Below are 129,665 nucleotides of genomic sequence, written 5' to 3'. Positions count from 1 at the left end.
ATGTTCCATCAGCTTACACAAATCTTCCTCTCTTTCTCCCATGTCATTTAAATGATAGTTCATTATGTTTACATATGTGAATACACACAAGTACATGCATGTACATACACATATTTTTGCACACACACATACCCACACTATAATTTATTTAGTCATTTCACAATTGATGGATGCACCTTTAATTTCCAGTGCTTTGCCACTACAAAAAGAATTGCTTTAAATACTTTTTTACATATGAGTCCTTTTCCTCTTTGTTTTATCTCTTTGGGGTATATATAGACCTAGTATTGTATCACTGGGTTAAAGGATATGTGCAGCTTTGTTACTTTTTGGGCATAGTTCCAAATTGCTTTCCAAAATAGTGTGCCTCTCTTTCTGCAGCCTTTCCAATATTTCCTATTTCCATCTTTTGACATTTTTTGCCAATTTTCCAAGTGAGAAGCAAATGATTTGCATTTTTTCTACTTTTTAGTGATTTGGAACATTCTTTCATATAGTTTTCAATAGTCTCAAATTCTTCAAAAAAAACAACTTCTTGTTCCTATCTTAGACCATGTGTCTATTGGGGAATAGCTTTTGGCGTTATATGTTTATGTTAGTCGCCTATATATCTGTTAGGTTAGACTTTTATCAGAGATAGTTCATATATCGTTCCATTTGATTTCTTCCCTCCTTATGCTAGTTACACTTTTGCAAAAGCTTTTCAACTTCATGCAATCAAAATATTTTATTTTGTCTTTTGTAATTGCCTCTGTCTCTTATTTGACTAAGAAATCACTCCCTACCCATAGCTATGAAATGTGTATAATCTAAATCTCTCCTTTTTGTGATATGATTTTCAATATTCATATCATATATCCATTTTAAATTTTTTGTGGAATATGATGTAAAGTATTGGTCAAAACCTATTTTTTTTTTTATTGCAAGCCTGCTTTGCAGTTTTCTCAGCCTACTTATTATTATTGTAGAGAACCATTATCAAGTATCTGGTTATCTGGTTTCTCTGGATATGGAAGATTAGAAAGGGTAAGCTAGAAATGAGTGCTTGTGTGCTAATGCTGCTAGGAAGAAGTGACAGCAAATAGTCTAAAAGTAACGGAGGAGATAGAAAAACAATTCAGAGCACACACAAGGATTAAAAAAGAGCAGCAGTCAGGATTTAGTGGGTGGGAACACAATACAGTAATCTAACTTTCCATGATTCTCAAAGTCATCTCCATATTACAGCATGGGGAAATGATCAGTGCTTCTCATTATGATTCTTAATCATTCATAAAAGTGTGAATTGTGTCCATTTTACTAGCTTAATAAGGCAGGGAAATTTATGTGATACATTTCCGTACAATTTCCAACAAAATATTTAAGAAGACAAAAAAAATTAGTTTTGGCCTTCGAAAGGATAGGGTTCAAGTTATCTGGAAAATTTCCTTAGGTAAAATGGCTTGATCTCCCATAATTCTGAGGAAATGGAATGTTACTACATTCAGATATAGATAGGACATTTTAGCTGCAACCTTCCTATTTTTATTCAGTGGTTGGCAAAATTAATAACGTAGGTGGAATTTTGTTTTTGGTATCCTTTTCTATCTTTTCTCCAATCCCACTTTTCCTTTTTTCTTTGTTTCCTTTCCCCAGTAGATTCTTTTGTGTCTTTTTCTTGTTCTCTACTTTTGCTTAATTAATTATACCTAAGATTTTATCGAACACTTAATGGACTCACTGCTGATGACTTGAGCGTGATGCTTTCCAGGGGTCTCTGGATTTTCAAAGGAGGCACAGGAACATGGAAGGGCTTTTCAGGAGCTAAAAGAAAGAAATTTCAAAGATATAATGAGAAGCAGTGAGTTTGATATTTAGAGACTCGCATTGTAAGAGAAGCTCTTCCTAGCATTCTTGCAAGACATAATATGCAATTAGTTCCCTACTATATTTATTTGTAAGACTGTCTTGTGAATGATTATTTTAAACATTTCCCAGTACATTTTAGCTTCTGTAGAAAAAAGAAGGTGGATGGGCAGGGGCAGAAAGGTAGGAAGGGGCATCATAACTTCAATATCAAACTGTGGGTGGAAACGTGTATTGGGCCAGGACTGACTTTCTGACTAATGTCAGGCTATTCAGGAACTGCTGGTAATTATATATTTCAATTATATTTTCTAGAAATTCTTATTTGTATTTATGCAAGTTGTAATTTACACAGGTTATAATTTAAGCAGGCTGACTTATATTTTTGTCATGTTCTGATTTTGGAGCAGAATAATATTGATAAAAATGAGACAACCACTCAAAATGCTTTCTTTGTGCAGCAGAATTGGGCATGCAGGTTGGCAGCCGAAGCTGGGGTTTTTTCTACTTTTTATTGGGAAATGAGAAGATGAATGGTTTGGAATTGTGGATAGGGATGTTCACAGGAATATCCAGCACCTGTGATTTCACTGGTATAGTTTAATAGGGGTCTGGCAAGTGCACAGATCCCCTTCAGCTGCTCAGCTGATGTTACCCCTCCATGTGGAGAACCTGGGAAACTCAATTCCAGAAGAATCATGATGACGTGTAAAGGAAACACTTTGGAGGGACTAGCAGCATGTGTGGGCATTCTATAACTGATTCCAGTTGGCTAAAGGGAAAGGGGAGGGAATAAACAATTATTAAGTGCTTACTATGTGCCAGGAATATTTCTTACTAAGTGCTTTACAAATATTATCTCATTTGATCTAATGGTGGGAAGAACCTTTTTGGAGTGGTGAAATTACCAGAATTATTGGTTTCTTCAAAAAAGCTTTGACTATCTGTCTGTTTAATTCTCATCTGGAGGAGTTAGATAATTCTCTATCATGAGGTGAAATGAGAGACCAGGTGGAGAGGACCATCTCCCTCTGAGGTGATATGTCTCCTGAGAAATAAATAAGGCTTCCTATGGCCTTTTCATTGGTTCTTTTCTATTCTAGTGGAACAAAGCTTTCAAATGTTGAGAGAAAGAGCCATAGGATCCAGAGTCTAGGCTGGGTTTTATAACCAGTATAGCACCAATGCCAGGAAGAGCAGGGAATGAATTTTGGAACCCCAGCGTGGTAGAAGGGCTCATATCCAATTTGTTGCTAAATTCTGACAATTCTACCCCAGCAGTGTCTCTCTTATATACATATACCCACATACATACATACATATATGTACATAGATATATATTAGATAGAGATAGCTATAGATATGATATCTATAGCTATCTCTATCTATCTATCTATCTATCTATCTATCTATCTATCTATCTATCTATCTATTCCCTTCTCTCTTCTGATACTGCAGCTCACCTAGTATAGACCCTTATCATCTCACAACTAGACTGTTGCAATGGTGCTCTGATTTGTCTTCCTGAATCAAGTCTCCTACAACTCTAGTTTGTTTTCTTTTCAACTGCTGAAGTGATCTTATTAAAGCACAGGACTGACTTTGTCACATCCTTACTCATAAACTCCAATGGCTCCCTGCTACCTCTAGGATCAAATAGAACATTGAAAGCCATATATATCCTGGACCCTTCCTTTCCAATCTCCTTTTACTTTTCTTCCCTCCACTTATTCTGCGATTCAGTAACACTGACCTCATTGCTATTCTTTCAACAAGATCCTTCACTTCCTGACTCCATGTATTTTCATTGCTGTTCCCTGTGCATGGGACACTCCCCCTCCTTGTGGTCTGCATCTCCCAGACTCCTTGACTTCTTTCAAGTCTCAGCTAAAATCTTACTTTCCACAAGAATCCTTTCCTGGTCCCTCTCAGAGCTAGGATCTTCTATCTGAGATTGTTGTCCTTTTGTTTCTTGTACGTACATAGTTGTTTAAATGTTGCCTACCCCATTAGAATGTTAATTCCTCAAGGGCAGGGACTATTTTTTGTCTTTCTTTGTATCTCCAGTGACTAATACAGTGCCTGCACATCGTAAGGGCTTAATAAATACTGATGGACAACTTGGCTTGTACCATGTTTAGTTACTTACTTGTGCCAACATTATCCAATGATTTGTGTTAGGTATAAAGATACCTTTCAAAAGTGCCTTGTAGTTTCATTATATAATGGTAGGTTAACTTCTAGATATAATGTGAATTTTAGCATTATTTTGGATGACATTTCTGTCATTTCCTCCTTATTTATTTTGGTTCAGCAAAAAAATATATTTGAATTTTATGGCTTTATTTTGGATCCTACTACTTTACTCGAGCTATTATCTCAATTTCTTTGTTGATTCAATAAGGTTTTCTAAATAATCCATCATGTTGTCAATAGATGAGGATAATTTTGTCTCTTTCTAGGCAATGATTATACCTTTAATTTCTTACCAGATTATCTTTCAAGGTTTCAGTGAGGCAACAGAAAAACAGTTGGGCTTGCTTAATTTGATGGAGGGAATAAAACTGATTATTAAGTATTTAAAATCAGAATTCATATCATGACAATGTTATTGAGTTTATTTTCCCTTTTCCTGTAGCTAACAAGCTATCCTTATGGACACCTTCTCCACTGTACAAGAGTCCTCTGGATGCTTGGTAGGAATGTTTGGTGATGTGATTTCAGAATAGATAGGGCTCTGAGGGCAAAACAATAGAAAGCAAATTGGCAATGGGAGCAATTTTGCTTATATATAATAAAGAATCTTATGACAATGATGTGCACAAATGAAGTTAAAGAAATTAGCTTCCTTGGTATTTAAAAAAAAAATTTCATTCCATTTTATCAGTTAAAGATATTTTTTATCCATTCTCTTTCCCCTTCCACTTAAAGGGGAAGAAATCCCTCATAATAAATACATATATTCAAATAAAACAAACTCCCATAGGGTCTATGTCCAAAAATATGTGACTTCTGTACCTTGAATCCATTGTTTCTCTTTTAGGAGGTAAGTAGCAGAGTTTGTCATCAGTTCTCTGGAATCAAGCATTGATCAGAATTCTTAAGTCTATCAAAATTGCTTGTCTATATCATGCTATTGTTATTATAATACAAATTATGTTTCTGGTTCTGCTGACAGCATCAATCTATATAAATTTTCCCAGGATTCTACAAAACTTCCTCTTTCATTATTTCTTATGGCACAATAGTCTTCCATTACACACACGTTTCAGAATTGTTTATCCATTCCCCAATTGATGAAAACTCCATTTATGTTTCTTTTCCACTAAAGAAAGATCTATTACATATAATTGTACATATGGAAGATTTCTCTCTTTGACCTCTTTAGGGTATAGGTCTAGATACGGTATCATAAGGGTTAAAGAATTTGCACAGTTGAGTGACTTGTTAGGCATAGTTCCAAGTTGCTTTTCGATTCATAGCTCTATCTACAATGCACGAATGTATTTGTTTTCCTATTCTTATTTGTCAACTTTTTCAATTTAATAAAAGTAAGATGGGCCTTAAGAATTTCTTTAATTTTTGTTTCTCTAAATATTAGTGCTTTGGATCAATTTTTTCATATGGCTGGTCTAGATGTCTTCCTTTGAGAACTGCCTGTTCATATCCCTTGGCAATCTTTATCAGTTGGGAATGGTTGCTTTTCTTATAAATATGAACCAATCTCTTTTATATCTTATTTCCTTGAGAGTTTAAAGAGAAAGATACTAACCTCCTTTCCATCCCTTCCCACAATAAGGCCTTGCATATAGTAGGCATTTAGTAGCTATCGTGAAATATTTGTTGAATTAATGAATTCAGACATATCTGTCTGAAATGGTTCAGATTAGTGATTCTCAGCTTTGGGAACTCATGATGCCCCATTTTGTACATTTTAGTTTGTCATGCTTCTACCTTTTCCCCTCCACAACCTACTCCCTCATGTAAAAAAAATTCTTGTGAATTAAAATTAATTTTGTGCTTGAGAATATTCTGAGAATTTTGTGGAATAATTAGAGATACCATGGAACAATCCAGGAGATGTAAGTTTTCTGGAAATTTTGAGGTCATGGAAATTTTGGAAAATTTAAAATGTGTATAATATTATTTTAGTATTTAAATCTTTCCTGAGCAAAAGTTATTTTGTTAGTTTGGGGATATAAAAATGTATTATGCATCACTTGGCTTGCTTATAGCACTTTCAAATCATCATATTGATTTGGAAAAGTTAAATAAGCCCTTGGGGTAAAAAGCACCATGGCGATTTTCAGCATTTTCCTTTTCTTTCTTTCCATTTTCCTTCCTTCCTTCCTTCCTTCCTTCCTTCCTTCCTTCCTTCCTTCCTTCCTTCCTTCTTTCCCTCCTTTCTTCCTTCCTTCCATCCTTCCTTCCTTCCTTCCTTCCTTCCTTCCTTCCTTCCTTCCTTCCTTCCTTCCTTTCTTCCTTCCTTCCTTCCTTCCTTCCATCCTTCCCTCCTTCCTTCCCTCCTTCCTTCCTTCCTTCCTTCCTTCCTTCCTTCCTTCCTTCCTTCCTTCCTTCCTTCCTTCCTTCCTTCCTTCCTTCCTTCTCTTTCCTTCTACCTTAACACTTCTAGGTATTGCAAAATCCTGTTTTGGAATCATTGATTTAGAACTAGTTCTGCCTTTGAGGAAGTAAAGGAGAGGCAGGATAATTCCTTGAAGATTTATTTTAGCCTGAAGTATTTGTGAGCATGAACACAGACAACTCTGAAATGACCTTTCCTGTTGACCTGATACAGCTACATGGAGTCTCTTGTAGAGGGAAAGATGCTTTTTGAAAGTTAATTTGTTGAATGATTTCCATTTTCAAGAGAAAAGTATGGTTTCAGAAGTACATATGAGGGAGAGGATGACCTTTGAGTTAATGTGGAAGGCATGAAATCTGTGTTTTTGTGGGAAAGGCATCTCTTCTTTCTCTCAGAGGTTGGTTTCCTCTCTTCTTAGTTAAAACATTTTCCCTGGAAGAATTTTACAACCGGGTGGCCAATTTTTTTCTTGGTTCTTGTTGAAAAGAACAACTCAGATTTATTGCTTCCAATCATCTCTCTGGTTGTAAAATTTAGGAAATGGAGCTCAGAAAATTGAGAATTGAGTTCACTACGTCTTCCTCTGGAGTTTTGAAATACAACTGTGTGGAGTATTCATTAAGGAAACCATCAATAGAGTTTGAGCTAATTATTAAGTTGAGGTGTTCTGAGCAAGGAAAAATGAGCTGAGACTAATATTAAAAGCAGCCAACTGTAAATGTGTAAAAAAAAATGTAACAAGGTGTTAATTATGCTCCTCCCTTTTAGCTGGGTGCAAAGAAATCTCCCCCCTGGCCCTTGGGAACAATGGCTGGAGTGATTACCTAGTCAACAGGGAGTGAAATACAACAGTGTTTAATGTGGCATATCAGAAGCTGGCCAATAAAATATTACAGCATTGTCACTAGCCAACCCTATAGTCATAGTTACAACTGTGCTTAATTATAGCTCATTTTCATTTGGTTTCCTCTTCAGTATCTCAGAAATTTCTTTTTAATTAAAAAAAACACACAATATTTTAGTAATAGGTTTTTGGAGAGTGTAGGAAGTATGACAACCTAATTACTTTTTCTACTATAAAGATATGTAATATATTTTGCATCTTTAAAAATATATTCATTAGTAGTCAACAGAGTACTAATATTAAACAGGAATATGAGTGTGGTACAGTGGAAGGAACACTATCATACCTGGAGTCAGGTTCCAAAACTTCTAGTCTTGACTTTGCCACTTATCAGTTAAATAATTACGATAATCGCTCTGAGTTAGTTTCTTGATATATAAAATAAGGATAGTAATACATTGTTTACCTCATAGTACATTTTTGTAAAGAGGAAGCAAGAGGATATCTGTAAAGCATTGCCAACCACTACAGTAACTGTACAAATATTAGCTTCTTCATTCCTCTTTGGATTCTGCTCTGACTCTCGAAACTTTTTTCTCCATCATTCCTCAGCAGTATTCTCACTCTGGAAAATTCCTCCATCCCTGCAGCCTCTGCCTCTGATTGGTAAGTTTTTAGACCCACCATTTTAAGGAAGGACTCTGGCCTGCCATGTTCATTCCACCTTTCTTTTCTTGGGCTCTACTCCTGACTTCTTTCTCTCTCCGTCCCCCATTTAAATACCTTTCTTTCCTTTCTTTTCAGTTTCCCTTTTTGTGTTCTTTCCCATTAAGCTCTCTGAGGGTAGGGACTGTCTACCTTTTTGCTTCTGTTGGTGTTCCTAGTAAGTGCCTGACACACTATTTAATAAATGCTTATCAACTTGACAAGTGATTTTTTTCTATCCAAAATTTTTAACTAAGAAAATACAAAGCTTGTTTAACTTCTGGTCACTTAGATTGAAGTCTAATTCATTCCTACAAAACTGAGCATTCAGATGTAATGAAACAAATTTAGCCCAAAGACAGGATGTACTCTTTCTTATAGGAAAAAGCTGAAGACCTCAGGGGCACAGGTGGTATTTTCATTACTGATACCAAACAAAGGCATGAGCTTCAGAAAAGAAAGGCAATTTGAGAAGTGAACATCTGGTTAAGAAGATGGTGTTTGAGAATAGGATTTGTGGATCATAGCTTAAAATATAGAAATGAAAGACTCTTGGCAAGGAATGGGGAATACCTAACAAGAGATGATAAGAATGTATTTGCCTGGAGTTTTACAAATCTAATCAAAAGAACTTTTAATGGAAAACAAAGGGGGAGGGATTTGTTCTGTGATGTTTGGATTCAGTCAGACAACTGCACTTGAGGACCTAGAGGCCACATGTTTCTTTGAGGCCACAGGTTCCCTATCCTTGACCTAGAGAGTAGCTACTACCTAAAAAGGACAGTGGTGATGAAACCTGGAAATTCACAGGAAACAAAAATCCAAAAAATCAATTAATAGTAAAATAAATGCCTTAGATAATTATACACAAATACACAAAGTATGGGTAATGAGGAAACTTAAAAAGAGATTCTGATATTGAGACCCATCAAACCTTTTGGGCATTGCTGAAATGTGACAGCATGGGACCTATGACTAGAATATAGCTCAGCACTAGTGTATTCTTATTCAAAAAGAACAGGTTTGCAAAAGGTTGGGGATGGGATGGGAGACTAGAATTATACCTCACAACTGGACTGTTATAGTGGCCTTCTCGTTGGTCTCCTTGAATCCAGTTTCTCAGTGCTCTAGTCTATCCTTTACTCAGCTAATAATGTCCTCTTATTAAAATATTATTAATGTCATCTGCCTATTCAATAAACTCCAGTGACTCCCTATCACCTCCAGGATAAAATATGAAATCCTCCACTTGGCATTCAAATTTTTTCATAATCTGATCCCCTTCTGTCTCTCTGGTGTTCTTTTCCCTTGTCATCCTTTCATACTCTTTGATCCAGTGAGCTGTTGTCCTTCTTGCTTTTACACAAGATCCTCCATCTCTTGACTAGGTAGTTTATTTTTCTTTTTTGAAAATAGTATTTTTTTCTCAACTATATATAAAGACATTTTTTTAAACATTCATTTAAAAAAAATTTGAGTTCTAAATTTCCTTTCCCTCCCTAAGACAGTAAGCAATTTGATATGGGTTTTGTGTGTGCAATCATGTAAAACATATTTCCATATTAGTCATATTGTGAAAGAATAAACAGACCCAAAGAAAAAAAACATGAAAAAAATAAAGTGAAAATAGTATGCTTCATTCTATATTCAGAGGCCATCAGTTCTTTCTCTGGATATGCATAGCATTTTAAATTGTGAGTCCTTTGGTATTGTCTTGGGTCATTATATTGCTGAGAATAGCTGTCATTCATAGTTGATCATAGTACGGTTTTGCTATTACTGTGTACAGTGTTCTCCTCGTTCTGCTCCCTTCACTTTTCATCAGTTCATGTAAGACTGTCCAGGTTTTACTGACATCCCCCTGCTTCTGACTGGGTATTTTCCCTGACTGTCCACCATGTTAGAATTCTCTTTTTCTTCATTGTTTTGTTCCATGGTTTCTCTGGTTTCCTTCATGTTCCAGGTAAAATTATGTTTTCCATAAGAAATCTTTCTCAATTTCCCTTGATGCTAATGGCTTCCCTCTGTTGATGATCTCCAATTTTTCCTCTATAGGTATTGTTGCTACATACTTGTTTTTGTGTTTTCTCATGTATTAGGTTGTGAGTTCCTTGAGACCAGGGACTGTCTTTTGCCTTTCTTTGTATTTCTAGACCTTTTCACAGTACCTGGCACATAGTAGGTGCTTAACCAAAACTTGTTGACTTACTGACTCACTACCCTTTAGAGATCTTGCTTGCCTTGTGTAATCAGAGTCTTTTCCTGTGACTTTTTTTTTTTTTTTTTTTTTAGAGAAGAGGGAGGGAATTTATTCCTGCCTCACCCAACCCTGACTGCTTTGGCAGGTGCTTGCAGTTTGTAGTGGGCACATGTATGGCCTAGGGAGTTCTGAGCCTGGACCTTCAGCAGAGATTATGCTTTGTGTTTCTTTCCCTGAACCTAGGCAACAGTTGGCAATTCTGAGATGGATATTTTCATCCTGGAGGCAATCTCTTGAGTTTAAGAGGTCTATAGTTCTAAAACCCTCAGTCTATTGAATGGGTAGCTCTTCTTCAGTGGTCAATCTTCTATTGATAGATTCCTTTCCTTTTGCTTCCATCACAGAATCCAAAGGATTGTGGCACCACCCCAAAGAACCAAGTCTTTCAGTGCTGTCAGAGCACACTTGGTCTACTGGAAGTGGTCCAGGGAGCCCAGATCAGTATCACAAATGTTCTAATAGCCAGAGCAGAAAGGGGAAGGGATTTCCTAATTACGCCTATCACAAGTATCTCTTTGTTCAGGAATTAAAGCAACAAGGGTAGGTACAACTCTGGTACTGATTTTCACCAGCAAGGAGAAATAGGTTGCTGAGTTGGAAATGATAGGAAATTTGCTAGGGTGGTGATAATGGTGATTAGGAGGTGGGCAAAGAGTGAAATTTGTGATTGAGAAGGGGAGAAGAAAGAGGTGTAGTCTGATATGCACTTCATAAGATTTTCCTGTTTTTCTAACCTACAATGATATAATTTTCCTTGGTACACAGAGATTTATTAAATGTCTGCTAAGTGCTTACTACAGTCTTAGGGGGTTGCCAAACAAATACAAAGAATAAAACAATCCTACCTTTATAGAGTTTGTATTTCCACAGGGGAGAAAGCAATCATTGGAAAATTAATCATTGAGGGTTAGGGACTGTGTGCTTTTGTCTACACATACCCAGTTCCTAGGGTAACACCTAGTATACAAGAAGCGGTTGTTGTTGCTGAGTCGTTTCAGTTGCGTCTGACTCTTGGTGATTCCATTTGGAGTTTTCCTGGCAAAGATAATGGAGAAGTTTTCCATTTCCTTCTTCAGCCCATTTTATAGATAAGGAAACTGAGATAAAAGGGGTTAAGCAACTTGCCCATGGTCGCAGAGCTAGTAAATGCCAGACTTGAACTTAGAAAGATGAGTCTTCTTGACTCCAGGCCAAATGGTCTATCCACTTTGACACCTAACTTAATAGGTGCTTAATAAGTACTTATTGATTGGGAGACAGTAGGATGTAGTGGAAAGAAAGGAGATTTAGAATTAGTCTAGTGCTAGATCTGAATCCTGGCTCTCCCACTTTCTCCCTGTGTGACTTTTTGGGCTTCAGTTTTCTTTTCTGTAAAATGGGGATTAAACTAAATGTCCTCTTCAAGGAAAAAAATCCTATGATTAATAGCATGAAGAGCTTGATTAATAGTACCGGGATTATGAAGGCAAGTGTGTATGTATATTTTGGCCAAAACAATGAATTTACATGTCAACTTTATTCCAAGAAGCTGAGCATATTACTAATTTCCTGTATCTGGAAATATCTTTGAAAGGTTGTAGAGGATAGGAATTATTCACATTTGAACACTAGGAAATCGAAGCATGGACTTCACTTTGGTGTGTCTATGGAAATTATTGCAGAGGGGAGAGACATGAGTCAGGAGAGCAAGAGACTATTTCAATAGTCCAGGTGAGAAAGGATGAGGGCCTGATGCAGAGTGGTGGTGGTACAAATGGTGAGAAAGGGACAGATGTTGTGGAGGTAGAAATGACAAGATTTAGCAACCGATGGGATATGTGGGTTGAGTGGTGGTAAGGAGTCAAGGATGACGATGAGGTTGTGAATGTGGGTGACTTGAAGGAAAATGATCCCCTTTATAGTAACAGTGAAACACTCTGGAAAAAGGGTGGGTTTGGGGTGATGAGATCTGCAATGGAGATCAAAGTCATCTGTGATTGCTCATCCTGGGCATGAGGCAGGACTCTTACTCAGCAGTCACTGCTCTAGATTAAAGGTCTTACTCCCTGAAGAATATTTTCCAGAGTTTCAAAAGAATATGGGGAATAAGGAGTGGGTATGCTGGGTGGGAGGAATTTTTCCAATGGTACCTGTACAGATAGGTACTAAGAGAATGACTAAGTTATAACTGCCCTGAGGAACTAGCACCCATCTCAGAAGGCCAGAGGTTAGGAGCTTGCACAGTGGAAGGGGGGAGCAGAGTAGGGAAGTGTTGGGAGGGGGAGGTATTATTTTGTCACAGACAAGCCCCACGATTGGTTATAATGGGGAAGGTGGGATTTGATCTATCATCCCGTTCTCTGGTTTATCCCCTTGGGGTTGGGTCATGCCTCCTTGGAGTCATATGGAACCCTGGTCACCACTTTGGATGTCATTGCACTACAGAATACTTACTCATTAAAATTAAATCTCATCAAACTGGTATTCCTTTTAAATTAGGGATATTAAACTGGTAGCCAAGAAGAATAATGTAAGTTAGTACATCTGGGTTTCAGTAAGATACCTGACAAATGTGTTCAATATGACTCAGTGAGCAAGATGGAGAAATACAGACTATATGGTTGTATGGAAAGGCGGTTTCAGATTTGAGCTCAGATTTTCCTGGTTCTAGGCACAGTACTCTATCCACCTAACTACCTCTTAAAAAAGTGCCAGCACAAACATATCATAGGTCTTAATAAATGCTTATTGATTAATTTTGATTATTAGAGATCTCATGCTTATTGACTATATGGGTGACCTGAAGCTAGGACAGATAACCAGAGTATGGGATGACAGGCTCAATTCAAAAATAATAATGGGCCTATTAACTAATAAGTTAAAATTTAATTGGGTTGAGGATAAAGTCCTTCATTTATACTATAAAATAGTGGTTGACCGATACAGGATGGGGCAGACATTTGTAAAGCAGTTCAGGGGAAAAAAATCAACAACCACATTGCTTTCTTACTCTCTTGCAGTGATAGTGATGGGTACAGACGGAATCCTGGCAACCCTGTGTGCCTGCATCCTTTATACCCCAGAGCTCGCACTCTCGTCACTTCTCTCCCACCCTCCTGAAGCAGGAAGTGGTGATACTATTTCTTGTGTGTACATCCTACTGTCATCGCTGTCATCATCACTTTATGGTTATGAGTCATTTTTTCTCATTCAGCCCCTGTCTCCTGTCCTGGTCTGAACCTTCTCTGGAGCCAAACAGTAGAATTTAGAAAAGGAGGAAATTTAAGAAGAGAAAAGAAAAAGCAATATGTTGAAGAAATATTATGTGTGCACATGCATATATGTGTGTTTGCACACACATATATGTACACACACACATATATACACACACACACACCATAACTTCTTGAAATGGTAGAAATGGAATATAAACCATATATGTTGATACAACTTTACAACAAAGAGAAATGCAAAGAGGCCAGGGAACGTAGAGGGGGGAAAGAAGAGGGAACAGTGGTGTTTAGGAGTGCAAATATAGAGCCTATACTACTATAAAATCATAGAATTTCAGAATTAGAAGAGACCACATTGGCAGAAGATGAATTAACCTAGGGTGACTGGGATTATACCCCAGAAATTAATATCCCAGGGACATTTCCTGGCTCCATATCCCCCTTCTTTATATCCACTGCCTGACTACTTACTCCCTTCCTTGGCTGTAGGCTGCTACCCCTCTATCATGGTCTTGTGTTTAACATATCTTTCGGGGCAGATAGATCATGAATTCCCTGCCCCCCCTTCTTTTCCCACCCTTGTCAGGAATATTGCCAGTGTGCATTCAGTTGGCATCAGTATTGAGGGCTGTGAACTTTTGCCTCCTATAGTAAACTCACTCTTGGCCCTCACCCAGTCAATATCTTCCTTTGCTTTACATTTTCAATAGTGTCAATTGGTCAAGTCAATGATTATATTTATTAAGCACTTACTATATGCCAGGCCTTCACTAAGTACTGGGGATACAAAGAAAGACCATAATACAGTTCCTGACCTTGAAGAGCTCACATTCCAATGGGGTAGACAATGGGTGTTTGTCCTTTGTTGCTGAAGAAGACCATGCCATCAGAGAAACAATGACATGACTTGCACTTGACTTTGTTCTGAGTGAGGGAGGGCTGTGCAGATCACCAGCCTCACTTCTCCCCTAGAACCATCTGAATTCAGTGATCAGATATTCATCAGGATGACTGGAGATGACCCAGGATGAGGCAATTGGGGTTAAGTGACTTGCCCAAGGTCACACAGCTAGTGAATGTCAAGTGTCTGAGGTGAGATTTGAACTCAGGTCCTCCTGACTCCTGCACTGGTGGTCTTTCTACTGTACCACCCAGCTGCCCCAAAGGGGTAGACAATACACAAAAAATAATTGTGCATATAAAATATATATATGGCATAACTGGAAGTTAAGTTCAGATGGAAGATATTAGCAGTTGGAGGGACGAGACAAGGTCTCCCAAAGAAGATGGGATTTGAGCTAAGTCTTGAAGGAAGCCAGGGAAGGAGGCAGAGATGAGGAGGAAGGGCATTGTGTGAGATGAAGAGTAAAGTCAGTGTAACTGGATTGTAGAGTATATGGAGGGAAGTTGAGGGTAAGAAGACTAGAAAAGGGTTCATATTGTGAAGGGCTTTAAATGCCAAACAGGAACTTTATTTTCTCTTTTTGAAGATATGGGGTGCCACTGGAATTTATCAAGTTGGGGAAGTGGATGGTGACATGGTGAGACCTACACATTAGAAAAGTCATTTTGTGAGAGGGATGAAGGATGAACCAGCATGGAGGGAGATGAGCCAAGAAGACTAACCAGAAAGTTATTATACCAAGGGTGATGAGGATCGAACTAGGGTACTCTTTGGTAACCTTCTTCTCTTGTCACGTAGTGATCATTGGATTTTGGGTCCAAGGATCTAAATTTAGATGCTAGTTCTGACACAATCTTGGTCAAGGTACTTCAGTATTCTGGGCCTCAGTTTCCTTATCTGTAAAATGAGAGAGTTGGGCTAGATAGACCCCCAAAATTCTTGTGAGTTTTTGTTAAATGATCTTATGATTAATTGTGGTGCTGGAGACAACTTTTGAGAGTTCCTTGGACAGCAGGCAATACTTATTTAAAGAAATTAATTCACACTATTCATAAGAAGGTCTAATACTGAAGCTGAAGCTTAAATACTTTGCTCACATAAAGAGAAGGACTCATTGCAAAAGACCTTGATGTTGGGAAAGATTAAAGGCAAAAAAGAAAAAAGGGATGGGAGAAGATCAGACGGATAGATGGTATCATGGAAACAATGAACTTGAACTCAGACTTCAAGAGATAGTAGATTAGCAGATTAAATTTAAAAGTATGCTTTTCAGTCTCCCCCTCTACCCCCAGAGAGCTGGTTGTTAAACATTCAGCACTTCTTTAATGGCTGAAAAGAGGATGAGAAGTCAGTGAAGGGGATAAAGAAGACTGGTTAGAAAAATGGATGTACTCTCTTGAAAGTCAAGGGGGGAGAAAATATCCAGGAGGATGGAGTAGTCAGTATTCTTAAATGAACAGTGGTCAAGAAGGATGAGGATTGAGAAAAGTCCATTAAGTTTAACAATTAGAAGAGCAGTTTCAACTGAGTAGTGTGGGTTCAAGTCAGACTGAATGGGGTTAGGGACAGAGGAAATGGAGATATTGGGAGGAGATAAATTTTTTCAGTTATATTAATAATTTATTTTCAATGACAAGCAATTTTTTTCTCCTTCCAACCCACCCTATCCCCCAATTTAGAGAGGGGAAAAATAAAACTTTTGATTAGTCAATCAAAAGAAACTCACCATTTTAAGAAATGCTTTATTTCCAAAAACATGCAGCCTAGAGGCATCTAGGTGACCCACTAGAGAGGTTTCTAGGCTTAGAGTTAGGAAGATCTGAGTGTAAATCCAGTTTCAGGAAATTATTAGCTATGTAATCCTTGGGCAAATCACTTACAACCTCGTTTTCTTTAACTGCAAAATTACTGAAAAAAAATTGCAAAAATTATAAGACCTACCTGCCATTGTTCATGTGGGGATCAAATGAGATAATATTTATAAAATGATTACCAAATTGCCCTGCACATAACAGGTGCTTAATCAACACTTGTTTCCTTCTTTCATTATTTAGCATCTTGAGTTTATCACCTTTCTTTCAGGAAATGTAACATACATTATCATCATTCTCCTAGAATCTTGGTTGGTTTTTGCAACAATCAACATTCTTAAGTCTTTAAAAGTTATTTGTTTTTATAACATTTTGGTATAAATTGTTCTCCTGATTTTGCTCACTTCACTCTACATCTATTCCTATGAGTCTTCCCAAGTTTCCCAGAAACTGCCCCTTCCATTGTTTCTTCTGGCATAGTAATATTACATTACAATCACGTTTCATAATTCATTCAACCATTTTCTAATTAACGGACACCCCTTTAGTTTCCAGTTCTTTGCCACCACAAAAGAGCTGCTGTCAATATTTTTGTACATTCTGATCCTATTCCTTTTCCTTTGATTTCTTTGGGGCATAGACCTAGTAGGGATATTTGCAGGGTCAAAGTAACTACTTTGGACATAGTTCCAAATTCCAGAATGTCTGGACCAATTCATAACTCCACTCACTGCACAGATATGCCTGTTTTCCTACAGCCCCTCTGATATCTGTCATTCTCCTTTTATTTTTTTGACAACTTGGTCCATCTAAATGAGTATTAAGTGGGACCACATTGCTGCTTTAATTTATATTTTAAAGAGTTTTTTTCTCCCAAGAAGTTTAGCAGTGAAAGGAAGGAGAGATTTGGGATAGAATAGGTTTGGATAGAAAGATAAAAGAAAGACTTTTTTAGGATTGGGCATTTTTGCTGACTGAAAAAAAAAGAAGCCAGAGGAAAAGAATAGATTGGAGATATATAAGAGAGAGGATATGATTGCTGAAGCAAGGAGATGGAAGACTGTGGGATCAGTGGTAGAGATGGATGGAGTGATTAGATTTAGTGAGGAATGGGGATATCTCATCTTCTATGAAAAGAGGAGTCCTAATACAATGAAATTTTGAACAATGGGGGCAGGGAGCTGAAGGCTCTTTTGTGGGATGAGCTGTCTTCTCATTGAAGTAGAAGTCCAAGTCATCTGTTGTAAGTGTGGGATGTAGAAGTGTAGCTAGAAACTCAGTGAGGGGAAGGTTTGGAGCAGTCACTGGGAAATAATGAGATAGGGTTGTGGCTTCTAGTGCTGCTACTAGAAATCCTTTATAGATTTTGATCTGGAGGGCAATTAGGAGGTTATCTAATTCAACTCCTTCCTCCTCTCAGATGAGGAAATTGAGGTTCAGAGAAGGCAAATGACCTGCCCAAGGTCACATAGGTAACAAATAACAAAGGTGAGACTTGAGTCCAGGTCTTTCTCCAAATTCAGCATCCCATCCACTCCATTGTACTGCTTCAACAATAATAATCTTACATTATAAAAAAATGAGAAGCTATGTTTGAAAATTTCATAGTTTGCTTTGTCCTAAAAGCAATTTAATGAGGTAATTGGGAGAACTACCCTCCCCAATACCAAGGAGACAGGCTTTGGCTCAGTCCCACCCTTTCTCACTTCTCGGTCCCAGCCTTAATAGGGAGGGTCTGGGGTTCATTTCACTTGCCTCAGATTCTAGCCATGAAACTTAGTGTCATTTAAAAATTTTGCCCACTCCCTTGGGATCTGCTGCAACCTGCATATTTCTCTCGCTGACCTCCATCCTTCTCTCGCCAATTGCCATGTGCCATCATGCCACGACTGATGTGGTAGGTAGAAGGTTGGAAGAGATATCATAAAAGAGTATATCCAGAGGAGGAATTATGTCTGGGTGGAGAAGTAGTGAAATTTAAGAGGTAATAAGAAGGTACTATGATCCTAAGTATCCTACTGAGATCCCACAGCACCCTGAGGCAGCTAGGTGACTCAGTGAATAGAGCACTGGGTATAGAATCAGGAAGACCCAAGTTAAAATCTGGCCTCAGATACTTACTATGTGACCTTGGGCAAGTCACTAAACATTTGCCTTAGTTTTCTTAACTGTAAAATGGGGATGATAATAGCAGGTACCTCCCAGGACTGTTGTGAGGATCAAATAAGGTAGTATATGTAACTCCCTTGGCATTTAGTAGGTGATTAATAAATGCTTATTTCCTTCCTTGCTGAAATTCTTCCATTAGAAATTAATTTCTTTGGTAATCTTCCTTCTGCTAGTCTTTAAAAATGCAAATGCTCCTGAGAAGGATACCATATTAAAATAATTTATATTCATGTGTAAGTAACTCATCAAATAGCTGGATGGGTGATGAAAGGGGAAAAGAAGGTCACTGAAAGGTGCTGTGGTGTGGGGCATGCTGAATACAAAATCTCTTCCATTACACTGAAGGCTACTCTTCTGCAGGTGAGAGGTTCTAGAAATGGTTTTTAGCAAGTCCTTGAGGTGAGTTTTTTCGGTTATGCCTGACTATTTGTGACCACATTTGTGGTTTTCTTGGCAAAGGTACTGGAGGGTTTGCCACTTCCTTCTCCAGCTCATTTTACAGATGAGGAAACTGAGGCAAACAGGGAAGTGACTTGCCCAGGGTCCCACAGTTAGTAAGTGTCTGATGCTGGATTTGAATTCAGAAAGTGGAGTTTTCCTGACTCCAGGCCTGGTGCTCTGAGCCCTACGGTGAGACTTAGCTGCTCAAAGTGATGCCATATAGATTCTCAGATCACTGCTCTTAGACACCAAGAGGGATTGTGAACTCAGGGAACACCGATCTTAGTCCTGGCTCTACCGCTGACTACCTTATATGATCATATGGTCATATAACTTAATTTATATTAAATTTAATTACTAATCACTAAAATTTAATTATCTCAAATATCCCTTCTAACTATAACATGCTACAGGACCTGTGTTCAAATTCTGCTTCCGATATTTATCACCTGTCTGACCTTGGAGAATTTCCTTCACTCCCCCAGGCCTCATTTTTTTCATGTATAAAATAAAGCGCCTTCCAGCCCTGAGTCTACGATCCTACAACCCTCTAGCTCTGGGTTTGAAAGTGCTACCACAGTTTTTGGTGACATGATGAAACATAGTGGTATGAGGACATAAAAAAACAACCAAAACTTGTGTCCTTAAGGTCCAGGCTCTGGCCACTTTGCTGCTTTGGAGAACCTCCTTTGTTACTAAATATGTACTGTTTTAGTGTGGTCAATAAATGAACTGTTAGAGTTTAGGAAACAAAATTTCCCTAAACCCTGTTTGAGTTGACATTTTTTTCCTCTTTCCTTTTCTTGTCTTCCTCACCGCCCCTTCCCTCCCCCCCCCTTTGTACGGTACTCTTCTTTCAAGAGGGTGCTTTTCTAATGACACTAACTTTACTCTGTGGTCTTAGCTTTTTGGCCCACTTTACTTTGGTTTGCTTGCCTGTCGTACTAAGGTTTCAAATGGTTATTTCTATTCAGTTTCAGTGGTTTCCCTTGAGTTTTCTGCAACCTGAAACCAGTGTTTCTCCTTCCTCTTCAAATCTCAGAGTATGCTTCAATCATGGTTCAGTCAAGTGGAAATGAACATGGGCTTTGGCCTTGGAGGAGCTGACTCCCAGTTCCAGCTCTCCCTCTTTTTACCCGTGTGACCTTGAGTGGGGGAGGGGGAACCTTCACCTCTTTTGGTCCTCAGTTTTCTCATCTGGAAAAGTGGTCAGAGTAGATGATCATTAAGAAATCTTCCAGATCTGAATCACTTACCCCTATAATTTTAATCTCTGAACAATGAGAATATATCCCTTCAGAGGAATTCTGGCCAAGCAGATTTTACTCAATAAGAAAAAACAAACACCTCAAACCTCACCTCAAGACATGAAGATATGACTAATTTACTTCACCCCCATCTCACAAGCTCTGCTGTTTCTACCTTGTCCTTTATCAATCTTTCTAAATTTACGCTGAGATGGAGTAGCCAGATCTGGTGGTAACAGTCTTCTATACCTAGTTGGGAGTTACCTTTTTTTTAAATAGAAAAACAAACAAACTTTTTTTTCCTCTCTGCTTTCTGGATCCAGGTGTGAGATTCTCTGTATTCAAAGGCTAGATTTATAAAGTCAGAAGGCTCAAAGCATTCTTCATGACTCATTCGCTTTAATGTCTTTCAGCTTATGCCTCTTTGGGGTTTCTGGACTGACTGGTAACCACCTTCCTGGAGTCTGTACAGGTAAAGAAAAGAAATTAACTGTCATAAAAAAATAAAAAGGGGGTGGCTCTGCCTGAGCCTGTCTGTCATGTGGTCAGGCCACCATGCAAATTACTCAGGAGCTCCTGCCAAAGCTCTCAAGGTTTCCTGGAGCAGGCTCAGCCTCACAATGATACTACCCTGAGAGCACAGTCTCTGGGGATGCTGGCAAGGCTGTGGGTGCTTCCTGTGAGGCACGCTTGCTATGGGGAAAGGCTTGTAGCTGCCACGTGGAATGTGGTAGTGGGAGGGTGGATGAGGGAGGAGGCATTTCCAACGGGAAAAACCAGGCTGTCAGGCAATTATAGAGAAGACAGTAGGACACCTTAAAAAAAAATCTTTTAAATGCTTTTTCCTCTTCGTGGTTTAATGCTTACCTTTTATGCTAGAAAATATGGGTTTCTTGTCTTGTATATTTTTAAAAAGCTTTCCAGGCAGGGAGGTTCCAGTTCTCACTTCAAAATCCTGTCCAATGTTTAACCACTCTATTGTACTGGGTTCTTCCTCTTATCTAATCTGTATTTGTCCTGCTGCAGTTGAAAACAGCTTCCTCCCCTTTTCTATTCAGTGCAGATAGCAAATGGCTGGTCTTTTTCCCTGTGGAGTGATGGGCTGTTTAAACCTCTTACACCCACTCCAGCAAAAACCTAAAAATTTCTCTAGGCCAAATAATGATAAGAAATCTAATGAAAAACTACAGTGACTTCTTCCATCCAAGAAACAGTACAAAAGGTCAGCCCACAGGCAGTAGGAAAGGGGGCATCCAGCAAAGCCACTGCCAACCCAGGCAAACAAGTCAGTCAATTCCAACTAGAGAAAGGCCAGAAACACATATAGCCAGGCTCTATATCCTGAGGCAGCAAGAGAGAAGGGTTCCTTCAGAAAACGTCAGGGTGGTCAGAAACCCACAGCAGAGACCTTTGAAATCATTGGGGTCTCAGTGATCAGTGAAATAGTAACAGGGCTTTCGGATTGCACCCCCCTCCCCAGGGCTCTGAGGTCTCTGTTTCCTGAGAGCCTGTAAAGGGTTCTAAAGAGCCAGCGCTCCAGATCTCAAAAGATCGAGGTGGGATGGGGGAAACTAATTTCTTCTGAGGAATCTAGGCAACCCAAAGCAATACTGATCAGGGCTGACCATCTGAAAGCATAGCAATGAACAGAACCCATCCCTGACACAAAGCCCCATTTTAGGAACTAAGGTTGGAGAAACGAATAAACCAAAGAAGATAATGACCATCATAGAATTTGTTGTAGCTCTAGACATGGCCAAAATCCCACTTAGAAGGAGACAGTAATGCTTTAACAACTGTAAGCAGAGATTCAAGAAAAAATGGATTTTCCCAGGACTACCTTGATGATTCAAGAGATAAAAGAATGAAGTAAAAACTCAGAAGGAAAGAATTTGAGGAATAGTTTAGAAAAAAAAGTGGACTTCCTGAAACCAGAGAAGCCCAAAGGGAAATCAATAAGACACCATGAAACAGAAAGAAATATTAGAACAAAAATTTTAAAAGTGAAAAATAGAAGAAAATATAAGATATCTGATATAAAAAAGGCAACTGACTTGTAAAACACATCAAAGAGCAATACTTTTAAGAATCATTGGACTCCCTGAAAACCATGCCAAAAGAGAAATAGCTTGGACACTCTATTTCAAGAAATTAGTTTTCATAAGTGAAAACTGCCTAGATTCTTTAGAGGGCTAAGTGAAGATAGGATCTGCCAATCATTTTCTCAAAGAAATCTCAAAAGGAAAAGTCCCAAGAATGACAAAGCTAAAATTCAGAGCTCTGACTTAAAAAAAAAATGCTACAAGAATCCAGAGTACAAATGTGCACATGATTTTGTACATCCTCAGAGTTTATTTCATTTAGGACTATTTCCTCCCTTAATCTACTTTCCTTCTAATCCCCTCTTTTCTTTCTCCCCTTTCCTTCCTATTTCTCTGAGTGAAATTCTGCAGCTGACTCTTTGTGTACATGTGTGTATGTGTGTGTGTATATTCTTCCCTCCTTAGACCAGTTCACATGAGAGAGAGGTTCAAGTTTCAGCCATTCTCCTTCCCCCTTCTTCTTTTTAGAGCATATGCTAATTATATGAGATAATTACCCCCTAACCTTCCTTTCCTTCCCTTCACCACCAGCATAGTCTTTTAACATCAGGGCGAAACAGAACTACTCTCAGGTTTTGTTTAATTAGACCCCTCTATGAGCCCTGATGATGCTAGGGTTCAGAAGGGACACATACACCATGTCCCTATATTATAATCTAAGCAATTTTTTCTAGTTTAGTCCTTTATCTTTGTTTATTCGCCCTTACCTTTAAGAAATTTTTTTAAATTTTTCTTATTGTCTGTGCGTGAACGCCAAATCTTCTGTATGGCTCTGTTCTTTTTATCTGAAATTGTTGGAAGTCTGTTTCTTAAATGGACATTTACCCTTGTGAGTTTATACTCAGTTTTATGAAGCAAGTTATTCTCACCTGTAAACCTCTATCTTTTGCCTTCTGGAATATTAGCTGTTGTTGCTAAATCATAGGTGATCCTGTGATTCTTTCTGGCTGTGTGCAGTACTTTTTCCTTCTTTGATCTGAATGTTCTGGATTTTGGTTATAATGTTCTTAAGAATTTTAATTTAGAAGTATCTTTCAGGTATGACTAGTACATTCTATTTGCACTTTGTTCTGTGGTTCTAAAAGATCTGAACATTTTTCTTTTAAGATTTCTTTTTTCTTTCTTTGTTTTTTGGTCATAGTATTTGGGTAGTTTAATAATTCTTATTTTTTCCCCTCTTCATCTATTTTCTAGGTCAGTTGCTTTTGTTGAGATAGCTTATATTTTCTTCTATTTTTCAGTCTTTTGATTTTGTTTTAATATTTCTTGCTGCCTCATGGAGTCAGTGGCTGCTATCTGGTCCAACTGAATTTTCAGGGAGTTTGTTGCTTGGGTGAGGTTTTATAATTCTTGTGCCCAGCTGTTAATTTCCTTTTTAATTCTTTCTTCCATAGCCCTAATTTCTTTTCCAATTTTTCTCTCTAGCACTCTTTTATCTATAAAAATGTTTTAAACTCTTTTAAAAACTCTTGCTTTATGTTTTCCAGGAATCCTAGCTGAATTTGTGTCCATGCTATGTTTTTCTTTCTGTATCTGCTTGTAGATGTTTTGGATCTGTTCTCTTCTGGTTTTGTGTCTTGAGTATCCTTGTCACTATAACAACTTTTATGTTAGGATTTTTTTTTCTTGTTTGCTCATTCTTCCAGTCTATTTCCTGACCTTAAACTTAATTTTAGGGCTGCACTCTGTGCACTTCTAGAGAGATCTGAACTGGTCCTGCTGTCTTGGGGTAGTCAATGTTATGTTATTCAAGGATCTCAGGTGTAGCTCAGGCTGAGAATTTGCAAGCTTTCTGAGGTTCCAAAGGTTTTTTATCCAGGGCAAAGTCTGATCAATTCTTTCCTCATTTGGGCTCTACAAATTCCTGATGTGATTGGAGCTTAGCAACAGTAGACTGATGCTGCACTCAATCATTATCAGTCAGCAGGAAAGTTCTGCTAGTTCAGAAGGACAGAACTGCAGGTTCCCCCTTTGGCCTGGCATTCCTGCCCTGATTATTTCTTTGAAGGCTTTTGACTAGTTTAGAAGGTGGAACAAGGATTTTGCTCTGCTTCTGGAATCTGAGCCACACCACTGCTGCTTATTTCTTTTAGGGTCTTCAACAGCTCCCTACCTCATAACATTACCCCTTGGCTTAGGTCCCCTCCTCAGTTTACCCTAGGTTGGTGACCCAGAACTGAGCTGGGGGTGACAAAACTGCCATTTGTGGTACCTATTACCAAACTTAACACCTGGTCTTAGTGACCTGCCCAGTATTCCCTGGGATCTCCTCATGTTCTTGTGTATAGTTTTTGTCTCTCTCTGTTGTCCTCTGTGATGCACTCTCCAATTAGACCCCACTGTCCTTCACAGTTCTCTTTCTGTCTTCTTGTGTTAACCTGAATGAGAAAAATGGCTTGTGACTTTCTTTTGGATTTTTCCAACAAGATTTGGTTTGGTGCATTTTCCTAGATCTATTTGGAGGAGTTTGGCAGTAAGAGGAGAGCTCATTATATACTTTTCCCTATGACTCTGAAGTAAGAGGAAACAACTGTCTCTTCAGAATCCTAATGTATTCACCATGTACTGAGAGCATGTTACACATTGTTTAATAGAGGTGAGGGACTCAAGGTGCAGAAAGAAGCATACATTTTTATATATAGCTACTATATGGTTTTGTTTTGCTTACCTGCTTAAAAAAAACAGAGTATTTTCTCCCTCTTCTCCCTTTATTTTTCTTTGCAGGTGTTGGAGTTGAGGTAAGGATTAAGGCAATAAGAGAGAGAGAGAGAAAGAGAGAGAGAGAGAGAGAGAGAGAGAGAGAGACAGAGAGATGAGGTGCTGTATGGCCCAGGCAATATTCACAGCACTGAGGGCAACTATGAATATGGCAACATAATTCTGAATCACAAAGTATAACAGACTCCCCATATAGAAGGCAGAAGAAAAACATTTATTCAGATACCAGAAAGCCAAATCCGTCATAGTAACCAAGAAGTCAATACACATTAGCATTGCTGGGAACAAAGGCATTTCCAAGCCTGTCCACCCTCCCCCCACCCCCCCAATTCCTCTCCCCCCATGCTGGGGCCTTTCCATAAACAAACAAACACTCAGGAGTTTAGCTATGCCTAGTCTGACCAACTTCCTCTCCGTTCTGCTCCACCCTTCCTGTTCCACCAGTTCAGCAATCTCTTCCCACCACATGTGACTTAGGCTTCCATGTGATTTAAGCATGGGCCTATTAATGAATGGGAAAGATCTTTCTATTTAAATTACCATTACATTTGGCCCCAAGATCTTTCACATTCACTATATAGGTTAGTGGGGCAACTGGTATCAACAGAATTGTAACAGGGATAACAGAAAACAAACATATAAAACAATATCTTGGGCATCTGGTGTCAACAGAACATGACAACAATATAACAGGGATCACACAAAACGAGCACATAAAACAATATTTTAGAATGGGGCTTGAGCACAAGCACCCCATCATTTCCCCTTTGAATAAACGGAACCCAAAATCTTGGACAAAGGACAAAGGTTTCTTCTTCCATAGCTACTTCCTGCTGAGATTGGATATAGAGCTGTCCCTACACCAAGAAGTCCCATACGAGGGGTCTGTTCTTCAGTGGGCATCTGGAGCTTGGTTGACACCAGGTCCAGGGGTGACACATCACAGTCATGGACAAGGGATGACATCTAGCTTGAGCAATCAGGCATCTTCAGGTAGAGGGTACTAAGCCTACAGAAAACAAATCTAGCAAACAAGTTTAACAGGCAAAAAGTAAAAAAGAAACAAGGAGACAATAACCAGAAGCATTGTAGATATAGGGTTAGCCATGTTATAGGGTCAGGAGTCCATGAACTCACTATTATAGCCTCATTCACAGTAGAATATATGAGTTAAGGGTACAATTTGGTAATCATCCTTTCCTGAATAAACAACAGTTACAATATTATCTTTCCTGTGTGTTATAATTTCCCCAGTCTTTGGAGTATTATCTGGCTTCTGTTTTACCCATACTTTAGCTCCCAATTTTATTCCATCAGTAGAACCCAATCCTCTAATTCCTTTCTGCCTCCAAACAGAGATTTTATACCCTATGATCCTGTTCATGACACCAAATGTATCACCAAGGCAATATTCATAGCACCAAAGGCAACTATGAATATACCAGCATAATTCTGGATCACAAAGTATAACAGACTCTCCATATAGAAAGCAGAAGAAAAACATTTATTCAGACCCCAGAAAACCAAATCCATCATAGTAACCAAAAAGTCAACACACATTAGCAATTCTGGGGACAAAGGCATTTCCAAGCCTGCCCCCTCAACACTCCACCCTCACCACCCCATACCCCCCAGCTAGGGCCTTCCCACAAACAAACACTTAGAAGCCTAGCTCTGCCTGCCTGCCTGTGTTGTTCCCAGCTCTAACTAGGCTGACCAACTTCCTCCCAGCTCTGCTCCATCCTTCCTGTTCTACCCATTCAGCAAGTTCCTCTCACCACATGTGACTTAGGCTTTCATGTGATATATGCAGGTCACATGGGCCTATTAATGAATGGGCAAGATCTTCCCATTTAAATTACCATTACAGGTGCACTGAAACATTTTAAAACATGAACAAGGAGAATAGAAAGAAGGAACAGAAGGAAGCATAAGCAAACAGGATAGTTTTGAAAGCAATGCGTGGGTTTTAAACAATCAAGTAACATGAAATGTATGAAGTAGAGGTTAATGGTTTCATAAAAAATACAATCCTTTTTAATTTTAGTATTGTTCTGTATGTATGGAAATGCTAATATTTTGGTGTTTAAGTTTAGAATATTAAAAATTAAAGGAAAAATGTTATTGAAGCTAAAGGTCAGGAAGAAGACAGGACAGCTAAATCAAAAAAATGTCTTTTCTGACATAGATTATACTAAGAATCTGTAAATTATAGATGTGATAAGCTGTTTACAGGAAATCTTCCTACAATATTATTTGGAAATAGTTGATGAAATTAAACTCCCTCCTCTGTGACCTGAAAGTAGCTAAAATTCAATGGAAAGTAATCCATAATCTTGAAAATTGTGACATGGTAATAAAGTATGTTGAAATGAGAAATAGTGATGCTGTTAATGATAAATACAAATACATGGAGGGCATTTTTGCATAATATCTGGAAAAAAGGAGGTTAAGAAGTAGTCAATGTGTCTCTAGGAATGATAAAGGGAAATAGTCCCTTGATTGGCCAACTTGAGGGTGCCAGTCCACTTGGCAGGTATATTTTTTCCAGTGGAAAAGGCTGACTCAGCAGAATAGCTTCTATAACTAGATGAAAATGATTTCTTAAGCATAGTCAATTCCCTTAGCTGTGCCTCCTTATTCACCAAGTAACCTGATTTGAATTCATTTTCCTAAGTAGGTGTCCCTATTGGCAAAAGAATGTGCCCATTGGGATGACCTGAATATCTAGTCTGCTTGGCAGTTATATTTCTTGCTATAATTGAATAAATTGGCTTTCTGGTTTATAAATCACTCTTTTGCCCTGGCTAACTTGGTTAAGTGTGAACCAATTCTTCAGGGCCTGATTTCTTTTGAGAAACTAATAACACTAAAGTTCTGAACTGTTAGGGCTAAGGATCAGTTCTAGGCCCATGGCAGCCATACCAAAATTGACTGACCTGACCCGACCAAAATGACCAAGCCTGGACTGTGGCAACACATTCACTTCTCACGTTATTTATGGGTGGGAATGGGATTAAAAGAGAGAACAATATCAGAAGAGAATAATCTCAAGTAAAAGGCTTGAGGCCATAGGACTCCACAAAAGATGCTGATGGATCAAGTCTCAGATGCCTACCACAGTTCCTTTGATTTTCACCTAACTCAAGATCTATTTCCCAACTGGGTACAGATGTTCAAGTGTCCAAGTAACTTCTTTAGTTTTGTAAGGAAGGTCTTCATTATCCCAGAACTCAGTGGTTGTCTTTTCCTTTGTAATTTTATATCATCCCTTGTCCCTACTACCCCTTTAAAATGTATTATAAGTTACCCTAACTTCATAAAACATATTTTATTCATTATCTTATTTAAAAATTTCCTTTTTTTGTGACCTTAACAATAAATAACATTTGCAAACATTTCAATATATAAAGAGGAATAGGAAAGATAATTGGATAAGATACTGAATTATTGCATAGCTTGTTTTAAAAGAAACATTAACTTTAATAAGATTTTATTAAAACCATTATTTTTATATCAATAATTTCTAGATATGTGTTCATTTGAGTAAGAAAGAGAAAAATAGTTAAGTAAAATCAGTGGCATATTAACTAACTATACATGGCAGTACACATTTTGAGCCCATACTACCTACCCCATCTCTACCCAAAGGAGAGGGTAGCTAGGTGGAACAGTGGATAGAGTGCCAGGGTTGGAGTTAGAAAGACTCATCTTCATGAGTACAAATCTGGCCTCAAACACTTACTAGCTTTGTGACCCTGGCTAAGTCACTTAATCCTGTTTGCCTCAGTTTCCTCATCTGTAAAATGAGCTGGAGAAGGAAATGCCAAACCACTCTAGTATCTTTGCCAAGAAAACCCCAAATGGGGTCACATAGAATTGGACATGACTGAAAACAACTGAACAACAAAACCCAACCCACAGAAGTGAGATATTCTCCAGTAGGCTTCAGTTGCTTTATTCCAAAAGTATATTGTTCAGAACTCAGAACATTTTCCCCACAGAAGCAATATATGTGGTGGTTAGATTGCTAGTTCACCATAAGAAGTTTCTTTTCATCCACAATGAAGCTGAAAGAGAGTACTGTTATATCTATGCCTTTGCTCTAAAACATATCTGCTGGTATGGTGATGAATATAAATTAAAAATTGTTCTGAAAATTTTGAAATTTATTTAGTTACCTTATGTGTTGATGATGAGAAAAAAAGATGTTAACTTATAAATGTTAACAGAGAAGCTGTGTTATGAAGCAAGTAAGAGGGCTCACCTTAGAGTCAGGAAGACCTGTATTCAGATCCAGACTGGATATGTTCCCTGGAATGGCTCACTTAATCTCTCATTGCTAGAAGTAACTCTCTAAAATGAGGAACTAATCTCAGTTGAGAGAGGGAGTGTCCTATAACAATGATATCACAGGTTCAGTCAATCAACCAACATGCATTTGTTAAAGGTCTACTATGTGCCACACATGTCCCACATACTGGAGATACAAAGAAAGGCAAAGAACGTTCCTATCAAGGAGCAAGCACACAGTCTAATGGGGTGTGTGTGTAGGGAGGAGATAACAGGCAAACAACTATGTACAAACAAGATATAGATTGGGTAAATTGGGGTTAATCTCAGAGGGAAGGTACTAAGATTAAGGAGGATGAAGAAAAACTTCTTGCAGAAGAGGGGACTTTACCTGAGATATGAAGGAAGCTAGGGAAGCCAGGAGGCAAAGATGAGGAGGGAGTGTTCTAGGAACAAACAACCAGATCTTTCTTTCCCTACTGTATAGCAGTGTGCCTTGTACATAGTAGGTGCTTAATAAATGTTTGTTGAAAGAAAATGTAATAAAGCGGAAAAGTATTCAACTCCAAACATCCTCATATCTTTAAATAGACTACTCATTTATGCTTGCTTAGTGTTTAGAATGGGGAAAGATACAAGAAAGATACTTTGTAGCAAGATCAAGGAAAGGCGAATGTGTCTCTGAGTGAGCTGATTCTTCATTCATTCATGTTTTGTTTTAGATACCAGACTGAAACATTTGCTTCATCCTAAGATGTGACTTTTGACGAATATACTTTAGTTAGTTTGCTGATAGGGACAACAGCTCATGCTAACTGTTAAAAAATGCGGCTAATAGTCTATGGGGTTAAACCAACATGAATAAACATGTTTCTAAGGGAGAATGCGCCCAGTTACAATTTGAGACGCTAATTCTCCCTCTCTCCCTTCCTGTTCCCAAGGGTATGGGGATAGTTCCTTGCTCCCCTTCTCCTTCTTGTCTCAATGATCAGGGAGAAGCAGGAAGGAGGGCCTGATCACTTGAGTCAGGGAGTCCAAAAGATAAGGGCCTGGAGAATGGGGAAGGATGAAGATAAAGGCTGGTGGAGACTTGGGATTGGGACAGAGGCTTCAGCGCATACAAGGAGTGGCCACAGGGGACTTTAAGCAAGCGTGAAACCCCAGAGATACTACTTAGTTTTAGTTGGCTCTCTACTAGTGCCCCCTTTCTTCCAAGGACACCTGGAATTCCTTGGTTTATCTACTATTCTTTCCTCTGCAATAATCTTTTTCTCTGATTAGGGTTTTTCTCCTTTCAGGGTTCAGTACAAGTATACGAAGCAGCCTAACCTATTCCTTTTGAATATTCCTCAGGTTTTTTTCATGGTATTAATAAGGAGGAAACAGAGAAGGAATTGAAAAAAACCTCTCCTTCCTAGGACATTCCTAGATCCTCCATCCTTTCTCCCTTAACCCCAATATGGAAAGACAAAGTTACATTCAACATTAAACAGATCCAACTCAACATTTATTGAGTATCTATTACTTCAAGATTCAGGGCTAGGCCTGAAAACAGGGTGACAAACCCTAAGTTTCATTTCCATTTCAAAGAAGCCTCACTTACACTCTCTAGGGCATTAAATCACAGGAAATGACTCTCTGTTGGGGGTGCCGAGAAGTCCTGCTGAGAAGGTTTTACCCTTCCCTCCTGCTCTTCTTTTCCCTTTCATCAACGCAAAGGATCATAGATTTAGAACCATAAGGGGTCTCTAGAGGACAGTAAGTCAAGCTTTCTCATTTTACAGATAAAGAAATCTAGGTTCAATGAAGATGGTCCAGGTTCGATGGCTTGAAGGTTCTACAAGGATTTTATTCAGCGATTTGAAACTAGAGCTTCTGACTTCAAATTTAATATATTTTGTCTCCCCTCAATTACACGTGAAGAGAATTTTTTTTAACATTTGTTTTTTAAAGTTTTGTTTTCTAAATTCTTCTCTCCTTTTTTTCTTCCCCCCTCCCTGATACTGTAAGCCATCAGACACAGGTTATTCATATGAAATCATGTAAAATATTTCCACATTAGTCATTTTGTACAAGAAGACTCGAATAAAAGAAAAAGAATGAAATAGAGAAAGTGAAAAATAGCATGTTTGAGTCTCTATTCAAACAATATAAGTTCTTGCTCCAGAGGCAGATAGTATTCTTCATCACTAGTCCTTTGGGATTGTCTTGGATCATTGTATTGCTGAGAATAGTTCACAGTTCTTCATCGTAAAATATTGCAGTTAACTGTGTGCAACGTTATCTGGCTTCTGTTTATTTCACTTTTCATCAGTTCTTGTAAGTCTTTCCAGGTTTTTCTGAAATCATCCTGCTTGTCATTTCTTATAGTACAATAATATTCTATCACAGTCATATACCACAGCTTGCTAAGCCATTCCCCAATTGATGGACATCCTTTTGATTTCCAGTTATTAGCCACTACAAAAAAAGCTGCTATAAATACTTTTGTACAAACAGGTTCTTGCCCTCTCCATTTTTTTTGATATTTTTGGGATATAGACCTAGCAGTAGGTACTGTTAGATCAAAGGATATGTGCAGTTTTATAGCCCTTTGGGCATAAGAACTTTTGACATCAGAGATAACATGCTGCCTAAGCTTCCAATATTCACCAATATTGTATTAATATGATATGATATGATATAATATAGCTCTTAGCACAGTGCCTAGCATGTAGTAGACTGTAAAATGTTTATTCTCCAGTATAAGCTGGGGTTAATCTTGATATTAGCCACTTTTGTACTTTAGCTATAATTTATGAGTAACTGAATTGTCTTTTTAATACTGAAGTGGTAGATAATAGATTTGATGGTGTCAAATGACATTGGTCAAAAGTAACTCTTAAAAAGTCAACTTGTAAGTATGCTACATATGATTTTAGAGACTGGATTAAGTATCTATTACTTCACTCAGTAGAATGTAAAACCCTGAAGCTAGGGATTATTTTATTTTTGTCATGGTGTCTCTAGGACCTTGGTCTGGCCCATAGAATCATAGACTTAGAGATACAAGGGAGCTTAGAGGTCATTGAGTCTAATCTTCTCATTTTGCAGATGAGGAAACTGAGACCCAGAGAAGTGAAAGTGATTTGCCCAAGGTCACACAGTGAGTTAGAGAGCTTTCATCAGTAATTCTTCCCATGTCCAAACCATTCTGTCTGTTATCTGGCTATCCTCCTCAGCCCCCTCCCCTGGAAGCTGAACTCTGCTCCTGGAACTCTGGGCTCTGATAGGTGAATATTTGCCTGTTCTTGCTCAGAACTAGGTCTCCAAGTCATTTCCCTGACATTTCTAAGACGTGCTGCCAAACTTACACCACCCTCCTCTTCTTTAGGTGTTATCTGTAGACTCCTGGAGTAGAAGGAGCAGAGACTGTCTTTCCTTCCCTTTTATTTTTATCTTCAGGGCAGAGCACAATGCCTTGCCTAAAGTAAGTGATTGATAAATACTTTTTCATTGATTACATATGCTACCTGTACTTAATAAATGATTATTTAATTGAAATGAATTCTATAAGAAATATGTTTTAAAATATCAAATTAGACTATTAGACTTGTGTGACCATAAATGGGCAAAACTCTATACCCATATTATGCTATTGATGTCAGGTTTTATTTAATTTATACAAATGTAAACACATGTAAACACCATGAGATGAAGACCCTTTCCTTTTAATTCAAGTGCTTTCTGTCTTTGGTACTGACATAAATCCCAAAAGAGTAGACAAGTCTCAAAGGAATGTTTTTGTTTGCTTTCCTCTCCAAACAGGAAGGGAAAAGGCAACCCTAGTTAGTAAACAAGGGTTAACCAACCTTTCTGATAACTCCCTCCACACACAGTTTTGGATTATAGTCAATTTTTTACTTTAGCAAAACATATTTGCTTGTATAGGCATGCATATAGAGTGGGTTGGGTGTACCTGAGCATAATCTGATATCTAGCTCTAAAGTGTATATTTAAAGTTTAGTTGTTAATGAAAAATTATGTTTAGTTAAATTTCCATTTCTTTAGCTTGTTTAAGGAATAAAGGATATTATTTAAATATCCTTTATGACTGAGTATTTAATATATTCTCCTTAAAAAATAACATTCTCTGAGTGCATACATAGCCCAGTGAAATGTGCTGTCCATGCTTAAGTTTGCCTGACTGGTAATGCTTGGTTAAAGTGGAAGGGACCTATTCCTATGTTCTTTCATTTATTCTCACTTGAGATTCCAGGAGCAGTGGAAATACAGAAAGAGGTGCATCACATAAGTGAACCACAGTCTCTGTCAGCCCCTGGGCAAAGTGGTGAAAAAAAAATCAAGTTGGTGTACTGAGGGACCCATCAGCCCCTCTCATCCAATTTCTTCTTCCCAATTTCAATGCTTTTATGCTCTCTTTCCCCACTTCCCAGTCCTCCTCCTCTAATTAAAAACTATTATTAGATCTTCCCATCTACATTAACATTAAGGGTTAGCCAATAGGTAATATTTCTATAATGTTTTAAAGTTTGCAAAGCTCTTTCCAAATAATTATCTCAACTGATCCTCACAACAACCTTGTGGAGGTAGGTGCTATCATTATCCCCATTTTACAGATGAGTGAACTGAGGAAGAGAGAGATTAAATAACTTGCCCATGGTGTCATGGCTAGCTAAGTGGCTGAGGCTGGATTTGAATTCAGGTTTTCCTGATTCCAGGGTTCAATGCCTAATAATAATAAATAACAACAAAGCTAATAATTGTGTGAGGCCAGATCTAAACTCAGGTCTTCCTGACTTCAGGCCCACTGTTCTAGCCACTGTACCACCAGCTGCTGATATAAATAAAAGCGACAAAAACTCAGTGTTATTCCTGCAAGGGGAACTTATATTTCACGAGGAATTTTGTTGTTTTTGTTATCTAGTTGTTTCAGTCATGTCTGACTCTTTGTGATCCCATTTAAGGTTTTCTCAGCAAAGATACTGGAGGGGTTTGACATTTCTTTCTCCAGTGAGGAAACTGAGGCAAGCAGGGTTAAATGATTTGCCCAGGGTTACACAGCTAGTGGGTATCTAATGCTGGATTTGAACTCAGATCTTCCTGACTCTGGGCACACTGCTCTATCCACTGTATTAGCTGTCAGGCCATAGGAATTATCAAAGACATGTTAAAGGTTTAAGTTAATTGCCATTTGTGCAACTCTACTTTATTTCCTGTAGATTTTTAAGCATTGTAGGTACTTTTGCGGAATGAGGGAGTGGTAGTGGAAGTAGAGTTAAAAAGATGAGATCCTTGCCCTCTACCCTCTGAGCCTCAAGGTCACAAAATGAAAGGACTTTATTCACAAAGCTCTATGAAATGCTTTGATATAAAGCGGCCTGGACAGTGCTTGATACTGACTGTGAACTGGTTTCCTTTTCTGGCTGGGGCCTCTCATATCCTGTCCAGAGGGTATTTGCTTGCTGTGATGTATTCCCTATGTGAAGGGTAAGGCTGCAGACCCATCCTCAGGGCGCCCTGTGTTTGAGTTGGATTTCTAATAGCGTATGCACATTCACTTGTCCTGTTCCATCCTTGTGCCCTCCAGTGGATACTTGTGAGACAGTCAGCTGGCTACAGTCGGAGTTCTCTTGTTGCTCAAGAATGTAGCAAAGTTAACGTGCCTATGCTAGGATGGCTAAGGTAATGAGTCTCACACTAGTGTAGCATTAATCAATTCAATGGGCAAATCAATCAGAGCATTTTTTTTTAAAGCGAGGTACTCGAGTGTACCCCTAAGCCATTTTTTACCCTCTCCCCACCCCAAGGCTTAGGCTCATAGATTTGAATTTAAAAAATAAACAAGCAATAGTTCAGGTCTTCCTAACATTTTTTTTTTTTTTTTGTATTATGGACCTTTCGGGTAGTTGGCCCAAGCCTTTGGATGCCTTCTCAACATAAAGTTCTTAAATGAATAAAATAGAATACATAAAATTACAAAGAAAACCAACTACCTTGAAATAAAGTTATAAACACTTTTTGAAAGAACAAGTTCATGAACCCCAGGTTAAGATCCCTGGTATAGAGAAATGTATTCACTTGCCAAGGAAAATTGTCATCTGTTTGGTGGTGATTTGGGGCTGCAGATCTGAGGCAAGCATATTGCATGCAGTCTCCAGAGAAAGGTTTTCATCCCATTTTGGGCCAGGCCAGAGTACTACATCAGATTCCTTCCTCCAGCCCAGCTGGAGGGAGGTCACTCACTGTTGCTCAGATTGCTGGAATGTCCCAAAACAGTGGGTGAGTAGAGAGCTGAAGGAGTGTCTTGACTGGAAACTGTGTGCTTTGGGTCAGCCTGACTCACAGTGTTTGAGTTTAATATATGGGAGTTTGTTGGATCCAATTCGTCTAGTGGTATTCCTTGGCCCAGTTGTGTTCTTAGTGGAAATCTGTTTACCCAGAAATGGAATAGATGTTTCCTTTGATGTTGTCTGGCTATTCATTGTACCACAGAGACAATCCTACTATGAATTAACTCAAGCTTTACCACAAAGGAAGAAGGGCCCTTTATACTCCCTCCTGGGATAGAAAACAATTATCCAATAAGATTTGGGCACAAGTTTGTCTTCATAAATATCACATTCAAGTTTTCACAATGGGTATTTGATTTGCAGTACAGGAATATTTACTGTCAAATCCTCCAAATGCTTTTGAAGGCAGCCTCCACACAGATGTTAATTGCTAAACCCACTTATTCTGACTCAGTGACTATTTGATAAAATTTCTAGAGATGTAGAAATCAGGGAAGGAAACTGTACAAGACAGGCCCAGATGCTCTTCTGTGACTAAGAGCATGTCCACCCAGAGTGGGGAGATGAGAAGCATGTTGGTGTGTGTCATACATATGTGGGTGGGTTTTTCTCATACATTCATTTTTAAAACTATGTCCCATTGTGCTAAAATTATCATTTTGAATAAGCATTGTGTTAAAGTCACTGGGCAGAACAACCGACTCACTATGTGCAACTAAGAAATGGGACCCAGGAGTATCTTAGCACTTAGTTGTCCCTACAGGCAGGCAAAAAGCAGAAAATACCAGATCTAATACACAGCATGCCCAAGCAATCCCTTTCCCAGTTGTAACTGACAAAGCCCAAGAAGGATTGTTGGAGTTTTTCTTCTTCCCACTGCCTCCAATCCAAAAGGATTGAAGAGATGCTTTAGAAAAAAGATGGAGTTGTGTAGCTGTGATGATCACACAATCTGTGATTCATTTGACCTTGATTCTAGGCTAGTCAAAGGGACCCAAGGGCTGCTGATATGTGCTGAGCTAGAACTCTAGAATGTAAGACTTGAGAAGTCATCTGCTCTATCTGCCTCTTTCCAGATGGGCATTTGTAGGAAGGTGTGTGGGTGGTGAATACAGGTTAGCTTTGGGGGGAAATAAGAACTTTGTGAAGTAATTTCAAAGGATAATGCTAAGGGTTGCCTAAACTTTCTAACATTTGTTTCTCTTCTTTTGGATCAAAGCAAGGTGTTGGAAACTTTTCAAATGGGGCATGTCGAGCTACTAATCTCAATATTTTTCTGGCACACTGAGTGACTAATTGCAATATACCTGCCCAGAGGCATGGTGTGGAAGTGTGGAAAATCAGAAACACAACTTGGAGGAGAATGAAGATTGGTTGCCCTGAGTCCCTTCTCAAAATGGAGGTGTAGGGAGGAATTCACCAATGGAGAGGGGACTTAGAGAGCAGTGGGATGTTCCACGGTAAGAAGGCTTGCAGGGGCAGATGGATGTTTAAAGGACAAGATTTGGCAACTAATTGAACATATGGGGTGAGTCACAACGAGGAGTCAAGGATGCTACTGTGGTAGTGAACCTGGGTGACTGGGAGAACCGTAATATCCTTGATGGCAGGAGGGAAGTTTGGAATGAGGAGAGGGTTTGGGTAGAAGATAAGGAGTTCAGTTTTAGACCTGGCATGTTTGAGATGCTTGTAGGGCATAAAATGCAAGATGTCTAAAAGGCAGTTGGCAGTGCAAGATTGGAACTCAGGAGAGACACTAGGGCTGGAAATCTCAACTTGGGAATGATCTGCATGTAGAAGATAAGTGAACTTATGGGATTTGATGAGATCACCAAGTAAATATACTGTGAAGAGAGAAGAGAACCCAGGGGGTCACCCATGGTTAGTAGGAAAGACATGATTAAAGTCCCAGCAAAGGAGACTGAGATGAAAGAAGTGGGGGCCTGAGAGATAGGAGAATCAGAAGAGAACAAGTGACATGAAAAACAAGAGAGGACGGATTATCCTGGAGGAGGTTGTCATTGGTGTTAAAGTCTGCAGGGAGATGAAGAAGGATGAGAATTAATAAAAGTTCATTAGATTTGACAATTAAGAAATTGTTAGTAACATTGGAGAGAGTAGTTTCAGTTGAATGAAGTTGGAAGACATATTGCAGAAAATTTAGAAGAGAGGGAGAGGAGAAATCGGGAGCTTCTAGTGTGGAAAACTTTCTTAAGGAGGTTAGCCAGAAAGGGGGGGAGGTATGTGGGACGTTAGCTCATGGAGAAGGTGAGATCAAGGGACAATGTTTTAAGGCTAGGGAGACAAGGGTGTATTTGTAAGCAGCAGGGCAGCAGTCAAGTAGACGGAGAATCTGAAGAATTGTGAAAGATTAGGGATGATAGAGGGGAAAGCAACTGGAGAATATTAAGGACACCACCATCTTCCCAGTCATTCAAGCTCTAAACCTAGGTATTATCCTGGACTTCTCACTCTCTCATACACCATATCTAATCTGGTGCTAAGTTCTATTGATTTTACCTTTGAACATCTCTTGAATATGCCCCCACCCTGGTACTTGCCCTCACATCTAGACTATTATAATAACCTGTGGTTGGTTTGCCTGCCTCAAACCTTTACTCACTCTGGTCCATCCTTCTCTCAGCTGAAATTAATTGTCCTAAAGTACAAGTGTGTGATGATGGCAAGATCAAGGATAAGACTATCTCTGTGTAGTTTAGGTAGAGTAGAGGAGTAGCTCATGGGAAATTAATAAATTAAGAACTAAGAAGTTAATATATTTGAGGAAGAATCAGTATTTATGTTGAAGTTCTTTGGTATAAGGGCAGGAGTTGGGATGGAGAGAAAGACTGTAAGTTAGACATTGAACTCATTGAGGAAAGGAGGAGAATATCCTGGGGTAGGGGTGGGGAACCTGCTGCTTCAAGGTCATATGTGGCCCTCTAGGTCCTTAAGTGTGGCCCTTTGACTGAATCCAAACTTCACAGAACAAATCTGGCAACCCATAGTATGTATAAAAATTCACTGAGAAACAAAGAAATGCAAAAATATGAGCCTACCCTCAAGCAGTGACTTCCTCCCCTTGCCCCTTGCTTTCATCTAGGCCCTGGCAACCAGCATCTGAAAAAATGACTCTCATAGACTAGCAGCCAGTCATTCCCACCAACTGCTAACCAACTTCCACCCAGAGGGCAAGTAAATCCATCTAGCATGAGTAGCAAGACATCTTGAAGGAGAGACAGGAGGCATCATGCCCCAAGCAAAGTTGAATAACCTTGACCACCAACTCTGCTGGAAACGGCCCAGGACCTTGAACCCAAGAGTCTTGGAAATAGAAGTGTCCACTAATCCTCAGGATTTGCTTCCAGCCCAATCCCGACAGTCATCATTGAGGACTTGAGACCTACTTTTTTCATCACTACAAGCAACAGCTGCTAACCAAATGCTACCAGTAGGCAGGTAAACACAGGAGCCTTGGGAGTGGCAGAACCTCCAAAAGTCACAAATCTTGCTTCTAGCTCAGCCCTCACAGCCATGATCTGGAGAAGAAACTCCTGAGTAGAAGGGACCAGCCATTTTCCATCAGCTGCTAACAAAGTACCATTTTTGGTAGTTTACTGCTGAAGCACCAAGTCACCCTGAAGGAGATACAGAGTCAGCATCTGCCACTCAAGTCAAATAACCACAATCTTGACTTAAAAACGTCTACTGAACAGAGATGACTGAGGTCATGACGGCACTCTCCCAGCTCCTTCCTTCCTTCCTTCCTTCCTTCCTTCCTTCCTTCCTTCCTTCCTTCCTTCCTTCCTTCCTTCCTTCCTTCCTTCCTTCCTTTTTCTTTTAAAAATGTATATTTTTTCCTGTTACATATAAACACAATTTTTAACATTTATCTAAAATTTTTTTGAGTTCCTAATTTTCTCCCTCCCTCCTTCATGTCCCTCCTCCCTGAGACAGTAAGCAATTTGATATAGGTTATACATGTTCAATCATGCAAGATATGTTACCATATTAGTCATATTGTGAAAGAAGACCATTTCTTTCTTTAAACTGGAAAAATGCTTGGATTAGAATAATTATAAATGAATAAGAAATATTTCTTTCAGTCTTGTGCCTCCAATGCAGAATACAGTATCTTATAGGTTTTTTGGACACATCTAATTCAACCTTCTCATTTTAGGCAGGCCAGCCCAGCCAAACAACATGGCTTCCTGGGAAAGAGACCAGAAAAATATGCCAGGAAAGTCAGAGCTCAACCACCAGCTTCTCTTCACCCCATTGGAGGCAGTCCAGGACCCAGAGACCCAAAAGACTAGAAGCAGCCATGTAAAAAGTTTTTGGGGGAGTTGACTTCTAGGACTGGGCCCTCATTAGACCATACCCCTCATCCATTTCTCCCTAGACCACTGTCCCTATTTGCAGCCCAGTTCCTTTAATTATCATATAGGGAGTTAATCCTACTAAAGAAAATTATTGTCCTTGGCCATCTCAAAAGGTTCAACATAAGAAACAGAAATAGTGTTAAAAATGGAAATGACATTAAAAAAGATACATTACCATCACCTTTGCATTGTATCCTTAAGGGCCATGGGGACTTTCTATCTGACTTGTAATTGAAGCCTCCTCTATGCAGGTGTCTCCCACTACTGGAATGGGAGTTCCTTAATAGTAAGGTCAGTCTGGCTTTTCTACTTGGGTCTGCAGCACTTAAGCACAGTGCTTTGCACATAGGAAACAATGTTTTATTCTTTCCTTCATTTTGTAGGTTAGGAAACCAAGACCAACAGGAGTTAAATAATTACCTCACGGTTATATGGCTAGTAAGCATAACTGGCAGCAAGAACTAGACCAATCAAAACAAGGGATTCAGGTGCTTTCCAATGTGGTTGAATGGGGGCATGCACACTTGGGTTACATTAGCTGTTTGGATAGGATTACAAGTGTTAACTGCCTTGGGGTGGGAGGGGAGAGAAGCCTCACCTGACCAGATGGAGGTCACCAGAACAGAAAGAAACAATTTTAGGAATGTAAGGACAAGTAGGATAAACCAAGGCAAAGGTGCAATTCTGAGCCCCAAACTGAGGCACTCTGTCAAAAGTGACTTCTGAGGATCTCCATAGTCTCTGGAGCTTGCTTGGTCTGCTGGACTGCTAGATAGTATTTGATCTTAGAGAAATTAAGTGGCTGAAGTGAGATAATGATTGTAGGTTTTTTTGGTGTTCTCTCCTGGCCTCATTTTGTTTATGCCCTTTCTGGCCTCATTTTGACATCTTAGGTCAATAGATAAAACATTTATTGATTGCTTACTATATGCCAGGCACTGTACTAAGCATTGGTGATGGTGCTACATAAAACAAGCAAAAAAGAGAGCCCCTGACATTAGGGACTTTCTATGTACCTCCACATACATATTCACAGACAATATGTGTGTATATACATGCATCTGTTTGTGTATGTATGTATACATACAGACACAGACATGTACATATGTGCATGCACACACAAACATAATTCACCTTACTTCAGTTGGAATACCTTCCATCTAGCCTTCCCTCTGTCAAAATATTATCAGTCTTTGAAGGTTCATATCAAATCCTACCACCCACCACAGAGATTAGAGTTGCTAGAGATCCAAAAAGGTAATTTCACAGATGAGGAAATGGAGACTCAGAGAGATTAAATGACTAGCCCAGGGTCACATAGTATATAGTATGGAGCCTAGAATATAGCGAGTGCTTAATAAATGCTCATTGAGTGATGGACATAGGTAGTAAGTGGCAAAATGAGGGATTGCGGTCTAATGGAAGAAAGACAACACATAAAGGGGTGTTGGAAAAGGAGGGGAGTCATTGTGGAGGGAGTGCTCAATATTAAAAAAAAATATACTGGAAAAATTAGGCAGCAGTCTGGAAGAAATGAGATTTGGACCAGCAGTGTGTACCATATGCCAAGATAAGGTTCAAAAAGATGTAAAAGTTCACACCATAAATAAATGATAGGAGCAAAAAAAAAATTACCTTTTTGGATTCATTGCTAGGGGAAGAGTTCATGACTGAATAAAGGATGGTGAGAATCACAAAATTAAGGGGACAATTGTGATTACATAAATTAAAAATATTTTTGCATAAATATAATGTAGTTAAAATTAGAAGGGAAACTGGTAGATGGGAAAAAAATTTTGCAGCAAGGTCTCCTTTATTTATTTTTAGTTTACAATATTCAGTTCCACAAGCTTTTGAGTTCCAAATTTTCTCCCTCTCTTACTCTTCTCCTCTCCTCAAGACAGCATGCAATCTTATATAGGCTCTACATATACATTCGCATTAAACATGTTTTCACATTAGTCATATTGCAAGGAAGAATTATAATGAATGGAATGAACCATGAGAAAGAAGAAACAAAACAAAACAAACAAAGAGAGAAAATAGTATGCTTCCATCTGCATTCACACTCTCTAATTCTTCCTCTGGATGTGGATAGCCTTTACCCTCATGAGCCTTTTGGAGTTGTCTTAGAACCGGCAAGGTCTTCTGATAAAGATCTCACATCCTGTACATGTAAACAATAGACTTTAAGAACCATTCCCCAATAGATTAATGGTCAAAGGACATGAACAAGCAGTATTCAGTGGAAGAAATCCTTATGATCAACAACTATGTGAAGAACAGCTCTAAGTTATTATTAATTAGAGAAATTCTGACTAAAGAAACTTTGAGGTTCCACTTAACACCTATCAGATAGTCAAAGATGGGAAAAGAGGAAAATCACAAATGTTGGAGGGACTTTGGGGAAAAAATAGGCATACTTGAGTTCTGTTAGGGGAGCTGCGAATTGGTCTGGCCAGCCAGGAAATCAATTTGGGACCATGGAGGCCCCTGGACGATTAAAGAATTTGGCGTGGCACCAGGGGTTGCCCCATGACTCAATTGATGCTTTAAGCATGAGGTAGCAGCAATTAGGTTAATCAAATAAACCAGTGTCCTGTTTGAGACAGGTGGCAATCTAGATGAGCAAACTACAAAGGGAGCAGTACAGATATACTTTGGAAGCTCTAGTTCCCAGTGTAGAAGGCTTAGGAAGTATGCCCTTACAATAAGCTTGTTTGTCTGCATTACCTTGGTATCTCTGTACTCAGTTTTGGTAACTTTCACGTTTATCACATAGCAGGAACTATATTAAAAAAAAATAACAGAACAGTGCCACTGTGCCCATGGCGCAAAGAGATCAAAGAAAGAGGAAAATTTACAAAAAAATATGTATAGTAATTATTTTTATGGTAGCCAAAAATTGGAAACCAAGAGTATGTGCTTTTGTTGGGGAATGGCTAAATAAACTATGGCATATGAATGTAATAGAATATTTTTATGTCATTAGAAATGATGAAATGGATATTTTCAGAGGAAACTGGAAATTTATTTATTTATTCATTTATTTATGAACTGATGCAGATTGAAGTGAGAAGAACTAGGAGGACAATTTATTGGGTGAAAACCATATTACGGAGTAAAAAAGCAATTTTATAAGATTTTAGAACTCTGAGCAATGCAATGATTGACCTTCAGAAGACCAAAAATGAAGTATGCCGTTCATCTCTTGCCAGAGGGATTGATGTATTTCCAGGTGTGGCTGATGAGGAAATTTGTTTTGCTGGATTGCGCATGTTTATGATGAGAGTTTTGTTTTTCATTTCATTTTGTTTTTGTTGTGCTTCAATTGAGGGAAAGGCAGTAGGAAAGACAAATTGTAAATAAATGTAAAAAAAAAATAAAAAAAGGAAAGGGGTGTGTGTGTCTATGTGTGTGTGTGTGTGTGTAAGCTTGGCAGCATGGTGGAGAGGCATTAGGTAAGTGGTAGGCCCAGGCGGAATAAGGCATGCCTACTAGAACTGGGGGACAAAAGATGCAGAGTCCAGTGTTTCAGTGGGAAGGAGGTAAGGATGATGGCCCAACAGCAGAATGCATGATTCCAAAGTGCCACTAAGGCATAAATGGGCACATTGGGTCAGAGCAGTCAGAAGGATGGCCATCCATCCCCATGTTTTGCCTCTGGTGAATATCTCAAAGGGCTTGGTGGTCATTCTTGACATCAACCCCAAATTACAAGGGATTTCCCTTGAAAAAGTTAGTCTCATAATTTGCCATTGTACATCTGTTATCCATGAAATGAAGCTAGACCTTCTAGGAAGTATTGTGCATTTCCAGTCTGCATGATCACATATGCTGTTTTTAATTCTGAATGTGGAGATAGTAGTAAGTATTTTTTAGTCAATTCATCTCAGACCAGAAAGAAGGAGGGAGATGTGAAATCTGGTATCTCCTGCCCTCATTAACTAGTATTTTGTATAACATTCATCAGAAGGAAGAGGAAATCAAAAAAACCAAAACTGATCTTTGACACTGATGGGGCTTGTCAACTGATTGAGTAGGCAAGGGAAGGCCCATAGAAAATCATATGGGAGAATGGACTATTTTTTAATACAGAGGAAGTTAGGATAAAATGAACACTTAGGCCAGCTCTTGGGGGAAAGCAATTATAAAAGCACAACATGTTGACTGAAAGGGTATAGTAGAAGTGGAGAGGGATAATGCCAAAGCTTAGCCTGGGTGACTAGGAGGGGGGAATATGGAGATGATTATCATCTGTATATATGAGCACCAGAAAGTGGAATCATTCCTCATCCATTTTGATTTCTTGAGTTACTACAGAACCTTCTAGTTTCCACAGTGGTTGGATTTTCCCCTAAAACTTGGGGCACAGATCCAACAGATCTGAAGAACAGGTCTGAAGGGAGACCCCTGAACACTTCTTTCTGGTCTCATCTTGCTGTAATCAATCATAAATCAACAAGCATTTATTAAATGCTTATTCTATACTACACCGTGTGCTAAACATTGGAGACACAGATATAAAACTGAAGTGTTGCCTGTCCTTAAAAAGCCTACATTTCATAGGGGACAATGTGTATATAAATAAGTATGTAGAGAGTAGATACTAAAGAAATACAAGGGAGTTTTGGGAAGGTGGTTACTAATAGTTGGGGAGGTTCAGGAAGGGCTTTATGTAGAAGGTGGTACTTGAGTTTTCTTGAAGGAAACAAGGGATAACTAGAGGTAAGGAGGAAGTACATTCTAGACTTTGAGGTAGGAGCAGATTATGAAGGACTTTAAATACCAAAGAAAGGAGACTGTATTTTATTTTATAGGGAGCCACTGGAGTTTACCAAGTAGGGGCATAGCAAACATGATCAAACCCATTCTTAAAGAGAATCACTTTGGCAGGTATGTGGAGAATGGACTAGGGAGGGGATAGGCTTGAGGTGGAGAAATCAATGAGTGCCTTTTGCACTACGTGAGAGGTAACGAGGAATTCAACTAGGTTAATGGCCGTATGAGCATGAGAAAAGGTCAGATGTAAAACAAGTTATAGAGATAGAAACAGGAAGATTTGGCACCTGATTTGGGCTTGTGCAGCAAAGAGTCCAGGATAATACTGAAGATATGAACCTGGAATGTTGAAAGGATGGTGGTAGTACCTTCAACAGAAATAGGCATGTTTGGAAGAGGGATGGGTTTGGGAGAAAAAATAATGATTCCTGTCTTGGATCTGTTGAGCTTGAGATGCCCATGTGACATCCAGTTAGATGTGTCCTGGACGTATTTGGTAATCTGGAACTGGAGCTCAGGAGAGAAACTAAGGCTGGGTATGTAGCCCTGGGAGCAGGAGTATGTTGATAAATGTTTAACAGCTGGCTCTCTGAAAAATACTGTTCCAGAGTACTTTAAAGTTTAATAATGCAATTAATATTTTCTCTGTTACTTTTTAAAGTCTGGACAATCAACTAAACAATAAATTAAGCCTTGATTTGTAGCATTTGTCAATTTCTGAGGTATAAATGCTCACGCTGAAAGTTTAACAAACCACTCTCTGAGTCAGTTCAGGTTGGTTCCAGTACACCCTTGCCTGAGAGTCATCAGCATAGGGATGATAATTTAATTGATGTTAACTTATGAAGTCATCTAATCAGAGGATAGAGTAAGAAGAGAAGGAAAAAATGGTGAAAAACTGTTTGATTTATTGAGAGTGGGAAATCTGGTCAATGGCCAATGTACAGCCTCTTGTTCTTTATGACAGTAGTGTCAAACAAATAGATGTAGCGTTCACTAAATGGTAATAAGATAATCATATATTAATATATCTATTATATTTTAATTTATCCTCAAATATTTCCCACAGATTTGTTCTAAAGAGAGCATGTCTCTGCTCTACTGTATGTTTATTTATTTTGTTAATTATATCCCAATTGCATTTTATTCCAGTTTGAGCATTCTTGGGAGTATTGCAATTTGACACCTTAACTTTACAGAAACAGAGAATGTCTTTGGAAGAGGAGTCAGAGGTCATTTAGCTTAACCCTCCCTGAAAAGAATCCCCTTTATGATTGTACCTGACAAGTGGTCATTTAGTGTTTGTTAGAGGACCTCTAGTGAAGGGAAACCCTTGGCTCCTGAGGTAGACCATTCCACTTGGGGATAGTTCTAATGTTCAAGAAGCTATTCCTTACATCATGCCTAAATATGGCTCTGCAACTCCCTACCATTGTTTCTCCTTTTGAACTCTGGGGCCAATCAGAATAAGTCTATTCTTCATATATTTGAAAACAGCTGTGTCAACCTTCCCCTTTCCAAATCTTGTCTTCCCTAGATTAAACATTGCTAGTTCCTTCAACTGAACCTCATGTGATATAATCTTTAGGCCTTTTGCCATCAAAATTACTCTCCTTTGGATGCTTTCCAGCTTAACGCTGTTGTTTCTAAAATGTGGCACTTTGGATTTCTGGCCTTGACACTTAATAGCTGTGTGACCCTGGGCAAGTCACTTAACCCTGTTTGTCTCAGCTTCTTATCTGTAAAATGAGCTGGAGAGGGAAATGGCAAGCCACTCCAGTATCTTTGTCAAGAAAACCCCAAACAGGGTCGCAAAGAGTAGTGTGACTGAAATACTACTGAAATAACAACAACAAATCGGAATCAGATGGTCTTATCTAGACTACATCAATTGAGCACTGAAGATGTATTTATTTACTTAAAATAAGTTTTATTGATACCTTTTGTTTTTGCATCAAATCATTTCTGGATACACCTTTCCCTACCATAAGCTCTCGCTGTAACAAAGGATAACAGCTAAGGAAGACCAATGGATATAGTGATGGTGTCGGGCAGGGTATGCAAAGTTCCCCTCTTATACTGTCCGGCAGGGGGCCCTCCATCTTGATTGTATGGATAGAGTCTCTGAACTGGATAGAGATAATGTAACTGCCAAAGCCACTCCTAGAGTTAGAAATTAAGCTTATCAATTGATTTTTTTTCTTTGTATCCTGAACACCCAAGATAGAGTCTTGCATATAGAAAGCTCTCAATGCTTGTTGAAAATTGATTTCCTGTTGGAGAAGATGTGGGAGAGTTGGAACACTAATTCATTGTTGGTGGAGTTGTGAGCTGATCCAACCATTCTGGAGAGCAATTTGGAACTATACCCAAAGGGCTACAAAAATGTGCATACGCTTTGACCCAGCAATTCTGCTTCTAGGACCATATTCCAAAGAGATCATAAAAATGGGAGAGGGTGCCATGTGTACAAAAATATTTATAGCAGCTATCTTTGTGGTGGCCAAGAACTGGAAATCAAGGGGATGCCCATCAGTTGGGGAAATGACTGAACAAGTTGTGGTATATGAATGTAATGGAATGCTATTGTACTATAAGAAATGATGAACAGGAAGATTTCAGAGAGTCCTGGAAAGACTTTTATGAACTGATGCTGAGTGAAAGGAGCAGAACCAGGGGAACATTGTACACAGCAACAACCACAGTGTGCGAGGAATTTTTCTGGTAGACTTAGTCCTTCACAGCAATGCGAGGACCTAAAAAATTCCCAATGGACTTTTGAAGCAAAATGCCTTCCACATCCAGAGAAAGAACTACGGAATTGGATTGCAGAATGAAGCAGACTATTTTCTCTTGTGTTATGTTTTGTTTTATTTTATGATCTCTCCCATTCATTTTAATGCAACGTGACTAAGGTGAAAATGTATTTAACAAGAATGTATGTGTAGAACCTACATAAGATTGCATGCCATCTCGGGGAGGGAGAGAGGAGGGAAAGGGGAAGGAGGACAAGGGAGGGGAAAAATCTAAGATATATGAAAGAGACTGTAGAAAACTGAAAACAAATAAAATAATTTAAAAAAAGAAAATTGATTTCCATATGTAAACTTCTATTTTCTCATTTAGTTCCATTGTAAAACTAAAAGGCATGTTGTGTCAGAAATTTTGCTTTTTTGCTACATGGCACATTGAAAAATCATAGTTAAGAATGTAGCAGATCTTTGAAAAAACTCACATATTTGAAAGCATTAGTGTGCTCAGTTGAACAAATTAGTAAGGGATTATAGGTCTAGGAGGAAAGAAATGTTCAGACTTGGAAGAAACCTGATGTCAAGCAAATATGATTTTAAATAAAAATTCTAAAATATATCTTTTGGCATGACCACTGTAGCAAGGTGCCCAGGCATGGCCCAAGAGCACATCCTCCTTCCTCTTGGGTCTTTTGGACAAGGTTCAAAGTTCTCATTGTTTCAGGTCATTGTTCTGGAACTCCATGGGTCCATGGCTAGTTCATACACCTGAGTTACACTCTTGAACTTGACCTTTAATAGGGATTCTAGAAAAACTGGAAAAAGAAATCAAACCATGAAAAAAGGGACTACATATATAAGGATTTTGGTTCCCCAAAAAGAGGTTTACACAGTCACAGTGACCCCTATAATACCACTTCTTTGCCACCACAAAAAGATCTGCCATAAATATTTTTGTACAAATAGGTCCTTTTCCCTTTTCTGTGATATCTTTGGGATACACTTGTGGTATTGCTGGATCAAAGAGTATGCACAGTTTGATTGTCCTTTGGGCATAATTCCAAATTACTCTTGTCATGTTAGTCAATCTGATAAGTGTGATGTGGTACCTCAGAATTGTTTTGATTTGCATTTCTCTAATCAATAGTGATTTAGAGTGTTTTTTCATATGATTATAGCTTTAATTTCTTCATCTGAAAACGGCCTGTTCATATCCTTTGACCATTTATCAAATGACAATGACTTGTATTCCAATAAATTTGACTCAGTTCTCTCTATATTTTAGAAATGAGGCCTTCATCAGAAATGTTGGCAGTAAAAATTGTTTCCCAGCTTTCTAGTCTTTGCTCTCCTAATTTGCTTATAGTCTCACCCTGTGTAAATTGTGTATGCATTTTGACCTTATCTTGGTATATGGTGTGAGATGTTGGTCTATGCCTAGTTTCTGCCATATTGTTTTCCAGTTTTCCCAGTGGTTTTTGTCAATTAGAGAATTCTTATTCCAGAAGCTATAGTCTTTGGGTTTATCAAACAGTAGATTACTATAGTCATTGACTACCGTGTCTTGTATACCTAACCTAATCTACTGATCTACCACTCTTTTTCTTAGGCAGCACCAAGTAGTTTTGACGATTGCTGATTTATAATACAGTTTTAGATCTGGTACGACTAGGCCACTGGAAAGGTTTCATCTAAGGGAAGGCCTCATACTATAATTTTGGAAGACAATACTAGTCCCTAAAGGTGTCAGAGATTCATTGGACTAGGAAAAGGACTTATCTTGACTATTTAAAGGCTTGTATACAAATTTTTTTCTCTGAGTAAATAAAATTTGTCCCAAATTTGATATCTTAATCTGAGTGCTTCCATGAGAGCTAAGAAGCTGTTTTTCTTTTGTGTTTATGCATTGGGGAGGGGGTACTAGAAACAAACTACTGTAATGTTAATAGAATGTAAGATCTTCCCCACCCATTAATAGTCCTCACATGGAGCCCATTAAGGGAAGCTTACTTAGGGGAAGCTTGTTTGTTGGAAGGCTTTCACACCTTTTGCTAATTTCTATTTAGGCACTGAGTCATGAGTGTTGTGATGCCTTCTGGCATATATACACTCTGAAGTGAGGTTTTGCTTTGGGGGCTCACTTATGAGAAGGATCTTGTGATTCCTGGTTGAGAATCCCAGGGTATGTTCAGACCCTGTGACTGCTCAGATGTAAAGGCTCTCTTGATGTATGTAGTGTATAGTGATATTGCTTTGATTTGTGTTTCATCTTTTGATACAGGCAGTAGAGCCCTGTCTGTTGGTCTTTATGTCTCTGTTTATATTTTCTCTGTTTATATTTTCTATGAAGCTCAGGGTGCTGATTTTTCCCCTGAACTAATGAATGTAATTAAAAAAGACTGTTGACTCCTTAAACAGCTGTCCTTCCTAGTAAAACAGATCTAACAACCTGTGCTATCAGGTCATCCTGGATGTGTCAGGGTTCTTGCCATTGCAGCCACATTCTGATGTTTCCAGGGCAAAATGCTGTGTGGGACATGAAGAAAAGAAAGACAGTTAAGACTGAACCCAGTCAATATGAATTCTGAGCTTTGACAATAGGTCACAGGTTGCGCTCTATTATTTCAAACATTTGAACTAGCCATAGCAGCAAATCTAAACAAGGTTATAATTTGTCAGATGTCTGAAGTATTCTCTTGGTAATGGCCACAAAGAGTGGAATATTCTTGTGTATCACAGGGCAATCAAAATTGTGAATGACCCAAAGGTGAATGGAAAGGCACATTGATGAATATAAAAATTATTGTCATTTGTTATTGTTTCGGTTGTGTCACACTCATCATGACCCCATCTGGGGTTTTCTTGGCAAAGATTCTGCAGTGATTTGCCATTTCTGTCTCCAGCTCATTTTACAGATGAGAAATTGAGGCAAACAGGGTTAAGTAATTTGCCCAAGGTCACACAGCTAGTAAGTGTCTGCTACTGTATTAGAACTCATGTGAATGAACATTCTTTAGTCTAAGCCCAGTGCTCTATGCTCTATGGTGAAACCTAGCTGCCTAAAGTGTAACATAGGTGAAAGCATATTAACTGGAATGACTTGTGCAAAGGAAGTATGGAAAACAGTTACTGAGGACATGCTTTTCCTTGCACATGACACTCCATCTCCTAACTCCAAGTATGGCAGTCCTGTTCTTTGGTTATCTCCCCAGGCCTGGAATTCTCTCTCTCTTCATCTCCAAGTCTTGCTTCCTTTGACTTCCTTGAAGTCTCAGCTAAAACACTGCCTTCTGCAAGAAACCTTTCCTCCTTAATGGGAGTACTTTCACTCTGTTGATTGTCTCTCATTTTTCCTGTACCTGTCTTGTTTGTACGTAGTTGTTTGCATGTTGCCTTCCTCATTAGATTGGAAGTCTGTGGTGGACAGCCTGTGTCCCCACGTGGCTCAGTGACAGTGGTGAAAAAGAAAGACACATGGGCAGAGAAACAAAGGGATAGAGGTAATATAGACATGAGCCAATGGAACAAGGACACAAAGGGATTTGTATTAGCAAAATAATCCCAAATCACACTCGCAGCTTCATGGGGGTCAAGATTTTCCTTGGAGGCCTGATCTATATTATTAGCAATCTGATTAAGATCTTCAATATCCAAAGCAAGACTGCTATTCCCTATATCCCATTCAAATGATTTCTAATCTTAGTCCAATTATATAGCTATCATAATAGACAGGAGTAACACAAATAGAAATTAACCTATAATCACATCTCATGGACAATCTTGTTTCAAGAATATCAACTTCATTTCCCACCACCACCCTTAAAGCATCCATTAAGTGGTATGTACAGATAAATCAATTGATACAGAGGAAGCCAATGCTGCCACAAAACTTACAATGCCTAAAATAATGCAACTTATACATCTTTTTTGTCTTACTTTCAACATTAATGGATTAAAAGTTTGATCAGACACAGACATATACCAGCCTTTACTTTTGATAGGCATTAAAGCAAACTTAGGACACATAATTACAGAAATAATGCTAGTATTAGCTATACGAGAACCAATGCATTCAGTGATAGTACAAGTAAAGCATGTTATTTCCCAATCATAAAAGCAAAGATTCTATCTCAATTTGTTCCCCAAAAACTTTTGACCCATATCCTACCACAATTACCTCCTTTATCTCCTCTCCCCATGTCACCTAACCCAAGGTGGATTAGTCCATCTATCCAAAAGTCCATCTATCTCCCTCTCCATCAGTTCCTTTTGCTGCAGTGGTCAGCTGGAGGGTGCCTAGTAGCAGAATGAGTGGCTTCTCTTTCCTCTTTTCCTCTGTCCAATCTGTATCTTCTCCAATGTGTGGCAGAGGTTGGATGTTTCTTTCTGGTATCCAGATAGTTTCTTCACCATTTCCTGTGGAAATACAAGCATACCCTCACCCCCATGCTAACAAAGGGCCTGTCTTTGGGTCATTCCATTTCACCTTCACTTTTTTCCAATCAGTAAGGTGTGTTTTGCCTTTTTGAAGCTGTTTTTGAGCAGGTGTAAACCTCTCTCTATCTGATGTCAGGAAATTTATGGTATACAATGCCATGTCAACTCTTCTCCTTATTCTTTCACCTTCTTCTCTCTCTTTCTTTTGTTTTTGGAGGAGAGTTTTTATGTCATGATTGGGACGTTCTACAATGGCCTGACCAGCAGGATTATATGGGATTCCAGTTCTATACTGTATTCTGTATAACAGACAGAACTTAGTAAAGGCTTGACTAGTATAAGCTGGACCATTATCTGTTTTTATAATTTGTGGAATACCTAGAGTTGCAAAACACCTAAATAGATGATCATTAACAAATTTTGTTGATTCCCCAGTCAGTGGGGTGGCAATAGTATAACCTGAATATGTGTCTAGTCACATGAAGGTATTTATTCCTTCCAAATTCTGGGACGTGTGTGACGTCCATTTGCCATATTTCAAGAGGATTGCATCCTCAAGGATTGGTGGATGCATTTGATGGAGCTGGCAAAAACAGAATGCAATGTGGACAAGATGTTACTACAATGCTTCTTGCTTGCTCTCTAGTAATGTGAAATTGCCTGCGAAGCATGGAGGCTGACTGATGAAATTGGTTGTAGGAATGCTGTGCTTCTAAAACTGTCAGTGTGAGCGAGCTGTCTGCTTGTCTATTTCCCTCTAAAATAGACCCTGGCAGTTGTGTATGAGCTGGGACCTAAGATCTTTTGGGGTAAGGGATGAAGGTCTCAGCTTCTGAAATTGCTTCCTGCTGAGATTGGATGTAGAGCTGTCACTGCCTCGATGAGTCCTGTTCAAGGGATACATAGCCTGAGCAGTTAACTGGAAGTTGATGACTTGCACCTTGGAAAAGACAAACCTGGCCTGGAGCTTAGACAAAGACCAAACAGGCACAAAAAGAATATAAATAAAAGACAATTTCCCTGGCATAACAGACAAAGGAAGGCCAGGCTAGGCCTAGGGCAACAGATTTGTATATGAAAGGCCAGTGGGAAGATTCAGAAAGACCTGGCTACAAATTTGAGTATGAAAAGCCAGGTTAAGTGGCAAGATTCAAGGGGAGTTCAGGGAGGTTGCCAGAGTCTGAACCTCATCATTCAGACTGCTTCACTTTCTTTTATATTTCTAGACAAGATAGCTCACAAGTTATTACTGTTCACTAGCATAACTGTATTGTCTTAAACAAAAGAGATTTCAAACTTTAACCTTACAACTGAATAGATGTGCATCGTTGTTTCACAGGCTAGTTTCTCCTTCTCTGATTACATTTACTCTGGAAGAAACACTTTTAGAAATTAAGCTGTTAATAAGTTCAAACGCTAATTTTAACTTTTGCTTAGGCCATGGAATGACTACAAATTCAGATTAAAATAGCAAGATCTTTTCTGCTTTTTAGATCATTACATATTAATTTATCAATACATTGTCTTGAAAATGAAAATTTAATAGGCTTTACAAGAGAGATTGTTTTAAAATATTTCTTCTAAAAGTGTTTTGTTTTAAAACAGTTTAGAATTTGTCCTGATGTTAACAGTCACCAAACTTTTATAAAGAAAATTAGTTGAAAACCTTTAAAATGATAGTTCTCTTTTTACTTTGAAACAAAAATAAACCTTTTAAAATTAAAATCCATTAAGGCTTAGTTGGTATAAAAATGTCCTTAAGTGATATGAATGCCCCAAGTACTAGAATAAACCAAATTCAAATTCTTAATTATCACAGAATTACTAGAAAACACAAAATGCTTTCGTCAAAAAGGTGCAATATAATCTTACAACAGTAAGAGGCTGATTATAGAAAAACACTACTGCTAATAAAATCCTTTTAAACAATGGGAACATCTTAGGTGAGTCTTAAGTAGTTTATTGAAAATGTTCTAATTTCAGGTAAAAATAATATTAGATTTCCCAGTAAGATTACACAAAAGGGGCTCACAAGTTTTGTTGGTCACTTGCTATTGATCATAGAAATTTGCTATATAGAAAGAGAAAGCAGGGACATGTGACATAGCAAATATGACAGGATAAAACATCCTTGACTTTGTTTGAATTCAGATAAGAGTAGAAGTCTCCAATTATGTAGTATCTGTTTCTTAGCCAGACTCAGGAGTAGTCAGGTGGGAAATATTCCCTTTGAATAGCTTGTAGCTTTTCTCTCAGATACTGTTTTAATGCAAACAACTATACCCAAATTCAAACTCAAAACAAAAATATTTATGGTCCCAAATGTCATTCACTAATCAACTCAGAGCCAGATACAATCATTTGCATTTTCATGGAGTTGCAGTTAGCAATAAAGATTCCTGATGTGAAAGCCAATTGCCAAAAATCCTCTCCATTTATTACAACTTCCGAGCAAGTCCTGTTCATTGTTTAGCATTTTCGTAAGCCAATCAAGTTTCTTTCTTAGGGGGTTGATGACTCTGCCCACAGGGATGGTTTCCAGGGGCCTCAGCAATTTTACAAAATAAAGGAGATTGGTATGGGCCCCATGCCTGCCAACCCCCAAGCATACAGGAGGACTGTTCTGAATGGGCAGAACTAATCTAAATAATGTTTTCATTAATTCCTTTCTTTCTACATGTAGTAATCAATGAACAATTTTAGGTTTAGCATTAAAACGGTGACTCCAAATGATCTAGTTAACAATCTTACAACTTTTTGAAATGAGAGCCAAATTGTTTTAACTGAAACTTCTTTAACAGGCAAAGGTGAAAATACCTGGTTTTTTAAATGACAATTATAAAAACCAAAACATTATAAGACAAGGTTAGCAAGACTGATAAAATTTAAAATAACATGACTGGTTTTACACAATTTTCCCAACATCTTTTAGTTTCAACAAAATTCAGATTAGAAACTGGTTTCTCTAACACTGTTTCTGGATTGTAGTGGTTGCTCAATGTTTACAATACAAGACTATTTTATTACAATTTAGAAGCACAACAGTAACACAAATAGTAAACCTTAGGTGCCATTAATTACATTTCCAAACCATCACATATAAAAATTATTAATAGAAGACTGGGTTTACTAAATGTAGGAGCTGGTTGGCTTATGATCCCATACTTCTGTGGTCCAACCCCTGCTCTCATGGAGGGTAAATTAAATTCCTTACTATTCTTTAGCATTCTCTTCCCTTGATCTAATCTGGGATGATAAGAGTTATCTTTAGCAGTCCTAACTATTCACTGCAGCCCTAGCTGGATGATTAGAGTCGGGATTGCAGGGCAAAAAAAAAATCTTAATGGTTCTAACCTTTACTCAAGTAAATTTTACTTCTGTGTCCACTCCTTAAGAACTTCTTTGAAAGAAAGGGCTTTTGAATCTATCAGCTGAAGTGAGGGAGACTTCTGGAATACAGTCCAGCAATGCCAAGTCCCCTCCTTTTTACTGGAGAGTTCTAAAGCTTTGAGATGTCTCTTTTTCAAATCTACACATTTTTCCCAATTTGCCTTAGTGCTGAATAATATAACAATTTCTGACCTGTCTTAAACATCCAATTAGGAGTGACGTTTCACTTAAAATATGACCAGAATATCTATTTTTTGGTTATTTCCCATTATACAAAAACCTTTTTCTATTAGGTGAGGCATGAGATAATTAAAAAGCCAGTCAATCTGCCTCTCTGATATGAGGGAAAAAGTTTCCCTGATCTCTTCTTGTCTTTCTCTCCACTTTCACCACCTGGCCAGGGTTAGAAGGTAGAAAGAAAGAGAGAATTTTACCAACAACTTTCCAACAATTTCCAAAACATGCTTTCCTTACACCTGCACATATGTTATTTCCTTGTATACCTTATCTGAAATTGCCTTTAGCAATATGATTAGTTTCTCGCTTTCTTTCTCCCATTCCTCTCCCTGATGCCACAGTCATCAGAGAGAAAGGACAAGGGGGAAGAAAAAGAGAAAACATGGGAAAAAGATTAACACACAAACACACTCACACAGAACATGTAGAGACAGAATACATATACAGACAATAAAAAAGAATTCAAAAACTGAGAAAAGATCAAAAACTGAGAAAAGATTATCAGAAATCTTCTGCACAAATTAGACCGTTGGCTTGATTTCTTTTACTTTGTTCTAAACATCTTTTATGAAATCTCCTTCAAGAGTGGTTTTATCTAAATTACACCAATTAGTGGGGTATACATCTGTCTGAGAAATGCTGTCTAGAAGAGACTGAATGTAAGGATTCCTTGGTCCATAATTGATTGCCCTTTGTTTTAATTCCTTAAAAAATTTTAAATCCAGAGGGGTGAATTCTCTTGCAACTCCTCCTGGGTTATTGGGATCTGGGGTTTCTGGAGGAGTATAGAATGGCAGTGGCTTCTTGGGAGCTGAGAGTTCCCAGGATGCTGAGGCTTCCTCTGTCCAGGAGTCCACCTCTTCTCCCCCTTCTTCCTTCTCTGCGTCTGCCCCTACCTGAGCGTTTCTGCCCTTAAAAAGTATCTGTCCCATTGTTAACCTTACTTTTGCTATTTACCTGTCAGCTCTGATTTCTTCTGAACAGAATCTGTTTTTTGATTCTGTAACACAGTGAATTCTTCCCCGTAAGCCTGCAATGTTGCTGAAGTCTTCACTGTGCCTGCATAAACCCTCAGATAAAGTGAAATGCCCCCGCAGAGGCTCTCAAGGCTTCCCCTTACCTTGGTTGCTTTGTCACAACACGGAGCTCCTTCTAAGGGGGCTACTATCACTGAAAGACAAGTCCCCTTCCTGGGTCATGTCCCTGTTTGAGGTGTCATTTGTGACGGATGGCCTGCATCCCCATGTGGCTTGGTGACAGTGGTGAAAAAAGAAAGACAGACGGGCAGGAGAGAGAAGATAGGGCAACTCCTTTTATTGATCTGAGGGTCAGAGTATTTATAGACAGAAACTGCAAGTCTACAAGACAATCTACTCACCTCCATCCTAGTAATTTGACCAGTCTTATCATCTTAAAGAATGTTAGCCTAAAGGGCATCTATTTTACATATTCCTTGTATTCTGTAGTTCTATTGTTTATCTCATGGAGACAGCAACTTGATGGGGGGTCCTGGAGAGCCATTTTGGGTGATAATGAGCACAATCACAAAGAATAGGTTTCTCGAAGGTCTATCCTGAACTTGCCAACACCATTCCATCCTAGCCCTCAACAGTGAGTCCTTTGAAGCAGCCTTTTACCTTTTGCCTTTCTTTATAATCTCAGAACTTAGCACAGTGCCTATTACATAGATGCTAATTGACTGACTGATGGAATAGCCAGAAACTGAGGCTGACCATTCATGTGAGCAAGAGTGAAGAATATCGACAGCCAGTCAGAGTGCTTGCATGGATGCGTATGAATTAACAGAAGAACCAGAGCTAGGCCTCCTGGAGTGTTGGATCCCCTATGGAGGATTTACAGAAAACATGCCAAGAATTGCACAGGATAAGAAAACCTGGATCAGTTGCAATCCTCAGTGATAGAGGGAGTGCCTTTATTGATGAGACTATGGGGCATTTCCAAATCATGAAGTAGTAATACTAAAAATAAATCACTGAGCGCAAATATAGTACCAAGGCAATTAGGTGTGGCTTTAGATAGAGCACTGGACTTGAACCTGGGTCAAATTTTGCCTCAGGCACTAAGCTGTGTGACCTTCGGCAAGACACTTAACCTTCGGCAAGTCACTTAACCTTTGTCTGCCTCAGTTTCCTAATCTGTAAAATGGGGTTAATAATAGGAACCAACTCCCAGGGTTATTGTGAGCATCAAATGAGATAATATGTGCAAAGCACTACAAATCTTAAAATACTAGTTATAGTTAGTAGTATTAGTAGTAATACAAGTGATATTAATATAATTATTAGTATTAATACTATTATCATTAGCAATGGTAGTATTAGTATTCCTGGAGTTAAAAATATTGCAGCAAGTGCCTATCTCTTCCTTCCTCTCTTCCTCCTTTCCTTCCTTCCTTTCTTCTTCTCAGATCTTATGTTCCATTGGCATAGTCTTTGGGAACCCATGGTCAATTTCACGCTACTTTAAGGAACTGGACAAGTTCTTGAGTGGAAGATTTATGTTGGCATCATAATTTTGTGCTTCTTAGGTTTCAAAGCATTTTTATATTTATTCTCTCATTTGACCTCCTTTGACCCTCACAATAGCCTATCAGATTCTTCCCTCAGAGTAGGAATCCTGATTTGTGGATATGGTCTACTGGATAAGTTGTAATCAAAAGATGTTTTAGGGTCAATCAGTTCATTATTAGGGATGATCTAGATGCATATATTGGAACAACTAAATGACTAAAAGCAAATTTTATAAGCATCTTTTTAAAAAACCAAATACATCAGTGTTAGTCTGATAATGTTGTATATATAGTGATGTGTCATTAAATGCTATAATCTTTCACGAAATGACAGGAAAGCCCACCCCCAGGGCATGGTCAAGGTGAACTTATGGGAAGTCATGGATATCTAGGACTGGGCTAGATAAGGGTGGGTTGTTAGCTGCAATATCAGTGAGATCAGAGATCTAAAGGAGAACAAAATCTTGGCATATTAAAGTAGATCTCTTAGGGGTCATAGTCTGAAGTTAAAGTTCGTGCTTGAGTCCTGTTGCTGGATTGGACCATTCAATGTGCAGTGGATTGTGATTTCTCCAAGTTTCTCTGCTTGTCTTGGCTCAGCAGGTATTGAGGATGTAGTCAGTCATATTGACAAGGGACACAGTGTCTAGGTCTTGCCCCAGGCAAAATGGTGAGGTCAGTAATGGTTGTCTTTGGCTCTATCAGCTTCCCCTTTCTGCTCTTCCAGATTTCTCGTCAAGTCCTTTCCACTCCCTGGCTTCTCCTCTTCCCCTCATTCCTATTGAGCTTTGTTTTCAGTTGTCAACTAATCATAGATTTGATGTTAGCTGGTCAGACTTGAAGTATTACCCTTCTCAGGGATATTTGCATTATAACAGCAAACTCTTGAAGACCAAATGATCCTTAAGATACAAAGAAAGACATCTCTATCAAATATTCTGATAGTTGGTAGGAAGAGGATTTTTTTTTGTATAGATTATTTTTTTTTTAAATCATACTTTGGAAGTAGCTGCCAAAGTCAACCCTGCCAGTTTCCATCTTACCCACTGATTTTTATATTTCCTCACAATCTACACTTGGGATCTACCTCTCTGACTTGCTTAGGGAGAAGAGGAAAATCTTATAGTTTCTGTTAAATTGCTTCTTCCTTTAGGGTATCATGTCTCAATCTCCTCCCTTCCCCCCCTTCCCTTTTTAACTTCCTGTTCAGTGTTCGGTACCATGAAACTCTCTCCTCCCTCCCTCAGTGGTCTAAATGAATATTTAATCACACATCCAGCTAATTCTGTTGTGTTTTGTCATGTGAGAGATAATAAAACCAGATATAAAAAGATGCCTCAAATGCTGTCTTTGGAAGAGCTCACAGTAGGGAGTGAGGAGGAAGAAGGAGGTAGCATATTGCCTCTGTAATAATTATGTGACTCACACCAAATAGCATTTCATCTCTATCTTTATACCTTTGTAACAGGCAGTCCCACATGCCTGGAATGCTCTGCATCTTTACCTCTGCCTCTCAGAATCCCTGCCTCCCTTCAAAGTGCAGGTCAAACGCTTTCCCCTATTCTAAGCCTGTTTAAACCCTCCCAGAATAAGTGCTCTTTTCACTCTTAAATTACTTTGAATTTACTTATCTGTTTATCTGATGCAACCCTTTCCTCTGCCTGGAATATAATTTCCTTTCAGGCAAGGACAAGTTTTATATATATATATTTTAAATTTTGCATTCCCAGTATCTAATACAATGCCTAGGAGAAATTACTGAGAACAAGTCTATCTGCTACTAAAACATCCCACTCTGGTTATTTTTTGGGGGTGGGGTGGGGGCAGGGAACAGCATGCCATAATGGATAGAGTACTGGACTTGGAGTCAGGACTTAAGTTCAAATCCCACCTGAGATACCAGCTTAGTTGTCAGGCCTAGAGGCCTAAGGGCTACCCAAGTCTTACCTTACCTATCGCAGGTCTTCGGCTGGCCAAACTGGATAAACATATGAGAGAAGAGACTTTCCAGAGTCGAACAAGGGTTAGGCTTTATTCAGGGTCTTGGTTACATGTGCAGGGGGAATTCTTCCTCAGGAGAGAGAAATCCTCTTCCCAAGGAGGCAAAGATCTTACAGTAAGAGAATGGAAGCAGGAGTGGGAGAGGGAAGAGGGAAGAGGGGAGAGGGAAGAGGGGAGAGGGAAGAGGGGCCTTCTGTCCTCTAAGGGCCCCTCAGTGCTAAGAGCGCCTTCAGGCTTTCCTGACCCTACTTAAGCTCTCCCGCCGCATAGTTTGCACCTGAATACCGTGCCTGTTCTCAGCCCTTAGACAACAATAGGTGTGCTCAGACTATGGATTAATCTTGAGGGCGGGGATGCTCTCCCCAGCAAGTTTCCCACGGGGAAGAGGCAAAAATGCCCGAGATAGCCCGGATCGCACACCTCAATTCTCAGCTGTTCCCTGGGGGGCCTCATGAGAACTCTAAGGTTTAGAAGTCCTAACCTTTACCTGCCCGAGACTGTCCACATAGAACTGAGCTTACACCCCCAACACTTAGTGACCCCGGAAAATTAATTTAACCTCTAGCCTCTCTGCAAAATGAAAGGGTTGGATCCATTGACCTCTAGGGCCCCTTCATTTCTAAATCTATGATTTTATGATGCCAGTGGGAATGGCTTGTTTCCCGGTAACAAGTGGCAGCTTGAAACTCCAATTGAAGCTGCCAAAATGTTGGTACTTCTAATGCAATGTTAATATCAGGTGGGGTCAATAATGAAGGTGAATTTAAACACAGCCTCAAAATCCTCCCCTTTAGAAAGATAGACCAACATGTTCTTGCAGAAATGACAGTCCTGGACCTCCAGAATGAGTGAGGGCATGTAGTAACACAGCTATCTCTGGCAAGTCTTGTTTATGAAAAAAAGAAAAGTCATCTCACTTATTGATGGATCTGTATTATTAGGGTTTTTATGGGAAGCAATTTAGACAAGTTTATGCAGCAGAAGAATATGCTGAAAATTTCCCATTTGCCTGGGGTGAACCAAAGCTATTTAGCAGCTATTAGCATGCTACCAGTCTCTTCCCTTGACTAAATCCTTTAGAAAAGGGCTTGGCAGGAATTTTCTGACACAACTGGATTTTGTCCCAGGTTGTTGCGTGCCTAGATCAATTCAAATATTTTCTGAATTTTTGGCACTCAGTTGAATGCCTTCCTCCATTTCAAACCTCCGCATGTTGAGATCTCGCCCGGACGTGTGGCTGAAGCAATGGTCTAGGACGGAGGTTTTGTTGGCTGTGGTTATATGTAGCTAAGACTTCCTTGCTGTGGATTTAAGGAAGTTCCTTGATGAAACCAAGCCTCAGAGAAGTAATTTTTAAAAATTGTGTTGAAGAACTTTGGAAGGAAGTAGGCTTGGGTTCTACAGATGGTTTGCTCTTTCTTTTAAACTTGGTTTCCCTTCCCCTGTCTAGTAGTTGGCTGTGAGCAAGTAAATTAGCAGTGGTTCCCAACCAGATTAGCTGGCTCTCACAGTCAATGTGGTGAATACAGTTAGTCAATCAATTAGTAAAATGTATTGAGTGTCTACTATGTGCCAGGGGGTGTGCTAAGCACTAGGGATACAAAGAAAGGCCAAAGGTAATTCCTGCTCTCAAGGTAATTCTAAATGGAGGAAACTTAAAAGAGTGGAGCAGACAGAAGGGACTTGGGTGAGGGCATGATGGAGAAGTTTAGAGGAGAGCAGCTGGATGGGAAATCAAGAGATGGATTTGCCTGGACATCCTCTTTAAATGGGAATACAATTGTAGGTTACTTCCAGGTCTTCTCCAAGAAGATAAGTAAAGATAAATTTGAGATGCTTATGGGACACCCAATATGAAATGTCTAATAGGCAATTGGTCTAATAGGACTGGAGCTTGGGAGAGATAATAGAGCTAGGCTTTCTGATTTGAGAGTTAACTTTGTGGGGATGATAATTAAACCAGCAGAAGTTATTGAGACCAATAAGTGAGACAGTGGAGGGGAGAGAGAGAGAGAGAGAGAGAGAGAGAGAGAGAGAGAGAGAGAGAGAGAGAGAGAGAGAGAGAGAGAGAGAGAGAAGTTAGGTATCACAGTGCTGGACTTAGAGTCAGAAGACCTGAGTTCAAATCCTACCTCAGACTTTTGTTTGCTGGATGACCCTTGGCAGGTCACTCAAATTCAGTCTCAGTTTTATCATCTGGAAACTGAGGAAGTTGACCACTTGATAGCTTCTAATATCCCTTCTAGCTCTAAATATATAAGAACAGAATCTTGGGGTATACTCACCATTACAGGGGGAGATATGCATCATAATTCAGCAAATGAGACTGAGAAGAGCTCAGACAGATAAGAGGAGAAGCAAGAGAGACATGTGACAAAAACCCAGAGAGGAGAGAATATCCTAGAGGGAACTGTAGTTAATAGAATCCAATGCTGCAGAGAGATTAAGAAGGAGCATTAGGAAATAGTCCTTCAATTTGTCAATTGAGAGATCATTGGTAACTTTAGAGAGAGACTGTAGGTGTAGAATATTATATAAGAATATAAACTTCTATGACTTTTATGTCTTATTGCAACCTGGACCCAACCCTTTGTAATGGTAAGGGAATTTGAAGATCTTCCCTGCCTCTTAATAGGCCCATGTGACCTGCTTTGAGCTTTGACCCAGGTCACAGCCTGAGTCACATGGAGGTGATGGTGGGAGGAACTTGCTGAATGGGTGGAGCAGGAAGAGAGAGTGAGGTGGAGCTGAGAGAGAGAGGAGGCAGAGCAGAGCAGAGCAGAGCAGCTAGTGTGAGTGAGAAAGGGAGTAATTTTGCCTAAGGGAGCTTGTTTGTGGGGAGGCCTGACAGAGGGAAAATCTGGGGACGGCTGTGCTCCTGGCATTGATAATGAATATAGATTTCCTTGTTACTATGATGGATTTGGCTTTCTGGTTTCATCTTTGAGGAAGAGAGTTTATGTTTTGTGCATTTACCCTGGAAATATGCATGCATATCCATAGTGACTGCTGTGGGTATTGCATTGGTGCTACACCCTTCCAAACTAATTTTAACTTTCTCACCTTATCACCCTCTGTGGTCCAGACAGACTGGACCTCACACTCAATATTCCATCTCCCATCTTCATGTCTTTGTATTGGTTGTCCCCTATACCTGCCATGCTCTCTTTCTTCATTTTTGCCTTAGTATCCTTTGTTTCTTTTAAAATTCTAGCTCAGGATGGGATCATATCTTAAAAAAAAATGAAATCAAGCAGTGAAAGATAAGATATTGGGAGGAGAAAGGGAGAATTGAATGGGGCAAATTATCTCTCATAAAAGAGGCAAGCAAAAGACTCATTAGTGGAGGGATAAAGAGGGGAGGTGAGAGAAAAACATGAAGTCTACTCTCATCACATTCCACTAAAGGAAAGAATAAAATGCCTACTCATTTTGGTATGAAAACCTATCTTACAATACAGGAAAGTGGAGGATAAGGGGATAAGCAGAGTGGGGGGGGATGATAGAAGGGAGGGCATGGGGAGGAGAGTGCAATTTGAGGTCAACACTCATGGGGAGGGATAGGATCAAAAGAGAATAGAAGTAATGGGGGACAGGATAGGATGGAGGGAAATATAGTTAGTCCTATACAACACAACTATTATGGAAGTCATTTGCAAAACTACACAGATTTGGCCTATATTGAATTGCTTGCCTTCCAAAGGGAAGGGGTGGAGAGGGAGGGAGCTAAAGAAGTTGGAACTCAAAGTGTTAGGATCAACTGTAATGTTCTTACCACTAGGAAATAAGAAATACAGGTAAAGGGGTATAGAAAGCTATCTGGCCCTACAGGACAAAAGAGAAGACAGAGACAAGGGCAGAGAGGGATGATAGAAGAGAGAGCAGATTGATCATAGGGGCAATTAGAAGGCTTGGCGTTTGGGGGGGGAGAGGAGAAAAGGGGAGAAAATTTGTAACCCAAAATTTTGTGAAAATGAATGTTAAAAGCTAAATAAAAAAAAAAAATGAAAAAAAAAATTCTAGCTCACACATCATCTTTTACATGAGGCTTTTCCCACCATCCCCCCAAAAGGCAGTATCATCCCCTACTTCTGTTTCTTTGGATTTATTTTGTATTTACTGATTCAGGGTATCCCCAAAGTCTTAGTGCAGCTGAGACTTAAAACTTCATTAGGAAGTATAGACCAATATATGTCATTGTATGCCAAGATAAAGTCAAAATGGGTACATGATTTAGACATAAAAGGTGATATCATAAGCAAATTAGGGGAATATGGAATAGTGTACTTGCCAATCTGTGGTTAAGGGAAGAATTTATGACCAAGCAAGATATAGAGAGCATTACAAGATTTAAAATGAATAATTTTGATCAATAAAGTCAAAAAGTTTTTGCACAAGCAAAATCAATGCAACCAAGATTAGAAGGAAAGCAGAAAACTAGGAAAATTTTTTACAGCAAGTCTCTGATAAACCCCGAATTTCTCAAACATATAGAGAACTAAGTCAAATTTATAAGAATACAATTTATTCCTCAATTGAAAAATTGACAAACAGGAAGTTTTTTGTTTAGATGCAGAAATTAAAGCTATCTATAGACATATGAGAAAATGCTCTAAATCACTATTGATTAGAGAATTCAAATTCTGAGGTACCATTTCTCACCTATCAGAGTGGCCAATATGGCAGAAAAGGAAAATGATGCAAGGATGTGGGAAAATTGGGACACTAATCCACTGTTGGAGTTGTGAACTGAGTTAACTATTCAAGAGAACAATTTGGAACTATTGTTTATGTCCTTTGATCCTGCAATAGCACTACTAGGTCTGTGTCCCAAAGAGATTTTTTAAAAAAGGAAAAGGACCCATATGTACAAAATTATAGCAACTCTTTTTGTTTTGGCAAAAAATTGGAAATTGAAAGGATGCCCATCAGTTAGGGAATGGCTGGACTAGTTGTGATATATGATTGTGATGGAATACTGTTGGACTGTAAGAAATGATGAATAGGATGGTTTCAGAAAAACCTGGAAAGGCTTACATGAACTGATGCAAAGTGAAATGAGCAGGTAGAATGTTGTACACAGTAACAACAATATTGTGCAATGATCAGCTGTGAATGACTTAGCTTTTCTCAGCAATACAATGATCCAAGGTAGACTTATGATGAAAAATGCCATCTATCTCCAGAGAAAGAACTAATGGAATCTGAATGCAGATCAAAGCATCTTTAAAAAAAAAAGCTTTCTTTCTTTTTTTTGTCTGGTGCTTTCTTTCACAACATGATGAATACAGAAATATATTTTACATGACTGTACATGTATAGCCTATATTGATTGACTTCTCATTGAGGGTTTAGGGGACAGAGGAAGTGAATTTGAAACTCCAAATAAAAAAAAATGAATACTAATAATTTTTTTACATGCAATTGAAAAATATAAAATATCTGGAAAAAACTGCACTAACACTTTTTGAGTCATTCCTATAGAATGTTAGTTTATTGAGGGCAGGATCTATTTTATTTTTGTCATTGTATTTCCAGCACAATGCCTTGTCTATACATTTTTGGATATTTTCCGACTGTACAAGGCAGAGAAGTATATTTTTTCTTCTCTGGGGCCAAGTTTGGTCATTATAATTTCATTCATTCACATTATTATAATCATTGTGTATATTGTTTTCCCCAGTCTTGTTAATTTCACTGTACATTAGTTCATAAAAGTCTTTACATTCTTCTTTGAATTTGATTTATTATATTTTCAATTCCAGCTACAATAGCCCCACTATATCTTCAAGAAGAAATACAAATTTGGCAGTTTAATCACCCTTCTAGAGATTGTAGACTTCCTCGTTTGGAGAGAGAAACAGTGAAAGGACTAAAAGAACTTCTTTCCTGAGAGACTGAGGGAGTTAACTGTCATGTATAAGAAAACTAAAATAGAGTAATATCAACATTTATCAAGACAAAAATTTTTGAAAGACATAAGAACTCTGATCAATGTAATGACCAACCATAATTTCAGAGGACTGATGATGAAGCATGTTACCTATCTCTTATCAGAGAGTGATAAACTCACATTGCAGAATGAGACATTTATTTTTTGGACCTTTCCATGGTGAGAATTTCTTGTCTTGTCTATGCAAATTCTTCAAGGCTGTTTTTTTTTTTTTTTAGTGGGGGGGAGAGAAAACAAATTTTTATAAATTAAAAAAATAAAAATAGAAAAAAATGAATGAAATATTTTCTGAGTTAACTTAGTTAAATTCTAATGTGTTGGAGAAAGCATCCTGAAAAGAACTCTTGACAGATTTTGACCATCATTCTGAGAGAGATAAATAATGAGATTGTGTCTAGATCTTTGATCTTCCTTTTCACCATAGTAACTTTCTCTAGTCAGGGTTTTTTTCTCCATTGTTGACTCGTTTTCCCAGCTAATTACTTGACTTTTAACTCTTTGTTAAAGTAGAGATCTGCTCACAGGGTGGAGGATGCACTGTTCCAAGCTTCAGTGGTTTTGTGCAACTGTTTTCAGAGATACTTCTAAGAACCTGTAAGTTTTCATTTCTTCCAACGTGATATGATCTAAGGACAGGGGTTTACTACTGTGTTCTGTTCTGTGAGTGACCACAAGCATTCCTTTCTGCCCAGGAACTGTGAGGAGGGTCTCGCCTCCACTGTGGCCAAGCTCTCTTGTGCTAGTGCTCCTTCTCTCCCTGGGATTGCCACTGAGAACTAGGACATGGATTTGAGAATGGGCAGAGTAACAGAGTCCTGCGTCAGTGCTAGTGAAGAGGCCCCTGTTATCTCCTACTGATCAGCTGTTCGACCCCGTTGCCATTTGTGGGCTGAGCACTCTGGAAGCAGCCATTGCTGTTGCTGATTTAGTCATTCCTAAGCCCTACTCCTGGTTTGTTGGGGCCTGCTCTGCACTGCACTACATGAGCTCCTCTTTCATCCTGATGGAGCAGACCTTTCCTACCAACCTTCCAAGTTGTTTCAGGTTGGCAATTTGTTTTGTTCCATCTTTTTGTGGGTTCTGCTGCTCTATAATTTGTTTAGAATTATTTTTAAAAGGTATTTGGAGGGGTTTGGGGGAGAGCTCCAGTGAGTCCCTGCCTTTCCTCCACCATCTTGGCTCCATCTCCCATGATTGTGTCCAGAGTTGAGAAGTTGGCAGTTACAGTTGACAGTCATTAAATCTACAAATATTTATTAAGTATGTACTTTGTGCCAGGGACTATACCAAGTGCTAGGAGAACAAAAGAAGGCAAAAGACAGTCTCTGTACTTAAAGATCTTGTAGTCTAATGTAGGGAGTGACATGCAAACAACTATGCACCCGTGAGGTAAATTGGAGCTAATCAAGAGTGGGAAGGCATTGGCATTAAGAGACATTAGAAAAGGCTTCTTGTAGAAAGTTGAATTTTGAAGGGAACTCCAGGTGTGGGGACAGCTAGTAAAAATGTTTGGAGCTGGGAGATAGAGTGTCTTGTTTTAGGAACAGCAAGGAGATCAGTCTCACTGGGTCACAGAGTACATGGCTGTGAATAATGTATAAGAACCCTAGAGAGGTAGAAAGGAGTTCATCTATGAAGGGCTCTGATCACCAGAAGATTTTATATTTGATGTTGGGTAGGATGGTCTGGTGAGAAGAAAGACATGAGGCAGGGGATCAACCAGAAAGCTTTAGTAGTACCAGAGATGATAAGAGCTTGAACCAGTCTGGTGTCAGTGGTAGAGAAGAAAAGGTTTATAGGAGAGCTGCTAGAAGGGTAAAATCATTAGGACTTGGAATAGATTAGATCTGGTCAGGAGAGGGAATGAGGAGTTGAGAATGATACTTAGATTGTGAGCCTGGGTTATTGTGAGGATGGTGGTACCCTCATCTATAGGAAAGATGGAAAGAGGTTAGAGGTAATTGTGGCTGTGATCTTGCTCATAGAGTCTTTTGGTTGTTGTTTAGCCATTCTGCCAGTTGGGTCCAACTCTCTGTGACCCCATTTAGGGTTTTCTTGGCAGAGATACTGAAGTGGTTTGCCATTTCCTTCTCCAGCTCATTTTACAGATGAGGGAACTGAGGCAAACAGGATTAAGTGACTTGCCCTGGGTCACATAGCTAGTAAGTGTCTGAGGCTGGATTTGAACTCAGGAAGATGAGTCTTCCTGACTTTAAGCCAGCCCTCTATTCACTAGGCCACCTTGCTGTCCCTACCTTGTTGAAAAATTTAAATGTCTATGCATTATTTACTATTTGTTAATAAATTATATAACTAGTAACAATGAAGTTTGTTCAAGCTTGTCATAATCATAGTAATAGCCAGCATTTTCATAGTGCCTTGGTTGTCATCTTTCATCTTCAGAGGACAAAATGACATCCCCATTGTAAAATAAAATGTGGCTGATCAGACCAAAATGATCTCGGAATGCTCTACCACAGGTTGGGCACAGGTAGTCTGTATGAATATTTTGGGGTGGATATCCCAAATTTGCATATCCTGTGTTTGCCTTGTGCTGTCTCAATTCTGCTTTGCTCAAAGAGCACAGCACTTTTCCTTACATGGGCACGCCATGCTGAGCGGTCCTGTGCCAGTGTCTCCCATGTTGCAGAGTCAAATCCAAAGTTATTGAGAGAGACCTTGAGAGTGTCCTTGTATCGTTTCTTCTGTCCACCATATGATCGCCTGCCCCATGCAAGTTCTCCATAAAATAGTCTTTTTGGCAAGTGTACATTTTGCATTTGAATAACCCGTCAGAGCTGGGCTCTCTGAAGCATCATTTGAATACTTGGCAGTTCAGCTCGAGCAAGGACTTCAGTGTCTGGTATCTTATCCTGCCAGGTGATCCTCAGAATCTTCCTAAGACAGTTCAAATGGAAGCAATTCAGTTTCCTGCCATGGCTCTGGTAGACTGTCCATGTTTCACAGGCATATAACAATGAGATCAGCACAACGGCTCTGGAGACCTTCAACTTGGTAGTCAGTCTAATACCTCTTCTCTCCCAAACCTTTCTTCAGAGCTCAAACACTGAGCTAGCTCTGGCAATGCGTGCATCAACTTCATTATCAATGTGTACATCCCTGGAAAGTACACTGTCAAGGTAAGTAAACTTATCCACAGCATTCAAAACTTCTCCATTTGTTATAATTGATGGTTCCATGTATGGATTGTGTGGTGGTGGCTGATGGAGTACCTGTGTTTTCTTGGTATTAATTATTAGGCCAATATTAGCACAGGCAGCAGAGAATTGATCCATACTTTGTTAATCTCAGCTTCAGAGGCTGCATTGAGCGCATAATCATCTGCAAACAGAAAATCACGCAGCAACACTCCCTCCACTTTGGTCTTGGCTTGTAGCCTTTCCAAATTGAAGAACTTGCCATCAGTATAGTAGTTGACCTTGATGCCATGTTCATCCTCATTGAAAATATTTGACAAAATGGCTGAAAACATCATGCTAAAAAGCATGGGAGCAAGCATACAGCCCTGTTTCACTCCATTGGTGACTGGGAAGGTACGAGAGCTTTGTCCATTATCCAGAACCTGGGAAAACATGCCATCATGAAATTGATGTACAATATTGATGAACTTCTCCAACTTCTCATGACTAATGGTGTCAAAGGCCTTGGTCAGATCCACAAACGTTGTGTATAGACCTCTGTTCTGCTCCTGGCATTTCTCCTGGAGTTGTTGGGCAGCAAACACCATATTGACTGTTCCTTGACCCTTTCTGAAGCCACACTGGCTCTCAGGTAGTGCCTATTATGTGCCAAGCACCATACTAAGTGTTTTACAAGTATTATCTCTTTTTGTCCTCACAGCAGCCCTTGAAGGTAGGTGCTAGGTACTATTGTTATCCTCGTTTTACAAATGAGGAAACTGAGACAGACAGAGGTTAAAGTGACTTGCCCAAGGTCACACAGTTAATAAGTGTCTGAGGTCAGCTTTGAATTTAGGTCGTCCTGACTTGAAGCCCAGCATTCTAAACATTGTGCTACCTATGATCTCTCAGACTGGGGTTTGAGAGAGGAGAGAAAGCTTATGGGATGGACGTTTCCCTGGTTTATTTTCTATCTGGAGTTGAGGATCAGAACTAGTTGATCAGTCAGTGAGAGGTTTTGTTAATTTCTAGTAATTTCTAAGGAAATACCCAAACATACTCTTTGATGGCTTTAGAACCTTGGGAAAATTAATAACGAAATTATCAATTGGCTGTTAAAGAGAGGGGTCATCATCAATAAAAGTTGCTGCGTATTCATACACCATAAATTGTTTAACCATTTCCTAATTTATAGGTATCTATTTTTTGTTCCCATTGCTTTGATGGACAAAAACTGCTATGAAATTTTGGATATGTCAAAGACCTTTCTTTCGGTCTTTGATCTCTTTGGGGTCTGTGACAAGCCGTGGGTTTCAAGGTCAAGGGTATAGACTTTTTACTCTTTTAAAACATTATGATTCCAAATTGCCCTCCAAAATGATTGGAAAGCACATAGACCTGCTGACAGCATATTAGTGCAGAAAACCTTTTGAAATGGTGCTCTTGAAAGGTGGGGACATTAGTTTAATTTTCCACAGCAAAGGAAGGGAGCCATTGTGCTTTGTGCTGTCTTGCAGAAGATGGATTAGATTTGTTTTGCTTGGCTCTGGAGGACATGAGTAGGATTAATGGGAAGAGGCTGGAGAAAGGCAGATTTAGTTTAGAAGTAAGGAAAAATTTCCTAATAAGTGGAGCCACCCAAATAGTGGAATAATTGGGAGACGGTGGATTTGTCCTCACAGGAAGTCTTCAAATGGAGTCAGGGCATGCTACAGAGGAGATTCCCATTCAGATGTAGTTGGGGCTGAGAACTTGTCAGTGATTTTATTTTATTTTTTTGGTCTGAGGAAATTAGAATTTTTTTGCTCTTTATGAACTGAATCTGTCCCTGTGGTCTGATTTCTTAGACTTTGGTATGAACTGCTTAATCTGCGGCCAAAGAGAAAATGAGAAATTGTGCTTTTGTGCTCTCACTTTGGACTCAAAAAGGCGAAAACACGTTCTGGATCCGCATGTCCTTGTCTTTAGTTTGGAGTAATTAATGGTCTAGAACTAGCCTCCAAACCTTAGGGGAGAGTGACGCCTAGTGGCAATTGCTTTTGTAGAATTTTAAAAGCTTTATTCTTTGGAAAAAAATGGAAACCATTGCTACAGTTTAAGTGAAAACAAATCTGGGAATATTATTTGACCACCATCTTAAAAGGATTCAAGAATGTGCTGTGACTTTAAAAAATATATGTGGTCTTAGGCTGCTTAATAGAAAAGTAATACTGACATCATCAAAAGTCATAGTCCCACCCACAGAATTTTAGACATGGAAGGGACTTTAGAGGTCTGCTCTTGGCTGGATCCATGCTGGTCCTAAGTTCTCCCAGAGCATCCTGGGTCATCTCCCGTCATCCTGATGAATATCTGGTCACTGAATTCAGATGGCTCTGGAGGAGAAGTGAGGCTGGTGACCTGCACAGCCCTCCCTTACTCAAAACAAAGTCAAGTGCAAGTCATGTCATTATTTCTCTGATGGTATGGTCTTCTTCGGCAACGAAGGATGAACACACAAAAGTTCAAGGTCAGGACTGGATGAAATTGAAGGATGAGGCAATTAGCAATACCTCTTTTACTGAGTAATAGCAACAAGGATATAAATGTTTAACATTATGTGTATGTATACTTTTACATATACACACATACACACATACATATACACACATATAATATACACTCTCTCTCTCTCTCCATATATATGTATAATGGCTACTCAAGGAGGACTAGCCTCTCTAGTGTGAGGGCTTACTGAGCCCTTTTGTGTCTGCTCATCCACCTTTTGTGTCCATCTATCTCAGCAAATAGGCTAAATCAGGTTGAGGGTAACCGAAAGGCCACACGCCTGCTGGTGAGTTAGGGAGTATCTACCTGAAGCACGTGAAAACTTCCCTCAGAAGAATGGGTCAATGAGAACAGTTTGTTCCAATGGCCATGAAGTCAAGCACTGTGGAACAATGCAGAGCACTTTGAATTTGGTCAAACATCAAAGACACCAAGGTCATCCACTGCATCCTGAGCCATCAACAATCATCCTGACTTTTGTCTTGCCATTGGACTTCTTTGACTCTGGAAGAGAGAATGAGGTTGATCATTTTATGAAACTCTACCTCACTTAAATCCAACTAGCTTGTGAGTTAAGACATCAGTCTGTGATGTCATTGGTGCTCTTAGAAAACAAACAATTATAATATGTGTAAACACACATGCATATGTGTATATATAAATATATACATGTATACAAATATATGGTACATATCATATAATGCATTCATAGATGTAATATTATGTATATGTATACACATATACATATATACACACATAGATACATATAGATAGATAGATATAGACATATAGATATGAAATATCGACAGGTATAGCGCTCTAGGGTCCCCCCTATTCACAAGCACCCATTTAGGGAGCAAGGGCAGTAGATAAGGAGTTGAATGAGAAGTCTGTCAAATCTTTAAGCACCTATTGTATGCCAGGATTTCCTCTCCCTTTTTGATGCTGACTTGCGTGAGATTTCTGTCACCAAAAGCAGGATGTAATGTAACTTGGCAATCAACCAAAAACAATACTCTGTTATGGTTTTTCCTCTGTTTTCCTGTGGGTCTCTATGGCTTAGGACTGTGCATACTGATGCCCTAGAGGCCTGTTAACCCGGTAGTGCCCAAAGCTTGGCCAGAAAATGTGACTCTCTTGACAAGGTCATCTAGTCCACCTTCTTCCCTTCACAGGGCTATGATATGGATCTAATGCACATAAGATGTGGATATAAGATTGTGTTCAGTTCTAGGTGACTTGGAGAACCAGAGAATACCAGAGTTAGAAGAGAGCTTTAGAGGTCATCTGATACAACCTCCCACCTAGTTCAGAAATCCATTCTCATACAGCATGCTTTGACACATAGTCATGCAGTCTTTGCTCAAATACTTGAGTGGGGAGGATCCTGCTCCTCCTAAGAAGGGGGTGTATTTTATTTTGAGTGTCTCTGATCATCACAAGGCTTTCTTGATACTGAGCAGACATTTGTCTCCTTGTAACTTTTGTCTGTTGATCTTACTTCTGGCCCTTGGTATTGTACAATCTTTGCCTAATTCTTTCATCTTCTGAAATTCTGCTCTGGGAAGAAATAATCCATATTTGCTGATTGCTGCACCTGATCCCACTGTTTCAGGTAGGTCTCCTGGCCATGCTTTCCTTCATTTCCTACTCCCAACCTCATCAGTTATTCCAATTCTAAAACCATGATTAAATTAATTCTGCCATAGTTTTTGAAAGGGGTATGATAATCTACTCCCCACTGGCCTCACTCACAAAAAGATCAAAATTACTCTCTCTGTGTTATCTTCCATTAGAAAATAAATATATTCAAGGAAGAAACTATATTTGCTTTTTAATTTGTATCTTTACTTTAGCTCAGTGCTGGGCACCTAGTGAGTACTTAATATTTTTTCATTTGTAACACTAGGGGTCGCTGTATAACAAGGTTTAGGGGGAAGGTGACCCTGAATTCACAACATCTCACTTTTTCTTCCAAACCACCTCTGGGGTTCATCAGTGCATCTACAAAGAAAGTCAGGCTCTTTGGAAGTGAAAAATCCTGAATTCCCCTTTGAAATTCTGCTTTGGAGGGTTCATAACTAATAAAAATATTGGATAATTGGCTTGTCAGACATGTCTAACAACGGACCAGGAATTGGAGTTTCCTGCCTAGAGCCAGGAAAAAAGTTTCCTAGTCAAAAGGAAACATCCTTTTGTCTGTGTGGTTAAAACTACCAGAGCTGTCCCACTGAATATTCAGTCTCTGAACACACATCCAGGTTGACCACCAGGTACTTTACCAAAATATCACATATAACCAAGTCAATAAAAGAGTTCAGAAATGAGGGCCAGTCACTTCCAGTCAAAGTAGGGCCAGGAAAGAGGGAGAAGGACAGTTAATTCTTCCATTCACTGCAACCCATCTACTTTTACCAGGCTTCAATCACGTGAGCAAGTTTACAGTGTTAAAGCACAATCTTTATACTTTTCCACCTGCCGCCATTGTTTTCATCACGTGTCCTCATGGGCTCTGGAGGGTAGCCTCATCTCAGTAGGTGCCTTTGGTGTAGCTGCTGTTAAAACTCAATCATTTTCCATCCTCTCTGCTTCAGATACCACCATGGTCAGAGAAAGGTGAACTGCCCCATCCCTTCTCTCCTCTTTAGTGGTTCATTCTTTTCTCTTTTTCTCTCCAGGTCTCACTTCCATCTTAAAAAAGCATATGATATTTCCTTGTTTCAGGATATGAGTGAAAACTCAAAATCTCAGAAATCTCTACTGGTCCAAGTCACACTTTTTACCTGTGGAGAAGGTAGAATCTGTCTCTTCCCTTCAAAAGTCCTATTCCCCATTTATTCTTTCATGTACATGATATAGCTCTTCTTTATTTGATGGTGGCTTTTACCATTCTTGTAAGTCTTTTTTTCTTAAGCTTGGCTACCTCAGTTGCTTCAGGTATTCTTTATATGACATAATTTCTGGTCATTCATAATCCTGGTTATACCTTCTCTGGAACACTTTAATTTGTAAATATCTTATTTTATTTATCTTATCTTTATTTGTAAATATCCCTTAAAATGAGACAGCTAGAGCAGAGCATTGACTAGTGGCCCAAGTAGTAAGAATATTAAACATTTTTTTCTAAACGCTAAATTTCTAGTAATGCAGTCTGAGATTGCATTGGGGCTTCTGGGTGGCTCAGTGGATAGAGTGCCAGACCTGCGATGAGGAAGATTCATCTTCCTGAGTTCAGATTTGGCCTCAGACACTAGCTGTGTGACCCTAGGCAAGTCACTTAACTCCATTTACCTCATCTGTAAAATAATCTGGAGAAGGAAATGGTAAACCACTCAAGCATCTTTGCAAGAAAACCACAAATGGGGTCATGAAGGATCAGACAAGACTGAAGTGATGGAGTGACAATAAAAGATTGCATTAGATTTTAGGACGGCTAAATTATGCTTTCAAAAAAGATGGACTTTGTCTTTGGGGCCATTAGCAGCAAAGGACAGAGGAACAAGGGAACAAGCATTTATTCCATGTGCCAGGCCCTATGCTAAGTGCTTTACAGATATCATCTCATGTGATCCTCACAACAACCTTATGTAGTAGACTCTATTTATTTCTCCATTATATATCCAAGGAAACTGAGGCAGACAGAGGTTAAATACTTGCCCAGGATCCCACATTGAATATCTCAGAGTAGATTTGAACTCAGGTCTTCCTGACTCCAAGCTTAGGGCTCTATCCATTGCACCACCCAGCTGAATTTTTCAATTTCGCAAAGGGTAATATTCTCTCTTTGGACAAATGCTTCAGATGAATGGTGACCAGGACCTGAAAATGAAAAATAGGAGAATCACTTGTGGAAATTACTCAGAACTTTCATTGATCCCAACCATTACAGCAGCTCATTTCTATAATACCATGTTCTTCTGGTGTTGCTACATAATAACTCTGAATCATGGAACACAGTCATAATAAAGAAATTAAAATTATAAACAACCCAAAGGGGAATATAAGGAAGCCTGATCAACATAAGCAGGCTATAATATTCTGCTAACAGTGACTTAAGTGGGAGAAGTGTCCTAAAATGTGTGTTACCAAGGATCTGTTCTATTAGAAAAGGAAGTGAGCTGGGCAAGGATGGAGAGCGAAAGACAACAGGAGGGAAGGATGAAATGGCGACTTAGTAGCCTTTCACATACTAAAAGAATAGAAGTTATCTCCAGTGGATGGGGGAGATCCTTTTTGGGAAAATACAGACAAAAAGTACACAGAGAAGGGGTGAAAATGTTAACGATTTGGCTGTGTGGCTTGAATGTCACATGGATATTTAAAAATACAAAATACAAAATACAAAATACAAAATACAAAAAATACATTCACCTTGTATTTGTCTTTTCCATCCACAAAGACATCACGAGAAACTTTATCAAATACTTTGCTTATATAGAGTGTCGAATTTGGAGTCAAGAAGATTTGAATTGGAATCTTGCCTTAGGTCCTCATTAGTTGTATGACTTTGGGCAAGTCACTTAACATTTCAGCCTCAGTTTCTTGGTCAGTAAAATGTGGTTAGTAATAGCACCTATCTAATAAGGTTGTTGTGAGAATCAAAAATTAAATGTTTCACAAACTAAAATAAATTTGAGCTGCCATTATTATTTAAAGGTCTAATAACCTCCTCCAAAGTAATGACTTATATTAGGGGTGGGTCTCATACCAATGGCATGTTAGTTAAGGTTAGATACTGGAATAAAGTGAGACACACTAAAGTCATTGAACAGTTAATAAAAGGAGGTTCACTTTGCCCTAATGCAGTAAGGATACGGTGGCACTTAGCTTGTATAGACAAGGTTCCTTTGGTCTTCACATGGAAAAGTGTCTGGTTCACAGGACAGGATGTGGTTTCTTGTATGATCATCAGATACACACCAACTCTGAAGGGCCCTGACTTCACATGGATAGGGCTTTTTTTTTCTTTATTTTTGGTAAACTATTTCAAGGGAAACAGGGTCCAATCAAGTCCCAGGGATGGCTTTGTTATCTTTTAGTGAAACTGATCCCTATTTCTGGAAATGAGGAAGGAGAAATCTGGTCCAATTACATCATATAATTAGTGAACCCATCCTGGATCCTTATGACCTCAGCTGCCTTTTGTATGTGCTTACAAACTTCATCATCCATTCTAGAAATCTGAGAGCGAATGATGTCTATCACCTTGGTGAACAGCTTCTGGGAAGCCAGCTTTTTTATATCTTTTTGAAAATGTAACAAAATTATGGTCTTCAGTCGTCTGTTATTTCTTCCTGTCTCCATGATTCTTCAAGAGATGCCTGGAAGTGATTCTGATGTCCTCTGTGTAAGTTGTTTCAGCATCCTGGGATGGAATTTGTGTTGGCCTGGAGCCTTCCATTTGTTGAAGGAAGCTAGCTGCCCTCTCCCCTGCTCTTCCCTTCTTGGGCTGCAATTTCTTCTTGGCCATGCTTGTTTTCTTATTTCACCTTGAAGACCATTCTCTGAGATAGAAAAGACAGAAGAAAAATAAGAGTTGACTAGTTTTGTTTCCTTTCTGTCATTTATTAAACTCACATCATCTCCTTCAAGCAAATGAACCATCTCTTCCTTTTGCTTGGAACATGGCTAAAGAGCCCTGCACTCTCACCCCTCTGAATGTCCTTAGCTTTTCTTTTTTTTGCAGGGTTCAACTAATTTTGGACTTTGGCTTTCCTAACACCGTTTTCATAGATTTATGCAAACTTCTTTCTTTCTTTTTCTTCCTTCTTTCCTCCCTCCCTCCCTTTTTCCCTCCCTTCCTTCCTCCCTTCCTTCCTCCCTCCCTTCCTTCCTTCCTTCCTTCCTTCCTTCCTTCCTTCCTTCCTTCCTTCCTTCGTTCCTTCCTTCCTTCCTTCCTTCTTTCCTTCCTTCCTTCCTTCCTTCCTTCCTTCCTTCCTTCCTTCCTTCCTTCCTTCCTTCCTTCCTTCCTTCCTTCCTTCCTTCCTTCCTTCCTTCCTTCCTTCCTCCCTCCCTCCCCTCTTTCTCTCTATTAAATGATTTGCCCAGGGTCACACAGCTAGTAAGCGTCTGAGGTCAGATTTGAACTCAGGTCCTCTATCCAGGGCTGGTGGTCTATCCACTGTGCCACCTAGCTGGCCACCATCCTCCCTCCACTCTTTTTATGCCAATTTCTTATATGGTTGTATATGCCTCCATCCATATTTATACTTGTCATTTTAAAATACGAGTTCATGAGGAAGATTTTTTTTATATGCCTCTTCATCGTTTCCTCTTAAAGAATAATTTGTAATTGTATTAAATTTTGTTTTTTAGAGTCTACTCAACTCTTATTCTCCTTTGATATCTTGGTTCATACTTATGTATCCTTTAAATCTTTTGAAATTTTGTTTTCTTAAAGTCTGATAGCACGTGTCTGACTTGTGGCCCATATTCCTCTTTTTGGCTTTTATGAATACCAAAGTGACATAGTGAATTTTTCCCCACGTTCTTGTCACGGACATGTCATTTAAGAGTTCTTTCTTGTTGGTCAGAATTGTGCCCAAAATACTAGCTCTCTTTGTTGTTTGTTCTACTTTCAGAGAGAGGAGATTGCCAACAAAGTAAATCAAGAATTTATTCTTCTTTGAGCAGAAGGAGTGCCTCCTCACCCCCAAAGATGTCAAGGTATTTTAAATCATATAATACAATTCATACGATTTTATTTTTAAAAATTTATTTACTTATAACAGTATTTTATTTCTTTCCAATTATATGCAAAGACACTTTTTAGCATTTATTTTTACAAGATTTTGAGTTCCAAATTCTTTTCCCTCCCTCCCCTCCTCTCTCCTCTTCCTACTTATGATTTTATGTTGTCTCTGGGTCAGTCTTGTAATTTGTATGTAACACATGCTCTGAAGCTACCATCCCAACGCCATTCCCTGATTAGTTGGGTGCCCAGAGTGTGGCTAATATGTCTCCTTTCAGGGTCCAGGGGTAGCCCTGAGGGATTGAGGCACTGTTTTTCTAATGCTATGGATTATGAATCTCCACAAGTATGCTTCTTCTCCTTCCATATGGATTATCAGTGATTTTAATTAGGTAAGCAGTTTTTTCTAAAGAAAGAGTTATTTATCAAGGTGTTTTAGTAAGAATAGTAGATAAAAGTATTTCCCTAAAAGTCTGTAATATACCAGACCAAAAATCCAGGGGGAAACTGGGTTAAAGCTTAGAGAGCCCATGTGGCAAAGAGGTAACTCCCAGCTCCTGAAAATCCTTTTGTTAAAGACCTCAAATTATTCACTTTAGGAATGTTGTAGAACATTGTTATAGAAACTTGAATCTGTTTTCCTCATCTCATTCAATCTGTTCTTTACTTTCAAGGCAGACTTTACCTTCAGTTGTTCCTGGGATGCTACTCAGATGCTAATGGAGAATCCCAGACTCTCCAGACCACCAAACTTTTCAAGGAACTTCTCTGGCCAAGGGGTAGGGGAATGATTAGCTCCATTTTGAATATGCTAAGTTTGAAATATTCATGGGACGTTTAATTTGAAATGTGATGGTAGGACCAGGGCTCATGACAGAGAATAGGGTTTTATATCCATATCCATATATATGTATATACATATACATACATCTATCTATCTATATATATTAAGTATATGGAGAGAGAGAGAGAGAATAGAGAGAATACAGAGAAAGGAGAGAGGAGGGCCCAGGGCAGAGCTTTAGGGTACTTCCATGAATAACCACCAAAGAAGCCTGGGAAGGAGTGATCAAAAGGTAGGAAAACCAAGTGAAAGCTGTGTCATGAAAACCCAGAGAAGAAAGGGTATCCAAGAGGAGACCAGGAGTGGTCAGTGGTGTCAAATGTCACAAAGAGATCAAGAAGGATGAGAACTAAGAAAAAGTCATCAGGCAATTAAGACATCATTGATAACTTAGGATGAGGTTAGAAGTCAATCTGCCTGTGGTGGAGAAGCTAGTGATGGGAGAGGAAGTGGAGTGACCTGAGTAGGGACAGGGATTTGGTCTCAGAGATTGGTTGTAAAACAGAACAGAGATACAGGATAATGTTGTCACTGGAGCGAGGATTTTACAGAAATTAGCCTGAGATTTCTCTTACTTTTTAGGTTTTATGATTTTTAATTCATTGTGGAAGAAATAAGTAAATATATTTCCCATGATCCCTCTCTCTGTGCCTCTGTCTCTCAAATGGAAATAATATTTGTTAAAAGTGCTCAGCACAGTGCCTGGCACATAGTAGGTGCTATAGAAATATTAATTCCCTTCCCTTCCCCCACTGCTCTCTGTCCTTCCCTTCTTCTTTGTCTCTCTGTCTCTCTGTCTGTCTTTGTCTCTGTGCATGTACACATACACACGTGCGCGCACACACACACACACACACACAGTAACTCATTTAATTCCCCAGCTGCCAGTCTCACTTCTAGTAAATGGGTCCCCCTTTACTCCATGGCATCTCTCTCTTCAGCTCCACAAGGGGCCTTCACATCAAGTTTGTCACGCTTCCCGCTTTCCTCTGTAGAAATGGCCCCCCTCTGGGCCACCTTTTCTACCTGTGTTGGCCAACTAGTTAACACCTTGTAAGAACAGGAAGAGTGAGCTCAGAGGGGGTCCCTGCCCAGGTCATTTTGTTCTTTCTCAGGGAATGAAAAAATCAAACAGCAGGAGGAGGAAGGCTGTCCTTCCCAGTGTCCTTCTCACCCTGAATCTCACTTAGCTTCGTGTTTCTTTTTTCCTTTCAGATTTCAATGGCTCTTTCTCAGAACTGACCCACTAAGCTATCTTTTGAGTCTCTGTTAACAACAAAGAATAGCGGCAGCTCTCCTCCCACTGTTTCTTCTGCTTTTTCTTTGATAAAGAATCTGGGCTGGGTATTTCCAGGGGAAAAGGAAGTGTCAGTGTTCTGTTCAGGGCTTCTGCTCTGATAGTAACATGTATTCACGTACTTTGCCCATATTCGTTGTACCAATTATCATGAGTAACCAAGATTCATAGCTTCTTAGCACCAAAAGGTGCCTTAAGTGTAATTTAGTACAAATCTCTATTTGGCAAATGAGGAAACTGAGGCCTCATGGAATCATATGAATTACTTAAGATCACACAGCCAGTTAATGACACAATCCTACCTCCTATCCAGATTTCCTGAATATTCCTAGCTTAGTGCTCTTTCCACTGCCTCATTCTGAATGATTTAGAAAGACGTTGTCTTTCTATAGTGTTTAAATGCTTCCTTTTCCTCATCTTTTGGAATAAGCCAAATTTTGCCAAGCAAGGATACTTTCCTCAGTATTTCCTGTCCTGACCTACTGAATAACTTACAAAATCACTCTTCTTCCATTAACTTTTTGTATCCTCCTTAAAATCCATAAAATCCCAAATAGAATTACTGACTGCAAGACTACATGATATTTTTGACCATCTTTCCCAACTCTACAGTATTTTAGGAAGTGATCAGGAGATTAAGGGTTAGTACAATCTGCAGTGGGGCACCCAGATAGGGTTTCTTCCACTTTGACTGTTTCAGAAATTATTTTCTAAGTGCTTGTTAAAGCTGGCGAGCCTATCAATTCAGTTGTCTTGGCTTAGGTAAGATAGATAGACAGACAGACAGACAATGAATTATAAAATCAAATCCTAGGTTAGATAGTAAGCAAAAGGGTAAGACTTCAACCTAGGCTCTCTAGGGCCCATGCTCTCCATTATCAATCTGTGTGTACAGGTTGAAAATCTTTGTCTAGTGTCAGGATGACACCTTTTCATGGAAAGTTTGGAAATTCCAATCAGTGTCTTTTAAAAATTAAAATAAAAAAATTGTTTTTAAGAGCAGTGAATTGGGCTACCTACAAAATAAATAGGTGACTGGACCTCAGGATGATGGACTCTTGATAAACTGGAAGCAAAGTGAGTTGGCAGACTATTTCAGACCTTTTGCCCATTTGTCTTTTCCCTGTTGAGAAGACAGACCAGCACACAATAGAGCAGACCTGGGTTCTAGGTAGGGATCAGGATGCCTGTGCAATTGAATGATCTTTTCCCCTCAGGAACAGGAGCACACAAGAGTTATATGTGCTGGCCCATAGCTTTCTCAGTACAAGACCAGACAAATCAGAGAGACCTGAGAGACCTGAGAATGGATTTTCTTAGCCCAAGAGACAATAATAATAACCAGCATTTACATAGCACTTTAAGGTTTTACATGTATTATCTCATCTGATCTTCACAAGAGATGGTAGAGCAGAAGGTCACAGAAGAGTCAGATAATTTGTTTGTCCATGTATATAAAGGGATTAGTTTATGGACAATATTCAAGAACCCCAAGGAATCTTCTGTGTGAGTAAGGGAGGGGTTGGATTTTGAATCCTTAAGTAGCATGATCCTAGAGTCTAGCTTTCTAACCAATAAAGGAGATTTCCTGGGTAACTCTCACTTTAAGGATTGCCTCACCTGTAACCCCAAATTTACAAACATTTATTTAGGGCTTACTACATGTCAGGAACTATGTTAAGTGCTTAGAATACAAACAGAAAGAAAGTATGGTAGAAATACAAATATAACTATAATATAGACAAAATAGTGCATTATAGTGTAATACATAAAATTTATAATATAATATAGTATAAAGTCTAATATAGACAATATAATATTAATATAAGTAGAAAAACAGTCCCCACCTCTAAGGAGCTCATATTTGAATGAGGATGGTACATACAAAGGGGCTAAAAATGGGACAGGGAAGGGAAGGTGTCAGGCATTGGGCCCATGGCATGGTAGGGAAAGTCCTATGGAGATGAGTCAGTGCTACAGCCAGGAGAGGAATGAAGACAACTTTGGCCCAGTCTCTTCCTTAAATTGGATGCAGGTGGAGAACCCCTGTTGGAGGAAGGAGCCAATTAGAAGGTGAGGTGCTCAGGGAGGTGGATATTTCCATTGTAAGGAGGACTCTAAAGGTGGAGTGCACTTCCAGGGTGAAGAGATTTTTATGACATTGTAGACAAAATCTTACGGAGGTCAGCAGTACTGCCTTAAGAGGAAGAAAATATAAGATGAGGTTCTCAGCTGAGAGTGTGGGAGCAGAGCTGCTGGGAGAGGTTTGAGGAGGGTTAAAAATATTTGGAAAGCTATTGTGGTGACCAAGATATTGAGTCAATGTAGAAGGATTGTCTTGGCACAATGAGGGCCCAGTTAAGATTATATAACATAAATTTGTAGTGGACCTAGTCAGTGTAGTCTCATCACTTTCTCCACCTTCATTCAGTAGCACATGTGTAGGAGAGAAGACAGTGGATGGTGGGGAGTCATCCAAAGCTGAGGTTTGGCAGGGTAAGATTAATAATACAATAAGGGGGCAAGGGACTTGAAGTGACAGTGTAAATAAAATTGAGCAGGTTCACCCAAGTAAAGATGGAGGAGGGAGAATTCTATAGCCACTTCAGGGGTGATGGCCAGGAAAGAACTAAGGAATGCTGGGATTGGAGGTTGCAGTAAGGATAAAGAATTGGGTTTGGGGTTTCAAGGAAGAGCTAGAAGTGGAGTGACAACAAATTGTGACAGATAAGGGGAAATTTAAGAATTCAGGTACACAGAAATGGAATATCTGTTTTTCAATCATTTCAGTTGTGTCTGACTCTTTCTAATCCATTTGGGGTTTTCTTGGCAAAGATGCTGGAGTGGTTTGCCATTTCCTTCTCCAGCTCATTTCACAGATGAGGAAACTGAGGCATACAGGGTTAAATGACTTGCCCAGAGTCACACAGTTAGGAAGTGTCTGAGGTCAGATTTGAACTTGTCTTCCTGACTCCAGGCCCAGCACTCTATCCACTGAGCCACCTAGCTGCCCTGGAATGTTTGTAGGGGATGACAATATCAGCCTCTGTGTGTGTGGCTGTGGTGGGGTGGAGGAGCAGGTTACTAGAAATGCGTAAACTGGGGAACTAGAGGTTAGGGTGTTCAAGGGAGTACCAATACGTATATTGAATTTCCCTCATATGAGTGCAAGAGTTGAAAAGACTGAGTTAGGCATTGTACATAACTCATTGAGGAAGGAAGAAGGCTGTCCTGTGAGCTGCTAGATAACAGCTACTAGAATCTTGTGGGAGGCATCTAAGAATGGATGCTCAATGATAACCATACTGGAGTGTCTGTAATTACTCATTCAGTCAACAGGCATTGATGAAATGCTTCTGTATGACAGCTGCTGTGCCAAGTGCTAGAGATATGAAGAAAGTAAAAAAAAATCTTGGCCCTCATGGAAGTTGAATTATAAAAGGGGAGATAAACATGAAAATAACTAGGTACATACAAGATACACATAGAGAGAAGGTAATTTCAGAGGGGAAGGCACTAGTAATTCAGAGTGCCAGGAAAAGCCTCCTGTAGAAGGTAGGATTTGAGATGAGTCTTGAAGGAAGCAAGAGAAATGAAGAGATAAAGGTGAGGAAAGATAGAATTCCAGGTACAGGGGTGGCTAATGCAAAGGAGCAGAGATGGGAGATAGTGTCTTGTGCAAGAAACAGCAAGTAAGCCATGGGAGTTGGATTAATTAGTGAAGAGGATGGAGGGGGTAGTAAAGTATAAGAAACGTTGGAAGGGGTCAGTTTGTGACGAGTTTTAAATGCTGGGACCCTGGGCTCTGATAGTGGTTTACAAAGTTCAGTTGCCTCACTCAGATTCAGACATAGCAGGTCTTTTAAAAAAATTTTGGGTCTTTGGTCTAAGACAGATGGCCAATGATCATCCTTTTATTAATAAAATGCTCGCCTTATTAATAAAATGATTAATTTACCCCCCCCCCCCAAATTTGGAAGTTAAGTAAAAACAAAGTAAATCTAGCTCTACATCAGCTTCTGTATCTGAAATGACAATTATAGGATATTTATAATGGATCACATGATCTCCTTTACCCCAATTTTTCCACCCAAGATTCTTTTTTTATTTTTTTATTTTTTTAATTTATTTTTTTATTTAACTTTTAACATTTATTTTCACAAAATTTTGGGTTACAAATTTTCTCCCCTTTTATCCTCTCCCCCCCCCAAACCCAAGCATTCTAATTGCCCCTGTGACCAATCTGCTCTCTCTTCTATCCTCCCTTTCTGCCCTTGTCTCTGTCTTCTCTTTTGTCCTGTAGGGCCAGATAGCTTTCTTTACCCCTTAACCTGTATTTCTTATTTCCTAGTGGTAAGAACATTACAGTTGATCCTAACACTTTGAGTTCCCACTTCTTTAGCTCCCTCCCTCTCCACCCCTTCCCTTTGGAAGACAAGCAATTCAATATAGGCCAAATCTGTGTAGTTTTGCAAATGATTTCCATACTAGTTGTGTTGTATAGGACTAGCTATATTTCCCTCCATCCTATCCAGTCCCCCATTACTTCTATTCTCTTTTGATCCTATCCCTCCCCATGAGTGTCGACCTCGGATTGCATTCTCCTCCCCATGCCCTCCCCTCTATCCTCCCCCCCACCCTGCTTGTCCCCTTATCCCCCACTTTCCTGTATTGTGAGATAGGTTTTCCTACCAAAATGAGTGTTCATTTTATTCTTTCCTTTAGCGGAATGTGATGAGAGTAGACTTCATGTTTTTCTCTCACCTCCCCTCTTTATCCCTCCACTAATGAGTCTTTTGCTTGCCTCTTTTATGAGAGATAATTTGCCCCATTCAATTTCTCCCTTCCTCCTCCCAATATATTTCTCTCTCACTGCTTGATTTCATTTTTTTTTTAAGATATGATCCCATCCTCTTCAATTCACTCTGTGCACTCTGTCTCTGTGTATGTGTGCGTGTGTGCATGTGTGTGTGTGTAATCCCACCCAGTACCCAGATACTGAAATGTTTCAAGAGTTATAAATATTGTCTCTCCATGTAGGAATGTAAACAGTTCAACTTTAGTAAGTCCCTTATGACTTCTCTTTGCTGTTCACCTTTTCATGATTCTCTTCATTCTTGTGTTTGAAAGTCAAATTTTCTTTTCAGCTCTGGTCTTTTCATCAAGAAAATTTGAAAATCCTCTATTTCATTGAAAGACCATTTTTTCTCCTGAAGTATTATACTCAGTTTTGCTGGGTAGGTGATTCTTGGTTTTAGTCCTAGTTCTTTGACTTCTGGAATATCCTATTCCATTCCCTTCGATCCCTTAATGTAGAGGGTGCTAGATCTTGTGTTATCCTGATTGTATTTCCACAATACTTGAATTGTTTCTTTCTAGCTGCTTGCAATATTTTCTCTTTCACCTGGGAATTCTGGAATTTGGCCACAATGTTCCTAGGAGTTTCTCTTTATGGATCTCTTTCAGGTGGTGTTCTGTGGATTCCTTGAATATTTATTTTGCCCTCTGGTTCTAGAATCTCAGGGCAGTTTTCCTTGATAATTTCATGGAAGATGATGTCTAGGCTCTTCTTTTGATCATGGTTTTCAGGTAGTCCCAGGATTTTTACATTGTCTCTCCTGAATCTATTTTCCAGGTCAGTTGTTTTTCCAATAAGATATTTCACATTATCTTCCATTTTTCCAATCTTCTCGCTATGTTCTGTGATATCTGTCTTTCTCATAAAGTCCTTAGCATCCATCTGTGCCATTCTAGTTTTGAAAGAACTATTTTCTTCAGTGAGCTTTTGAATCTCCTTTTCCATTTGGCTAATTCTGCTTTTGAAAGCATTCTTCTCCTCATTGGCTTTTTGAACCTCTTTTGCCAATTGAATTAGGCTATTTTTCAAGGTGTTAATTTCTTCAACATTTTTTTGGTTCTCCTTTAGCAGGGAGCTGATCTGCTTTTCATGCTTTTCTTTCATCTCTCTCATTTCTCTTCCCAGTTTTTCCTCCACCTCTCTAACTTGATTTTCAAAATTCTTTTTGAGCTCTTCCATGGCCTGAGCCCATTGGGTGGGCTGGGACACAGAAGCCTTGATTTCTGTGTCTTTGCCTGATGGTAAGCATTGTTCTTCCTCATCAGAAAGGAAGGGAGGAAATGTCTGTTCTCCAAGAAAGTAGCCTTCAATAGTCTTATTTCTTTTCCCTTTTCTGGGCATTTTCCCCAGCCAGTGACTTGACCTCTGAATATTCTCCTCACACCCACCTCGCCTCCTGGTCCTCCCAGCCAGCGTTTGGGGACTGAGATTCAAATGCTGCTTCCCGCCTCAGGGCTTTTGGCGGGGGCAGGGCTGCTATTCAGTATGAGAATTAAGTTCAGGTGGTCAGGTTGGGGCAGGGCCGCCTCTCAGGCTCAGTTCCCTCAGGGGGTTTATGTACAGACCTTCCACAATGGATCCAGGCTTCCGCCCGCTTGGGGAGCCCCTGTCTGCAGCCACCTCTCAGCTTCTATCTCCTGGGGGGGGCCCGAGCCATGGGGGCACCCCACTCCCCTCTCGACCCGCCAAAGAGACTCCCCCACCGACCCCCGTCACCTGTGGGTGGAGGTGCCTGCGCCGCCGCTGGAGATCCCGTCCCTGAAGCCTGCTCGGATCTGCACCTCTTGGAGCCACGGCCGCCGCAGGTCTGGGCTGGGCTCCGCGTCCGCAGCGCGACGGACCTTCTGCGAGAGGTTCGCAGGTCCCTCTGTGGGTGGAGGGACCCGCACGGCTGCTGGAGACCCTGTCCCCGCTCAGATCTTTTCCTCACGGTGTCGCGGCCGCTGCAGGGCTGCCCTCTGCTCCCAGTCCCGGCGCCCAGTCCGCAGCGCAAAGGACCCCCCGTGAGAGGTTTGCAGGTCTCTCCGGAACAGAAATCTCCCTCGCTCCAATATTCCGTGGCCTCTGGGTGCAGAATTCACCGTGAGTTGGTCCCCTCTAGCCGTTCTGTGGGTTGTGGGTTCGGAGCTATGTGTATGTGCATCTTTCTACTCCGCCATCTTGGCTCCGCACCCCCAAGATTCTTGCAAGAAAGTTGTTATTGGCCTGGTGCCTCCTTCTCTCAGTGTGAATAGAAAAGAAGTCCCTGATCTCTTCCTAAGGGAGAGTTCCTTTCTATTTCCACAAATTTTATTATGGAAGAAGCATGGGGACTATTGAGGTTGCAAGTCAATGATCAGTAGGTTGTGATGGTGTAGATCACTGATGATTGAGATGAGGAGTTGAGGAGGGAGACAGAGGAGGCATCTATTAGTTTTAGATGCCTTCTGATGATAATTCCATTGATTTGTGGAGAAGAGAACTTCCATCTTGGAAATTCACCAGTATGGACTTTTTAAGTATGGTTGACTTGTTGGTGATCTCTAGGGTAGCCTATTTCCAAAAGAGAGAGAGAGTACTATATAGGAAGGAGAGAATCCTTTTGAAAGGATTTTCATTTTTTTGTCATTCCTGCTCTTTCAACAGAAGAAAGAGAACATTCATATGCTAGTCACAGGATCAAACATATGGCAACTTTTGGAGGTACTTGTTTTCCAGCTGTTACTACTCTCTGTGGAGTCCAGAATGGACACAAGTGGATATGAAAAATTCCACAAATTGTGTCTGAAATGCCAGTAAGTAGTCAAGCAGAATACTTGTTCAAACAAAATGAATACTTAAGGATGTTTATAGATGTTGCATTTTGTCCAGTGTTCATGTATTAATCTTGTAATTGAAGTTCTGAGATGGTATTGATTTGCTGAGAAACCATGCTCTGAGATCCCTGGATCTATTTTCTCTTTATATTGTGAACTTTACATGTTTATTTTTTTCTTCCCTTCTCAGTCTTCCCCTCCCTTCCTTTTCTCTTCCTTTCCCTTCTCCTTTCTATCCTTTATTTTTTTTTCATTTTAAGATAAATAGTCCACTTTCTCCCCTCTTCTCTCTTCTTCTCTCTTCCCAACTCTAAATCAGACTGTCCTATGAATGAATTATACTTTGGAAATCACTTTTAAGTAGCACGTTCTATCTGCTCTAAAACTAGTTGTGATTTTAGCCATGTGAACATCAGTTGAGTTTCCTCCAACACTTCAATTAAGATGACATATGAGAACAAAGTGGGGAAGGTTATTTGATAATGTAAATGGCCTTTTGAGAAACACATAATTATCATTGGTATTCATGATAACATACATGAGAATTCCAACGTCCGTAGCACAAACAGATAAGATTTCAGAGGAAAGAAAAAGCTTTTGATGTGTCAGAATACATTTATTTTCCAACTTGTAAGTCTTGATCTTACAGTGAATGAACAAGCACTATCAAAACATAGGGCATGTTTTTATTTCAATGTTCAGTTCTGAACATTTGTCTTAATTCAGTTAATGCTTTCATTAAATCAAAAATAATGAGGAGGAGTACTCAAAGTGTCGATTTAATAAGAAAATTAGATGTCATTGCTAAATATTCAATACCCTGAGGACACATCACTTATAGAATTCAAAGCTGGAATCGGCCTTAGAGGTCATCCAATCCAAACTTGTTATATTACAGAGGATGAAACTGAGGTCCAGAGATATTAAGTGATTTGAGCAAGGTCATTCAGATAGGAAATAGTAGAGAGGGCATTTGAACCCGTATTTTCTGCAAATGCAGTGCTCTAGTAGGAAAATAGTATAATTCTATAATTCAAAATAAAGTACTTTTGGAGTTTTTTTTTATATATATATGAATAGATTTTATACATATGTATATACATGCATATACACATAAATCTATATATCTATATGCCTGTTTCTCCCTCTAGACTCACTTGCCCAACTCCTTACACTGGGTGGGTTGAGTCCTCTGCAAATTCAGTGCTTTAGTGGAAAAAACATTCAATATAATTCTGTAATTAAAAAAAAAACTTTTGTAGCTTTTTGTACATGCACAGGTGTGCATGTGTACAGACACATACATACATGCATACATACCTACATATATACATGCACACATGTAGCCACCTCTAGATTTACTTGCCCAACTTCCACTTGTACTGGCAGGTTGAGTGCTTAGATGATTGCTGATAACTATTCTCCTTAGGGTTCGAAGGGTAATTCTGAAGTTTTTTGTAGTGTACCTTATAAGTCCCCATCTGATGTATTCCCAATTATCAAAAAACAAATAAAACTCTATTAGCTTTTAGAAAAGGAATTTATGGAGAGAGTATAGATAGAAGAATAACTATAAAACCAATTCCCTCCACTTCCCCATTCAGGGGTTCACTTTCTTCCATGTAAGGTTCCTGTGGAGAGTGGGCTCAAATTTAAAGGACAATGGTAGTGTGGTGAATATATAGAGAACACATACTGCCAGGGGGGTACCTTTGACTTATGGCTCCAGGAGTCATTTTTCTCCCTTCACGGAGTTCTCCTGAGCTAGCTAGGGAGAATCTCTTTGCTGGACTCTAAGGACTGGTGCTTTTCTAGAATCCACAGGCAACATTTTGTCATTGTCCTTGTCAGACTGTATTTCCACATCTGTCTATTGATACTTCCTCTGGTACTGACCACTCCTGCTCTGGTGGGCTATGCTACTGACCCTACTTGCCAGTGATACCTTTGATGGATCTGACTGATCTTTCAGTCACTTGGGCACTTCCTCTCAACATTCTCATTCACCTAAAATGAGGAAAGAGTCAACACGTATAGCATGTAGCTACCTGCTCTGTGGCTCCCTCTCCACATCTACCCTTAGGGTTCCAGGGATATTTTGGGAGAATTGTAGGTATTTCTTCTCTAGTGCCATTGACTCTAGCTGCCAATGGCTGTGTTTCCTCCATTGTTGCATTCTTTGATTTTGTGAGTGGTTTAGCATCCCAGTTCCTTTTAATCACTTAATATCACTTGGCTTTTACAAAAGGATATTAACTTCAAAGACATATCAAGAACAAAGTAAACCCATTTCGTCCCAATACCTTAGGGGACACACTCTTCCCTATACCACCTTAGGCAGCTAGGTGACACAGTGGATAGAGCGCCTGGGCCAGGAGTCAGGAAGACCTGAGTTCAAATCTGGTCTCAAACACTTACTATATGTGTGACTTTGGGCTAATCCTTTTTGCTTCAGTTTCCTTATCTGTAAAATGAGTTGGAGAAGAAAATGGCAAACCAATCTAGTGTCTCCAATCTCTTCATCCAGAATAGAAAGAGCAAATATAGAAAACAAGGATGGAGGCCCATTTCTTGAAGCCACATGACTTTAATGAGGAGAGGATCCCAAGGCCTCTCTCCTCTCAGCATTGTTTCTCAGCAGATGCTGTCAGCAAAGCAGTCAGACCCCCAGGCAACATCTGATGAGAAAACACCCAGACATGATCTCTTAACCAAGTGATTTGAAGACCAGAACCAGTTATAGAATATTTATGAATTCTCCAGAGTCTCTACAAGGTCCTTCCCTTCCATGTCATCATGACTCCTCTAGAAGCAAGCTCCTCACTTTCTCCATGGGGGGATGTGGCCCTAGTATGGGGGGAGCATACCATCTAAGGTGCTCTGTGCCTTTGGGAGATTCTCACAAAAAACAGAGAGGCAACATATGCTCATAGAAACCTGGCAACCTTGGTGGTAGATAGGCTACCCCTGTCTACTCCAATATACATTCTAAGTGTTCATTTTAAAAATGATTTGTCATATATGAATAATAATGGCCATAGTATTTTCCTTAACATATTCTTGCATTTCTTTTTTTTTCCCATGTTCAATAAGAGAGAAAATTAATTCTGAAATCTTTTTCCTTTTGTTATTCACAGAATCTGTAGCTCTCCTTTGGCAATTAATCTTGTCTTAAAGGCCCCAAGGTCTCCTAGGACATCCTGGGCCATCTCCAGTCATCCTGAGGAATATCAGGTCACTGGATTCAGATGACTCTGGAGGAGAAGTGAGGCTGATGACCTGCACAGCCCTCCCTCACTCAAAACAAAAAGTCAAGCGAAAGTCATGGCATCATTTCTCTGACGGCATGGTCTTCTTTGGCAACAAAGGACAAACACGATAGTCATGTACTCCTTTGAGGAATCTCATTCTCTTGTTTAGCTTTTTGTGTGTTATATCCTTGGGTTCCTGTGTTGACCTTCATCTCCTGGATTAGGCCGTCCTGCATTTTTGAGGTTCAGAGTGCTGGGTTTTCTAGGCTCCCTGACATTCCATGATGCGAGGGACCTTGTGTGTCCCACTCTGAGTGCTTTGCCATTGTACCAGCTGCTGACCATTGAGTACCTGCCACTTTCAAAGTTCCTGCCATTGGGCCTTCTGTCTAGCCTGACTCTTTCCCAGGGGATCTCTCTTCCCAGAGACTAGTAGGCTCTACAGTCTCTTCTATCTCACTGCTCTGGGAGGCTAATTTGTGCTGGCATTTACTTTGCTAGTGGACCCTTTTGCCCTCAGGCCTTCCAGCTGACCACTTGAGTAGCTCTGCTGTGGATGAAGTCCCTTACTGTAGTTTCTTACTGAATTTCTAGATCATTATTTAATCTGATGTGAAATTCAGTGTTTGTAGGATTAAATATTTGGTTTTAAGTGAGGCAGAATTGTGCAAAGTTTACAACCTCACTCTTTCTTCCAGTCATTGAAGTCCAGTGGCAGGACAAAAGTCAAAATGACTGGCAATGGTCTGTGATGCAGTAGATGACCTTGGCGTTTTCAATGTCTAACTAAACTCCAATTGCTCCACAGCATCTGCTTCAGCTGCCTTTATGGCCTTTGGAACAAATTGTTCTCATCCATTCATTCTGCTGGGGGAAGTCTTCACATGCTTGGGCTAGTCTGAGATCTGTTGGTTATCCTCAATCTGGGTTAGTTTGTCTGCCAAGATGGTTTTACTCATATACCTTTGGTGTCCCTACCTTTCACCCACTCTCACCTGTGGCTCCTAGAAGTTGTAGCATGTACAGTGCCCACACCCTGGCATTATTTATACCCCAAATCTTGAGTTGGTATACAAGAGATCATAAGTGATAAGCACTGTATTGATGAAGCCTCATTAATGTGGACTCTTCCAATTTGGGGTTTGCAATAATTTTATAAACATTACTTTCCTGTTATTGGCCTACAATTTTCTTTGTTTGGCTAGACCTTTGCCTGAAGACATTGCTAAATAGTTGAGCAAATGGGTCTGCAGCCTGGAAATGACAGAGTTGTAGAATGCTAAAGCTGGAAGGAAGCTTGGACATACTTTAATCCAACTAACTCATTTTACTGATGAAGAAACCAGGGCCCAGAAATGTTAAAGGTCACAGGGGTAGTGAATGACAGAGCCAGGCCTAGAACTTAGACTAACAACCGAGTACTCTTTTTTTTTTTTTAATTTTCTTTTCAACAGACCATGATGTCCAATGTTAAGAAATGCTAACATAAAACAAAGCTGTTTTTTAGTACTTAAAGCACTTTAGAAACAACCTTTTACACAAGGGAATGCTGATTAAAAATAGAAAGATCATTTAAATTTATTAAAATAAATCCCCTTAAGGACTTCTGCTACACAAGACTTGAAGACTGTAAGTTTGACTTAATGCATAGATTTGAAAAATAATGAAGTTGGATTCCTTTAAAAATAAAGATTGTTTAAAAGATCAAGCTCTGGTGGGGTCTACAACCTGGAGATGCTTTGAGTATGAAGTGTATGTCTGTCCTCCAAGGTTCAGGAGGCTCATTATCAGAAGATTATGGAATTTTTCAGCCACCTCGATTTAGAGACATTTCCTCATTTTAGAGAGATAGTAGTCTACTGAAGTATAAAGACTTTAGGCACCTGTGTTGGTGAAGGATTCTCACTGATGGAACCACAGATTCTTAAAGAATCAGGAATCATATGTATGACTGTTGTCAACTGTAACTTTATTTTAGAGAATTAAAATTTTTTAAATCTCCCTCCCACAGCTTTCTCCTCATCGAATGATAAGAAAGTAACCAAAACTCTTGCAGCAAATACGCATAGTCCAGCAAAACAAATCCCCAAATATAGATGTCTCATTCTAGATTTTAGGTTCATCTCTTGTCTGGGAAGAGGTAGTGGCATGGTTCACCTGCAGTCATCTAGATTCAGCATTTATCACTGCACTAATCAGAGTTCTAAAGTCTTTTCAGAGTTGGGTTTCTCTCTAATGCTGTTGCCATTATGTAAATTATTTTCTTATTTCTGCCTACTTCATTCTGCATCAAATCTTAAAAACCTTCTCAGTTTCCTGTGAAATTATCCATTTCATCATTTTTTATAGTACAGTAATATTCCATTACATTTGCATGCCACAATTTGTCTGGCCATTCCCCAATAGGTGGGCACCCTCTCATTTTCCAGTTTTTCCATTATGGGTTTGGATTTGATATATCATGTAATATCAAGAGTAATATCCCTGCAAAAAATACTTTAAGTAATGGCAGGAATATTTGTATTAAATCAAGTATACATACATTCTAGGTCATCTCCCTTGTTAGATTTCAAACTCCTTGAGAGCAGCGACTGTCTTTTGCCTTTTCTTTTTTTGCATTCTTAGCTTTTAGCATAGTGTCTGGCACATTGTAGGCACTTAGAAAATGTTTAATGATTGATTGGGCTAAATCCTTTTTCTGATGTATACTGAGTCTATAATGCTAGGCACATTGCTTAACTATCCCAGGATGCTTTCTAATATGATTAATTGCAGGACAGCGTCTTGTCCGCATTGGTAGAGAGGCAACTCCCAACACTGATGAAATATTTCTTTAACAAATAGGACATAATCCAATAGAAAAGTAAGACTAGAGAGTAGCATTGTGTAGAAAGAGCATTGGACCCAGAGTAACCCAATAGAACTTGAATTTCAACTCTGTCACTTATTATTTGTGTGACTTTTGATAAGTCACGATTCCTCTGAGCCTCATTTTTCTCATCTGTCAGATGTGTCTGTTATTTATGCTATCTAACTTACAGGGTTTTTCTGAGGAAAAAATGAAATGGTGCTGATTTAACAGTTTGAATTTGTAAAGCAAATATTAGTTGTCCTTACTTGTGTTTGTCCTTCATTCTCCAAGAGGACCATGACATCAGGATGATGACACGACTTGCAGTTGACTTCGATTTGAGTGAGGGAGGGCTGTGCAAGGTCACCAACCTCACTTTCTTCTCCTGAGTCATCTGGGTCCAGTGGCCTGATATCCATCAGAAGGACTGGGGATGGCCCAGGATGCAGTGGGAGACCCTGGCCCTTTCAGGCTTAGCTTAAAATACAAAGAATAGTGAGTCAATAGACCTGATTTCTAGTTCCAATTTCCCCATTAAGTAGGTACCACCTCAGGCAAATCATTTAACCTCTTTGTATTTCTCTATTTGTAAAATAGCAATAATAATAATATGTAAGGGCAGTTAGATGACATTGTGGATAGAATACCCAGCCTGGAGTCAGGAAGACCTGAGTTCAAATCTAGCTTGAGATATTTATTAGTTGTATGACCTTGGGCAAGTCCCTTCACCGTATTTGTCTCAGTTTCTTCATCTGTAAAATGAGCTGGAGAAGGAAATGGTAGATCATTCCAATATCTTTTCCAAGAAGACCCCAAATGGGGTCATGAAGTGTCAGATGCAGCTGAAACAACTAAGCAACAAAAACAAACAGCAAATCATAATATCTAGGTTTTGTTCTGGACAAAGGGGGTGAACCAGGTCATTTCAGAAACAGTGTTAGATTTGGAGTCAGAGGACCTGGGTTTAAAGCTTGGTTCAGACACACTACCCGTGCGTCTTTAAGCAAAGAGCTTGACTTCTATGAATATATTTCCTCAGTTGTAAAATGAGGGGCTACGCTGGATGTTCTTAGAATTTTTGTTTGTTTGTTTGTTTAGTCAACCCCTTTTCAAAAATGACAAAAAATGTATTGTGAACCTCCAGGCTAATTTAATACACTAACCAAAATATTCTACATTTATTTATTGTTTAAGGCTTTATTTTTTTTTTTTCATTTTTTAGTGTAACTGCCTTGGACCATTGCTGCAAACTCTCAAGAGGCTGACATTAAATGGGGATTGCTGGGCTAAATGAACCCTAAGGTCTCTTCCAGCTCTCAAGCTCTGATTCATTGGACTCATAGTTTTGCCTTTCTCCTCTTTTTACTTCTATACATAGTATCATTTTCCTGATCTGGAAGGAAGGCAATGCCTTTTCCTATATGAGTACAGTTTCTTAAGTAAGGACCTAATAACAGTAATTTACACATTCATTTGAATTTAAATCACTTTGTTACCTTACCCAGGGAAATCTAGATTCTAACCTACCTCTCCAAGATGGACCAGCAAACCCCTGAGGAAGTAATTTCTTTTTTTTTTTTAATTTTTAACATTTATTTATTTTCAGTTTTCAACATTTGCTTCCACAAAATTTTGAATTTCAAATTTTCTCCCAATCTCCCCCTACCCCAGGATAGCATCTATTTTGATTGTCCTTTCCTTCAATCTGCCTTCCTTTCTATCAACCCTCCCCATTATCCCCTTCCCTTCCATTTTCCAGTAGGGCAAGATAGATTTCTATACCCCATTGCCTATATATCATATCTCCTAATTGCATGTAAAAACAATCTTTACCATTTATTTTTAAAGCTTTGAGTTCCACATTCTTTCCCTTCCCCCCTCCCCACCCACACTCATTGAGATGGCAAGCAATTCGATACAGGTTATACATGTGTAGACATACAAAACACTTCCATAACAGTAATGTTGTGAGACTAACTGTATTTCCCTCTATCCTGTCCTGCCCTCCATTCATTCTATTCTCTTCTTTAACTTGTCCCTCTACCAAAGTGTTTGCTTCTGATTACTCTTCCCCCAATCTGCTGTGCCTTCTATTATCCCTCCTCTCCTGTTTCCTTCCCCCCTGCTTTCCTTTAGGGTAAGATAGACTTCCTTACTCAATTGAGTATGTATGTTATTCCCTCCTGAAGCTGTATCCAATGAAAGGAAGGCTCTTCCCTCTTAACTTCCTCTTCTTCCCCTCCATTGTAAAAACTCTTTCTTGCCTCTTTAATTTGTGATGATTTACTGCATGGAAATAATTTTAATATCACATCCTGTAGAAGAGGCATCTATTGGGAGGGGGTAGGAGACCCCTTTCCTCCAACCCCCTTGGATTTGAAATTAATTTATAAAATCAACCATTAGGTGGCTGTCTGTATTGGGAGACTACATTATAGATTAGATAAGTGACTGTCACCTCAGGCACGAATTTTGATCCTATGTGGGATGTAACTTCAAGAATAATATCTTTAAAAGGAGATTCTAGGTAATGAGAGATATGTTTGTATTAAATAAGTCAGTCAGTCAATAAATAGATCCAATTTTGGAGTCAGGGATATCTGGGTCAAATTCTTCTTCTGACACACTGGCTATGAGATACTGGGCAAATCCAAATTCCTCTTTTGATTGCTTTGATGTTGGGATGAGGCAGGAGCTGAAGTCTACTTAATCATCATTCAGAATAACTGCTAGGACTTCTCCCACTTCCCCTTCAGGAGGCTGAACTCTCAGGTTTCTCCTTTATATCCTGCCCTTGTCAGATCTTAGTTGAAGTATTGTGTTCAGTTCTTGGTACCAAGGTTTAAGATGGACATTGATAAGCTGGCCAATGTCCAGAGGAGCTCAGCCAGAATGGTAAAGGACCTTGGGTCCAGGATATATAATAGAATTAGTTGAAGGAACTGGAAATATTTTACTTGGAGAAGACTCAGAGGAAGATTGAGAGCCATTCTCAAGTGTTTGTGGGGCTCAAGTGTGGAGGAAGGACAAGATATTCCATTTGATCCTGAAGGTCAGAGTTAGGAATGATGGATAATAAGTTGCAAAAGAGGTTTAATGTTAGGAGATAGATCAGGTCAAAAATAGAATGGCTTGCCTTGAGTGGTCTTAGGTTCCCCTCTTTGAAGGTCTTCATGCAGAGACAAGATGACCACTTGTTGGGTATTTTATATTTTGGATTCTTTTGGTGCATGGGTTGGTGTGTATGGCTGCTGACATCTCTTCCACTCTCAAATTCTGTGGTTTTGTGATATTATGATAAAAATAAATCAGTCTGCCTTCAAAGACCTTACATATCTTAGGTAAAGTCAACATGTAAACATATAAGTAGATGCAGTGTAAACACAAGGTATTTAATTATTTTAAAGAGGGGATAGAGGTGGGGAAGGGGAGAGGCAGAAATAGCTAATGGGATAAGGAAAGGCTTCATGAAATCTCAAAGTCCAGACCAAAGCCCCTTCTCCAAAACACTCCTGTTTCTTCTTTATTTTCGTGAACTTTGTTAACAGCCTCACCATACAAATACCTCATCCTGTAGAGCTCTCAGTGTAAAATAAAAGGGGCTCTGAGAAGTCTTGCAGACATAGGTCTATAAGCATGTGCCCTGTTGTAGAAGACTTGCTGGCCCCCAATGTGACATACAAGACCTCCAAAACATAGATCTTGAAGCAGAGATGAGTGGTGCCCCAGAAGTAGAGCCCCTTCTAGTACAAAGACCAGACCCATGCTTACCTCCCTATAGATACTTTGTCTTTTCCACCAGGGTGGGACTACATAGACGCAGAAGATAGAATCATCAGAGAACTTGAATAAGAATGAATCAGGTGACCAAATGCAGCTGCAGCTCATTTTTTATGGGAGTGGCTGGAGATGGTACATTTCTCCTTATGTGCACCTATTGTGCCCATATTTTTTTTCCTGTGTGGAGGAGTGCACAGCATTTGTTTCCTCAGTTGTGGGGGAGACCAGTTATCTCTCTCACCTTAGACGATGCCCATATTCTCTAATGCAATATAATAGACACCTATGACTCTCAAACACCACCTTCTCTGCTCGTCCTTAAGTTTTCAGATAATATGTGCACTAGAGCACAATGGGAAGAGACAGTGAGAACAATATGAGTGGAACTGCTTTGGAAAGTTTGAAGTTCTGTACAAACATGAGTTATTTTTATATATGTGATCCCTTGTGTTCACAGCCACCTATGTAACATTTTTGTTAAAAAAGTCTTATACTGTTTGTATTAAAAAAAATTCTTAATGAAAGAGAGCCTTGGAGGTATAGTTTAATGAAAATATTTTGAAAAACAAAGGTTTCAGAACTCATCAACAGAGTGAATAACAATGACTTCAGAGAATTTGGTGGTGAAGTGTGACCTTTCTATTGATAAAGGAGTGACTGACAACAGGTACAGGAGAAGGTATACATTTTTGAACATGGCAAATATATTTATTTGTTTTCTTTGAATAGTAGTTTTTTACAAGGGACTAGGTTTTATTTTGTTTTGCTTGAAGTGGAAGAATCGTTAGAAGTTTCAAATGTATGTGTGTGTGTGTGTGTGTGTGTGTGTGTATAAAGATCATTTAATAAAACATTAAAAAATATAACAAAACTAAAATGGTATCCAAGGAAAGGATATCAAAATAAAAGGAATCAATAATATTTAAAGAAATTTAAAAATCACACACTAGAGAAAACTTAGAGGAATAGGTAGGGATGTGTAATTTACTTACTTTTGAATCTTAAAACATACCTCCTATGTCACCAGTGCTCAGCGTGAGTAAATAAATGGGCTGAAAAGTTAGTTTTGTTAGCAAGGTGTGAGGAAGCTGGTGAATATGAAATCACATTAAATCCTCCACCATATATATATGATCTTGGGTAAATCCTTTCACTTTTCTTGGCTTCAGTTTCCCCTTCTTTAAATTGACTGGGTTCTCAGGTACCTTCCAACTCTAAATTTGTGATTCTTTGATAGCTATGTAGCTATGTCAGAAATAGAATGGTATGCAGTAATGGCAGCAGGTATGGGGAGGAGGTAGGTAAACGTTTCCCCAAAGTTTCTTAAACTAGAGAACTGGGTTTATATTGCAGTTTCACAGCCAAATGACAGTAGAACCAGTAGTCTTGATTTTTCTTGGAACTACCCCAACCCGCCCAAATGACTTGTTTTAAAACAAATTTTAGGCTGGAGCTCATCTTGCCGGATGAATTGGTGACCTCTGTTTATGGTTTGTCTGGGCCTTAGAAGAATGGCTGGCTTAGGAGGACCTCCATAAACCTGGATTGGTGTAAATTAATTTTTGCCCTGAAAAGCAGGAGGGGGAAGGGCACAAACTGTGAAAATAATACAGGGACTAGGATTGGAGACAGGAGGGGTCAATCAAAGCTTGGAGCTGCTCCTTGCTCTCCAACCTTCTGCCTGCTAATTGGATCACCAGGGTGGTATTCTTAGGTGTGAGATGACAGGTGTTGGGCGGCCATGCTCCAGGGCCTAATTTAGATCTGTTTCTTAAGTCAAATTTCATGAGACTCCCATGGGCTAATTACTGGAAAATAAACTGCTTTGGGTGCAAGTGGTTGCTGGCTGGTGTTTATAGGTATGATTTGCTGTTTGAGAGAGAAAGCCGCCATTTGTTTCCCATGCCTTTCTTGAAATTCAAGGAGGAAGCCCCTGCTGTTTTCCCTGTCATTGGTTAATTTGGCTCTTTTCTTGGAGGAGAAAGCTTGAAGTATGTCTTGAGAACCTTGGTCTTAAATACAATTTGATTATTGTCCAGAATTTCATGGTGCTTCTGTGAGGAAATGTGGCAGAAAGTCTGGAGGAGGGAGGAGTGGAAGGACAGATGGAATGCTGTGTGGTGGTCTCAGTTCATATCTCATGCATCTGGCTCCACTGTTCCCTGAGCCCAGAGGTGAGAGAAAACTATTCAGCCAGAATACACAACAGGGTATTGGTTGGCTGAAACTCTAGGAACCATGAAAGCCCTTGGAGAACCTCCTTGCTTCTGTGTGGGGAAAAGAACACGGGTTTTTGCCTGTATTCTTTCTCATTTTATCTACTGCTTAGGGCCCACCTCAAGATCCCTTTCTTCCATGAAGTCTTCCCTGATATCTCTGGTGAGAGAAACGATTATCAATAACCAATGATTTGGGGAGATTCAGCCTTCTCCCTCTTTTTCTAAAGTCCTCATTTCAAGGTTCAGCCTCTGAAGGATGGGACTGATGGTAGCAGATAGGGTCTTACCATTCTCCTCAATCTAGTTATTGCTACCCCACCTGACCTTTAAAGGAATTTAATCTAAGGTGAAACTCTGGTCCATTGTGTTCTGCTCAGGCTTAGGTGGAGGACAGAGATGTAGATCCCTTGTCTGGGGGTGATTTGGAAGTAAATGACATGATGAAAGTCACATTCCCTAGTCCCTCATTAGAATGGGTTCACCTCTTATTTTAATATTCTTTCTCTCTCATTAATTGTTGACCAGAATTGATTGCCACCCTTAGGAATATCCATCCTTCCAAGAGCATATAAACAGTGAGCCCTCCTCCATAATTGGGCTTTGGCATTTGAGAGTATCACTGACCCATTTTATTGGCAATATGCTAGCATTATCAATAAAAATGATTAATTATCCAGAAATGATGTCTCTTGAATGTTTTAAACGTCACACCAGCAACAGCCATCTCTTCTATTCTTGTAGACTCCTACCAGTGATTGCCTTTACCCTTCATTTTGTCCTTTCACTATTTACTTGATCATTTTTATCACTTTCTTTCTTTGAATTATTCTCATTATTTCATGTCTTGTATCTACAACAAAAATGTAATCTCTATAAGGGTTGGGACCAGGCCTGCCACATAGAGAAGGCACAACCTTCTTGCAGTCTCTGATTTCCTTCAAGACTCAGCTCAAATGCCATCTTTTGAACAAGCCCTCTTCTGATTCCTCTCAGCTGCTGATATCTTCTGCTTCCTGACTGCCATTCTATCTGCCTTGTAGGTACTTTATATACCTATAAGCGTGCATATTAGAAGTTAAGTTCTTGGGGGACACAGATTATTTCACTCTTGTCTTTTTATCCCCAGTGTCCGGCCCTTTGCTTGACATATAGCAGAAGCTTAAGCAATGCTTTTTGTTTGATGGATTGATTCTATAGTACCAACCAGCACGGAACATGGTAGATACTCAGCACTTTATTGAACTGAAGTTAGAGGAGTCTCAATGCTTTGGAATTCCTGTTTCCTCCATCTGTAACATGAGTAGGTTAGTGCTGATTGCATTTCCCCCCCTAAAGGATGAAACTGATCAGGGTCCTCCTGTACATTCTCTGAGGTAGTACACAGACTCCCTGATTTCCTTACTCATTCCTGAAATTCTAGACTGGGTAGTTAGGAGACAAAAAGGATATCTTTAATCCTGGAAACCGTTCCCCCATGACTTTTGTAGGAATAGGAGGATGATTATATTTGTAGGATGTCCAAGTTGGGAGAAGTGTAGTCCAGATAACAATTCATTTGAAAAAGTTCTAGGGGTTTTAATAGACTCAATATGAATCATTGTTCAGTCATTTTACAATTACGTCCAAGTCTTTGTGATCCCATTTGATGTCTTCTTAGCAAAGATACTGGAGTGGTTTGCTCTTTCCTTCTCCAGCTCATTTTACAGATAAGGAAACTGAGGCAAACAGAGTTAAGTGGCTTGCCCAGGGTGACACAGCTAGTAAGTGGTGAGGCCAGATTTGAACTTAGGAAGATGAGTCTTTCTGACTCCAGCCTTGGTACTCTATCCATTCTACTACCTAGATGCCCTGTCCCAAATGAAATGGGTCGTGTGACTAGTGGGTTTTTCCTCACTTCAGACATATAAGCAAAGGTTGTATGAGCCCTGTTAGGTATATTATAGAAAAATTCCTTTCTCAGGTACAGGTTGGACTAGATGTCCTCTATCGTTCATTTTCACACTGAGAATGTGGCTATAAGGAAAACTAAACAGAATGGACAAAACCTCTTTAACAGTTTAAGATTCCAAAGTAATGTTAGAACCCAGTGCAGAGAGAGGAGGTAATGAATTTCTCTCATCTTGTTTATTCCATTATTGCCATAGGTATAGGAGTGATATGTGTTTTATAAACCACAAAGTCTGGGTATTGTTTTTTCCCACCAGCAGGGGTCGGGGTAGTTTGGCAAAATAGATGTGCCATCATTTTTTTTCATTTGCCTGCATATTCTGGTTCTCCCTGTGTTCCTTGAGATTAAAAAAAAAATCAGAAATTTCTTTTTTTCTCTCTTTCCTTCCTCTCTCCCTCCCTCCCTCCCTCCCTCCCTCCCTTCCTTCCTTCCTTCCTTCCTTCCTTCCTTCCTTCCTTCCTTCCTTCCTTCCTTCCTCCCTCCCTCCCTCCCTCCCTTCCTCCCTCCCTCCCTCCCTCCCTCCCTTCCTTCCTTCCTTCCTTCCTTCCTTCCTTCCTTCCTTCCTTCCTTCCTTCCTTCCTTCCTTCCTTCCTTCCTTCCTTCCTTCCTTCCTTCCTTTCTTCTTTCCTTCCTCTGTGATTTACCAGTCAAGAACACCTTTTTCTCTGTGACTTATAGGCTTAGAGATTTGACTGAGGCACTGAAACACTAAGTGACTTGCTCAGGATCACACAACTGGAACACCAGACTGCTGCCATATTTTAAAAATAATTTCTTTGGGAAGCAATTCTCTGAAGCATCTCGTCCCAATTTCCACTAACACTGATCAATTAGATCCCCAGAGAAATACTATATCTCCCACTTAGGGTCCTAAGGGTACCCCAGAAGGATTGTGGGAGTGGCTTTCTGTGATGTTATTGGGTTGAGCCCTTGTTCTAGTATATTCCCTCCACGGTTAACCACTTGTGAGTGATATCCTAGTTCCATTTAGCCAACTAACATCAATTAATTGGCATTTAAGAAGGTGTATTTACTCTGAAGATGTAGCAAGAACAGAAGTTCAAATGTTTTCCCCAACATCAGGGGGGATATACTATCTCCTATACCACTTCACTACGTAGGGAGGGTAGGCTCAGACTCAGTGTGGTTTTTATATAGCACTCACCCCACCGAAGTTCATATCCAAATGCAGCATGGCTGATAGGTAGATGAGTCTGAATCCACTTTTGCTGTCCTGAGTCAACCAAATGACTTGCAGCTTTATTCCTTACTGTTTCATTTCAGGCAAATGCTAACATAGGCTCCAGTTCCAGGACTTTTGGTGACTTGCTCTCCTGACTTTTCAAGGCTCATTAGGTCACAGCTACTAACATTCTCTTTCATCTAAAGGCAGGAAATCTAGATGCAACCAAGACAGGAGTAATACAGGGCCATACACTCTTGGCTTCATGCTGACCATGGGTAAGAGAAGGGCTAAGTCCCCTCCCCCATGCCTAGAGCAACTTCCCCTCCTTGATTGAATCCCAGCCAGACCAAGAGACTTGCATTGGCGGGTTCATTCTTGCTTCATGGCCAATCAAAAATCCTCTTTACAACATGGCTAATGGACCAGAACAAGTTACAGAATGTCTGCACAAGTTCCAAATCTAGGACCTTCCGTTATTCGTCATCATTCCTTTTCAGGAAGCAAGTTCCCCACCCTATTCCAGCTGGGGATTGAATTAGGCAAGCATTCTGGATATACTCACTAACTTCCCCCTAATACCCCCTTGTATTTCCTTTGTCACTGCAGAGGGAAGTCACACAGGTTGTAATTGTAGTTTGGAATGCTAACCCCTTGCTTGCTTATCTCAAGGACACTAAAGAGATAAGTTTGCAGAAATGACTAGATAGCTGTTTGATCCTACTACTTTATCTGGAGTAAAACTTTCCAGGGCTTCATTGTGATAAAGCTGCGGAAAAAATAAGAGAAGTCAGCCTTGGAGGGGAAATAAATACTTCCTTTACTGTCAATTCAAACTCATGATTGTTAGAGTTAGAGTACCATCAAAATGAAAACATGGTGGGTACTGGGCCTATTGACCTTGCACATCATTTTCTCTGTGTGTGAATTGGTATGAAAAAACCAAACCCAATAAGATCTTTCATAAATTGTGAGCTGAGATGAAAGGCATATCTGCTTTGGCTAGGGATCCTGATTTTTTTTTTTTAACACTATCTCATGAGTCAGAGTGGGTGTATCACTTATAATTACTGTTGATTACCATTCATGTTGGAACAGCTACCTTGCAAAGCCATCTTCTATCAGAAAATAAATGCCAACTTAGTGACCTGCATGAGATAGCTAGGTGACCCAATCTGCTGGAGAGCCGCTTGATGCCGGGTGAATTAAGAAGTGTGACTACAGTAATTAGCTTCCAGTTTCTGACTCTGGAGAGAGTCTTCCCAGGGCAGGGCTCACTCTTCTTGCTGGTTGACCTTGGTGAAAGAGAAGAGGGGAGCATGGGATTGGGGGTTAGTGTGATGGAGGAGGAGGAGTCAGGAGGCACTCCAGAGGTCACTTAGAGAAACCAATTTGACATCTTGAGCTTGTTCGAGGATTTTTTTACCCAGTGCTTACCGTCCTTGAAGGTGACGGCAGCTCAAAAGCCTGTTGACAACTATGTAGCCCTGGAGTTTATATTTGGGACCAGAAGAGTTAAGACATGCCTGCTTTGGCTCATGTATGCTCTTTAATGGAGGGCAAACACAAAGGAAGTGAGCGAGGGTTAAAATAGAATTGGTGCACAGATTGAAATGATACGTGATTACTTGCAGTTGTACAATCGATGGAAAAAAATGTGCATGCAGGTCTTTTAGGAAGTGTAAATAAAACAGACGGGTTTATGGGGGGGAAAAGTATGCTTTACACACCCGTTCTCTATATCAACCAATGTTGCCCCCAAGGCAAAAACTTGTTTTTTTGATGTTCTAAGCTTGTATTAGTCACACCCATTTATTCCTGGCATAATTTGTGCACTATTTGAAACTTGGCAAGAGTGCTGATGTCAGGGCCAACATTCAGTCTTGCTTCAGGAGTTTCTATGAATATGAATGCCTGGAGTTTACATAGGCTTACTCTGTCACCATGGTAACACATGTTTGTTATGAAAACCTGGTATTCTAAAGTCAAGCATCCATACTCTAACCTCCAGCTCCACACAAAATAGGGTTCTGGTGTTTTGAAACATTTTTGTCGTTATTGAGTTTTTAATGTGGAAGATAGATTGGGTCATTGGGTCAAGGGGGTGGCTTGATGTTCTTAAACACACACACGCACACATATATACACACACACACACATGCTCAGCGGGGTGGAATGCTTGTTGTTAAAAACAACAACAGCAACTCAAAGCCCTTTTCCTTCCAATTAACTCTTCTGAGAAACAGAACTGAACCAAATGAAACAAACTTCAGTTTCATAGAGCCGCTAATAAGGGGCAGGAGCTTCAGAGGTGAAGGAAATAGCATGGCACAGGGAGAAGAGCATTATCCATAGAGTCAGAGGACCTGAGTTCAAGTGACTGCTCTGCTACTCTCTGAGTGATGTTGGTTAGATCACTTCACTTTTCTTTCACTCGGTTTTCTTATTTGTAAAATGAAGGTTGTAAAATAAATGGTCTCATAAAAGGTTCATTTTAGCTCAAAGATAATGATCCTAGCAAATGCATGGGAAGAAACTGAGACTGGGTTAGATGACAGTTTTCCATGGGGTATTAGGAATTTGGGGGTAAGCTTGAAGAACAGTCATAGGAGGTGCCATGTTACCTCTGTACTCTGAAGAAAAGAAGGCACATATTAAGCATGGATAAATATGACCAGACCAGACCAGATCAAATTATTTGTTCAGTTTAATTTATCATGGCATCTACAGAACATTCTTCATTCATGCATTCATTCATCTACATTTCCCAATGTATTCCTTCCTCTCTCTCCCTCATTTATAAAAAAAGAATAAAACAGAGGAAAAAGTAGTTCAGCGAAACTAATCGATGCATTGAAAAGTCTTACACTGTCATATTCCATAACCATAGCCTCCTACCTCTGCATATGTCTTCTCTGGGGCCATACTTACTTATTGTAATTTCAAAGCCTTCATATTGTTTTGTCGCTATGGCTCTCTCCATATTCACTGTTGTAGCCTTTGGAAAACATTGTTTTGCTGTTTCTGTGTATTCATTTTGTATCGGTTCATAGAAGTCTTTCTATACTTCTCTCTAGCCACTATTTATTTTAGCACAGCAGTTAATCTTCCTTTACATTCAAGTTGTAGAACTTTTCTAGTCATTCTCCAATTGATCCTACTTTGTTTCTAGTACTTTACTACCACCAAAAAATACTGCTATAAGTATTTTGAAGTATATGGTGCTTTCTTTTTGTCATTTATTTCTTTGGGGTGTATGTGTAACAGTATAATCTCTGGGTCAGAGGGTATGGATATTTTATCCATTTTCTTTGTGTAATTTGAAATTGTTCACCAGACTAGCTGTATCAATTCATAGTTTCACAGGTATTTACAGGTTTTCCATAATTTTTCCTATAATTAAATAATTCCCATCACATTGAGTATTCTGATCTTTTGTCATCTTGGCTAATTTGTAGGATATGACATAAACCTCGGAGTTGTTTTGATGCCCATTTCTCTTATTATTAGTGATTTGGAATATTTTTTCCTGTGATTGCTAATAATTTGAAATTCTTCCTTTGCGTATATCAGGTACTTTTTATATCTCTCTCAGTGCTGAGCTGCCTAGGACATAACAAATTTAATTGAATTGGTTATACTAAATAATAGAACCTGGGTACCTCTTTCTTCACTGAAAAGCTTGTGAGTACAAAATGTAAGGTTTCAACTTGACGTTGACCAATGACTTGCTCCCCTTTCAGTAAAACTATGAGAGTACTCATATTCTGATCTGCTCTGAGCAGGTCTGTACACCTTAGAGAAAGATCCATTTTAATAAGTTCCTAGTACCTTGCAAACCTCATGTCTAAATCTAGTTCTAAAATCAGAGGATTTGGAACTGAAAGGGATACTCAAAGTCCAACTCGCTCATCTTACAGATGAGGAAAACTAGGTCCAGAGGTTAAATGATTTGCCAAGTGCAGGTGGCAGAACTGGCATTCCAGCTTAGGTCCTCTCACTGTAAATCTAGTGCTCTCTCTACTGCATTGGAGTTGTGGGACAAGTTGAGAGACAGCTGACTATTTTCTTGTTTGAAGGTTTTCAGGAATAAATCAACTCATGGGTATAATAGTGCCGTTAGACCAAATAATGATAGATTTTGCCTCAGTTTCCCCAACTCTAAAATGGCGATAATAATAGCACCTCCCTCTCAGGGTTGTTGTGAAGATCAAATGGCCTAGTAACTGTAAAGTGCTTATTCCTGGCACGGAGTAGCCACTGTGTAAATGCTATCATTATCACGGTCATCATCACCATCACCACCAGCACCATCATTATTATTTTTAGGTGGCTAGTGGTAGATCTTCCTCCTTATCTACCCCTATAATTCTAAGTAGAATGAGAAGAAAATGAGAGCCACTCCCTGATAGAGTAGTTTGGTAGATGAGGACCATGGAAACAGAGAGGAGGAAGACTCTGAGTTCCATACTTCCAATAGGAGCAGGGGGGCTATTGAACAAATTATTCGTTTTGCTTTGGGGCTGAAAACACCATTGTTAGATTTCCTCAGCTTGACGCCAATAAATATTTCACTGGAAACAAGCAAAGATCAAATCTGCTGATGAAAAGGTGGACATGATTCAATTAATTTCACTTCAGTTCAATTAATTTCAGTTCAACAAACATTTCTTGTTTCTAAGGATTCAAAAAAAAATCCTTTGAAGTAAAAAGTTGTCAGCTTCTTGGGCTCATTATTCACTCTCCATGTACCTTGATTGACTTTGAGTCTAAAATGTGCGAAAGAGACACTTGTGATCTGTCATCCTTCCTCTTTGAAAACCCCCTTTTCACCACTGCCACCTCTAGAGACAAACGATTGCATCAGAATTTTTTTGTAGGGTGGGTCAGACTTTTAGAATGCAATTGTTTTCAGGCTGTGTCTATTAGATTTTTTATGATGTTTTAATTGGGAGTATGTAATTGTATGGTACCTTGGCTGGGGAAGAGGGTACTTTCCAAATCAGATGATTATTATTAGTAGTGTTAATGGGAATTTATATGCCCTAAATCCATCATGTAGCAATGGGATAATAGTCCTTAAGGCGGTAGTTACTATTTTGAGTATGGCTAACTTGTAAAACTGGATCTTTTTATGTGAACCTGCTTTTAGTTAAAGGAGTACATCAAAACCTCAGAAAGACAGAACTTCAATTTTGTGGCTGCAATCTCACATACTTTTAAATGGCAAACCCATAAATTTTTTTTTAAAAATTAAAAAATACCCCCAAGTTTATGATGGAGTAGCAGAACATTCATTCTTGAGATGGGACTTCACAGAAACCAATAGCACAAAAGCTACAAAATCCCAGAAGAGTTTGATTGAATTAGTCTTCTTCCTCTCCAAAGAGTAATTCTGAACTTTTGTAAAAAAGGTTTCTCTTTCATATCTTGCAATAACAGAGTGAAAAAAATCTTGATGGCTCATGGCTTTAGGAGGTCACAAGGCATGGAGGGATGATTAGAATACTGGTGACTATTCCAGGAGACTGGGGTTCAGATGATTTCAGTTTGTCCAGGCAACAAAAAAGTATCTAAAAGACTAAGCTGTGTTTTTATATGCATCTGTTCGCCATGCATCCATGCTAGATTACACAAAAGCCAGACAGACTGCATGTCTACACATTAGACTAAGATGTGGGGGAGAGGTGCCACTTAGGGGTCTGGATTATGAAGTTTACAGGTTCATATGGGTTAAGTTAACAAAAGTGTGGTCGAATCTCTACTATACTTGGTGATAGATAGATGTAGGTATAGTCAGATAAACTAAAAAACAACATAGCCATCGACCCTTGGTTATGTTGGTTCTAGAGTGCTCTTTGCATTTCCATGTGTATCAGTTGATAAATTCACAAGCATTTATTAAGTACCTACTATGTGCCAGGAACTGTGCTAAAGTTATGGAATACAAAGAAAAAAATGATGTTGTTTCTGCCCTCAAAGAGTTTCTATTCTATGAGAGGAAAATTCACAACTTTTTGAATGGAAAGGATAAGTGGCTCAGATAATATGAAGGCATGAACACCCAAGTTATCTATGTTTGACTTTATTGTTTTCCTAATTCTCTTTATGCTGATATGAACATATTACTATCTTATACTCATTGACTGCTATAGTGTGTCAGTGTGCTGAGTGACCTGAAAGAAGAATTCTGGGGATGAAAACTTTATTGCAGAGATGGATGACTGACTGACTCCTTTCCCTAGTGTTGTTGGAAAGCTGTGAATATCTGTGATGTGCTTCTAAATGTCTCATTTATCGTCAAAGATGGCACAGGTTTTCTTCTCTTCTCTTTCCTGTTCACTGTCTTTCATCTGATTTTTGGTACAGAAATTCCTTCTATTGATCTTGGAGGAGTTAACCATGAAATGATTTGCATGGGTCAGACAAGAATCTACAGTCTCTAGTTGGGCAATTAAGGCCATTTACAATCTGCCTCCAACCTTATTTGGATCCAACAAAATGAGTCCAATTATTGATCTTTAAGCATATTGTGTATTTAGTTTTTTTCCAATTATATATAAAGACAATATTAAACATTCATTTAAAAAGAAATTGAGTTCCAGATTTTCTCCCTCCCTTCCCCCTCCTTAAAATGGTAAGTAGTTTGTGCAGTCAACACTAGGGTATATTCTTGACTCCTGCTCCTCTCAGCTTAGGTCCTAAGTCCTTAAGTCTTTCAAATGAAAGGTGAAAACTCTCTTTTCTAGGAAGCCTTTTCTCATTATCTTAGATTTTAGTGGTACTTCCTTCTTTCTGAACTCTTGTGGTATTTTCTGTCTTTACCCTAGACAGTTATGGTATTTAACACATGTTATCTGGTTATATTGGTAGTTATATTTTTATGTCTTAGAGTATTAGCTTCCTGTGGTCAAGGATGAATGAATGAATGAAAAGCATTTTGTTTGTGGCAGACACTGAAATCCAAAAGTAAGATAGTCTCTATTTTCAGGAATTTTCATTACATAATAGAAGGAGGTAACACCTATAGTGGAGTGGTAAGTCAGGGATAGTATTTTGGTATGTAAAATTACAGGCATAATGAATGGAATCATAGAGGAATCCATTGACATGCCCTTTCTAGATGCAATGGGAGTGTTGATTTAGTTATGGATCCAAGATCTGTAAGTGTAGTGCCTAGCTCAGTGCCATAGACTTAATAGTTTACCAGTGAGTGTTTCTGGTTGATAATAAAGATGGTATTATCTCCCCCATCACCTCAACTCCCTGGTTCCTTCTCAGCCATGACTCTTTGGCTGTGAATATATAACTTGGCAAAAGAAGAGTGATGAATGCAGCCAGCCAGCCAGCCAGCCAGATGTTTTGGCTAAATGACATTAGATAAATGGTTTGACTTTTTTGTTTTTTAAACTAAGTGGACCAGATGTTTTAATGTTGTGAGTCCAGAGCCTTAGACCCAGTGGCTCACTGAAGAAGATGCTTGGCAGGGATTTTGTCTTATCTCTGGAGCTTGTCAAAAAAAATCATATCCTCTTGGGCTACAGCAGACAGACACTCTCTCATCAGCTGGGAATTCCCTATAGAGGAAGAGAAAAGGGTTAGCAAAAGGACTCTAAGATCCCTTACAGCTCAAACATCCTGGGCATCCATGATATGGCAGAGGTTCAGTGAGAACTAGAGAGGAAGTTAGAAATGTTTCTCTTTTGCATGATATTTGCAAATGTCTGCTTTGGGGTAACTTGAACAAAGTATGCTGGATTAGCAATCTGGAGCATTCATGACTCCTCTTTGTCTACCATCTCCTCCTTCTCCTCCTCTTCCTTCTTCTCCTCCTCTTCTTTCTTTTCCTTCTTCTTTTCCTTCTTTTTCTTCTTCTTCTTCTCCTCCTCTTCTTCCTCCTCCTCCTCCTCTTCCTCCTCCTCCTCCTCCTCCTCCTCCTTCTTCTTCTTCTTCTTCTTCTTCTTCTTCTTCTTCTTCTTCTTCTTCTTCTTCTATTTCTCCTCCTCTTTCTCCTTCTTCTTTTTCATTTTCTTCTCCTCCTCCTCCTTCTCCTTCATCTTCTTTTTCTTCTCTTCCTCCTCCTTCTCTTCTTTTCTTCCTTTTCTTTTTCTTCTCTTCCTCCTCCTCCTCTTCCTCTTCCTTGTCCTGCACCTCCTCTTCCTCCTCCTCCAGAAAATCAGACTGAAAGTAGACTTGACCTCTGCCTCCCTTCACCAAACTGTGGTCTTTCCCATCTCTTCTCTGACTTTCCAGCGCCCTCAGAATAAATGAACACAATTTAGTCCTTCAATCAGACTACAAACATTTGTTAAAAACCTGGGCTGTGCCCAGTGCTTTGTATACAAAGGAAGGCAGAAGCATACAAACAAAAACCTAGCTGCCAAACCAAAGTCGCCCTGCTCTCAAGGAGCTCACAGTCTAATGGAGGAGACAATGCACAAACGATGATGTAAAATGAAGTCTTTCTGCTAGTGCCTTCCCTCTGTGGATTGTTTCCAATACATCTCATAAGCATTTTGTTTGTATATAGTCATTTGCATGCTGTCTCTTGCCTTTGACAGTAAGCTCCTAGAAGGCAAGAATCTTTTTTTTTTTTTGTGCTTTCTTTGTGGCTCCTGTTTAGCCCAGTGTGAGGTACAGAGTTGGTAATGAATAATGAAATGATCGATTTAGGTTTATTAATCTCTCATCCCCTTCCCTTCAAGATTTTCTATTTCTTGAGGGTAAGGATTGTTTTTATACATTTACAGGTACATGAAGCTCCTGGATGGTGGCAGTGGATAGGGCCTGGACTTAGAGTCAGGAAGTCCTGACTTCAAATTAAGCACCAGGTACTCACTAGCTATGTGACCCTTGGCAAGTCATTTTACCTTTGTCCACCTCAGTGTCCTCAACTGTAAAATGGGATAATAATAGCACTGACCTCAAGGGTTGTTGTGAAGATCAAATGAGATCACATATGTAAAGTGCTTTGCAAACCTTAAAGCCTTTATAGAAGCTAGATATTACAATATCTTCCATTGCATTTAGTATAATATCTTGCACATGATAGATGGCTGAATGAATAAATGCTTCTTAATTGGTAGTTTAATGAAAAAAAGGCAAATTCTTCATTTTTCCTTGGGCTAGTGATTAGTTAAAACATGCAGCTAACTTGGGGGTCTATTTGGTCATGGTTGAGGATAGTGCTGATGGAGAGAAGAAGGGAAAGTTAATCACTCAGATCTTGAAGGCTCACCTTGTATAAAGGAGAAACCTGAGAGGTTAACCTCCTGATGGGGAAGTTATTCTGAATGATGATTAAGTAGACTTCAGCTCCTGCCTTATCCCAACATCAAAGTGATTGAAGGAGGAATTTGGATCAAGTTCTCATGGGCAAGGATTTAACTTGTAGAAAATGGGGATACAGTGTGGCCTGGTCTTCTACCTCTTATGTAGGCCTGGTCTTCTACCTCTTAGGCACAAATTGAGATTATTATCCTCCTTAGGAAAAACAACAACAGTAACCAGCTCTATCCTTTAAACCCTGACTCTGGAAATCCTGCCTCTTGGAAACTTGACCTGATTTCTTTGGCTTGATGGGGATTGGCTCAACCTGAAGAGCAAGTTTGACCCTAGTTCTTACCTCCTCTTTACCTAAAGTGCTTTTGACTGGGTTAGGAGTCAGTGGCCTAGAGGGAGGCAAGGTAGGAATCAATCAATTAACACATATTGGCTGAATGCCTAGGACCTGCCCAGTACTGTGGCAGGTTCTGAGGTGGAGAAAGTAAAGAATGTAATCTTCAAAGTCGGGGTTATGAACTGATCCCAAGGGATGTGGTCAACCATTTGGAAAGTGGGAAGATAGATGAGTCACATTTGTAGTTCCCTGAGGTTCCAGTGAAAGGTCTCTGCCTTCCATTTCCTTGCCATTTCTTGGCCCCTTAGGGTACTTAAAATCTAAACATCACATGGGTACTCATCATAGCCACACAAGTTCCATTGGGAAAATTCCTACCCACCCCACCTCATCCCCAACTTCTGCCCTCATCAGGCTCTCCTTAGAGAGAGGGCTTTTTGATCTGGAGCAATGACCAGTGACTAGGAATCTCTTGAGGTCACTCCATCCCCCCACACCTCCTTTTGTTATCTCTTCTCTCTTTCTGAATTTTTCTATTACTAGTGAGGCTACCAACATCCTTCCAGTTACCCAGGTTTGAAACCTTAGTGTTAACTTCAATTCTTCACTCTCTCTCATCCTTCGTATTTTATCAGTTGCCAAATTTCATTCCTATCTCTACAATATCTTCCCTATGCATTCATTCCTTTCCCTCTTCTCACATGGACACCAACCTAGCTTAGACTATCATCACCTCTTATTGGAAGACTACAGCAGCTTCCTAATTGGTTTCCCTCTCTCAAATCTCTCCTCCCCACCTCAAACTATTATTATTGCAATCGAAGTAACTTTCTTAAGGCAGAGATCTTATCATGTCATCCTCTGTTCAGTAAATGACTCCCTATTGAATTTAGGATCCATATTATTTCATATTTATCTCATCCTATTTAGAAAGCTATTTTGCATTATGACATTTAAGAAGTTCAAGAGATATAATTTCTGGGTATTTAGTCATTTTATTAATAATGCTGGCATTTTAGTAAAAGAGGCCAGTGGTATTCTTCAATTCCCAAGACTCTCAGGGGAGTGGACTCAAGGCTTATCTGACCTTGAAAGAGTGGTGTGGTGAAAGATGATCAGGTGGTCCCACTAAATCTAGTGCCAATGTGGTGAATCTCTGAAAATGGGAGCCACCAGGCTCCCTAAGGAGGGGAGAATCAGTCCAGTTCTGAAAGAAAACAGATCAAAGCTTCTGTACCAAATAGTACCGGAAATCAGGCCACATGTAGCCACTATACGTCTAGCTTGAGTGAGGAAGATAGATACCCAGTACTTAATTTATAGAATAAAATAAAAATGACTAATAATAATGCTTGGATCTAAAATGTCTGATGGCCATTGCTCCAAAAACTTAGTGTCTAGTTGATGAAATAAGACGAAACGCTCTAAAGATAAGCTAACAATAGAGGAGTTACATGATAATGTGTATACAATAAAAGAAGTCACCATCGCAACAGCAGTACAGGATTAATTGCTCAGTGGGTGGTACAGACAATAAATGCTGTGAATTCCAAGGATAGAGGGAGTACTCTGTGGGCTGGAGTCAAAAAAATTGCCTTGTATTCTCAGTTCAGTAGTCTGTGGCACATAATTTAGCTCCTAATTATATACTGTCTGGTTTGTTCCCTAATGAGTTTGGTTGGGTTAGTTTTTTCCTTTCTAATCTAGATTATAAACTCTTGAGGGCAGGGGCCAGCCATGTCTTATCACTTATTCATGAATCCAGCAAAGAACTGAACTTAACTATAATAACTACTCAATGAGGAGGGACTTGTTGGTTGATTGATTGAGAGGGAAGATTGCTAGTTGAGTGCCTGATTGTGGGTGTCACATTAAAGATGAGATCACTAGATTTTGGAAGAAGTGTTGCTCAGATCCTTGGTGTGGGATCATGCTACGAGGAAGCAGGGCTCAGATATCTTCAGGTTAGCTATCAGGGCTTCTTTCAAGATATGGCTCATGTCACTCTCTGTTTGAGGCCTTTCCTGGTTCCCTTAGCTGCTAATGTCAACTTCACCTCCTCATCACACAAATGTGTTTAGTATAAACACACACATCCATGTATATGTATATACACCACACACATACATGCATGCCTATATATAATATACGCACATGTGCATACATACATACACATACTTGTGTACATACATATACATATATACATATATGCAAACACATATGCATGTTGTCTTCTTTTGTTGGAATGTAAATTCCTTAAGGGTGAAATTTGTATTGATTTTTTCTTTCTGCCTCCAGTTTCTAGTATAGTTCCTGAAATATAATAGATATTTATTAAAATGTTTGTTGATCAATTGATTGATTAGCTCTTTGGAGTAGAACAAAGGGTCTGCCTTTCAATTTTTTGAACCAATCAGTTGGTCTGTTGGTGGTTAATCAATTGATTGTTGGCTTGACCTGGTTCTACAGGTCGCCTAATAAGATTGGGTATTGTTCTTTTTTTGGTTTTCAGTTGGTCAAGGGTTGAGGACTTTGAGTGAAAGGTACCATTGTCTTTTTGTCATCTAAGCTTTAATCCTTCAATCTCTTTCTCTCCCTCCCATATCCAATTAGCAGTCAAGCTACCTTTGTAATTTCTCTCACACATTTCACATCCATCTCCTTTGTTCTACTTATATATCATTTCGTGGAGACCATTTTGATAGTTTCCTAATTAATATGTCTGCTCCTAGTTCTTTCCAGTGAATCTTCACAGAGCTACAAAATTAATGTTCCTAGAACACACATCTGACCATATCATACTCCTATTCAAAAATCTTCAGTGGATCCCTATTGCCTTTAGGATAAAAATCTGAAAGTCTCAGGTTGGCATTTAAAGACCTCTGTACTATGGCTCCTGTTCACATTCTCTGTCTTGCCTCATATTACTCACCTTTGTACTCTCTCCATTCTAGTCAAACAGGCCTGCTGGCTATTTCCTCTGCATCACATTCCATCTCCCACACCTATGCCTTGGTACAAGAGGCCCTGCATTTCTGGAAACCACTCCCATATTCCATCTACCTCATAGGATCCCTACTTCCTTCAAAGTGCTGCTTAGGTGCCACTTTCCATGACCTTTGCTGATTCCCTCTCCCCATTCCCCTTTTCTCCTTCTCCTTCCCCTTCCCCTAGCTATTAGTACTTTCACCCTCTTGATGTTACTTTGAATTTCAATGTCAATCAACCAATCCATATTTATTAAGTACCTACTACGTGCTAGAATTTACCAACTGATTTATTGGGTTTTATTCTCTTAGTAGAATTGAAGCTCCTTGAGGTCAGAGTTTCTCTTGTACTTTGTATCCCCAACTACCTTACACATATTAGACATTTAATAAATGTTTACTGAAGTGAATTGGGTAGTGAGATTAGGGGGCAGGATGGAGGAGGTAAGCCAATACTATACGTCTCATTACACCAATTTCTTTTTTCGATGACCATATCACTAGCTACAACAGAGTTTTACTCTTTTTCCTCATGGTAATGTGTGGGAGATCCTGAGTCCTTGAAGGCTATGGCCATAGAGCACAAGCTTTGGAGTTTTAGTAATGACCCGGGCAAGTCAAGTTAACGTGCATTTATTAAGCACTTATTATATGTCAGATACTGTGTTAAGTTTCAGAGTCAAAGAAAGGCAAAAAATCAGTTTTTGCTTTCAAGATACTCATAGCCCAATGGGGAGATAGTGTGCAATCCCTGTCATGTAGAACCCTACAGAAACAAAGTATAGTCAGGATAAATTGGAGGTAATGTTAGAGGGAAGGGGCTAGCATTAGGAGGAACTGGGAAAGGTTTCTTGTAGAAGGTGATCTAGTGAAGATGGCCTGTATCATATGTCTGCTGTCTTAAGACTCAGCCTTGCCAAGTTTGAAGAAGCTTAAAATGACATTGATTGAAGGGTGATGAATTTTTCCACTAACAATAACTCTTGAAGATGGCCTACCACATTACAGAGGGATTGTCATGGCAGCTGTGGACTTAGTGCCCATGCTGAGGAAATCAGGGAAATATTGGCCTTCTGATGGTATTTAGATAAACCAGACATTTCTCCATTTGAACTACAATACCTCTGTATTTGCACTCTTCACATCTGCAAGCTGGAGAGCTGCCGTTTGCTCTTTCACTAGCTACATTGCAAATAAAAGCATTTTATTTTCTCTTTGTTGTTATTGCTGTCCAAGGAACAATTTTTTCCACTCTTTGAATTATAGGTCTTATATGGTGGTTACCAGATGCAGACAGCACAGTAATCAGGGAGCAAGATTACTTGTCTCTTACCAAGGTTGACTTTTGAGCACTCACTTTTGGATGGGGTACCTCCTTAGCTTCTAATCTCCAGTACCAGGAGCCTTGTCATGAAAGACAAATTAAATCCTGGTGATTCTGCTTGTTAACCATATGTTCCTGGGCTATGGGGTAGGGTGGCAGGAGGTGGGGGAGGAAAGAAAGTTAGGATCCATGGTCAAGTTAGGCTGGATATAAATATGAGAAGGGCAGCTAGGTTGTGCAGTGGATAGAGATCTGGCCCTGAAGTCAGGAAGAATCATCTTCCTCAGTTCAAATCCAGCCTCAGACATTTACTTAGCTGTGTGACCCTGGGCAAGTCATTTAACCGTTTACCTCAGTTTCCTCATCTTTAAAATGATCTGGAAAAGGAAATGGCAAAGCACTCCAGTATCCTTGCCAAGAAAACCCTAAATGGGGTCACATAGAGTTTGTCATGACTGAAATGACTAAGCAACAGCTATGTATGAGAGACCAGTTTTATTCTGGAAGATACTTTGAACTATTTTCTGGAGAGAGTTTTGTTTTGACATTCCCTTTCTAATCTAGTGATAGCTAACCTCATGGGCTTTTAGAACCAGAAAAGATCTGAAAGAGGAACTAATCCAAATTTTCAATTTTACAGGTGAGGAAATTGAGGCTCAGATATGGAAAGTTATATGGCTCTCATCACAGCAGCTAACCTTTTGAATGCTTCAATTCAGCAAGTGCTTTGTGGTGAGTCAGCTCTCATCTTTTTGGAAAATAAGCTGATTTTCCCATTTGGCTTTGCTTGGATGAAGTCTCTTTCTATATTATAACTTTCCAGCTTTGTAGGCTTAGTCAGTGGATGTCAGATCATGGCCGTGGCTCAGGATCATAAGTACACTTTTGTATGCAGAGCATTTTGTAGACTTCAAAACCCTGTATAAATATTGGTTAGGAGAGGCAGAAGTATCTAGTGGCAAGAGAGCTGGTCTTGAAGCTGGGAAGGCCTCCATTTTATTCCTTTCTCTAATACATACTGGTTGGGTATCCCTGGACAAGTTTCTTCTCTTGTTAGTGGCAGCTGAGGAGGTGGTTCTCTATCACTGTGAGTGACTAAGAAAATGCTCATGTACATTAGTAGAGACAATTTCTTCACACAAGAGTTCTCTATAACAATAAAATTGCATATTCCTATTCTTATAATTAAGAATAATAACAATAATAATTGTTATCTTATTTTTAATAACTTTAAAAGATTTGGGGACTCCCACACAATAGTTATGGTATTAATATTGTATATTGTTGTTGAGTGACGTCTGACTCTTTATGACCCTATTTGGGGTTTCCTGGCAGAGATACTGGCATGGTTTGCCATTTCTTTCTCCAGTGTGACTCCATTTTACAGATGAGGAGCCAAGACAAAGAGAGGTTAAGTGACTTCCCAGTGTCTCACATCTAATAAGTGTCTGATGACATATTTGAACTTTGATCTTCCTGACTCAAGGTGTGATGCACATCCACTGCACCACCTACCTACCCCAAATTGTATTTTGTATATATTGATATGTGTCATATATTTATATGTGTTCTTTCCCCTTACAAAATGCAAACTTTCTGAGGGCAGTGACTGTTTCATTTTTTTTCTTTGAGTCCCCAGCACCTAGAACAGCGGCTGGCATGTCCTCAGTGTTTACTGACTGCTTGTTAATTGATTGGTTAATATTCATTGCCTGAAAAATACATAATGACAAAAGCTACTGTGAATTTTTGTTAATGCTTATAAATTATTTTGCTTTCTATTAATCACAACAGCTTGTACATAACATCTGTAGCAATATATACATGAATAAGGCATTATTTATTCAGTTTTCAGAAAGTATACTGAGTCACATTACATATTTTGTTGACACTAAGTGGAGACCCAAATAGCAATAGTTGGGGTGTGTGTGTACAAAATGATGCTCAGATGCCTTAAACTAGCTCCTCAGATGCCCTGACCTAATGAATCTGCATTATTAAGCCCCTGGAGCGTTGTAGGCACTGTTTGGGAAACACCTGTAGAGGAAAAAGCACTTGCACTGTGAATTTTTTTTGGTCATCATGTTTTTCATCATGTGGTTTTCTTCAACTTTAAAATAATTATTAAAGCAAGGTAATGCATGCATTGATATGCATGAAGACCAGACTTCAATTCCTGTCTCTGCTACCTAATAGTTGTGTGACCTTGACTGAATTCCTCAGTCTCTTTCATCTTCTACCTCATCTTCTTTAAAGTGGGCATAACAATATTTCCACTCTTTATCTCATGGCTTGTTATGAGGATGTATGAAATAATGTTTGCCAAATACTTCTGTGACCCTTGGCTCAAAGGGCTAAATTGCATAGTATTCTCTGTTTTTTGGTGGAGATGGATTCCTTAATGCCCCTTGTTTGTAGTAGGAGTGTATGGTGTTAACGAAAACTAGAGATGGGAAAGGTCCTGGTTTTCAGCTTTGAGAGAGAAGACATGTCACTCCAACCTCTCTTCACGTCCCTAAGGGGACAGAAAGATTTAGGGAAGAATCCGACGTGTTGTGTTGTGTTTGTCTTTCATTCTTAAAGAGGACCATGACATCAGGGAAATGATGACATGACTTGAAGTTGACTTTAATCTGAGTGAGGGAGGGCTGTGTAAAATCACCAGCCTCACTTTTTCCTCCAGAGGCATCTGGATCCAGTGACCAGATATTCATCAGGATGACTGGAGATGGCCCCAGGAGGCAAGGGGAGACCCTGGCCCTTTTAGGCTAAGGCCTTTTCAGCTACTCACTTAGAGCAAGGTAATGCCCATTCAGTAAACAAACCTCTTTAAGAAATGAGTCAAGGGATGGCTGCTTTATTTAGAAAAAAAGAAAAAAAATCAAACTGGGAGGGGAAGACCTTCAGGCTTGCTGTTCCAAAGAGAAATAGTTACCACCAACATTCCCTCTAAAGGAGTTTGAGCAGGGACTTATTGTGGTCCAATCTGTGAGTTTCAGAGTGAAAGGTTTAAGGGTCTTGAAAGAAAGAAAGGAAGGAAGGAAGAAAGAAATCTAATAGAAGAGTTGGGAATCTCTATCATCTGGCTTACTACCCTAGAGATTCTCTCCCCAGTTGTTCAAGGGAAGAATTTTATTGCAGTCACTGTAGTATTTTGACTGCTTGCTTGCTTCCTTCGCTAAATATGAGTTCTGTCCAAAGATGTGCTGGTAAATGTTTAACAACAGGCTCTCTAAAAAACACAACACATTTAAAACTTAATCTACATTATTAATCTCTTCTCCATCACTCCCTAAATTCTAAATGATCCACAAAACAAATGAAACCTTGATTTGCAGCATCTGTTCATTTCTGAGATTTAAGAGCTCACACTGAAGATTTAACAATTGGCTCTTGCAAACTGGTTAGATCTGGTTCCAGAATACCCCTGGTTCTATCACATTTACAGACTGTGTTTCACAATTTAAGACTTGGTTATATAAAGTCATACTTTAATTGTCCCTTGGATCTAGATCTCATGTTTCCAAATAGATTATAAGTTCCTTGTGGGCCGAAAACGTGGCTTTCATTTTTTCTGGATACCTGATACCTTGTCATTCAAGAAGGACTCATGATTAATATTTATTCATAGGGGAGGCCATTAGAGATGGCAGAGTAAGAAGCAGATTTTTTTTCATTCTATTTTCACTCAGTAGTAGGTTAGCTAGATTGGCTAGGGAATGTAGAAGTTTCTGGAAAGGACTGGAGATAATTTGTTTTCTCTAACCTGTCACTTTGCAGTCTTTTCCATAAGTCAGTTAACACTTCTACCAACACCCTAATATTTTCTACTGACAAGTGGGGATAATAGCACCAGGCTTCCTATCCAAGGTTCTCAAATGATTTTAAAATGCTGTGCAAATCTAAATCAGCATAAGAATATGGAATCATAAGTCTGGAAGGGGAATGTGGAGTCTAGAGCAGAATAGAAGTAATTTTTCCTTAAGCCCATACTGAGAACAATTGCCAAAGGTGCCTGGTTAGCAAAGGAGATAGAGTCTTAGACCTGGAGTTTAGAAAACTTGAGTTCAAATCCTGCCTCAGACATTTACTAGTACTGTGACCCTCCCCAAAATACTTAATCACTGCCTGCCTCAGTTTCCTCATCTGTAAAATGGAAATAAAAACAGCATTCCACCTGCCAGGGTTGTTGTGAAGATCAAACGAGGTAATTATAAAGCACTTTGCAAACCTTAAAGTGCTATATAAAAGTTAGCTACCATTATTACCAGATGTCACAGGTACTGGGAACATTTCCAAATCACAGGAATGTTCAGCTTCTCCCTTCTATCAGTGCCATGTTTTCAGCATTTGTTTTTAACCTAATGTTTATGGGTAATGATATTAAGTGTTGAGACACAAAGAAAGCCCATGATTAAGTGAGTGTTGAAAATTTGCTGCCACTGTGCAGATAGATTGAATGATTCTGTCTTTCTGGCGAATTTGTTCTGGATTTGCTCGCTAGCTTGGGATTGTTTGGCCATCAGATGAACTGTTAAAATACTGTAAATGCCAAGTAAATGTGTATTCAGGTATAAAAGCATTGTGAGGAAGAGGGGACTGAGTAGCAAAGGATCATTGGCCTACTTTTCTATGTTTGTCATAGGAATCAGAGGATTTTCTGAGCTGACAAAAGACTTTAAAAGTCCTTCTTCTTCATTATTAGTTCTAACCTAGCATTCTATCAGTATAGGAGCTTCTACTACAAAGGGCACTCCCTTCACCAATGCAGATCAGCAACTCATTTGTAATTTATAGGTTTGGAGAACTTCCTAGGACATGGAGAAGTTAAGTGACCTACCTATAGACACATACCGGGTGTATTGTCAGAGACATTTCTTTCTGAATTCATGACTGGCCCTCTCTTCACTCTAAAACATTGACTCTCCTTTCACTTGACACATAAAAACGGAGGCCTAGAGAAGGTGTCATTGACTAGACTAGTCATTAGAGTCGGAGATGAGAATTCAAGTCTTCTTATTTCTTGTACTAGCATGGGTTTCCTTCACATTTGGATTTTTCTTGGTGCCCAACTGTGTGACTCTTCCCTTCACTAGGAAGTTTTGTTGAAGGAAATAAAGATTTTTGAAAAAATTTGTGTATTTTGTGTGTATTTTTGTGTTCTACTCTGTGAAACTGAAAGCTTTCCATGCTGATTATCCATGTGATGCTGAAGATTATGTGTAAATCTCTTGTTTTACAACAATGGATAATTTTCAATAAATGAATTATCCTGTAAAATGGAAATAATTGTTGAAACAAATCAATTCAAATTTTACCCAACACTCTTTGGGAAGTTTGCTGTCATGAGTGGTCAGCTATAATGAACTCAGTGATGAATGATTTCCAACATAATGCCATTTCAAATGATGTGAAAGTTTTGGCCAGTGCACTCCCTCCTCCCTCTTTTACTGTTGGTGGAAGAATCATTGTTGTTACTTTTTCCTCTGTGTGTATGTGGGAAATGTGGACTTCTGTAGCCATTGGAATATAATTATTTATATTTTGTTGTTTTTATAGAACAGATGCAAGACAAAGAACGTGTTAGGAGATCTATTGGGATGTAATTCTGAAACATATGTTCTCCAAATTATGAAAACGCTCTGAATGAAAAATAAATCCTTTCAGCATCAGAGAGTTTAGGCTTAGAAGGCTGAAGGAGAGCAGAGTTCTGGAGTAGAAAGAGGAGGCTTTGAGCAACCAGGCTGAATTGTAAGCACAGTAAAGCCAATACAGCAGAAAGCCCCAGATTAAAAAACGTGAGAGTCAAAAGATTATTGAGAGTCATATGGAAGCTTTGTAGATCCTATTTCAAATGAGGGGTAGAACAAAAGGATGTGTAGTTGAAGGTTTACAGGAGATTTATTTTAGCTGAAAGGACGACATTTCACTCTGATCCCAATTAATCAGCAACTGCTACGTCATCAGCACCAATATTAAAAATGGAAATCCCCAACCCTCAGGTGTACAGATCAGATGTTTGGGCGATGGAATTCACAAGGGGATAACAGGAGGCATTTTCAAATCATACAGCTTACTTGCTTATCTCTTTGCTCCCCTTCTGGCTTTTTATAGATAGAAAAAAACAAAACAAAAACCTGCCTGTCAGAGTCCTTCCTGATTTGGAGCAGCCTTGCTATGATATATTATTACTCATAAGAGCCAACATTCATATTGTGATTTAAGGCTTGCAAAGCACTTTGCAAATATTATCTCATTTTATCCTCACTGCAATCCTGGGAGGCAGCTACTGTTATCATCTCCATTTTACAGATGAGGAAACCAAGGCAGACAGTGGTTAAGTGTCTTGTCCAGGGTTATACAATTAGTAAGCTGTATTTGAACTCAGATCTTGCTGATTCCAGAATCTAGACCCTGTTGAGAGGGTTTAATTATAGCAAAGACCAGAAGAAACTCCCTTTTCACTTTATTTCACCTGTTGTGGGTTCCTCTGACAAGGTCCTTACGGACAGGGATGTGCTGCAACCAGCTTCTATTGGCCTATTGTCAAATTTTCAGTGTGAGCATTTGCACCTTGGAAATGGATATACACTATAAATCAGAGTTTGATTTATTATTTTCTTGATTGTATAGACTTGAGAAAGTGTTGGGAGGGGATGCCAATAATGTAGATTCAACTTAAAAGTATATGACACATTTTTGGAGAGTCAGTTGTTAAACATTTACTAACAGACCTCTGCTTATAGACTATATTATAGAGATGTTCCTGGATACCATGACATCATGGCAAAGATCATCTTATAAAAGGGCAAAATATTTAGGAATTTCTGAGAGGAAAGAGTGTCTCTAATATTAGTATGTTGACAATACTTTAATGCTTTTCAAAGGACATTCATGACCTGACTTGATCATCAGCTAAGGCAGGTCTTCTCTGTAGATAGTTAATAAACATGGACACTGTGAGTCATTCAAAGCTTAAATGACCTGTTAAGGTCACACAGTCCAACAGATTTGGGCAGTAGTAGATCTGTATTTGAAGAAAGCAGTATGTGTATTGCATCTGTTGTGGTACAACCACACACCCCTGTTAGTTTTTCATATTTAAATGTTCCTTCCTTCCTTCCTTTTTTCTTTCTTTCTTTCTTTCTTTCTTTCTTTCTTTCTTTCTTTCTTTCTTTCTTTCTTTCTTTCTTTCTTTCTTTCTTTCTTTCTGCCTTCCTTCCTTCCTTCCTTCCTTCCTTCCTTCCTTCCTTCCTTCCTTCCTTCCTTCCTTCCTTCCTTCCTTCCTTCCTTCCTTCCTTTCTTTCTTTCTTTCTTTCTTTCTTTCTTTCTTTCTTTCTTTCTTTCTTTCTTTCTTTCTTTCTTTCTTTCTTTCTTTCTGTCTCTCTCTCTCTCTCTCTCTCTGTCTCTCTCTCTCTCTTTCTCTTTCTTGTTAGAGCCATTTGAAGAGGGTACTTTTGGAATTGTGATGGAAGGAATGTATGGTTTCAAATTATCGAATACCACAATGTTCAATGAATTAAAGTTGAGTCACTCAAAAGATAATGGGGTGACATATGGTGGCCATTAGGTCCTGGCACCTTATAAATAATGAATTGGAAAGTATAAGTAATGTAAGGGATGCCATCAGAGAAATGATGAATTTAGGGAAAAAAGAGGGACTGTTCAGTCATGTACCAAGGGCAAGGCATAATCAATGGACAGCCCATGTATTCCACTGATATACACACAATTTCAAGAGAACTAGAGAAAGGCCTCATGTACCTTCATTGGGAAGACCCATTGTGAAGGATTTACAGTAAGATATGGATAAGAGTTGCACAGAATGAGTGGGCTCAGATGGTTTGAGACCTACATTATTAGAAGAAGTACCCACATTGATGAGATGGTACATCCATTGAAACATTCATTAATAGAAATAATTTTTTTGGCTATAGGAAGTAAACAGGACAGGAAAACCTTTGATGGAGGGATGAAGGATTGTTGGATTCCTCAGAACTATTCAGTCATAATCTTGAATTAAACTTGCATGGAACAAAATAGTTCTGAACATCTAGGGGAGCAGTGGATAGAGTGCTTGCCTTGGAATCAGGAAGATCTGTGTTCATCCTATCTCAGGAATTTGCTAGCTGGGTGACTCTGGGGGAAATCACTTAACTTCTTCCAGCCTCAGTTTCCTCATCTGTAAAATTAAAGGATTGGGCTTGATGGCTTCTAGGCTCTCTTCTAGTTCTAAATTTATGACCCTTTGATCTTTGCCACAAATGTCCACCATCTTTGTGACTAGAATTTCTCTGATTCCAAGATGTATGGGCCTTTGGAGAAAGGAGGTATGCTGGAAAAATGGAGTGAAAAATGTCGATTGGAATATAGATGTCCATTGCTATAAAAATTTTCAACTCATCATCCTTGAACTAGGATAATAAATTACTTTACCTTTTGTATTTTGGTGCATTGAAACATTATCTTTTATGATCCTAGGTGTTGCTTCATTATTTAAAGCATACTTGTTATTGCAGGAGAGACAAGCTCATCTTTGATTTATAAGGGAGAGATTGTGCTTTGAGTTAAGTGGAAGTTCAAAGGAAAATGAATTCTAAATAAGAATAATTGAAGAGATTCAAGGTTCATTTGAGTTTATATTCATCAAGTCAGTTGTCTCAAGAAATGCACTTATTTAAGGCAACAGGACAGACATAACTTTGCTTCATGACATCACTTTATTGTATATATCATAATCAGAAATGTTCAACTTCAGCAGTAATTTATACAAAATGTATTGTTACAGAGTTATAAATGTCATTAGACAGCAGACTTATGTATCAGTGTCATGCAAGTTGAACCTTGAATTTTTAAAAATTACCCACAATGCAAGTGCTCTATAAAAATATACTTGGTCCATTCTCCTCCAGAGTAGTTTCATATTAAAAGTTCAGTTTAATTTTATACCTGGACTCTGCACTGTGGAGTACAACCTTTATTTCTCCTTCATGTTTTTAAAGTCACCTTCTTAATTCTGGTAGAACATAAGTCAAACAACTGAAAATGTTAGGAATGGATTTACAGTCCCTCTGGATAATCTCTATCTGGGATAGAAAGGAAAGTGAAACTGGAGATAACTTTTCCTGCCATCAAGGGACATCTAGAGAGAAGAGGCGATTAATTATAATGTACCAACTAGTTTCGATTATTCAGGGACTGATTATATAATTTGTGGATTATCCAGGCAGGCCCTTTACTTTTCTTCCTTGGTCAGTTCACTGCTTAGCATCCCAGGTGGACAACTGGAATCAGTTCAATCTATTGGGCTTCTTGTTAGCACTCAGAAATTTTGGGGGAAGGGAAGTTGCAGATATATAGGGTATTGGCCAGAAAGCAGATTTTCTTGTCTCTGTCAATTATACATATGCTCCTTTTCTGACCAGTGACTCCAGATAACTGGGAGACAGTAGGGTTGGAAGGAGAAGGTGGTTCATTAACTAAGATGGATGGAAAAGAGAAGCATTTGTCTACGGTAAGCTGTCTCCTTTTCTCTGTGAATTCTTTGCCTTTTCAAAACATTCAAAGTCTGGTTTGAGACTGGATACTGTTATTTAGATGCCACTTCTCTGATATTAAAAGAGATGGATGAGGGAGGGGTGATTTCACACAAATGAAAGGGATGGGATTCTTTATTCACTCAAAACAATGTTCCAAAATGTTGCTTGGTGACGATAAAATCTTGAGAATGCTGCCTGTTTGTCCATTGCCCCTCCCTCCAACCCTGCCTCTCTCCAGTGTAAAACCTTTTTGGGGATTGGCCATTTGCCTGAAAAACTCTTTGACCTGCTGAGGAATTATAGTAGAGAGGCCAATTAACAGTTCTGGAAGAGTTGCTGGATCCTGGTCAGGACATTCCTCTCCAGGGTTTCCACCCACTCATTGTCTGGGAAGTAAAGATGGTGGAGAGACATGGGAGCCTGGGGGTGGGCAGAAAAAAGAACACTGGACCAAGAGTCCTGGGTTTTGGTCTGAGTTCAATTCAACCAACGTTTATAAAGCATCTTTTCCGTGTAAGGCATTGAGGATACAAAAGACAAAACAGAAGTTGCCTCTGTCCTCAAGAACCTTATATTCTACTGAGTGAGTTATAACATACACACAGATAAGTAACTATAAGATCTACGTAAGATAAAGTAATTACATTTCTTGGATTTGTTGCATTGGTGATGTGACCTTGGGCAAGTCACTCCCTCTCCTATAAAGTGAGGGGACTGGCTAGGTGAACACTGAAGGTACTTTCTAGGTTTAACATTGTATATTCATAGATTCACTGAGTCTGTGAGTTGAGGTGTGAATCTCATCACTGTACCAGGCAGTGGTACAGGAACTGTGTCTTTGAAATTATTAGCTCTTTGGGAATATTGTATAAGAAAGATAATGGAAATGGGATAATGGGAAAGATATGGAACCATATAAAGAACCATATAAAATGGGCTGGAGAAGAGGGAGAGGTAAGGGAGAAGCTGTAAGCAGATCACTTGTTTGGTGCTTTAAAATTGAAGGGAAAGAACCCCTACAAATTGCATAACCATCAACAAGGCTAAGAATGAAATAAACATACAAAGTAAAAAATGAAATCTTACATAAAATCTTCAATTTTAATGTTTAACAAAGCAGAACCAACCAAATAAACAAATAGCAAGCAGCCCAAAATAACATTTGCTATTTTCACTTGTAATTTTGTGTGAATTTCTCACTACCTATGGCTCACCCCACCACACACCCAGACACCCACCCACCCACTCATTTTTTAATGTGTATATATGTGTACTATATACAACACTGTATACACATTTACGAGTGTGTGTATGTGTATACACCATACATACTACATGTATGGATGATGTCATAAGAGAGACACATTCATGGAAAGCATGGTGTGCTGATCTGATTGTGAAAATGAGTAAAAACCGGTAGTGTGGAGCTTCATCAGGGTCTTCACTACATCAAGAGAACTAGAGGTTTCCCAATGCTAGAGCTAGAGGAGGTCTCCATCTGTTGTATGGACCTCCTAGGGAGGATTTATAGGAGGAAATGGACAAGAGTTACACAGGGGAGATGAGATATAGAGGCTGCAATCTACATGATTAGAGGGAGTTTCCATATTAAAGAGCTTATACAGATCTATTGAAAAATCCATGAAATATGTAGGGGTGTAGTTAGTGTGGATACCTCCTCAATTCAACTCATCTCACTTTGCATTACACCATAGAAATCCTTCAGCATTTCCTTGCATTCTTCATATTTATCTACGGTATCATAATATTCTAAGACATTAATATACTCTGTTCACAGAATGATAAATCTGGAGCTGGAATAGATCTCAGCAGTTATCTCATACAACCCCATTATCTGACAGATAAGGAAACTGAGGTTCTGGGAACTGAAGTGCCTCTGGTCACATTGGTTGTAAGCTTCTAGAGGTGGGACATTTGAATCCAGGTCTTCTGACTCCAGGGCCAGTGCTCCTTCCATTCTTCCATTTTGTAATTGCTAGACACAAGTATTCCTATTAGGTTTTTTTGGCCTTTAAAATAAAGTTACTATGAGTGATATTTTTGTAGAAAAAAAGGATGGCTTTCCTTTTAAATTATTAAAAAAAATTTTGATAAATGGAATGATAGCAAATCAGTAACAAAACAAGATAATACATCGAGTGAGTAAAGGGTAAAAAAATCCACAAAACATAATTTCTGTATATTGTTGAAAACAAGGAACAGAAAGAACATTTAAAAGGAAAAATTGTATTAAATACATAAAGCTTATATTATTATCAATTTTCTTAAAAATAAAGACCTAAAAACATAAAAAAAAATGTGGAACGAAGCTTTTGCTCTCATCTTCTTAATTAGGTTTTTCTCAGAAAGGTCAGACGTAGGTAGATTTGGCTATCACCAGTATGGTGTTGTTTGAAGACTTGAGGAAGGCTTTTTCTCCCCAGTGAAGTCTGAATTTCTACCATTCTCTATTTATTTCTCTCTGTTAAGCACTGTCCTCTCTCTTCAGGGCTCTATGAGAATAGAAATATTCTTGAGAAGTCCTTTATACCCCAAAGTGAATTACCTTATTAAATAATTTTTCTATGGATATGGAAGAAGAACCATATAAAGGCATTAGGAACCTGGAGGAGGAGGGTGCAGAAAATATTTGGAGAGGGTGCAGATGACTGGGAAGGCAAAATATGTGCTTCCTGAGCACAGCAGGGATCCTGTTTGCCTTTCTTCATGCATTCTCAGCACTTAGCACATAGTAAGCACTTAATAAATGCTTATTCACTGACTAATAGAAAAACTAGATGCCTCACGTTTCTCCATTTTTTTTTGTACTGCATCTTTGGAAAAAAACCAAAACCAATTAAAAAAAAAAAGTAGAGAATAAATCACAGCCTGTGAAGATAA

General features: G+C 39.2%; 1 long non-coding RNA gene across 1 annotated transcript; it reads right to left on the bottom strand.

The window, feature by feature from the left end:
- Window positions 1–64,444: 64,444 nt before the first annotated feature.
- On the bottom strand, window positions 64,445–103,624 carry LOC140520927 (uncharacterized). Its single transcript, XR_011972715.1, has 5 exons — window positions 103,278–103,624; window positions 94,432–94,642; window positions 75,950–77,082; window positions 75,236–75,397; window positions 64,445–72,082 (listed from the first exon to the last, which is right to left on the bottom strand). It is a non-coding gene; the product is annotated as an uncharacterized lncRNA (long non-coding RNA).
- Between the last annotated feature and the right edge of the window lie 26,041 nt (window positions 103,625–129,665).

This window comes from Notamacropus eugenii, chromosome 1 (genome assembly GCF_028372415.1).
Source record: "Notamacropus eugenii isolate mMacEug1 chromosome 1, mMacEug1.pri_v2, whole genome shotgun sequence".
In the NCBI taxonomy this organism is placed as follows: domain Eukaryota; kingdom Metazoa; phylum Chordata; class Mammalia; order Diprotodontia; family Macropodidae; genus Notamacropus; species Notamacropus eugenii.
This window is presented reverse-complemented; position numbering and strand designations above follow the sequence as displayed.